We start from the raw sequence: 121,896 nt of genomic DNA on the forward strand, positions 1-121,896 counted from the left end.
GAGGCTGGCAAGGCCTGGGAGAATGTGAGAGAGAGATGGCTGTTGAGAGGGATGAACAAATTAGGAAAATACTCTATTGTGCTTGTGGTGCTAGCTATATGCTTATAGAAAATTTTCAAAATTCATAATATAATATACTGAACAAAAAAGTGAAAAACTTTTCCTGAAAATTATGTGTTAATAGACTTTTTTCTTTAATGCAACACAGGGCTGGAGAAATGGCTCAGGAGTTAAGGATGCTTGCTGTTCTTCCAGAGGACCTGAGTTGAGCCCCAGAACCCTTATGAGGTGGCTTACACCCAACTGTAGCTCCAGTTCTAGAGCATCTGATGTCCTCTGGCCTCTGTGGGCATCTGCACATTTGTGGTACATGTGCACTCCTGTGCATGCACACACACACACACACACACACACACACACACACACACCATACATGCACAAAACATACATGCATGCACACAAACACACATACAAATAAATCTTATAATATAAAATATAAATATAACAATAAATCATTCTCAGGCTAGGTGATGTTTAGTGTCCTACAATGCCAAGGACCTGGCGCTGGGCAGTAGACAGGATCAGGACTGAACTGGTTAGACAGAGCTGTGGTGGTATTGCTTCTTATTGCAGGTCTCAGTCTGATAGTCAAGGCCCCTGGTCCTTGGGCTACAGCACTTTGGGGACACATCCCCTTGAGGGAGACACAGGATGACAAGTGTAACCTCAGCATTATGTTTCTAGCACTTTCTTTCTACTGCCGTCAACAAAGGGAAGCCCTTCAACAAAGGAAAGCCCTTCAACAAAGATGGCCACATGTGTCTGCCCAGTTTCAACAGATTTGCAAGTAGAGGTCTGATTCTAACAGAAGGTCTGTGTGACTAAGGTACCTCAGCTGAAGTGCTGGGATATCAATACAGCATCAAGAAAGACTGGTGTCCTGGTTTCCCTTCTTGTTGCCATAGTCAAAAACCCTGACAAAAGCAACTCTAAGAGAGAAAGGGCGTATTTGGCTTTCAGTTGCTGATTGTAGCCTGGAACCACTGTGGGAAAGACCAGGCAGGAACTTGAGGCAGCTACACACACTCAGGCAAGCGCAGAGAGGAATCCATGCATACTTCTAGTTTTGAGTTTAGTTCCTCCACTTCCAGAGTCCAAGACCTCTAACACAGAAAATAGTGCCTTCCACAATGGACTAGGCCTTTCTATATCAATTAATGTAATCAAAACAAACCCTCACGGACGTGGCCACACCACAGGCTAACATCATCTAGACAATCACATTTATAAATATAGAGCAGAGATGGAGATAATGTCTGACCAAACACTGGCCCAACATGAGACCCACCCTATGGGGACAGCCAACCCCTGACACTAACAACAGCACTCTTCTATACTTGTGGGTGGGATCCTAGCATAGCTGTCTTCTGAGAGGCTTCCACCCAGTAAGGGATTGAAACAGATGCTCAGACTCACAGCCAAAGACTGGGTGGAGCACAGGGAGCCTTGTGGAAGAGTTGGGGGAAGGGTAGAAGGACCCAGAGGGGAGAGGAGATTCACAAGAAGACCAACAGAGCCAACTAAGCTGGGCCCAGGTAGGCCTTCAGAGACTGAAGTACTAACCAAGGACCGTGCACGAACTGGATGAGGGCCCCTACACATATATACCTGATGGTGACTTGGTCTTCTTATGGGTTCCCTAGTAAGGGGAGCAGGGACTATTTCTGACATAGACTATGTTGTGCCTCCCTCTGGTGGGCTGTCGTGGCAGGCCACTTGGAAGATGATGTGTTCAGTCCTGATTCTGCTTGAAGTGCTAGGGTGGGTTAGTGGTGGGGGGAGGGATTTCCTGAAGGCAAGGGGAGGTAGGAGGAGGAAAAGGGAGGGAGAGGGTACCAGGAGGAGAGGAAGATGGGGACTATGGTTGGGATGTAAACAACTAAATAAATAAAGTTAAAAGTTAAAAAAGACTCTCTTCCCAAGTGATTCCAGACTGTGTCAAGCTGACAATTACAACTTATCATGACAACTCTTTACCTAATTGAAATGCACTGGTATTCTTCTGTTTCTTGAAAAACAGAGAGAAGAAAAGTGCACATTTTAACTTTTTTTTTCATTTTCACAGTTCAATACTTCTTTAGAATTTCAATTAGAAATTCTTTGTTTTCTGAAGAGTGAAATAGTTTGAGCAATTTGAGACCTGATTCAGGTTGATTACTCTAAAATTGTGTGTGTGTGTGTGTGTGTGTGTGTGTGTGTGTGTGTGTGCATTGTGTGTATATGTGCATGCCTGTGTGCATGTGATTGTGTTTATGTGTGTGCTCTTGTGTATGTGTGCTTGTGTGTGTGTGCTTATGTGTATGCTTGTGCGTGTTTGTGTTTATGTGTTTGTGTGTGTGTGTGTGTGTGTGTGTGTGTATGTGTATCCTCTGGAACTGGATTTATAGGCAGTTGTGAATCACTTAACATGGGTGCTGGGAATCAAAATCAGGTCCTCTGGAAGAGCAGCAAGTGCTCCTAACTGCTGAGCCGTCTCTCCAGCCTCCTTGATTCCTCCTAGTATTGGAAACCAAGACGCTTACAGCTATTTGTAGAGCTCAAACATAACTGTGACCTTCCATGTGGATGGCATGCTTTTTTTCCTCACTGCAGGATTTAATATTATTTCTTAATCTTTACATGTGCCTTCCACATTAGCTATGTTCTTTTATTACAAGATTATAAATTTCATTTTGAAAATGGGCAGAAGTTGAGAAGGAATAAATGAAAAAGGCTGGGTGACAGGGGCAAGATCTTTGTATGCCAACAATTTCCTTCAAATGCAGTAAGAGAACTTGGCAAGCCTCTTGACCTCTCCATGTGCTGATTTCTTAATCAGGTTACAAGACTAATTATGTCTCCCTCTACTTACTTTAAAAGATAACAGAGGAATCGTGTGAAATTACAGTGCATTTTTTTGGACTCAGCGGGCTCTGTGGCTAGAAGCTGCTTTCGCTAATTGAACACACAGGTGTGGCTTCTGCTTTAGAGGAAGTCCACGTTGTTCCAGCAGTGGGACAAAGCCTGCTTCTGGTTCCTCGAAGGGGCTTTGCTGCCAAATGCTGCCAGAGATTTGTGAGCAGAGGCAGGGCTCAATTGGAGCTCGCTCGAGCTTCAAACCTGGATGAACGGGTGACAGTTCTCCAGCAGCTGACAGTGAGGGAGAAAGATGCCAGTCTCCGGCCGATTGTTAAGCGGAAAGCTCATCATAGTGCCAGCCAGATCTTGAGGGATTTTCTGTGTCAAAGCCAAGGCCGAAGGAAGTGCAGGATAAAGGAGGTTGACTGGCCATGGAGAGATAGCTTCTGGGGCAGCGAGACATTGAAGGGTTATGTGTGACAGTCCCTCCCTGAGACAGGAGTTAGGGAGCTTTGAGACGAATGCCATCATTTCTCCGACCCATGGAGTAGCAGAGCAAATGTCACACTTTGTTGTTGAATTGTTTATCTCATCCTAAAAACAATGAGAAGTCACTCGACTGAAAATTTTTAATAACATTTAGAGACACATTGATTTAATCAAAAATTTAAAACCTGGCCTGTTTCCAGGAAATTGTGTCAAGTCAAGACAAAATTCACTTAAAGCTGGGTGCAGAATGACACCCTAGAGCTTCTACACCGGACTGTCCGATTCTCAAGCTTACCCTGGAAGTGGCAGTCCCGAGTTCCCTCTCTGCAGAGAATCTCAAAACACAAACCTGCACACATTAAAAGAGACCATGCTGGTTTAAATGAGAATGGCCCCAGTGGGCTCATATTTGAAGGTCTTTCACTGCTCTGGGGCCATACATGCAGCCGAGTTTCTTGACATGAGGATAATAGACTAAGTCTCTGAAACTATAATCAAGCCCCCAACTGAGCACTTTCGTTTATAACAGTTACCTTGGTCATGGTGTCTCTTCACAGCAATAGAGCAGACACTGAAACAGAGAACACCGTAGGAAGCCCTCCAGAAAAGCAGGAGCACAGCATCAAGGCAAAAATAATCATTGCAACTCGCCATGTTTATTTTTATTCTCGATTTATATTACTAAAGATAGAATCCAAGTCAGGCAGGAGTGCAACCATGAAACTGTATCCCTAGCACTCTTTTGATTTTGAAGCAAGTTCTCTCCAGGCTAACTTTGAACACTCTTCTGTAGTCCAGTCAGGTTTTGAACTTACCGTCCTTTTTCCTCAGACTCCTGAGTACCTGGGATTACAAGGCTGTGCCGCCAGGCCTGACACTGAATGAAAGGCGTTTTGTGTTTGTAGACAGAAGGCTAGCAGAAGCAACTAGAGATAAAACCTTTGGGCTTCTGGGTTCACACTGACCTGCTGGCCGGGCAATGCTGGTGTGAACATCCTTGGTGTGGACAGAATGCCGCCTGCATCTGTGTCGTAGCTTATCCAAATGACATTCACAGAGTGTCGCTCCATGTTGGAAAGCTTTTAAATGAATTCTATGCATCCTGAAGTTAGCAAGGGGGCTTTGATTGATAGGTAATTGTGTGGTATTAACTTAGTAGTTACAGGGCTTTGTACAATGATACACAGTTTGTGCCTGTTTCATTACCCAGTTTTGTTAATAAGTAACATCCTGAGTAGATGCAGAGGTCCATCAGTGGCACCACCAGTCTTCACTGCAGCGAGGGTCCTCGGGAGCTGACAGATCTCAAAATGCTCGGGGTTTCTCAAGACCTGTCCCTTCTCAGAGGATCTGGTGTTCTGACCCAACCCTATCTACTGCACGAGTACATCCTCTTCCCAGGAACATGGAAACGGAAGGCTGAGGCATGCTGAGACACATGTAAAATGTGATCTGGTAACATGTCAGATCGAGAGAATGGAGAGCAGAGGGGAGGTAAGGTAGAATACCTGAGCAGCACGATTTCTACTTTATAGATGGTGGGCAAAGCATCAAAGGTTTTATAGTAGATTACTGAGCTAATTCCAGTCATGCTTTGGAGAGTGGGTACTAAAAGACAAAATGAGTTAGGAAGAGCTAAGGGGTAGGAAATCCAGCCCACCCCCCACCCCACCCCCACACACAAAATATGGCCAGGAGAATCTGAAAGGAGCAGATTAGAGGAAAAACAAACAAACAAACAAACAAACAAACAGTTAAGCCTAAAATGACTAAATATGGTGAATTGCTCAATAGGAAACTCTAAGAAAGTGGTAGGAGTACATCATTCAGAATAATAGTAAAAGCTTGTTATATGTGTTCCAGGAAAAGGGACCTCAACCTCATGCCAAGATGATATTAAAGATATATTTGTGTCTCCTTTGTCAAAGGTATGTGTGTTTTCTGTGTTGAGTCTAATCAGGCCCCTGGTTTTGACACTTGTTTGAGTAGACGCCCATAGGATACATACTTTTTGTCAAGGCTGGTTTTTATTTTCAACTTGATACAGCCAAGAGTCACCTAGGAAAAGAGAGTCTCAGCTGAGCAATTGTCCAGAACAGGCTGGCCTGTGGCCACACCTCTGGGCAACTGTCTTGATTTGCTCAGCCCACTGTATGTGAGACATTCTCAAGTTCCTCCCTTGCATTCCCGCTCCAACTTCCCTCAATAATGAATTCTTACGTGAAAGTAAAAGCCAGATAAACTACTTCCTCCCCAAGTTGCTTTTGACTTTGGTGTTTATCAAACACACCAAAACACACAAAAAAGAAAAAAAAAAAAAAACACAGTAAAGCAAACTTGAACACTGTTGTGAGCGCTCCAAAGTTTAATTTTCAAGATGTTTTTGTAACTGCTCTCATAATTACTAAACCTAGTGCACTTTGTTAATGAGGGAGCCAACTGGGCGATGAAAGCCATTCAAAGCTCTCAGTGAACAGGACAACAGAGCCAGCAAAGACTCAGCCAGGTGCACAAGTTATCCCTCTGTAACCGAACAGACCTCTTGTATATGTCTTCACAAGGAAAAATAAATGTGTAATGAAAAAAAAAAGACAAGTAATATTTGTAATATTTGCAAGTTAAACCCAAGAGACCACCCCAGCTCCAGATTCACAGTGAAACAGCCCCGGCTTCGTTTTCTTTAATGAAGAAGTCTTTGGAGATGTGGCATGTGGCAGAACTTAGGAGGCTGAGGCTGGTGGATTTCTGTGAGGCTAGCCGGGTCTATAACTCGAGTTTTAAACAACCAGAGCTCCATAGTTAGATCCTACTCAAAAAAGGGTAGGAGGGAATTCATATATCACAAAAAATACATTTTTTGTGTATCTGTAAGAGAAATAATTTGCGCCCATTTTTCTAAAATTAATGTCCCAATAAAATTATAAAGTTGGCAAGTTTTCAACCTATATAGATCCTAATTAATAGTAATTGTATAGGCTGGAGATTTAGCTTTGTTAGTTGAGTGTTTGCTAGTGAGTGTAAAGCCCTGAGTTTAATCTCCAGCGCTAAACCAAGCGTGGCACACACACTCAGAAGGGGGAGGCAAAAGAAGGATAAGAAGTTCAAGATCTTCCTCAGCTACAGAGGGAGTTAAAGTTCAGCCTGGGCTAGAAACAATCTCAAAACATAAATGAAAGTGTAGTCTTGCCCCAGAGAGAATGGGGTCACCCTGAGCCAGGCTGGGTCAGGGCTGTGCACCTCACAGAGTGCAAGCTTTTTAACTTCCAAACTTTGACACACTCCTCCTTCAGGAGGCATACACTTTGCCCGCCTGCCCATCACGCTTGCTGGGACCTTTGTTTTCCATCTGACTTGGTCTGTGCCCTTTCTGAATAGTCACTGTGTTAGGACGGTGGCTTCTGGCAAGCTGACAGGAGATGACCCCATTGGGAGAGGGTAGAGGTGTGGGCAAATCTTGCTTTCCAATGGCTCTCCCTCCAGATCTTACAAATGCACTGAAATCCTCTTGCACGCCTCGTTTTCAGCTTTTAGTTCTGATTCATGAAGCAAGCCATGATTTAGTAATAATTTAGCCATGATTTTAGTAATAAATTTCTTGAATAAATTATGCATTCAGACTCCAGTTTACTGTCAAACACAAGCTGCCAACTTTGAACCAAAAATTATTCAATATAAAAGAACATGACTAATAGCATATGGACTATACAGGCAAAATTTTGTTAAAAATTGTATGTTCAGTTTTGTTAAAATATCTTTATTTCAACTTTTTTGTTGTTTTTTCTTTTTTTAACTTTTATTAATTACACTTTATTCACTTTGTATCCCTCCTAAACCTCTCCCTCCTCCCCTCCTAATCCCACCTTCCCTCCCCCTTCTTCACACATTGTTTTGTTTTTTGAGACAGGGTTTTGTTGTTGTCTAGCCTTCGCTGTCCTGAAACTTGTTCTGTAGACTAGGCTGGCCTCAAACTCACAAAGTTCTACTTGCCTCTGCCTCCCAAGTGTGGGGATTAAAGGGATGTGCCACCACTGCACGGCTTATTTCCACCTTTTAATAGTTATTCTCTGAATATTTTTCCCCAGAGACACTTTATTCCAAGGTTATATCTTTGTTTTATTGTTTTATTTACTTGACTATCTGTCTGTCTGTCTGTCTGTCTATTCAAGTTTAAAATGCTGTGTGTGGCCAGGAATAGTGGTACAGGCTTTAATCTCAGTGCTCTGGATGCAGAAGTGGGTGGATCTCTTGAGTCTGAGGCCATTCTGATCTACATAGCAAGTTCCAGGCTATTCAAAGCTAATACCGAGACCCTGTCTATAGCTGGATAAATCGATAGATAATATCTATCTATCTATCTATCTATCTATCTATCTATCTATGTGTGAGTGGGTGATGATGAAAGAAGTTGGCTGATGTCTTTATTTGTTGTATCTTATGCTCAATGACCTTTAAAGAAGAACCATCCAGATGTAGTGGCAAACGCCTCCAGTCTTTGAATACAGGAACCTAAGGCAGGAAAACCTTGACTTTAAGGCTAGCCTGAGCTACATATCAAGACTATCTTCACCCTGCCAAAAAAAAAGTGGGTAGTACTTCTTACTATGCTGATTGTTTTCTTTATTTCTGACATTGGCCCATAATATGTGATACTCTTCCTCCAAATACTGGAATCACAGGCCTGAGCCACTACACTATACTCAGGTGTGTTTCTCCTAAGAAAGGTCTCTCTGGAAAAGATTCCCCAAGCCCCAGAGGACCATACTGTGCTGATGTTCACATCTTTACATCTTGGCTCCAAACCTTGCATTTTTAGACAAGAGAGCTATCTCTTTCGTTGTTTAGTTTAATCTAATTTTTTTTTCTCACAGCAGCAGGAGGCTAGTTCACTCAAGGTCAATTCTCATTAACTAAGATGAACCTATAAAATGAACCTTAGGATGTAGAACAAACATGTTTATTTAAAAGTAGAATTCTTGCTGTGAAAGGAGACAGACTCATTAGTTCACCACTCTCTCTCCCTCTGGCCTCAAATTACCTTGGTTGCCAGAGAGGGCTTTCTTACCTTGTCATCTGAGTAAGAGATACTGGTTCCAGGATTCGAGGGCCTGACTGATTTGCTGGACAGGTCTATGTCACCTTGACACAAGCTAAAGTCATCCGAAAAGGGAGAGCCTCAATTAAGAAAATGAATCCATAAAAATCAGGCTGCAAGCAAGCCTGTAGGTCATTTTCTCAGGGATTGATGGGGGAGGGCCCAAACCATTGCGGACGGTACCATTCTTGGGATAATGGTTCTGAGTTCTATAAGAATTCAGGCTGAGCAAGCCATAAAGATCAAGCCAATAAGCAGTACCCCTCCATGGGCTCTGTATCAGCTCCCGCCCGCCTCCAGGTTCTTCCCCTGTTTGTTGAGTTCTTGTCCTGATTTCCTTCAATGTTCCCCTGTTTGTTGAGTTCTTGTCCTGATTTCCTTCAATGATGAACAGTGATATTTTTTTCTTCCATGTTAACTTTGGCTGTAATGGTTCATCACAGCAATAAACCTAAAGACAGAAATTGGTACCTGGATGGTGGCGTGACAGACTTGACCATGTTGTTTTGTGAAGGGTTGTGAAGGACTTTGGAAATTTGGACTAGAAAAGTCACTGAAAGCTGAGTGCTCAGTAAGGTGCTCTGTAGGAACTTGGAAGATAAGAGTGTTGAGAACAGTGCAGAGGATGGAAGGCTGGCTTGTGAAATTTCAGAGGGAAACAAAGACCCTGCCAAGTCTTTTGAGTTAAAAGTCTGTGGTTCCTGGTCAGCTAGACCTGAAGAATCAGCTGTGATTAACAAGAGGCTGGAACCAACAAAGTAAAGCTTTACTGGGACAACAGAAGCCAGTCAGGTCTAGCTAAGAATTAGCTATGATTAAGAAGAGATCAGCATCACTGAGGTGAAATCTTTGGCGAAGTGTTTCCTCCGATTCCACACACAAAAGCTGTGGTCTAGATAGAGCCAACATTGCACCTTAGGCTAGATGCCAAACTCAGTTGTGTAAGAGTCACCCAGCTGGTACTTGTTTTGAATGTATGAAGGGTCATGAAAAGCAGCTGAGACTTGACACTGTGAAAGGCTGGGATGGGCCACTGGAAAACATGCAGCCTCAGCAGCAGGTGAATCCCAGAACTGAAGAGGTCCTGGAGAGAAGCTGAGGCTTGGTACCATGAGGAGAACCCAGGAGAGACTGTTGGCACAAGTGCAGCCCAGTTGCAGCAGAAGGTCCCAGTGTTTTTGGAGATGACAGTACAGTAGAATGGCCACCAAGAAGAGTAGCAGCAGTGGAGTGAAGCCAGCCAGAGCCTAAAGGACAAGTTGTGTGTGCTGCAAAGGGCAGAGATAGAGAAGTGACCCATGCTCTTTGGAGGAGCCCAGAAGATATTGATTAAATCCCAAATAACTGGACATTGTGTTACTAACACTTTGGTTTTTGCTTTATTTAGATTGTGACTGTGTCCTGGTTCTTCCATCTTGAAGTAATGTCAAAGGCAAGCTTCGACATGGTCAGGGGAAAAACTGGGAAGGTGTGTAGAGTTGGTGATTAATCACTCAGCAGACTTTTCTCCGAGGGGACTAGACTTAATTATCTGGGGCTGGTGTTCTCTGTGACCAGTGAAAGACTCTGAACTCTTCTTAACTATTCAGGGGGCAACAAAAAAGGAAAGAGAAAGGGAAAAGGATCACATTCACACAAACACTCAGTGGATGAGCAACAAGCCTAACAATTCTAACAAGCCTCAATAATTTCACACATCCGCACACGTACATAATATATACACATGTATATATACATGCATCTATATATGCATACATACATATACACATACATACAGACAATCAGACAGACACATATTTGTTGTTTGGTGAGTAGAATAAAGTTCTGACAAAAAAGCTCCATAATATTCCAACCAACATCCTACATATATATATAATATGTAATATGTAATATGTAATATGTAATATGTAATATGTAATATGTAATATATATACACACATATTGCATGGAGGAAGCAAATCTGAGCAGCTCCAATAACTTTTAGGATTGTTCTAGGCTTATATACCCTTTAAAGGAAAGCTCTGTATGTCACAATAAAAATTACCTCATGGCCATAAAAGCAATTGTCACAGAAATAGATAAAGTCATTACACAGAGGAGAAACACAGCAAGATTAATGATTACTCATGCTTAACTAAAACTTTCTTATCTATCACTTCATTCTACAAGTTTGTTTTAAGTTCAGCGAAATGGTTCTTCAAATCAAAGGTTAACAAGGTTAGCATGGTTTAAGGATTTACAACAGGATAATTGTTTACATGTCTTTCCATTAAGACTTGTGCCTAACTAAACATTCTTTATCTATCTCTTAGCTCCACAGTTTATTATAAGTTCAAAGCAGTATTTTTATTTGTCTTTCATTCACAAATTCATTATCAGTTCAGAGCAATAGTTTTCTTTTTTTATGTAATAGATTAGCAAGCAAGATTTTTGCCAAGAAAGAGGTCATCTATCTCTTGTCTTGTTTTTAAGACTTTATATACTTAAATTAGTTATCATGGTGCATACTGAGACCAAAGATTCCATCTCTGGACCTAACCTAAAGTGAATACGTTCCTACATCATAAAATTGCCTCAAGCCCATTCTTCCTAGTATATTTTTTGTGCCTGTGACATATGAAGGTTCATAGAATTCCCTCTGCAGTTTTTTTTTTTTTTTTCTATTCTGCAGGGAGGCTTAAAATTACTCGAGTCAAATCAGGAATTTTATGAAATCATTATCAGGAATTATAAAGTCATCAGTTCATCTAAACAGCATTATTTTCTGAAAGCGCATCTTCATATTGATACTGCAGAAAATCTGCCCAACAGAGTGGGTAACAGGCAAGGGAGGTTCTCTCCCCATGCCATGCCAGATATGAGAGGGATGGCAAGCATGGAAAGCAATATTAGCAGCGAGAAGCAATCTGGAGACAAGATTCTTAGGGCCCATGCCTCGCCGGGGCACACCCAGCTGCGAGCTGTGCAAAACTTGCGGGCTGCCTTCTGGAAGCTCACTTGCTTGCCACAGCCTTCCTGCGTGGCTTGTGCCAAAGGGAAAAAAAAGGTTTTAGCTTAATTTTGATTTTACAGGTGCCCACAATTGAGAGACCAGACTTTTAAAGAGATTTTAGATTCTGAAAGAGAGGTTGAACTTTTTTTTTTAAATTTTTCATCAATTACACTTTATTCATTCTGCATCCCCCCATAAGCCCCTCCCTCCTCCCCTCCCAGTCCCACCCTCCCTCCTCCCTCTGCTTGCATGCCACTCCCCAAGTCCACTGATAGGGGAGGTTCTCCTCTCCTTTCTGATCTTAGTCTATCAGTTCACATCAAAAGTGGCTGCATTGTCCTCTACTGTGGCCTGGTAAGGCTGCTCCCCCCCAGGGGGAGGTGATCAAAGAGCAGGCCAGTCAGATTATGTCAGAGGCAGTCCCTCTTCACATTTCTATGTAACCCACTTGGATACTGGACTGCCATGGGCTACATCTGTGCAGGGGTTCTGGGTTATCTCCATGAATAGTCCTTGGTTGGAGTATGAGTCTCTGGGAAGTTCCCTGTGTTCAAATTTTCTTGTTCTGTTGCTCTACTTGTGGAGACCCTGTCCTCTCCAGCTCTTACTATTTCCCAGTTCTTACCTAAAATTCCGTTCACCTGCCCAACAGTTGCCCATCAGGTCCAGCATCTGCTTTGATAGTCTGAAGGGCAGAGGCTTTCAGAGGCCCTCTGTGGTAGGTTCCTAGGTTGTTTCCTGTTTTCTTCTTCTTCTGATGTCCATCCTCTTTGCATTTCCGGATGGGGATTGGACATTTTAGTTAGGGTCCTCTCTCTTGCTTAGTTTCTTTAGATGCACAGGTTTTAGTGGGTTTGTCCGAGGTTGAACTTTTTAAAGAGATTGAATTTTAAAGTGTTCGGACTTCGTTAAGACTGTGGGACTTAAGATTAGGAAATGGTTGATATTGTGGTGTTGATATTAACATGTGACCTTGGGGATGAGTAAGGAAGGAAAGGTTGGGGTTCAGAGTGATGTGATCATGTGTCAAGCTGACAAGAGGACAATTGTACTGCATAGCTTTTCGCCAACTTGACACAAGCTAAAGTCAGCTGAGAGGAGGGAACCCCAATTAAGAAAAGATGGAGCTGGTTGGGAGAGGGGCCACGGAAAGTAATGGAGGTGGCATATCTGGGACAGGGAAGGATCCCCAGGGCCTACGAGGGTGACCCTAGCTAACACTCCTAGCAGCAGAGGTTAAGGCGTTTGAAGTTGCCACCTCCTGTAGCCAGGTTGGAACTTCCAGTGGAGAGATGGGATGGGGACACCAACCCACCCATAAAACCTTCAACCCGAAATTTGTCTTGCCTACAAGAAGTGTAGAAATTAAGATGGAGCAGAGTTTGAGGGAATGGCAAATCAATGACTGGCCCAACTTGAGACCCACCTCATTGGAGAGAGCCAGCCCCTGTCACTATTAATGCTATACTCTGCTATGCTTGCAGACAGGAGCCTACCATACCTGTTTTCTGAGAGGCTTCATTCAGCAGCTAATGGCAACAGATGCAGAGACCCACAGCTAAACAACAGGCTGAGCTCAGGGAGTTTTGTGGAAGAGTGAGAGGAAGTATAGGGGGAGCTAGAGGGGTCAAGGACACCCTGGGAAAGCCTACAAAGTCAACTAACCTGGGCCCATGGGAGCTCACAGAGACTGAACCACCAACCAAAGAGCATGCGTCGTCTAGACCGAGTCCCCCTACACATATGTGGGAGATGTGCAGCTTGGTCAACATATGGGTCCCCTAACAATAGGAGTAGGGTCTGTCTCTGACTCTGTTGCTGCCTCTGGATCCTCTTTCTCTAGGTGAGCTCAGTGGAAGAGGATGTGCTTAGTCCTGCTGCGACTTGAGGTGCCAGGGTGGATTGGTACCCCCTGGGGGCCTCCCCTTCTCTGAGAAGAAGGAGAGGGGGAAATGGCAGGGGAGAAGGTGTGAGGATGGGACTGAGAGGAAAGGAGAGCGGGGGCTGAGATCGGGAGGTAAAGTGATTAAATAAATAAATAAGAAAACAAACAAACAAGAAAAGAAAATACCTCCATAAGGTCAGACTGTAGGCAAGCCTGTAGGGCATTTTCTTCATTAGCTATTGATGGGAGGAGGGCACTAACTAAGAAACTAGTTACTGGTTCACACTGGATAGGAAGGAATCCTCCCTCATCATCATTAGAGCATTGCTCAGTGGATAGTGTGTGAATTCCTCTCTATGCCTTTTTTTTTTAACTTCCAAACACCAAAACTCTTTCCAAATGCCATCCTTCTTTTCTGATGGATATAATGCCTCCTATGATGACTGGTGACACTCCTATCACTTTAAGATAGCTTTATACAACTTGTTTATTATTATTATTATTATTATTATTATTATTATTATTATTATTAATTCAGTTTATACCCCAGTTGTAGCACCCTCCCTTATCTCCTCCCAGTCCCACCCTCCCTTCCTCTTCCTCCCCATTCCTCTCCCATAGTCCACTGATAGGGGAAGGCCTCCTACCCTTACTGTCTGAACCTAGCCTATCAAGTTCCATCAGGACTGTCTGGATCCTCTTCCTCTGTGGGCTGACTAGATGGTCCCACTAGGGAGAAGCGATCAAGGAGCAAGTAAGCGAGCTCATGTCAGAGACTGTCTCTTCTCCTCTCACTATGGAATCCACATGGAAACTAGCTGTCTATGGGCTACATAGGGGGTCTAGGTCCTCTCTATGTATGATTTTTGGTTGATGCATCAGTCTCTGCAGTCCCCCTGGGCCCTGCTTTTTTATTTTATTTTTTGGCTTTGTTGATCTCCTTTTGTGGATATCCCCCCGGGTCCTTTTATACCCAATTTTACTCTGAACCAGCAACCCTGATGTTTAAAATGATGGGGTTCTTCCTTTCTTAAATAGAACTATTTCAGTAAGAACACAGCCCCTCCTATTTTCCAGTGCACAAGCAGTTTTCACCGAAATTGAAAGTTAACAGAGATTGGGCTGGGTGTGGCAGCACATGCTTGGAATCTTATCACTCCAGAGACATAGGAAAGAAAATTGGGAGTTCAAGGCCATGCTCACCTACACCTTAAGTTTGAGGCCAGCCTGACTACAAACAACAAAAGAAGAGCTGGGAAGATGGGTCAGTCAACAAAGCACTTGTTTTGCAAGCTCTTGCATCTGAGTTTGACCTTCAACCCCATGTTTAAGAAGCCTAGTTTGGGGGCTGGAAAGATGCTTGGTGGTCAAGAACACCTCTCTTTTCCCATACTGCAGTTTGCCACTTTGCTTCACTGATAATGTCCTTTGCTGGACAGAATCTTTTCAGTTTCATAGGGTCCCGTTTATGACTTGTTGATCTTAGTGCTTGTGTTATCTGTGTTCTGCTCAGAAAAACTTTTCCTTTGCCAATGAGTTCCAAGGCTATTTCTCACCTTCTCTTGTACTAGATTCTGAGTATCTGGTTTGATGCTGAGGACTTTAATCCATCTGGAGTTGAATGTTGTGCAGGGTGAAAAGTACAGATCTATTTGAATTCTTCTACGCGCGGTTGTTCAGTTTGACCAGAGAGCCGTTTGTTGACGAAGCCTGTATTTCCAGTTCCTTTATAAAATCTCAGATGCCCAAACTCAGTTATTTTGGCTTGGAACCTGAGCAGAATAACAGTAAATATTTCTTTTTACATTTCTCACACACACACACACCCTCCTTCTCTTGCTTGCTCTCTCTTCTCCCCACTCTTCGTTGTACTAGTGTAGTTGATAAAATGCCAGAAGTCCTTTTGAGAAAAAAGACGCTCTTAAGTATGAAGATATAATCATGGTGAAGGCCAGAAGAGTCTGGCAGGAACTTGTCTTTATCTACATTTACCAAGACTGCAAAATTGTCTGAAGGCTCCCTGAAAGCAGGCTCTCCCGATAGCATTCTGTGCTGTCAATTTCCCATCGTGTAAGAGTGCACCCAAGGAGCCCCTTAACGAGAGTCTGCGCATTAGCTTTGGCCCCTTCAGGCCTGAGAGAATAGCCTTATCTAGGTCTCTCTTTTGGAAGATTAAAACTATTTAGGGTCTTAAAGAGGTGATGGTTCAACTTGACATTGAATTGGCTTTTCCTCAATGCTCTGAGGGGACAAGGGCTGGCTAGCATGCTTCTTCTGCTGGTTTCTCTGTCACAGCAAAGAGACATAGTACATTTTACTCCTGTCCATCTAGCATTTCCTCACCTTTTCTCTGGCCCCTCCATTTAATACTTTCAAGTAGATTCGTCAGAACACTTAGACATTATTTTAGATCTTGTAAGACTAAGAGCTTTTTCAATGTTGTTCAAATTGACCTTTGTGTGTATATGTATGTGTGGGCATGTTTGTGTATGGATGCACTCATATGTGTGCACCTGTACATATAGAAGCTACAAATCAAGGATGTCATTCCTTTGAATGATCCATTTCATTTTATGAGACAGGGTCTCAATGACATGAAACCTGCCATGTAAGCTAGGCTGTCTGACCAACAGGCCTCAGAGAGCTATCTGTCTCTTCTTAATCGGCGTTAGAATTGTAAATGCAATTACCAAATCCTGCTTTTTAAAAAGATTTTATTTTCATTATTTTAATTGTGTGTGTGCATGTGTGCCTATGTGGAGTTATGTGCAGAGAGTGCAGTGACTATGCAGGCCAGGAGAGAGTAGTAAATCCTTTGGAGCTATAGTTACACAGGTGGTTGGGAGCTACCTGATTAGGTACGGAGAATGAAGCACTGGAACACAGCAAGCGCTTCTTAGCCACCGAGCCTTCTCTCCATTCATGTCCAGCTTTCTTCTACATAGATTCTGGGAATCAAAGTCAAGTCTTCATAGCTGCACAGCAAACACTTTACCTACTAAGCCGTCTCCTTAACCCTGGTATCATTGCTTTTAAAGACTTATTTACTTGTTATTTATGTATGTATGTTTTCCTGTGTGGGTCCGTGAACATTACATCCATTGAGGAGTCAGGCTTCCCAGAAAATGGCTCCACGTTCCATGGAACTAGAGCTACAGGAAGTTGTGAGCCATGTGGGAGCTGGAACCAAACTTGCATCCTCTGCAAGAGCAGCAGATGCCCTTAACCGCTGAGCCACCTCTCGAGCCTAGCCCAATGTTAGTACCTTTAATAGTGTCAAAACATTCACAGACATGCTTTCAATTATGTATGAACTCTTTCTAATTTTTAATCTAGATATATATAGAGACAATGCATAATAATATGGATTCAAGACTAATCCCCATTCCCGTTAATCACAGATGAGGAAACGACCAGAGCAAGGCGGCCTTGCAACACCCCCAGTAGTTGCTGCTGATAGCCCTACAAGGACTGGTCCTGCATAAAGTCCGTGGTGCTCACCAACAGGAAAGTCAGTCAGGTTTCCCGTGCAGTTAGATCACCTTTGTCTACCTTATTTGCAATGCAAATGCTGATATGCTAATATGTCACGTATGAAAGCATTAAAAATGTGCATCATTTGCTGTCTCTGGTTCCAGCAAAACCCACAACTCTGACTTCTCTGGAGAAGAAACAAGCAGTTAAAGGCTCGCATCTTGTGTCCTTTGTCATTTGCTTGTACTGGTCATTTACCATTTGAAGACTCCTGCTGCTCCCATGGTTCACCAGTTGGGCTTTGCTCTTAGCATCTCCTTTTCCTTTTTGTCTTTTCTGAACTCTGCAAACACCTAAAAATAATTGTGGAAAGTGGAGTCACCCCACCACTACCTTATACACCTAAGCCCTTTGTGCTTCCTTCCAGAGAGAGGAGGTGAATTCTTTCATTGAGTTTATCTGCTGCTATTCATTTCCTCCCTGTTCCTGGCATTTGCCCAGCTCTCTGCACTCAGGAAGCTGGAAGCTAACATGGCAAGATTAGAGACACAGGAGCCATTTGTAGTTTTCCGGAGTTGGACTGCTTCCTCTTCAGTATCTCCTTCCGTTTAGAATTTCTCTTTAACGAATATCTAGTGGCAGGGTAATGCATGCCTTCTGCCAGGCTAAAGGGTCGGCTGTGCTCCTTAGAATTCTAGAAGCGATTCAAGCCCACACTAACCAAAGACGTCCCGCCCAGCCTGACGCTCGAGGGTACTCTGCAGCTCCTCGTTTTTACATCCTCATAACAGTCCTGTTTGCTGCAGCCAAGCACGCACACCCGTCTCCTCTAGTCACCGTGCTCTGTCCTTGCTGGACAGAGGTTGTAATTACTTCTTAATCCCACGGGTGATAGAGCTTTTGGATTTGCGTGTCATACATCTTCAGCCACGACTGAAGTCTGACATTGTCCCACTGAAGCAAATGCGGGTGGGAAGGTGTAAGCAGTGGACGGGGCTGGGCCCCCATGTGTGTGTGTGTGTATCTATATATGATGGGTGGAAGGATGAATTTGGAGAAATGTTCCACAGCGGCTCGTGTGTTTGAATGCTCGGCCCTGAGCTGCTGCTGGCACCGTTTGGGCTGATTGTGGAAACTGGAAAAGGCAGGGCCTCACTGGAGGAAGTTAATGCTTCAAGCCAGTGGGAGACTCCACCTCAGCAAACATGGAGGAACCTGAGAGCTGATGCTGGAGGTGGCCCTCTCGCTTTCATATGTGCACTGTACATCAAACCAGCCCGGAGGTACATGTGTGCATTCACACACACACACACACACACACACACACACACACCACTACCAACAACCAGAAAAGGAAGAAAAGGGAATAATATATATTTTACCTTTTAATTAAATAATTTAAATGCTGAATTATGTGACACGTTATATAATTTGATTCCAAACTCTTTACAAAAAGGTGCTATTTTTCTAAATATTACAAAATCACCTATACAATGAGGCCCTACATATGCACGGCCTGAAGACTGTTTGCTAATTCCTATGAACATCACACTTGAGAGCTCTGATCTAGATGAAGAAAATAAATCAGGATCTCTGTGTACATGTAATCATCTCAAGTGAATGGATGGGAAAGGTTGCGCTATGCTGGGTTACAGACATGTCTGTCCTTCAGGTCTGGTCAGATGACTTAGGAAAATCAGTTTATTGTCCTCATCCTTTTAAAATCCTAATGCCACATGTATTTGCTTAATGAGATGGAGGGAGGGAGAGAGAGAAATAGGGAGGGAAGGAGGGAAGGAGGGAAGGAGGGAGGGACCTCTCCTTTCACCATGTTGGTTCTGGACTTGACCTCAGGTCATCAGTAGCAGATAGTGACTTTACCTGCTGAGCCAACTCACTGGTCCCGTCTTGATTCATAAGTGAAATACGTGGCTCCATCTACATATCAGTGAAGGGATCGTATACGTTAAATAAAATTCATTTTATTTAAACATAAATGTTGCTTAAGCAGAGTCACACGTAATCTATGTTTGGAAACTGTAGGAAGAATTTGAAATTCTGTGTAGGGAGCTCTGAGTACCTGTTCCCTCCCTCAGGCCTGGGCATTGCTCTGATGAGGCAGGACTCTGTAAGCAAGCTCTATAGGCATTCTGAAGTGAGGTGAGTCCATTACACCAAATGACACTGGACAACACTAAAACGCAGTACAGCGCTTTGCAAACCTAGAATCAATATTCCTTAAGCCTCACACACATTGTTGTTGTAAAAATCTATCAGGCTGTATACAAATATTATGAAACATTAAAACTTTAGATTTTTTTTTTGTACCTCTATGTAGATTTCTATTTTGTGTTGTTTTCTGTAACTCACAACAAAATTAGGCCTCAGTAAGTCTTCTGGGTTGTTCTTCATTAAAGACAGTGTGATGGTGCCTGTGTGTCTTCATATGGCATAAAAGTCCATTTATGCTTTAATCTATAATCCAAACTCACATTGCTTTTAATCAGTTTTCTTCTACATTCAATGCTCTCTGGTGGTCTTTATGTGCCTTCCTTTCCAAGTTCTGGGAAACTTTTCCTAGCTATTGGGAAATAACTTCTCTCATGCCATGGAGAATCTGTCCGTGCCTGTGGCTGCAGTCCTTGCCTGTTTCCTTGTCTCTGACCTTTATTCTAGAATGGCAACTTCAAGGGGCATTAGTATTCATGAGCCACCGCTTGATTTTCTTTTAGATTCCTGTAGCTTTGGCTCCTGCATTCTAGGTTTGAGTCCTGATGTGAAAAAATTCAAAGCTCCACCAGGCACACCGCCCTCTGCTGTCTGAGCACCTGACGAATTTCCTCTTTCCCAATTGAATTTGAAAGCTTAACCAGGATATGCCCGGATACCAATCACTCTGAATCTACTTTTTTCTCTTAAGATAAATTGTTTTTCTTCCTGGCTTTAGATCAAGCTTTCCTTGTTGATGACATGCTTTTTTTTTTTTTTTTTTTTTTTTTTTTTTTTTAATGCCTCCCTGGATCACTTGCATTTTCTTTTTACTTTCTTAGAATTGTGCAAGAACAGAAATTTCCTGAGGCTGTAAAATTCTTTGTCCTTTGTTTTACATAGTACTTTTTTCCTGCATTGGTCTAGTCTAGCAGTTCTCAGACTGTTGGTCATGACCCCTTTGGAGGTCACTCAGATATCTTGAATATCAGGCATTTACATTACAATGTGTAACAGTACAACATTACAGTTATAAAGTAGCAAGAGATTAATTTTATGGTTGGGATCACCACATGAGGAACTGTATGGAAGGGTCTCAGCATTAGGAAGGTTGAGAGCCGCTGCTCTAGAGAACTCTCCTGTTTTCCTTTGTAATTATCCCAGATTCTCTTACATTGGTGATACCATTGCCAGTTAGGTTTAATGTGGCTCTTGCTGTCTGACAAATCGATTGTGTCTGCAATGAAGTACTTATCTCTGCAACCTGACATCTAAGTTTTTTTAATCTCCGCATTTAGAATCTAAAAGTGTGTCGACGGCAGCATCTTGGTTTGCTAACACATTCAAGCTCCTGGCTTTGGTTTGGTTTCTCCTCTGGAAGAGATTCTTTTCCTTTCTGGTGTTCAGATCACTCAGTATGGCAGGCAGTAGCACGGCCTACCCGCCCTCTCAGAGGTTCTTACTCTTGGGACTCATATCCTGCTCTCCCATGTCTGCACCTGCCTATCCTTTCGCATAGTCAACAGTGTCCTTTATAATAAATGATGGCAAAGAGAGTGATCCCTGAGGTGACAGAAGTGATCAGGCATGCAGATGTGCCGTGAGATTCCCCAGTTTGTAGCCAAGTGAGACAGGAGGATGAGCACACGGAGACCTACTGTTGGCAGTGAGTGTGGAGCGGTGGGGAGGACAGCCTGGTGGAACTGCACGCTTACTCCACAGGGGCCTGTGTGCTGGCTCCCCGCGAGGGCTCGTGGGTGCAGTGCTGAGATCAGACCGTAGGACATCAGTTGATGGCCTGGCCCAGGCTCAATGTCAGCACCACAGGGTCAGCGTAGGCCGGGGAAATGGTTCGGCTGAGAAGCTCTCGTGCAAGCATGAGCAGCAGAGTTCAGGTGGGCAGCATCTGTACAAATTCTGGGCGGGCACGGAGGCCCTGCTGTTGTCCCGTTATTCCTGTTATCTCAGGGGCAAGCCAGCTATTTACCCTGGCTGATCCCAGAGCTCCTGGCTCAACCTGCCGCAACAAACTCAATGGAAAGTAGTAACAGAGGAAGACGGTAGGCGTCAACCCCAGATGCTCTTCGACCTGCGTGTGCACAGATGCACACACACAAACACACACACACACACACACACACACACACACACACACACACAGAAATAAAATGTGAAATAGTTAACAAATAAAGACTTTCTCTGTGCAAGAGGCATGGGGCACACACACCGCTGTGCATGAACACAGGTCAGAGGACCACTCAGTGAAGTGCGTCCTCTCCCTGCTCCTTTACACAGGCTTCATGGTTGAACACGAGCCTTCAGTCTCTCGTTGCCAAGTGTTGCTATCCACTGAGCCACCTCGCTACCCAAAAAATGCTTTCCTCATACCGGCTCTCACTATATAACTCTAGGCTGCTTACTCTAACCTGGAACTTACCATTCTCCTTCCTCAATGTCCCAAGTATAGGGACACTTTCCTTGATGGAAGCCATTTCGTTACAGTGTTTCTGACACCAAAATCATGTGTCTTTCTCCCAACAGCCAATGCTTCAACTGATGTCCTACAGTCTGATCTCAGCACTGCGCCCACGAGCCCTCGCTGGGAGCCAGCACACAGGCCCCTGTGGAGTAAGCATGCAGTTCCACCAGGCTGCTCCACACTCACTGCCAACAGCAGATCTCAGCCTGCTCATCCTCCTGTCTCACGTGACTACAAACGGGATTCTCACAGCATGTCTGCATGCTTGATCACTTCCATTACCTCAGAGATCTTGAGGGAACGCTCTGTTTGCGATCACTGCTCTATTATAAAAACTTTCTGTGCTCAGCTCTTCCTCCCCCATCAGCACTTCAGTTTCTTAAGAGGCATTTTTTATTTTGTATTTATTTCCGTCAGTACATCTTTAAGGAATCTGTCTCTCACCTGACCTACAAATCTGACAAACTCATCGTAAATCTCACTTATCACATTTTAATTCCTTCAGTGCCTCCAGGATCTCCCTTTACCATCAGCATCATACTTCTTGAGGTACCGAGTTTGTCCAGATGAAACTTGCTACAGAACCAATTTGTCTGTTGCTATTTGCTGCCATAATACTGGGTTTGGGATCTGTGGGACCCAACCTGATTGTTGTAACAGCGCATGTTGACAATTACAATGAGAAGCATCAAGAGTCCCTCCTCCTCCCCCTGTTTTGCACACAGGAACTATATCTGTAACTATAATTTCTTACCTGAGTTCTAATAGCTGAAAAGGCAGAATTTTTATGTCCCTTAATGTCTTATCTATAAATACTATAAACACTTTATAAATATTCCTCTGGAGGGAAAGTCTTAGCTAGCAATGGCTGTGCTTGCCTCCTGATGGTACAGCTTTGAGGGGAGGGACGGAGGGACACTGCAGAGACCACCACATCGCTGAGCGGGCAGTGCGTTTCCAGCAGGTGCCCAGCGATCTCGATGCTGAGGAAGCAGGCGGCTGTGTAAAAGTGAGCAGAGCTTCTCTCCACTGCAGTTGCTTAACACCATTTTCCCTACTGTGGAATTAATCAAACTGGTTCAGAAACCACCAAATTTGTGTCTCTGAAAAAAATAAATAAATAAAAAGTCAACATGCACAGTTACTCATAAAGTTTAAAGCCACTTGATCCCTGTCCTGATGAATTTTAAGAGTTCACTGAAAATATCCAAAGAAATTGCTCTAAATGTTCAGCCTTACTGCAAGGGCATGAAAAAGACATGTAGGGATGGCCAGAGGACACATGATCATTACCTGTATCTCTGGCCATGTGATCTGATGCTCTCATCTGCCTTTTATAAACAACTGCATACAGGTGGTACACACACAGACACAGACATGGACTCAGTCTCTCTCTTTCTCTTTCTCTCTCTCTCTCTCTCCCTCCTTCGCTCTTTCCCTCTCTCTCTCTCTTTCTGTCCCTCCCTCTCCAAAGTCATGACATGATGATTCTTTGGGTCCAACTGCCCCTCAGGCTTCTTTTCTTTCTTCCACTTCTCCCATGGTCTGATTCTGGAGTTTCTAGATAGATCCTTGTGTGATTACAATCCTATTCATCCTTCACACCCCGGTCCCAAGCTTCCCAAAGCTGTCTCTCCACTTCCCATATGCACTCATTAGCCTACAGACCCATCATACACCCCATTTTATAGAATGAGGACTCTTCTTTGGGAAAAATGACTTCTCCCCCCACCGTCTGTGTGCTCTCACTCTGCTGTGGGTAGGAACTAATAGGCACAGTCACAGTGACGACACTAACCTAGCTAGAGCCCTGCAGACTCCACCTCAGGCTTTCCCACTTTGATTAGCCTGTTAAGTCTCTTCTTAATGGTAGTGGTCTGCAGCCCTGTCCCTTGAGGCACTGGAAGCACACAAAAGCTACTCTGTGCTGCCCAGACCAGCTACAGAAAGGCAACCAACTTGGTCTACAGTCAGTGTGCAAAATCGAAGATTCTAGAATGAGAAGCAGAGAGCGAAGAGGAGAAGCTAAGTCTCTAAGGCATTCCTGGGTCCAGCTTCACTCTGATTCCTCCTGTTGTCTGACTGGAGGAAGGCCAGTGTTTGTCACAAACAGGAATCCCAGCCTGCCCACCCTTACCTTAAACCTCCTGGATTTTGTCTCACCTACTCAACAGTACTTATCTTCATCATACCTCCTCACTGCATAAGAATGCCGCCTGCCAAGTGGTCTTTGTTCTCTGATTTGGATTGTGTGGCTTGAGGATACATAGCTCAACTTGAATTTAGCAAAATGCTTCAGCAACGTTATGGAAGACATCTCAGGAAAGACTTGCTAGCTGATTAATGGGAAAACTTCCTGAACAGAGAGCTGATGTATTTAGCATAGGTTATCAGGTATTATCAGTGTCTTAGGGTATGTGTAAAAGTCAGCAGACTAAAGTCTTGTCATCCTCCATCTCCGTGGAATTGTTCAAATGACTTCACCTTTCTGATCTCTAGTTTCTTCTTTATATTTTAGACAGGGAATAATAAGTCTCTCTATCACTGAACTCAAAGTAGCAATGCATAGGGGTTCAATTTAATCTGCATGAAGCAGAAAGGTCCTTTTTTAGTTTTATTCAACTAAAGAACAAGAACATGGTATATTTTTGTGTGTGCAATTAGGTGTGATAAGCAGCTCCAGCCTTTCCATTTCTTGTCTATAATTTGCCCACTGTGACACTTATTTTTGAATTGGTGACCCATAATGGCAACAAATATGGCCACCAGAATCTCTCAACTTCTATTCAACCCACATGGAAATAAGTTCTCTCCCTTTCCCAGTAATTTGGATATTTCCTAGGGTTGGTTTGATTCACACGTGCTAACTTGATCTATTGACCAGGTTGGAGGAGAGTGGGTTGCTCTAATTGGCTAGCTGACAGAACCCAGGGCACTTCCCTAGGACCCAGTACACTATGGATGGGACATTGCATGGAGCTGGATGCCGTCTCCCCAGCACCATACCCACGGCCTCACCTCTGGAGCCCGTAACCACCTTCATCTAAGGCAAAAGTGATAAGATCTGGACAGCTGGGGTGCCCACCCTCAGTCATGTGACTGGCACAGGAGCACTTAAAATGGGGAGCAGAGGGCCAAGAAGCAGATGGCATTATCATTATCATTTTAGAATGAGAAGCAGAGAGAGAAGAGGAGAAACTAAGTCTCTAAGGCATTCCTGGGTCCAGCTTCACTCTGATTCCTCCTTTGTAGGGAGAAATATTTCCTTTTACCTTCTTAGTTATATCTGGACTCCTGTGCACGAAGCCAACCGCTGTGATATTAATGGGAAAGGGGGCATGTAGTTCTTCCCTTGCTGTTTTAAAGCATATTTTATGTCCCTTGTCTGTTCACAGAAAAGAGGTAAAATTAGGGACTGGGGAGAGGGCTCAGTAGACAGGAGTTCTTGCTGCACAGTCAAAAAGACCCGAGTTCAAATCTCGAACATCCACGTAAAAAAGTAGTCACTTGACTGCCTGGAGCCCAGCACTCTTAGGGGAGGAGATGAGAGGGCTTAGGCTTTTGTGAGTGCCAGGCCAGCACAAGCTCTGTGAGAAAGCCTGTTTCAGGGAAATAAGGCAGAGCATTTACAAAGTAGGAGACCCAATGGTTCTTTTCTGGCCCCCAAATGCCCATCAGTGCACACCCTTTCCACCCCTACACAATAAAGATGCCAACAGTAGGATGAGGGGTTGTACACCATTGTAACAAAGTAAGATACATTGTCAAAAGAGACCAGAGAAAAGAAAGGCTTCTATGTCATTTTAATTGCAAGATGAAAAAAACAACATGCAGCCAGTATTAGGGCGGGACCCCACATGAGGAGTTTTCTGTTTCTTTCTCAGACCACAGTGTAGGGCCATCATACACGTGTCTCCGCCTCAAAGCAGTTCGAAGTACGTAGTTGATGCCAAGGTGGGAGTCTCATCCTTGGAGCTTTGAGACTGGATATCCTTTCACCACTAATAAATCAGCCCTTGAATAACACATGAAATCTCCAGAAGATAAATCAGAACTATGACTCTTGCCTCTATCCATGCACAGAGACTGCACTGTGTTCATCACTGATGAACCCCCGATAAAAATCATAACAGCAGGAGGATAATCACATCCGTGGTCATTGAACTTGGCACCTCAGGGATCGTCTTACCTTTGTCTTGCTGGTGTCCACAGACGCTCCAGTAGAGCATAGGCTCTTGTCAAGGAAGATGGTAGAGTTGGAGCCATGCTTGTCCCAAGAGAAGGATGGAGGGGTGAGTTGTCTCTGCTTGCTTTGTGGTGTGCTCCAGCTTTTCTTTCTTTTGAGAATTCTCCGAACTTCAGATATTCCTGAAGAAATGTATTGCTTCCTGTTCACTGAGTGATTCACAGAAAGATGCAGAAGAGACAATCAAAAGGAGAGCGGATTTGTCCATGTAGGTAGACTCATTCCTATGAACTCCAGGAAGCCTGGAAACAAACACATAAACCATTTATTCTTCCAAGAAAGCCCTTGCCTTATCTTTTTTTTTTTTTTTCCTTTTAAAGAGCCACTGTTCTGCCAGTGGGGCCCATTTGTGGCGGATTCCTCCTCTTCCCAAGCAGATGATTTCTGGAATTCTATGTGTCAAAATTTCTGCCAATTCCAGATGTCTCTGAGAGCCAGAGCCTGTCCAGTCCTCACAGTTCTATCTGTTGGCCACTTAAAACTCTCCCTTCTAAGCATGGGTATTTGACTACTTTCCCCAGTACCTATGAGAAATAAGTTGCATATTCTAAAGGTTTAAAGCATTGCGCTTGTGGGGGAGAGGGGGTGTTGCATCTCACAAAGGGTTTCCCCAAAACAGGACCAACAACCGCGGACCCCGTGTTTAAATTCATGAGTCAGTGGAAGACATTCCTCTGTCAAACAACCACAGTCGGGAAGCCAGGAAGAAAACTCAACCAGTGAGGTACTTGCCTTGCAAATGTGAGCACCCTAGGCCCATCCCAGAGACTGCACTGTCTATTGGCAGAGGCAGACACTCACTTCTAATCCAGGGAAGGAAGAGTCAGGCAGATCCCTGGGGTTTGGAGCCTGCTACATGAGACCACATGCCTGGTTCCGGACAAGCTGGAGACCCTGTCTCTAAATAATAAACACCTGAGGGAAAACAGTAGAGATAATGCATGCACATATGTGCACCTGTAAATCTCCACATATACACTTGTGTACCTGAACACACACACATTCACACACACACACACACACACACACAAAATATAACACTGCCAGACCTTGCATTATCTAAAGCCCTGAGGTTCTCCCAGGCTGCACCTTTTCTAATCCATCTTTGTCTTCCTTGATTATAGTGAGCATACAGAGGCACAATGATATTAATAGCACCATTGAAAGTAAGCTCTGTAACTAAGCACGTGTCTGCCTTCCTCACCTCTCTGTAACAATGGATATCAATAGCTCTGTCAGTAACAGTGCCTCCTCACACAAAGAACCACCACCGCCAGAATTTATCTCTGTCATTTATTTGTTGTGCATTTCAATTCCTCCATTAGTGCTTTTTGTCAGGCTAATTATGAAAATCTCTTTCCATTTTTGCTCCAGACCTAGGATTGATCTCTGAATTCACAGATGATTTCTGCCTTCCTAATTGCATCCCTCTCTGCTAGAAAAAGAGTCCAGATGATTCCTGTGGCTCAGTCATCTGAAAAGGCCTTGTCCTTGGAAAAGTCAAGTGTATCCAAACCTAGATGGTCAAAGAACAGGATGTTTGCGTTTGTCTAAAGCAATGTTTCCTATCCCCAATGGACTGGTAGCATCATCTCATTATCTCAGGATCTAAAACAAACCAAGGAGGGCTGGACAGATGGCTCAGAGGTTAAGAGCCCTTGCTGCTCTTCCTGAGACATGAATTTGTTTCCTGGGACCTTATGTCAGGACTCACGCCTGCCTATAATTCCGGATCCGGGGGATCCAATGTCCTCTTCTAGCCTCTAGGCATATGCACACATGTAATCTACATGCACACATACATTTAAATCAAAACAACAAAAATAAATCTTTCAAGGAACAAGCCAAAATAGTAGTAGCTCAGTTAGACTGCTTGCTTAGTATGCACAAGGCCCAGGTTCCATCCCCACATACTGCATCAAGTAGTGTGCTGGTGCATAGCTGTAACCCCAACACTCAGGAGATGAAAGGATGAGGATCGGGAGTTCAAGGCCATCCTTGAACATCTCAGATACAGTCAGGTAAAGGCCAAATGGACTCTGTAAGACTCCATCATAAGCAAATACCATAACAAATGAACAACCAGCCTTTATGAGAGTGACAATTCTATCAGTTAAGTTGGAGTCTCAGGTCTGAGTCAGCAAACGAAAATCACTCTTGTGGGGACCTAACTGCCCACAATACAAAGGACTTGCACATCTCCAGCCTCTGTGGTATTTACTGGCGCTAAAAGGCTGATGATGTCACCTCAGGTCTCACTATGACACACCAAAGCAGTCCATTTCTACCAAAGACAATTGTGTTCCGTGCATGTAAAGACAGTTTTGGTTGTTGCTATGGAGCCAGGAGGTGACAGTACATTGAGCAGGTAGAGAGGCCAGTTTAGAGAGCTTCCAACAATAAAGGATTATCTGACTTGGCTAGTCAATAGTATTGAAGTCGAGAAGGCTTGCTAAAAGGAAGGTGACTGCCACCCTTGAACTGAAACTCAAAATTCCCCAAAGACGACTCAACACGTCCTTCTTTAGGGTGACTAGTAACGGGCAGACCTGGTTCCTCTGTATCACCTCTGTCACTCTTCACTCTGCGATGTTCTTGGTGAAGGTGGAGATAGCTCTGCCATATTTAAAACTGCCCTTTAGTTTGCTGACAAGGAAATTTGTTACTTCTCCAAATGCTGGCCAAAGCCGAGTCAGAGGGCTTTCAGACTTGTGGTATATTTCAGATTGTAAACTTTACATTCTCCAACAGCATTACCACCTACCCAAATAAACGCATGTTTCATTTCAAGGGAGTAAGGGGGGGGGGCATAGTAAGCTGAAGAGACAATGTTGATAAAGTGCTTATTGCACAAGTAGGAAGAATTGAGTTTGATGTCCAAAATCCACATAAAGTAGCTGTGTGTTGTGGCAAACATTGATAATCCCGTTGCCCAGGAGGCTGAGACAGGTGGAGTTCCAGACCTTACTGGCCGGTCAGCCTAGGTGAATTGATAGTTCCAGACTTGTGAAAGACTGTGTCTCACCAAACAAGGTAGATAAGATAGCCTATGACGAATGACATTCAAGGTTGTTCATTAGCCTCCAAGTTCACACGTGTATATGTGAGCACTCGCACGTGTGCACACACGCACACACAGAGAACATATTAAGTGGACAGGGTATCCAGGCACCATCAGTGTGAATATGAGTCATATGAAATTTCTTATGAGCTACTGTCCTGAGAGGGTGACATTGTCTAAGGTGTTACGCATAACAGCGCTGTTGGGAAGGATATGTCTGTCTCTTGGTTATTTATCAACTGCCTTTTCCATTAATCCATGCATCTTCCAAATGCATTACGAGTAAAGATCCAAATGTCAAATTTACCCACTTGAAAATCAATGGCTCTGTTGAGCTTTGTCCCAAATGAGGCTAGAAATGTCATCTGTTTACCCAGGAAGTCGTTACATCTCGGTTGTGGAGAGACGGGCCCTTGAGATTCTGAGGTGGCGTGGCGTGGCTCACATGTCCTGATGTGGTGGCCACACACATCCCTTCTAGTGTGTTCTTCCTCAGTGTCACTGCTATGCCACTCTCTAGGTGTAAGGGACACTCCCTCCAGTCTTGAGCTCACCTCCCTTCTCCAAAACTAGGGATCTCTGAAAGGAGCATCTGTGGCATTATGATTAGTCCATAAGTCACTATGGAATCCTGTCTCTTATCTGTTAGATTTGTCTCTTGGTCTCTGACCTCTGTGGTGTGTGGAAACCACATAGCTATAAGGAGGGCCACCAGATTCCATCGTGACAGTTGTGCAGATGAAACTCCAAATGATTGCAGCCCCCATGTGAGAGGTCACCTCCAAGCCTCAGGATGTTCCTTTTTGTTGTAAAAACCAAATATGTGGTTCTGCGGAGCCTCCCAAGAATTATAGATTAGACTAGTAAGCAATGTAAGCGATGCTCTGACTTTTTGTTTTGAGACGGGGCGTTATTATGCAGCCTTGTTGGATCTGGAACTCACAGCCTTCCTGCCTCGGCAGTAAGTGCTGAGATTGCTGGCATGTGGCATCATACCTGGAAGATAGCTGGTGTTTCAAAGTTAGGACGCATCAAATCTCAGATACTCGGTAATAGATGGCTGACATAGATGAAACAGTCAACTTTGGGTCAAGTTTCTGAGCCACATTCTAAACCAATTCTTTGTCATATTTGATCCTGAAGTGTGTGATTGTGTGTGTATGTGTAAATATGTTCATGTGTTGGGGTATGCATGAATGTATATGCTCTTATATATGTGAAGGCCAGAGCTCAACCTCAAGCGTTGTTGCTCAGGAAAGTCATCCACAGTGTTTTTCTGAGGCAGGGTCTCTCACTGTGATCTGGAATTCACCAATAAGGGTAGGCTGGCTGACCACCAAGCATTTAGGATTCTCCTGCTTCCACCTCTCCAGTACCGAGATGACAAACACTGATCTCCACGTCTGACTTCTCTATGCCCATTCTTGGGACCAAGCACGGGGCCCCAAGCTTGCCTGGCAAGTACCTTACCAACTGAATCCTCTCTGCAGCTTCTTATTACAGAAGGCATAAGGTGTAGCTCAGGGCTATAGTATTCGCCTGACCAAGGTTCAACCCACAGTACTGAAAAATAAAAAAGTAATGGATTATATTCCCCAGTCCTAATGAAGGCCCAGACCTGCTTGTCAAATACCACAAACTCTGTAATGACTGTAAGTAAGGAAAGATGACTTTCTGTGTCACCCATCCAGTTTTAGCTATAAGGAATGGAATCAACTCCAAAAGATAAATTCGCCATCTATTCCGAGAGACATTGGATTTTTAACTCTAAGAGATCCAGTAACAGAAGAGCAGCAAATTCATCACTACAGCAGGTCCTTTCCCTCTGGTGCTTGGTAGACAAACAGCCCTTCCTCTGAAACGTGACCTTTAATAACATCTTCAGTCTCAACCTCAACTAGGTCCTTCTCTTCTCATTTGAGTATTCAGAAATGATGAATCACCGTAAGTTTGGATAAAGAAGGGGAAAAGTAAGTAATTCTGACATGCCCTTCAGAGACTGTCCTTGGATGCGGAGGTAGAGCTTCCCAGGCCCAGTTCTGTCAGTGTCTTCCTAATCACAGGACACGCTGCCTTTAGTTGGCGCCCTCCACTGCAGCAGGACACATGCCATGTAAACTCACCGAGGACCTCCCTCCCAAGTGTTTTCAGTTTATGGGCTCTTAGATGTGGTTGGCAATGAGTTAACCACCCTTGGGAGCAAAATGCTACCTTACAGTTCAAAGCAATGCTTAAGATTTATTTGTTTAAATGGAGTGACTCACAATAATGCAAGATAATTTCTTCTAAGTCTCTAGTCCTTCAAAACTGAAAAATTATCCCTGTTCTTGGAAGCCAAGATATAAACCTGGGTTTGTTTCCTTGAGAAATAAAGTTACAGAAAGCAAAAGATACTTCAAAAGTAGAAACAAGCTAAAGAACAGAAAAGCAGAGGGGGAGAATGTGTAATGATTAGCCCAGTCAGGGTAAAAAAAAAAAAAAAAAAAAAAAAAGAAAAATAAACTGAAGAAACAGTCCTCAAGTAGAGTAACAGATTTAAGAATTGGTTTGGATCACTGGGGGATAATAAAGTATTCATTAAATATGTTGAGACAGTATATCTTATCCAAAACAAATAAGTTGGGTTCCTTTATCACTGTTAAATAATTAACACCAAAAAAAAAAAAATCAATTCTAAATGACTTACTTACTTAAAAGTAAAAGAAAGACTTTAAGGGCAAAAATTGAAGAAAGAGAGTTGATGACCTCAATACAGAGATCTTGAAAATGATGCAGAAGACACAATTGAAGGAAAACACTAATAAATTCAACTGTGTTAAAATGAAGACACCTTAAACCAACACCGGCTACTGCATAGGACACATGTGCACCACATGCAGTCATCACCAGCAGCTGGGACCAACGGTTCACACCCATGGGCCTGTGGGAACATGATCTGCACTGTTCCTTTCCTCAGCTCCGTGACCACACACCTGACAGCAGAAAACCTACTCCCTAACATCAGCAAGATGCTCGCGAGGTCAGCAAAGGTTAGCGACAAACATTTCAGAAGAAAAGCAACACACGAGTGACCAGTCCAAATAAGAAGACGGTCAACTTTATTAGTGCCCTTGAAACACCGTAAAGCTCTTGTTTAGCATTCGCAGAGCCCTGGGTACAAGCCCTGGGCACCCTCATACCTGTTTCTTAGCAATTAGAAAACACAAAAAAGAACATGAAAATTATATACCAAATTAAACGGCTATGTTAGTGAGAATAAAATTTTGTTTTAACAAGGATTGGAATACAGTGAGTTAATGAGGAGCATCGAACACCAATGATGGGAATGTAAATGAGGAAATCAGATTGAAAACAAACTATTAGAATCTAGTCATTCTGGGCCTCCACAGCAGTCACTCCCTCTAATGATAATCTTTGTATACACACATACATACATTGCTTGTCACAAAGCATGAGTCAATCTGCATTTGCTACTTTTCTTATCACTGTGACCAAATACCTGACAAGAAGCAACGTAAGGAAAAATGGGTCTACTTTGGCTTAGGTTTGGAAGAGATAGAGTCCATCATGGTGGGAAAAATAGGGTGTCAGGAGTGAAGCAGCTGGTCACTTTGTATCCACACACAGAAAGAAGAAAGCAAACAGGGAGATAAAACATGATCTGCATCTCTTACTTTTCTCACCTCTGTGACCAGACAACAGGAAACTTAAGTGTGGAAGGGTTTATTTGGGCTTAGACCCTTCGGGGATACAGTCTACCACTGCAGATGAAGGATGGAAACAGGACCATGAGGCAGGGGTTTACATCAGAGATGCAGCCAGGTTGCTGACGATGGACAAGAAACGGAGCCAGGCTTTAAAACCTCGTGGTTCATCCTAGTGACCCAAACTTCCCAAAAACACTCCATCTCTGAAGGGTCCTACACCTTTCCAAAGCAGCACCACTGTCTGGGAGCCAAGGGCTCAAATATGTGAGCCTATGGGGGCATTTCTCATTCAAACCACAGCCAGCACTGCCTAGATCCCTGCACCTTAGTATAGATACATGTATGCACGTGTGTGTGTGTGTGTGTGTGCATTCTCTCCTTTAATGTAACATTATAGAACAGTGGAAATAAAGGAGTTATAGTTGCACATCTCAGTACAAATGTGCAGGGATACACATAGTTTATTATGGATGTGAAAAGAGTTTTTGATGTGTTGCATGCCTTTAATTCTAACACTTGGGAGGCAGAGGCAGCCCAGTTTACAGAGTGAGTACCATGTCTTCTGGGAATATGTAGTAAGACAAAAAAGAAGAAGAAAAGGAAGGAAGGAATAATATGGGAGGGAAATAATAATATAGGAAGGAAGCAAGAAAGCAAGGAAGAGATCAAGGGTGGAAGGGAGGGAGGAGGGAAGGGTAGAGGGAGAGAGAGAAGGAAGGAGGAAGGGAGAAATAATGCCATCCCTGTGACCTAGTGCTTTATGATATTTTGTACAGAGGATGAGGTGATTAATGCTGTAATCCCAGCATTCGGGAAGCTAAAGGCAGGAGGATGGTGTACCCTCCTCTCTGAGGCCACCCTGGGCTACCTCGTGCCTCCTAGGGTGAGCAAGGCCACAGAGTGAGATGCTGTGGTGGTCTATATGAGAGATGCCCCCAGTTAGTGATATGGTTAGTGGAACCTTCAGGAGCTGGAGCCTCGCTGGAGGAAAAAGCACATCAATTAAGGACGTTGAGGATTCATAGCCTTGTCTCACTTTTAGTTCATGCTCTCTCTTCGTGTTTCCAATTAAGATGTGACGTCTCGCGTTGCTGCAGCCATCTTCTGCCATGTTTCCCTTGCTTCCTCCTTCTGGCACAGTGGTTCTCAACCTTCCTGAGGCTGCGACCCTTTAATACGGTTCCTCATGTTGTGGAGAGCCCCAACCATAAATTTACCTTGTTGCTGCTTTGTAACTGTAATTTTGCTACTGCCATGAATTGTAATGTAAATATCTGATATGCAGGCTATCTGACATGTGACCCCCAAAAGGGGTTGAGAACTGCTGTGTCTGGACACATAGGCCAAAATAAAGCCTTTCTTCCAAAAGTGGCTTTTGGTTATGTTTTATCAAAGCAATAAGAAAGAAACTAATACAGACTCTGTCTCAGACAACAACAGAACAAAGAGAAAATGCATATGTTATAAAACATACGTTACTGTAGAAAGTCGTAAAAACAAAATGAGGTATTCTTATAAGCTTATGAACAATTAGAAGACCACACAGAAAGAAAGAACAGTTCTTATTGTCATTCTGCACGACACTTATTTGCACAAGGAGGTAGCAGGTCAACGGTGGACTGGACATACCCAGGAGCTAACAGGATTCGTTAAGTATTTTATTGTTATTCTTTGAACCATGCAAATATGGTGTTTGTGTTCCTGCCCAAGTAATGTGTTTCAAGATACAAAATAGTAAGAATCCTGCAAACTAGATATTAGGTGATTTTTCTCACCTGAGCATTCTGATACTGTTTTAGAACCTGAATGTGACTGATTAGATTCCATTTCTGAGTGGCACTTGGAATTTGCTGCTCTACGTTGACAAAACCAAGCAAGCCTGCTTTCCACTAGCCAAGCTAGAAATAGGAAAGTGAGAGCTATTTTAGGAAAGCAATGCCCAGGCTTAGAGTGGCAGTAAGAGGTGTTCCCCCTGGTCTTTGCCTGATCAGCATCATCATGTCCTACTCATTCCATGGAGAATGAAGCCTTTCTGTGTGCATGTTAGTCTGAAGCCTTTCTGTGTGCATGTTAGTCTGTGTCACCTTTCTCCTTGATGGGTATTAAAACCTCTGTCTGCTTGCAGCCAGCCATTCAACCAATTGTTGAGTCCTTACTTCCACCCTTGATATTGTTCCCTTTGTTGGATAGAATTGGATCAAATCAAGGTATAAATTATGCTTCAGCATTTATTTTTAATCACTAAAGACCTTCCAAAGTCAGCTCCATAATCCTGCTTTAAATACATTAAGGGATCAGGAATTCAACCAAATTGTTTCCCTAGGCACCCTGCTCTGTGCAACCACATGAAATTATCAAAACAAACAGGAAGATGCTGAGCTGCTAAGACAATTCAAGTACAAAACATTATTGTAAGAGAAAATTATTGGTGGAGTTGCTGTGTAATGAATTGCATACAGCCTAGGTAAGTTTTGAGGCATTGCTGTACACACTGACCCAGGAAGTCAATACCCAAAGCAAGCAGGTCACTTTTGTCAGCCCTGAAAGCCCTATGCCCCTCACTTCCCAATGGCTACCATGGAGCTACTTAATTCCCTTATTCAAGAGTTTATACAGATTACCTTGTACATCTGAAGAGCCCAAGTGCAGTCATTTAGTACCTATCTTTTGAGCACTTAACCTTTTGTTTGTTTCTTTTAAAATTAGAACACAACGTGATGCTTTTACTGTGGTGGTTTTATTCCTTCTTATTATTCCTCTTCTCGCCTCCCTTACATTCTCCCCATGATCTCCTTCACACATGTACCCCATTTCCAACCTTTTCTCCTCCTTTTTCTCCTCTCCTGTGGTTCTCTACTTTCAGGTCTTACACCATCACCCAAACACATATATAAATATAAAATTTTTGAATGTGCCCTGTGTATAAAAGAGAGCATGTGGCTTCTTTGTGTGCATGTGTGGGGGGGGGGGGTTGGACTACCTCACACATAATAATTCCTAGATACATCCATTTAGCTGAAACTTTCTTGGCCTCATCTTTCTTTATGGCTGAGTACAACTCCATTGTATATATAGAACACACTTTCACTGTCTGTCTATCTGTTGGTTGTCTAGACTGGCCCTAGTCCCTTGTTAAATGTGCAAGTGTCCTTATATTAAAACATAGTCTTCTGGGCAGATGCCGGAAGTGATGTACGTGGGTCATGGGGTAGTCCTATGGTTTGGGAAAGCTGTGATTTCTACAGTGACTGCACAAGTGTACACGCCCATTATTAGTGAGTAAGGGTTTCCCCTTCCCTGCATCCTTACCACGACTTACTATTACTCTTTTTCTCTTTGGGTGGCTATTCCAACAGGGGTAAGATGAGATCTCAAAATAGTTGTAATTTACACTCCCCTCTTGGCTAGGCACATTGAAGTGATTGAAGTATTTATTGGACATTTGTGCTCCTTTAGAGGACTGTGTTCTATCGTATCACTGGGAGCTTATTTGACTTCATTATAGGGTCATAAAATGTCCTCTTTGAGGAGGCTGGAGAGATTGTTTAGGGGCTCAAAAGCTCATTCTGCTCTCGCACAGGACCTCAGTTTTGTTCCCAGCACCCACAGTAGGTAGTTTATAGCCACCTGTAATTCCAGCTCCAGGGGATCCTGGTGCTTCTCTCTCTCTCTCTCTCTCTCTCTCTCTCTCTCTCTCTCTCTCACACACACACACACACACACACACACACAATTTAACATTTAAAACGCATCTTGAAATACCGTGCTCCTGAGCTCCCAGACACAGGTCTTCTGGCACATGGCTTTTCTCAGATGATATGTTTAGTCTTATCCAGCTCTGATGATGAATTCCTCAAAACATCACCAGAGAAGCTAACAAAGCAGATACTGGTAACACCTTAGGCTCTGGGCATAAGCATTCTGTGGAGGCCCTTTTCAGGTGACAAAGTGACCAGAACTGAGTTAAACTCACCCTCTAATAGTTCAGAGATGCTCATCAATGAGGGACGGGTCTTGGAGTCGGTGATGACGGACGTGCTATGGTTTGCTAAGCATGCTGTATGCCCAGTGGTAAGACTGTTATCTGGTAAAGGGATATGTGGGCATTCCCTAATGCAAAGAATGAAGTTATTAACCGGTTCACAATCTTATCTTCCTGAACAATGTCTTCCTGGAAGATTCCTCTGAGTCATATTGACACTATTGTTAAAAATAACCTTATGCAAGTCATGTTGGCATAGACAGTCTCTGCATTGACTTGCTTGTGCCTACTCGGTAGTCACTTAGGTAAAAAAAAAAAATTAATAAATTTTGTAAGTTATATACTGCCCCCCAAAATACATCAGAAATCCCGAAAATATATCTGTATGTCAGGGTGTCAGAGATTGATTTTTCAGAGAGACACCATCTTAAAGCCGACATTAGAAAATGGCAGGATGTAGGATAAAGCAGGAGGTAAGGAAGCCATCTGGAAGGATAGACAGAGTACTCACATGTCAGTGAACGATGAAGAAGAAAAGGCCTACACCAAAAAAAAAAAAAAAAGAAAGAAAGAAAAAAGAGCTGCTCCTGGCTTAGTGTGCTGATGGCTTGGATGGGTTTTAGAGCTTAGTGCTAACTAGAACTTTCGATTTAGATTGGCTCCAACATCCGGAAGTACTGACCAGTCAGCCAATCATTCTCATGCTTCGGGACAAAGGTAAGAAAGTTGAATGGAGAGGTGCAAGGATGGAGAGAGAAGGATAGCTCAGAGTCTTTGGACCCCTTCCTGTTATTTCTAGTGGAGTGGGTGGATTTGATATTGGCTAGTTCAAGGATTAATGCACAAAACAGGGAGCAACACTTTCTTCATCCATAGCCTTAGAAGATGCTAACTTAGTAAACTCAGGAGTAGGGATGGAGCTCCGTGGTAAGATGTTTGTCTAGGATACATGAGGTTCCAGCGCTGATGCTCAGGCCACGAAAAGCGAAACAATAGGAGTTGGCACCTGACAGTCACAGGCTAACCTCCTGTCTTTTGAAAAACTGTTTTCTTTTATTTAACTGGGTAAATAGAAGAAGACCGTTTTCATGCCAGTATATAATGTACTTTGGGCATATCTACCCCACATTTCTTCTGATCTCCCTCTTTGCTCTGTTAATCCATTTACTCTCCTAGACAGCTCTGTTTCTGCTTTCACGTACTGACACACATACTGCAGAGCTTCTTAAGCTCACTCCTTGGGATCCAGAATCTATCTAGACTGCCCTATGGAGAAGGGAAATGAAATGCTTGGGGAGAAACGCTTGGCCTTTTCTACACTAAAGAGACAGTTTCAAACTGCCCAGTGCTGCCACCAGCACCAACTGACCCATTAAATACACCCTTGCTTCCACTGTGGGATCATGGTCCCTTAACCACTCCGAGCCACTGAAAACTGGTGGTTTTCCTGTTGTTGGGAGGTAGGGGAGACAAGAGCAGTTGAGGCCGGGGAAGGTTGAAAGTTCTACTTGCCAGAGAGCTGGGCATTTTCCTTAGATCAGCAGCCAACCAGAGACAGAAAAGGAATGTGGAGTCTGCCTCTGGTGGCACCCTTACCTGTGCCCTGTGCTTGCTTGCTGAGCAGCCCTGGACTACTGTTCAGCCAGCCAGCCGAGCAGCTGATGGTACCAGAGTCACATGACTGATGGCAGAGTCAAGCCTCCATGTGGGCAGACTCCTGGCAGTTCTCCGTTATAACGCGCGGGTTGGTGTGCTGTATTATATGCAGGATTATCGGGACTGCTGGTCTATGTTCACCGCCCCTGTCTTAAGCATTACCAAGCTGAGAGTCATGACCTGCCTCTGCTCCCACACACCTCATACCTGGAACATTCTCCTGCAGGACAGACACCAAGGAAGACGGTCTAACATTGTCTCCTTGCCTGCTTTCAATAATGTATCCAGAATAGACCTAAAACCCTTTTCCTTGAAACCACGGCTTAGCCGTGATGCTGTTTGGGCCAGTGGGAATTAAGCAGAATAATAGTCATGTTCAGAGAAACTTTATTTTTTTATCATTACAAATGACGTATACACAGTTCATGCCATTTCTGATTATTTGTTTTAAGCCCATACATTTCAATACTGCTTGGTCAAATCTGCCCAAACTGGGAGGTGAGTCTGAAAGCCACAAATGCCAGGCCTGACACCCTCCAGCCTTGAGCCAATGCCCACCACCCTCACAGCCCACCGTGTGGCCACAGGAGAAAAATCAGCACCTGTACACTTAGGCTACAGACACAGGCTTTCTGTGACACGTAGCAGTTCATGTTCTTGGCTGGGTACCCTCTGGGAAAGGAAGCAGGGAAAAGCCATGAAACTAAATCACCCGGTACAAATTCACATCTGAGTTGAAAAAGCATCACCGTTACTCTCTTAGGCAATATAAACATTTACGATACACACCTGTGAGATCCTTCCCCTAGGAGCACAAAAGACGGGGGCGATGGAAAATGATGCTGCTCTCAGACTTTTCACTCCTAAGATCAGGAACAAAGGAGAAGGGATTCTCCAAGGAGCAGCAAAAGCAGGGAACCATATTGCAAGTGTCTGCCACGCCAGGCTCCCCGTCTTTGAAGCTGGACTCTCCTCTCAGATTTCACGGGCCCAGATGTCTGGTTTTGAAAGGAGACTTTGTATTGGCACAATGGGGATACACACTGTAGGCCTTTTATGCCTTTGAAGTGCGATGTGTTTCTTCATCCAATCATAGTAGATTTACCCAAAAGGAAATTTATTAATAAGGTGATACATGGAAAGAGGTCATGCTTTAGTCTAAGACACCCAAATTTAGGACCTTAGAATTCCATCTCTTCCAGCAGCTCAGACCTCCAGGCAAACACACACACACACACACACACACACACACACACACACACACACGCATACGCACATACACACATGCTCGCAGAGAGAGAGAGAGAGAGAGAGAGAGAGAGAGAGAGAGAGAGAATGAGAGAGAGATTTCCAGCACCAAACACAAAACCCTGGCGAGGAATCAAACAAATCTGAAATCGGGACCTGGTTCTACTGTGCACAAGTATAAGTCACTTGTGGTGATGTGCCAGTTCTTTCTTAAGTTGTGACTTTGAACAATGAACTTAACCCGTACGAATCTCAGGTTTAACAGCAGAAAACAAACTGCGGAAATCTGACCTGAGAGGTGGGAGGCGTCACTCAGTCAGCAGGGCTTGCCTACTGTGTGAGAAGATGAGTTTCCGTTTCCCAGGGCCTCTCACCAGCAAGCAGACCCAATCCAGCCATCCGGGTTGCAGTAAGAAACTGAAAAAACTGACTATCTCATTAACTATTACTGATTAACACAGAGCAGATAATATAGTCTTCTCTTAGAGCATTCTCTTTTTCTTTTCTCCTTTATGGGGAAGATTTTCAGTAGGGTTGATCTGATGTAATCTATGTGACCTTGAACTTCTGATCCTCCTACCTCTACCTCCCTAGACTCTTAGGTGTGCAAACTACATGGGTTCCTTATTTGTAAAAGATTTCCTAAATCACCACTTTCTCTGGAAGGAAGATAATGACTAACTAACTGAACAGTCACTCCTGGTCTCCAGTTGACTCAACCTTCCCAGGCACCTGCTGAAGACATTCCCACCAAGAGCAACTTAGAGAACAGACCAGCCGGAGTCAAGGCTCTCCTTGTGCCCCTCTCCAGGGTACAGAGCTGGCTGGCTAGCACGCCTGGTCAAGCGGCAGTCTCTGGAGGAGTCCTTTCAGAAGTCAGGGCCACGGCCACAGGGACATGTCAAAATGCACCCAGAGAGGCCTCCTGAGCCAGTCCCTGGTGACCCACAGGGCGGAAACAGCGCTGACCACCCTTCCCCCGCCGCAGCCCAGCCAGTCCCTCTGCTCCTCTGTGGCTAAAGGTTAGACAACCGCCTCCACGATGGCCATTTCTGAACAAAGAAACCAGTTGTCTGTTCAGTGCAGCCCTTCTGGGAAGTGAAGAATATGTCATAAGCTATGCTCGGCCAGCTGGAGAGAGAGCTCTGTCAGGAAGGTGCTTACTTTGCAAGCATAAGGGCGCAAGTTCAGTGCTCACATCACACACAACAGTGGCTGGTCCTGGTGGCACTCACTCTTAATTCCAGGACTGGGGAGGCAGGGACGGGCAGGTCTCGGATGCTTGCTGGCTAACTGGCCTGTCCTAACGGGAAGGCCCCAAGCCTATGAGGCACAAAACAAAACAGAACAGCAGCAGCAGCAACAACAACAAAAAGCTCATGAGGAATAACACCCTCCACCCTCCATGCACACACACACCATACACACACGGCCAGGCTGGGCTTTCCTATCCTCATACCCACCCCTCTGAGTGAGACGCCTACCCTTGGCCACCTACCCTTATGAACGTGAAAGCTGAGTCATAAGAGTTTGTCAATTTATTATGTACTTCTCTGAATTCTGAAAATGAGGTTGGGGATTGGCCCAGGCAGGGAACTTTCCTGAGTGAGCTAAAGATCTTCCAAGCCTGTGAGTTTGAGCTTGCTTCTGTTTGGCTGTGGTCAAGCATACTTTCAAAAAGGATGCTACCTTTCTGGTCACAGATGGCAGGAGGATCAGACCTTTGAGGTGATCCTGGGCTGCTTAGCAAGTTCAAGATCAGCATTGCAGATCTGGCTGGTAAACACTGAGACTCAAATAGTCAAAGTGCTTGTAACGTCCTTCCCGGTCTCCATCATGACATCCATAAATCATGCTATATGATCCCAGGCTGGAATGTTGACTTTTAGTACCATGCGTTACCCCTTTCCTATATATCCAAACAGCTGTAAGTGTCAAACTTTTCGGGTAGTCCTTTCTCTAGCACAGAATTGTGTGCAAGCAGCTAAGACATGCTATAAATCCTCGGGGTATATATTTATTGGAAGCCTGTTGGGCTATTCCAGGGGACCCTGTGATTTCCTGTGGAGGAGAGGTGGGTTTTCTATTTCTATACAAAACCAGAGGCGCCCTGTAGTTATGTTGGCACGGACCTGCAGCGCCACCTGTTGGCCGATGTGTTGATACTCACCACTCAGCACAAAGTTGTCAAGAGAATAAAGTGCTTATTTCCAAATCAACAGCCTACGTAGTGCTTATTTCCAAATCAACAGCCTATGATGGAAGGCCACAGTCAGAAGGCTGGCTCTCATACTGAAAAAAGAGACTCCCATTTCTCTGAAATTGTTGGAGCTTCCAAATTCTAGTTGAGCAGGAAGTTTGTTACTTTTCTGCTCTGGAAGAAAACACAGCAGAATAATAATTTCAGGTCCATAAGTCTTTAAAGGGTAGGATAATCTTATCATTCACTGGGAAAATCAAGCTGCTGAGTGGGTGTGTCCCAGAGCTCTTTAAACATTTAAAGTTTACACGCTTAAACTTGCAGCATTTCGGAAGTAGAGATGTAATTAATAATGCCTACTTCTATTTCTATTAATTTTTAAGCAGTTGTTACAACGCTGTCCTAGTTTTCTTTTTGTTGTTGTCAGAAGCACTTTGACCAGAAGCGATTTGGGGAGGAAAGGGTTCATTTCACCTTACCCTTTCAGGTCACAGTCTGTCACTGAGGGCGGGAACTGAAGCAGAGGCCACAGAGGAGTGCTTGAGGGCTGGCTTCCCCGTCCAGGTCCACCTGCTTATGAGTTGTAAGTCAGTGCCCTGCACACATCCTCACAGGTCATTACGACGGATGACATTTCTCAGTGGAGATTCTCTCTTCCAGGTATGTCTAGATTTGTGTCAAATTGACAGAAACTGTGACCAGTTTCTGTGAAAAAATCCTGTCAAAGAACAACTCTTTGCTGGCCCCTCCTCACCGATCACAGACCTTTGCTCATTTTCCCTATTGTGCTTTTGGGGCTTTTTGCTTTTTTGGTTTCTTTGTTTTTTGTTTTGTTTTGTTTTGTTTGTTGTTGTTGTTGTTCTGTTTTGTTTTGGTGGTGGTGGTGTTCTTTGATCATGTAGATATATTCTAATGAGAACTGTGGTTCTGAATTTACCTCACACCTGTGGGTCTCTGAAAAGGTAACAAAGAGCCAATGAAGAGAGACCTCTCAACCTACTTCTCTATCCTGGCTTTATCTCGGGACTTTTGCGAGGGGGTAGAAACTTTGTTAAAGCGAGGTCTGACATGGAGAAGACAATGAGTGGACAGTCTCCTCACGGATGGGAAGAATGCAGACGCCCAGAGTGTGTGCCTGAGTACCACAGACAGAGGTCAAAGAGCAACCAGGAACGACATCCACTGATTAAGACGTGTTCCAAGTTCAATGACAGACATATGATTCTACTTTCTTCTTCTTCTTTTTTTTTTTTTTTTAATGAATGAACATTCAAGGTCAGCCCGGATTATGAGACTTCTCAAAGACAATAAAGCAAACAAACCCCAAAGAACAATAGGAGGTGATGTTGGCAGTGTGCAGAGACTCAGCAGCATGCTTCCCCAGTCAGTGCTCCCCTAGAGAATGCCCCAGTAGTGTGTGCGTGTGCGTGTGTGTGTGTGTGTGTGTGTGTGTGTGTGTGTGTGTGGTCTGCCCTCCCACCCCTTCAATCCAAATTTGTCACCCCTCCTCCCTCACATCCCCACTGACTTGGTACACTGCCTTTACGACTACCTCCTGGCAGTTGCTTCCCTGGGACGCCAGTTTCATATACAGCCACCAGAACTTTAGAAATTCGAATTGGGTCATGTCATTGCTCTGCTTAAATCCAGTGAGAAGGGACAAAATCCAGCCCTCTTCGCGTGACACATCAAACTTTCCAATTTGGCTCAGCTTCCCTGACCAGCTTTATTTCCTGGCTCCACCAGCCCTGTCCTCCCGATTAGCCCCTCCCTGACATACACTTGTGCACTCTGAGCTCTGTCTATATTTAGCCTCTATTCCTGCAGCCTGCTGCATCCCGTCTCTGGGTAAAAATTCATTCAGCCTTCAAGGTCCATGTCCACTGTCTCTGCCCCTCAGGAGCCTTCCCCAAGGTTCTCAGGTGGAGAGTTTACATGCAAAATGTGGTTGCCCCTCTTTCTTATTGCCTGTGCTTATTATATCACGATGTTCACTATGTCATAACACCACTGGCTGATTACTCTTTCTTACATAGATCATGGACTCTCTAACATAAAAATCCCTGCTAGATCCTGTTACAAGCTTTAATTGACACGCCTTGTTCAAGAATATTCACTGAAAATTAAACATGAAACTACCACTGTGCTAAATACTAGAGACGTGAAGATAAGCCATGAATGATACCGGCAGCCATGCCAATCAAAGTCCATCTTTGTGCTTGCTTGGCTCACAAACAGTTGGACAACAGAGAAGCGTGCTGTGTGTCTGACAATGGCAAAGCCCCATCGCAGTGTGGTGATTTCTACTGGAGACTGACCCAAATCAGCAGTGAAATGGTGCTGTAGTATGTGCTGCTTTTTTTTTTTCCACTTAATAATTTCATCTTATTAAGACATGGTCTCACACATCCCTGACGGGCACCAGGCTCACTATATAGCTGAGGATGGCCTTGAACTCCCGACCCTCCTCCACTTGCCATGGACAGGGATTATAGGATTAAGCTACCATGTTCACTCAACATCCTAGCTTTCACTTAAAATTGTAACATCTGTATATGTCTTTGCCATCTCAGGTTACTGAGTATTTTAAAAACATTTTCAAATCTGTTTATGTGGGAAGGGGACACGCATGTGGAGATTAGAAGACAGCTCCGGGGAGTGGGGTCTTTCCTTTCACGGTGTGAGTTCCACGGATGGAGTTCAGGCCCTCAGACTGGGCTGCAAGCTTTTCCCATGCTTTTTTGTTGTTACACCTCAGTACAGTGTCTGACACTGTTGCCTGTGCATGCTAGCACTCCCAAAGCACAGGATTGTTACAGTGTCTGTGCAATGGGCAGACGTATGGAAAGATGAATGGATGAGCTCCCAAAATGATGGACAGATGGGTAAGTTTGAGTGTCTGATCCTACCCCCAGTGAGTGCCCATTGCCTTGGCATGCAGAGCTTGGATCCAGAGAGGGATAGCATTTGTTGGTTCCTAAAAGCCTTAACTCTCTTCCAAGCTCTCTCATATCCCGCCAAGGCATAAACACTGGGAACTATTTCTTGGTTGTCTCATCTGCTTGATCGACTTAGACTCTCCCACCTAGAGGCACTTAGATCATGTTTAAACACAGGTGAAAATGAAGGGATATGGTCTTCTGCTGTCAGGGCTGGGTATCCTCTCAGACCCCTTACAAGGAGTTTCCCACGTCAGTGCCTCAGGTCATGGACATACATGGCTTTGTTGAGATCCCTCAGATTTAGGACATCTCAAAACTTCTGGCAATCTTCATTTGCACAATTTCCTAATAATTCTCTTTACATTGTGGTAAATTCCTTCTTATTCATAAACTCTAGGATGAATTCCAAGTGACATGGATTCTTGGCTGAAAATTAAAAGGAGACAATAGTTCTATTAAACATTCAATTCAATAATTTTTACAACAATGTGTATTAAGGTATATAATGCTTAAATACTAACACAACTCACAACTTGTGGGAAATGAATATATTCAAAGAACGTTGTATGCATGTATGAAATTCTCAAATAATTAACTAAAAGGCTATATATGTGTGTGAGAGTGTGTGTGTATGTGAGTAAAGTTATAATGAAAGGAATATCAACTGATAGAGAGAACATAAAATATTAGATGTTCACAAAACTAGTAACAAAACTGCTAAACACAGCTGAGAAAAACTGATGAAATTTCATGGGGAAACTAATGAGTTCACAGTTATCCTTGGCAATGCAAAGATACTTTCCCAATAAGTGATAAAACAGGAAACAGAGAATAATTGTGGTACAGCACAAAGCTTCTGCCCATCATGACGTCCTTCGCGTTCTCTAGCAGTCCTCCTCCGAACCACAGAACATGCTTAGTGCCAAGTGCACATTCAGTGTTTACCATAACATACTATACTCCAGGCTCACTACATGAAAATGGTCTCAGTAAATTCAGAGCAGGCACACCCAGTGCACCCACCAATTAAGCCTAATTGAATTACAAACTAATAATGCAAAGATTCTAGGAAAGCCTTGACTATTTTAAAATGAAACAGGACACTTCTAAATTGATCAAGTCCAACAATTTTTAAAAAGAGTTTAAAATATTTTGTATTGAGTAAAATGAAAACAAACAGTCTAAGATTTGGAGGATAGCATGAAGGCAGTGCTAGAAAGAAATTTATTGGGCCCTATGGCTATATCTGCAAAGAATCAGCTTTCAAATCAATTACCTCATCTTCTACCCAAAGAAACTGGCATAGTAAAATGAATTTGATCCAAGGAAAACAGAAGAGGGAGGTAATAAAAGCAGGAGAGAGAAAAATACTAGAATAAATCAAGTTAACCAACTGGGAATATAAAATTGATAAAATTTTAGGCAGAGTTTGATTAGAAAAGATGACAGTATGTACAATTTACTAATCTCTAGAATGAGAGATATAAATTTCCATATAGATTCTGTAGTATGAAAAATCATTTAAATTAATACATAGCAATAAAGTAGTATTATAAACAACTTGATGACAATTTATTCAGCATTTGATGAAATGAACAAATTCCATGAAAGATGTAAATTACCAAAACCCATTTAAAAACTAGGCAATTTGGATAATAGCCCTGTATCTATTTTTAAAATTAAATCTGTTCTTTATAAGTTTCTCAGAAAAAAAAAAATGTGTAAGTCCTTCAAACATCTAAAAACAGAAATAAATAATGCCAACTACTCCATACTTCCTCCAGAAATCTGAGTATTGGAAGTTGCTTGTCTTATAATAAGGCTCATGATCACATTTTAATACCCAAGCTAGGGAAAACTTCTACAAAAAAAAAAAAAAATACTGGTTATCTTTGTGATTGCTAATAAGCTTTGATCATATTAAGCAGGAAATGCCGTATGTTGTGCCATAGAGAAGGCTGGCCTTTGCTCTCTGCTCCTTGGGGAGGGCAGTCACTACAGCCTCAGGACGCCCTGCCTGATGAAATATGTCTGTTTTCCTGGGGACACTGCGCCATGACAAATGTGTGACCTTGTAACTGGGAGGAGAGGCTTCTGGTTAGATGACAGTTCAGTCTTTGGGGAGGTTAGGGACTAAGCCCGGCGCTTGGACCACATGATCTGAGGGAGCCCCAGCGACAGCCCCAAACATCACACAGCTGCAGTGAGCTTCCCTGCTGGCAATAGCATACAAGTTTTGTGACACATTGTCTTGGAACAGTAGTGCCTTCTAGGATGTCACTGTGAAAGGGCAGCTGGGAACTTGGAACTGGCCACACCGTGAGGGCTCTGGTCATACTTAACTTGCTTTTAAACTTTTTTTTTAAATGACCCATTACCAGGAGTGTGAAGACTTTCAGTGGGGTCTGTGAGTCTTTTGAGCACGTTACTGAATTTGAAGGTACTCTTGGAGAGCCACAAACTTGCTCTCAGAAGCAAAGGCAGACATTCTTAGGGACTATTTGCTACTATACAGCGACCAAGTATGGTTAATCCCAGGAATGCATGAGTGATTTGACACTTGAATGTAATTCACCATAATTTCAAGTGTAAAAGGAAAACACATGTTCACTTCGGTAGAGCAAGACGTACTTGGGAAAGTAAACAACATCCATTATTGAAAAATACCTACAGCAGACTCAGAATACAAAAGCATCCTTCAACTTGATAAAGGATGTCTATGAAGAAATTTACAAGCAGCATCATTCATGACAGTAAATAGTAAATGTTTTCCCTCTAAGAGCAGGAATGAGGGAAAGATGCCAGCTCTCGCCTACTCTGTTTATTGTAGTGTAAGCTTGAGGCAGTGAAATGAGGGAAAGGAGGACATGGAGGGGCTATAGTAGGAAGAATGAATGAAACCTAGATTAGGAAAGAAAGGAACTAAAATTGTCTTCGTGTTGCAAACCATCATGACCACTTACGTAGGAAACAAAACAAAACTCATAAAAATGCCATAAGAAATGGTAAGTGACTCTGTGGCAGGAGGAAAGATGGAGAACTAATTGCATTTACACATATCAGCAGCACAATTGAATACTGGTGTAAAAATGGCCATTTAAGAGGCTGTAGAGGTGGCTTAGTGGTTAAGAGCACTGCCTGCTCATCCAGAAGACTCAGGTTCAAATCCCAGTACCCACATCAGACAACCCACAACTGCCTATAGCTTCATCTCCAGGAGATCCAACACCCTCTCCAGGTCCCTGAAGGCACCTGCATGCTTGTAAACACACACACACCTTTTTAAAAAGCAAAGTAATAAACCCCTATATTAAAAAAATGTTTTTATCCTTTTCTATTTTAAGACAAAAGTTTAGAGATCTAATAGCTGAGTCCTATGGTGTGTATTTCAGTCAGAGCAGGGAGGTGCATGCCTGCCTGCAATCCCAGCTCTTGGAAGGCGGAGGCTGGATGAACAAGAATTTAAGGTCAGACTTAGATGTGTAAGGAGTTCAAGATCAGCCCGGACTCCATAAAACCGCATCTTTTGGGTTTTTTGTTTTGGTTTGGTTTGGTTTGGTTGATCTTTTGTTTTGTTTTGGTTTGGTTTGGTTTTGGTTTTTTGAGACAGGGTTTTTCTGTGTAACGTTGGCTGTCCTGGGCTGGTTTTATAGACCAGGCTGGCCTCAAACTCACAGATATCCGCCGCCTCCCTGAGTACTGGGATTACAGACATGCATTACCATGCCCAGCTAACTGAAACCATGTCTCAACACAGAAAACTCAACCCAGAAACAATACCACCAACCAAAACTGCCATGTATGTACCTCAAAGCCTATGGAAATTAAGTTGTTCCGGGGACATTTTCTTCTACATGCTTTCTGCCAGTTGACACGTCTACCAACCTTTTACAAGCATTCTCATTTCCATCCAAACTCATCAGCACGGCTATTAATGTCTTAATGAGCTCATTTAAATTTCACAAGAGCACTGACCTTTATGTTTTTCAACAGCATGATATTTTGTGCCATTCTGGGTGCTCATTCAATATTTATTAAACAAAATAATTAGATCTAACATACTCAAATTGGCACACGCAATATTGTTTAAAGTTCACTTTAATACTGTTGCTATAAATAAATGTCTTCATAGATTTTTCTTATATATTCTGAAACTGAGCGTTATTATTCTTTGTTATTTAGGCTATTGCATTTTTAGGTTCGGGAGGATTAGGTTTCTATGTTTTATTTGTTTTGTCTGGGTTAACTTTTCTTCCTTTTGAGAGAGACATCATATCCCACTTTCTTGGATGAGAAGATAATTTTTACCAGCCCTGCATTGCTATGTTAACCAGAATTGACACTTGTACCATGAAACACTCCTATCTTCAGATCAAACTACAAATAAATACAAACAGGTGGCAATGTGTGCACCATACCCTAACAAGGACAACAGACCTGAGTACAAAAGAAAGTGTTTAACTTGGATTATGGTTTGCAGAGGGTTAGAGTCCATGGTGGCAGAGCAAGGGCCTAGTAGCCAGAACAGCTGAGAGATCACATGTTGATCCATAAGCAATAGTGTAAATCCTGTGAAACCTCAAAACCACTCCCAGGGACACCCCTCCTCCGAAAGGCCACACCTCCTAATCCCTCCCAAACAGTTCTACCAACTGGGGATCAGCCTATGGGTGCCATTTTCATTCCATCCTCCACACTATGTACACAATAAAGATAACCTATTTAAATCACATATCCCAGTAGACATGTGTGGCTGATATCTATTTAATTGATTGGTTTGCATTATAAAACATTCAGTTGATATAGGGCTAAGTTTGGATTGCTTGAGAGAAGGAGTAAGACTGCACCTTTCTGTGGATGTGTGAGTACCCCCGTTCTGATACAGGACGTGAATATACAACGGCATGACCTAGTGTCAGGGTTGATAAGGTTTTAGCAAAATGTGAAGATCTGTTTCCTCATGCCTGAGAATACAAATGCTGTCTATGAAATTTACATTTTTTTTCTACTAACAGGATCTTTCCACAATCTGATTTACCACCAGACACCCATCTGTTTAAAGAAGGGGTTGCTCCAAAATAGCTTATTTGCCTAATCTGACTTGGACTGAATTTTTTTCAATAAATATTTGGTTTAACTCTTCTTCATAGTCTCAGTCCTCTTTGAGTACCCATTGCCCTTCAATGGGCTGACACCTACTTGCTCTCTACCTAAGGTTTTTCATGCTCACAACATATATTCTTTCTGGGTTTTGTTTTGTTTTGTTTCTGAAATCCTGACTGTTATTTATGTCTTTTTCACCACCTCTGCCATGTTTTGTTCTGGAACCAGTGTCTTTCAGTTTCCCTTGAGCCCCTTTCCCTTGAAACCAGACACTGTTCACAGCTGTGGCCTCAGCTATCATAACATCTTTTGTCCCTAAAAAGAATGTCTTCTATCTTCAAATCTCTACAGACCCAACCATGCCAAACACCACTCTCCCTCTCATTTCTCTTGCTCACTTGAAGGCCAATGTATACTTACTTGGTCGACCATTCTTAAGGTCACCTCTCAAATCCAGTTAGCTCACTAATTCTTCCAATGTCAGTTACAAACAACTTCTGAAATATCTAACTGTCTCAATTTCTAATATTACCCTTGGACAGCTTCTCATCATTTTTGTCTAAAATATTAGAACTTGGAGTGTCTTTATTTATGCTTATGTTCACCTTTTTTTATGTGGAAGGAGGCTGCATTCATGACATGATGCATGTATAGAAGTCAGAGGATAGCTTGGAGTTGGCTTTCTCCTTCCATTATGTGGGTTCTACCCCAAGGTCATCAGCTTTGGCATTAGCTGCTTTACTGAGTGCCCTGTGTCCAGTCTCACACCCTTCACTCTAAGCCTCTTCCAAAACTTCACTCAGAGAAAGGCACAGCCTAAGCCTCTAACAAATGGTCTTTGCCTGAAAATAGCTTACTGGGTGGCTCCCTGTGTCACATGAGACAATACTTCTAGCCACGTAGTGCGGCATACAAAGCCTTTCATGCCCCGCCCCCCCATTTCCACCGCTAACCCACTGAGAATGTGCACACTTCGTACATGTATGTGTGTGTGTGTCTGTCGGTCTGCATGCATGCGAGCACGTACACATGCACATGCACATGCACACTTGACCGTCCTCTACTGAGTCACTTCTCCCCCTGTAGCATCTTCCCCGGCTGTTTCCTGTCTCCACATTTTGCATCAGTCATCCACACACATCTGTTCAAAGTGACTCTTTTCAAGTGGCGCATGCTTTTGAACCTAGCACTCAAGGAGGCAGGGGCAGCTAGATAGCTATGGGTTTGAGGCCAGCCTGGTCTACAAAGCAAGTCCAGGACAGCCAAGGATACATAGAGAAACACTGCCTTAAAAAAACAAGATGGATGGATAGATAGATAGATAGATAGATAGATAGATAGATAGATAGATAGAAAAATAAAAATATAAAGTGACCCCTTCCCAGTCATACCTATTTTTCAGAGCCTTCCTGCAACCAGGAAGCCATTTTCTCCTTGTCGTAGCAATGTCTGCTGCATATTATATTGTGACATGTGTATTACATTTCTATTAGCCTTACAATAAACTTCCCTAAGGTGGGCACTGCTTCCTAGCCACCCCTAGAGCTTACATCATGGGGTCTTTAAACATCTTGGGAATGGATGAGTACATACATCTCTAGAGGATAAGGAAGGAAGACCAGAAGCCATATGTACTTTTATCGTCTTGTTTAATAGTTGCACATAATACCTGAGGAGGTGTCTGGCGGGACTGCAGATCCACAAGATGAGTGTGGCCATTCTGGATTTAGAGAGATGAGGAGCCGTTTGTCAGCTGTTTGTCATTAGGCCAAACTTGTAATATACCCTATATATTTGTAATGTACCCTACTTTGTTCGTAAAAAGCAGGTTATAATACTCACCCATGTTAACTAAATGACTATAAATTCTATGCTCAGATGAAAGATAAAGGCAACATGGTTCCATTTTCTGACTGTCTTGGTTAGGGTTTATATAGCTGTGATGAAACACAATGGCCAAACCAACTTGGGAATAAACGAGTTTATTCCAGCTCACAACACTCAGGTCGTATTTCATCACTGAGCTAAGTCAAGGCAGGAAGTCAAAGTAGGAAGCTGGAGGCAGGAACTGAAGCAGAAGCCGTGGAGGAACCCTGTTTACTGGCCTGCTCCTCGGGGCCTGTTCAGCCTGCTCTCAGCGCAACTCAAGACTACCTGTTCAGAGGTGCACTGCCCTCCATGTGATGGTCCCACACATCAACCCTGGTCACGAAAATGCCCACAGGCCTGCCTGCAGACCAAGCTAAAGAAGGTGTCTTCTCACTGGAGGTTCTTTCCAGGTAACTGACTTGTGTCAAGATGACAAGAAAGCCAACCAGGACATTGATCACACATGCTTGAAGTAAACAGTCCTAACAGTTTCTCTCCATATATTCATGGCCATGTGCAAATTCCTTCCAACTTTCATTCTGCCATTTTGTTGAGTATGTTCAAAGTCTACACCAGTGTTACCGTCATGTTGATTAAAATGCAAAGCAAGCAGTTGCCTTTAAAATAGCGACACCAGGTTCCCACGCAGCACTTCGATCTGCCAGAAGAAACTCGCTCTGCTGATGTTGTTTCTGTTTGTCAGGACTTTTCTACCAGAGGAAAAAGGGAGAGAAGCAGAGGACAACTCATGCCTCAGAACACAAACAAGAGTTCAGAAGGGACAAATATAAAATCATATGAAACAGTGCCTGTCACTTAATGAGCACTATAAATAAGAGATTAGGGGTGGTTAAGGAACGTGTCTTGGAGTCACACTACATAAGCAGAAGAAGAATATGGACTCCAGTAATGGAGGATTTCCAGCCTCGCCTCTGCCTGAAGTAAGCTGCAAGCTTTCTGAAATCAGGAAGAGAACGCCTCTCCCACTGTTGGCATGGGCGCAGGATTCATTTCAGTGAATGAGTCTTCTGTGTCCCTTAATAGCTTCTAAATGTCAATGAGGGTCATAGAGATTCAGGATTCCGTCCCTCCCAAATTCCCTGGGAGTTACTTGGACGGAAGTTTAGGTCCTGACTATATCCCCAGAAGATGCCCCCAAAGGGCTGGGGTAAGGAGTGTCCGCTTTCATTTAGTGCGGTACCTCTCAACCTGTGGATTGTCACCCTTTGGGAGCTGAACAGCCCTTACACAGGGGTCACCTCAGACCACCAGAAAACCCAGATATTTGCATTAAAATTCATCACAGCAGCAAAATTACGGTTATGAAGCAGTAATGAAAATGATTTTATGGTTGGGGGTTACTGCAACATGAGGAATTGTGTTAAAGGGTCGCAGCGTTGGGAGGGTTGAGAACCGTTGATTCAGAGGGAGCCAGGGGGCTTTTGCTGGGTTTGTTCTTAGAGAATTTCATATCTTCAATAGTACAAGAGTCTCTAGGCTTCTCTCAACTTGGATTCATTTGAACTCACTTTTTTAAATAGATGTATTAAACTGCTATTTTATGTGTATATTTTGCCTTCATGTATGTATGTAAGCCCTATGAGTGTCTGGTGCCCACGGAGGTCAGAAGATGGCATCAGATCTCCTGAAACCAGAGTGGCAGATGGTTGTGAGTGGCCAAATGGGTGCTGGGAGCTGAACCCTCCCGAGTCCTCTGCAAGGACAGCTTGTGTTCTTAACAGCTGAGACATCTCTTTAACCCCGCATCATGTTTGTATAGCTTTAGTTCAGGTATTACGGCTATTTCATTACATCTCTACACTAGCCATAGCCCTGTGTGGCATTTGAGAGCAGCTGTTACCAACTGCATTGATTCTGTAGTTTTTTTTTTTTTTTTTTAAAGCACATCTTATTACATGAAGAATCTGAGCCTTAAATGACTTTCTCCAAGTCATTAAAAAAAAAAAAAGTCAAGAGTAGAGGGGCTGAAGAGAAGTCTCAGTAAGTAAAGGGCCTGACACATAGTCATGAGGACTTGAGTTTGATCCTCCAAACCCACATAAAAAGAAAGCCAAGCATGATGGAGCCATGTGATCCCAGCACTGCAGACTTAAAGACAGGGGAGTCTCCGGTGCTCTGGTGCATAGGCTAGACTGGCCGGCCAGTTCCATGCCACCTCAGCAAGTTCCACGACTGAGTTACCCTCAACAAACAAAGTGAACATGATTGTGAATGATGCTCCTTGAGGTGATTTCTCAGCCTCCACAGGCAGGCAGGCATGTGTAAGCACACGCGAGCATGCATGCACGTGCACGCACACGCACACACACACACACACACACACACACAGAGAAAGAGAGAGAAAGAGAGATGGAATTTAAGTGGCAGACCACACATTCATTTTCTGTGCTGTGGGTTCATGCAACCTATTTGACCAACCATTATTGAATATCTCAGATACTTCGTTCTTTCCATGGGAGAATAAAAGTCAGGAGGCACACAAAGTAGATTTCTTGACATCAGAAACTGTTTCTTCACGGAAAGACAAACATGCAATGTCTTGATCGAACTAGCTTTTCTACTCAAATGGAATATGTACAGTAAAGACCCGCAGCAGCACCCCTCTCTTAGGAATTCTGGCAGGAGGTGATTAGAGATTGGCACCTTGCCTCCAGTCAGCACTGTTCTGACACAGTAGAATATGCAAAAGTGGAAACAAGGAAGAGGCAAAGCTGGGAAGGAAGGAAGCTGGAAAATGTTGAGATTTGGGGGACCCTACGTCATGCGTTTTCTACCTAAGGTAGGACTAAGAAGTAGTATCTGGGCATTACATGTGTAGTTTGTAATTTTGATGCCATTAACCCAGATGTGACAGCCAGAAGCAAGGACCAAGATTGTTTCTGCTGCTGTTTAAGCCAGAGCAGATGACCACCACCCGGGGCCAGGGTAGGTAGGTGGGGAAAGGAGGGGCAGGTCATATAAAGGAAGTACTGTGAGCACGTGGAGAAGAGACTCTAAGAACCATGTTCCGTGGTAGCTGGGATTAGATCACGGGTACAATGAGGAGGGTGGCGAGAGCATGGAGGGAACCCGCTGTTCTGAGACGGGGAGAAGTCAAGCTGCAGATCTCAGGAGACCTTGAGAAATACCTTCAGGATATCCGCAGGATCAGAGGACAGCACACAGCAGCCTCTGGGCCCACGCGGAGTGGGGTAAGATACGGTGCATGAAGGCTGTGGCGATGGAAAGCTGTCTCTGGAAGGCTCTGACACCTGCATGGGGAAAGTCTAGTGAGTGACTGTGCTGGAGTTAGACTTTGTCAACATGTCACACAGCTGGACGTATTCGGAGGAAGGAATCTCAGTTGAGGAACTGCCTCCATCAGATCGGCCTGAGGCCAGGAGGGGAGCATTTTCTTGATTACTGATGGATGTGGGAAGACTCAGTCCACTATGGGTGATGTCACCGCTGGGCTGGTGGCTTTCTAAGAAAGCAAGATGAGCAATCCATGAGAGCAAGCTGCTAAGCAGCATTCTTCCATCTTCCCTGCCTCTCCTCCTGCCTACTTCCTGCCCTGACTTTCCTCAGTGATGGGAAGGGACCTGGAAATGTCCACCAAATAACTCCATTCATTTCCATGTTTCTTTGGTCAGTGTTTTAGCACAGCAAGGGGAAATCAAACTAGGACAATAACTCACTGAAATTTTCACAGTCACCTTTGCCTAGGCAATCTTTACATCTCTTGCTTTCTCACATGTCCAGTTCTAGATCTGTGTCCCATTTTGTGGTTGAGATGAGTTGTTTTCACTTGAGACAAGGCAGGTTGAGGAGCCATCAAGAGAAACAAGATGTCAAAAGAGCATCAAAAGAGCAGGCAAAGGAATGGCGTCAGGTGTGGCTGTGGCTTCCACTAAGAGGGTGGGTTGTCCTGGCCAGATGTTTCTCAGAGTGCTTTGGGAAAGTGAAGCCCTGGGGAAAGGCTTAGGAAAGGCCAGCAGGGCCCACTCACCGTGACAACGACCGATTGGCTTGATAATCATCTTCCAGTTGCACAGATGTTTCCGTTGTTAGGAAATGTAAAGGCCATGTGCCTAATCAGGCCACCGTGAGCTAGGCTGGAAATAGTGCACAATGCTGTTCATAGCCTCTATTGTGCTTCCTCAAGGGACAACTGCCAATATTCCCTGGGACTCTTATGCCTCTGCATTAAATACCACCTGCCTTGTATTTTTTTTAACTTAAATATTTTTTATGTGAGTGAGTGTCTTGCCTGCATATATCTTGGAGAGGCCAGAGGAGAGTCTTAAATCCCCTGAAAATGGAGGTGCATGTGGCTTTGAGCTGCCATGTTGGCGCTGGGAGCTGAACCCGGATCTGCTACAAGAGAAGCCAGTACTCTTCACCACTGAGCTATTGCTCCAGCCCCTTGATTTTTTATTCTCATTGAAATCCCACACCAGGGAAACTCATTGGGCCTCCTGGTAACAGGAGGGTAGCAATAAAACTTTCACATTTTGTTTGAGCTAGCAGCATAACCATGTGCTTTCAAGCTTGGTGGGGACCCATACCGATTCTTGGGATGATGACAGCATGCATTGAGTCTGCCTGGCCAAAGAAAAAAAAAAAAGAAAAAAGAAAGAAAAAGACAACACCTCCAAACGTGCTGACCAATCAAATCAACCTTGACAAACCCCATCCGCAGCTTAGTAGTGAGTGGACCAAAGTAAAGACTAACCACCACATAAACACTGAAAGACGCAAGGATGCACACCAGCGAGGCTTAGAACCTGCTAACTGAGTATGAACAGCCAGCCATCATCACAGAGCATAGACAGTTAAACCTTCAGGTGCTACTCAACGCCTTTCAACCATTTACTTTCTAAATACAATTCCCAATTGCTCCCATTAACTCTTAATAAAAGTCCCAGGTGACCACTGCCCACCTAACCTGAGGGTAACCTTCTCCCCAGAATTTAGGCTACATACTGCTCACTGGTCCATCCGAAACCTAGAAGACAAGAGTTGATGGAAGAAAATAGCTTTATTGAAGTCCATCCCTGAAAAAAATAGACAGGACTTTCGTGTTTCAAATATCCAGATTGGACAGGGCTCATGGACATGAAGGAGTTTGATGGGACAGACACTAAACTACAAAAATATTGGTTATTGTGGGGAGATTGCCCTCTGGACACAACATGGTCACTGCCTTCTTGAAATGTCAGCAGCTGTGACTATGCACACTGGACTCATACGAGATTGGCACCACAGATGGTTTGCAGAGGAGGTGCTGAGGAAGGGCTGCATGAGGCTGGGCCTCTCACCCAGAGATTTAGAGACGGTTAACAGTTGCATTGTGAAAGAATTTCCCTTCACTAGTGTAGAACCCTGTAAGTTGTACATAGTCATGTCAGCAATTTTAGTTAAACACATTGATTGGGGCTGGGAAGTTAACTCAGGGGTTAAGAACACTTGTTGCATCTCCAGAGGACCTGGGTTCAGTTCCTGCATCAGGCAGCTGTGAGCTGCCTGTTGCTCCAGCTCTGGGCTATCTATCATCCTCTTCTGGTCTCTGTAGGTACATGCACACATGTGGCACACACACACACAGGCAAATAAAAATAAAACTTTGTCTCTCTCTAGACCTGATAGACTAAGATCAGAAGGAAGGGAAGGAGGACCTCCCCCATCAGTGGACTTGGGGTGGGACATGGGTGGAGAAGGGGGAAGAAGGATGGGATTGGGAGGGGAGAAGGAAGGGAGCTACAGGGGGGATACAAAGTGAATAAACTGTAATTAATAAAAATAAAAATGTAATTAAAAAAAGAAATGTACAATTTACTCTTACTTAGAAAATAACAACTAAACACCCCAAAGGAAGACTATTTTTATAATCATGATTCATTTGTTTTATTATTATCATAACTTAATTAAAAATGCTCTTGACATGGAAAAAATAAATAAACCTTTAGGCTCACTGGTTCACTAAACCTCATTTTGGTAGAATTCTTTCCTCCTTTCTGTTGCTGGTGTCCTGTCTGCTGTGAGTAAACATTTGTTCACATCTCTTTGGGAAAAGTTCACAGAAAGGCTGAAGGTGTCAAGAGAAGGAAAGGTGAAACATGGGTATACACACACATGCTTTTAAGCTTTTATGCTATGTTGTCAGGTCTTAAATGACACAGCTTAGATTTGGATAATTTATTAAAATTTGTCTTATTTTATGTGCATTGGAGTGAAGGTATCAGATCCACTGGAACTGGAGTTACAGACAGTTGTGAGCTGCCATGAGGGTGGTAACCATTGAACCTGGGTCTTCTGGAAGAACAGCCAGTGCTCTTAACCACTGAGCCATCTCTCCAGCCGAGGATCCTGTAATTTTTAAAGTATCAATGTGACTTAAAAATATCTGCCATAAAGCCATAACAAGTACTCTTAGTACTGTATTTGTTTACCTTCATCCAAAACTTAAGAAACCAGTGTTTATCAACCAGAAGCTAGTAAAAACTAGATTTTCTTGTCATATTCTTAAAATATGATTTTTCTTATTTTAATATGAATTAACAAATATAGCTGAAATTTTTTTCAGATGCCTCGTGGTTAGAGGACGTATTCTGATTGGTTCCTGAGGAAGGCAGAAGAGGAGATGTGTATGGCAGACAATCATCCCTTGCCCTGTGTTGGTAAGTTACAAGAATGCCATTTCTTTCTCCTCAAATGTGGGAAAAGACATGGGGAAGGGTCCATGCTGCTCTACCCACCTGTGCTGGCTAGTTTAAACTAGAACCACGTGGAAGAAGGTTTTAAAGAGGAGTTATCTTTATCAGGTTGGCCTATGGGAGTACCTGTGGGAGACTGTCTTTGTCTTTAGTTGATCTGGAAAGATCTATCCCACCATGGGTGGTACCATTCCCTGGGTCCTCAGTTATGTAATACAGGAGAAAGCTAGTGGCTGGCGTGTATTGATCTCTCTGCTCTTGGCTGTGGAGGTGAAGTGACTGTTCTGAGTCTCTCCTTTCCCCTCAATGACGGCCTATCATCACGTGGAACTGTAGTCCATGTAAACTCTCTTGCCCATAAGCTGATTTTTGTTAGGCTATTTTATCACAACAGCAGAAATGAACCTAGAACACACTGCTCTTTTTAGCATCCACCCCCACCCTTTGAGGGAACCTGGTGTTCTGGCAGGCTGAACTGCCTAGAGACTCTACAAAGCCTTGGTGTTTTCTGGGCTCCGGTACATTGGTTCGTGTCACAGGGATATTTACAGAAAAGATTTTGTTTGTGGCTTCCTATGTTTAACCTTTATTTACTTAAACCTTTAAAAATCTCATTTTGACCTTGTATTCCAGCTCAATTAATGGTGTCACTTGAACAAGGAAAAATAAAAGCAGACTAAAATAGGTCATTTGTGCATTAAAATTATCACATAGGAGAGTCCAATAATAGCCTCTTGAAGGAGACAAAGCAATTTGACCGAGGGGCAAACAGTTCACCCTCTCAGTTGGTTTTAAATTTAAGGAAGAAAAAAGCAAAATAAACAGAACCAAACTTGGAGTGCAGCAAAACTACAATAAGCATTTAATGAATAAATCAAGGTGCAGAAAGAAAACATTCAACATGATGGCCTCCAGTAGCCATTGCTTATTTCAGTGACAGCTACACCCCATATTTTTCATATGGGAAGGAATTCATCAGGATAAGTGAATTAAATTTAATACTCAAAGCTGCTTTAAGTTGCAAGGTTCAGTAATTTTAAGAAAAATAGATAAGCTCGGAATTGGGAAGGAGGGGTGTTGTGTTCAGAGACTAGCCATGGTAGGGCCAACTATAGGGTAAATTAATCTCAACTATCCAGGTGTGGTAGCTCATCCTTTTAATCCCAGCACTTAGGAAGCTGAGGCAGAAGAAGGAAGACAGGTATGAAACCATCCTAGCTTTCACAATGAGTTCTCAGGCAGCTTGCGCTAAACCATATACCTTATCTCAAAAAGATATTTTACAACAACAAAACACTCTTGTTAATGTTTACTGATTTCTGTGATGTAAGTGTGTTTATTTCATAATTTAAAATAAATAAATCTGAAAACTAACCTTTGAATATCTCTCAACAGAATTATCATGAAGTGATATTAGCTAGTGTTGGCCCTTCATGGGCTGCATATAGGTGAAACGGCTCCAAAGTATAGGTCCTTTGGTCACCAATAAGTGAGAATTAATGGTATTCCTGACTGATGTAGACAGGGAGCATGAGGCTCAGGATGCAGCCACCTCAAATGATGATGATGATGATGGTGATGGTGATGTTCAGATGATATCTAAGAGGTTTGGATTTGGGCTGGGTTGCATATCATCTGTCATATATGTAACTAATTCAGCTTGAATTGAACTAAAGCATGTAACTTGAGAATGGGGATTTATTTCTGAGCTGTAAGAGATTCTGGTTGCCAAGTACTTCTATGTTAAAGGTTGCAGATGCCCTTGGTTCAATTTCTGACATCCACATGGTGGTCACAACCATCTGTAACTTCAGTTTCAGGGGACCCAGTGTTCTCTTCTGGCCTCCATGGACACCAAGCTTGCACAGAGTACAGACATATATGTAGGCAAACTTGTACAGATAAAATGTTTAACAATATCTACAACCCTGCTTGATAAACTGAAACTCTTTGTTAGCCAGGACCACACCATGTTGAAAACGCCTCCATTTTGGTTGAACTATGACAACGCCAATAACTGTAATAATTTTGTTTCTATAAATAGATAACCTATGTCTCTTCAATGCTCTCCTTCCCTGCTCCTCTGACCTCATGTAATGGTTGGCCAGGAAAGATGTTTCTTTATCACCTCCATTCTTTCTCTACTACCAACTGGCTATTCCCTGAAATGGTCACTCACAGGTCCAAAAGGCAATTTTTAAATCTCCTTCCTTTCTTCCTTTCTCTAAAATCTGGAAGTAGGGAGTCTCATCTGTCATGTGGACCAGAGATCTCCTACAGAACTCTAGCACTGTCTGCTTGTCTATGGATCCCAAACCCCAAAACCCACCACTTTTTATTTTCATTGTCAAAGCCACAAATACTGCTTTGTGACTGAATTTAGGTGCCCCAAAACAAGCAAAAGAACAAAACAAAACAAAACAAAAATCCTCTAGGGGAACATTACCTGAACCTCAAAATGCTGAGAAGACCCAAACTTTGTGCTAGCCTGTCCCCATGTCCATTATCTATGGATGTGTAGGTAGATTCAGGAAGAACTCTTTGTAGCATGACAAATGGACAGTGTGGTGGTTAAATGAGAAACGGACCCTCAGGGTTTGAATATTGGTGGTGCTGTCTGGCCTGGCTGTAGGAAGCGCCTCACTGGTGTGAGCTTTGAGAGTTTGTAGCCTCACTCGCCCCCAGGCTCTCCCCAGATCCCTACTTCCTGCTCTTGCTGCCATGCTTCCCTGCCATGTCGGACTGGACACCCTCTGCAATAATGAGGGCGAGTAAACTCTTTCTTCTTTTAAGTTGCCCCTGGCTGTGGTGTTTTTATCACAGCAACAGAGAAGTAACTAATACAGAGCTTCAGCTTTGCAGATAACACTAAATTACCATCCTAACTGCTCCTCTTACACACTGGGGGAGGGAGGGGAAATGATTGGTGTAGAATTTTGTTCCCACAGACAGCTTTTGTAAACAAAACAGTACACGCCCTGAGACTTCAAAGATAATAGCAAGGAAGTACCTGAAATTGAATTTTATTGGATATAATATATATAATGCAGGCAGGGCCCACTGTCTGCGTAGAGTTACAGTACTATAATGTTGCAGTTTTAGGATGTAATCAAAGCATAAATCAGACAAAATACATGTGAGTATTCTATCTGCTTCTCCCAATGTATTCCAGGCTGGTCTTGGTAGTACCCATACTTGCCTTACCCATACTTGCTAGGATAACTGTTGTGTGCCACCTGGCTGAGCAACTATCTGAGTGATGACCCTTTAACGCCTGTAGTTCCCAGTTCTAAGTATTCACATTTGATTGTATGCTGAGATAAGGAATTGACACAAGAAGATGAAGGCTGTGTAACTAAGAACAAGTCGTTAAGTCCTTCTGGCCCACCAGGTGGGTCCTGGGAATTGAACTTAGGTCATCAGGCTTGGCTGCAAGCTCCTTTACCTGCTGAGCCTCATCATCACTCTTCTGTATAAATATTTTGTTATAGGTAGGGCCTGATGAAGTGGCTTCCCAGTGAAAAGAAAAAATGAAAATTGCAGGAGGCAAAGGTAATGTCTCTAATAATTCTCAGCTGAGAACTGAGGAACAAAGATAATAATGAGTTTGAATAAAATAAAGACCAAATAAAGGCAGAAGATCATCCCAGGGAGGAGACAGTGGCTACAAATGACAGCATCTCTACCCATACAGACATCAGAGTCACTGTGATGTCTTTAAAACAGTGTGACAGCTCTGTTAAACATCAATTAAACTAGACTCCAGACCTGGGACCCACGTGTGTGTAATTCAAAACTTCCCAGATGATACTGACATAAAGTTGAGACTGAGAGCCGCTGTTGTGGAGCAATTAAAACAGCAAGTTGGATAGGAGAGTTGGACCACGTACTAAAAAAAAAGAAAAATCGCTTAGCAGGCCAGGAGCTAATTCGGCATCAAATACTGGTTTTACCCTTTTCCTGAATAGTGTGCATATTAACATTTTTTACATTTACATTGTGTGCGTTTGTCTGTCTGTCATGACATGTGTGTGTAGGTCAGAGGACAACTTGCAGGAGACAGGTCGCATCTTTCATCACGTGGGTTCTGAGGATCCAGCGTAGGTAGCAAGGCTGAAGACAAAAGCCTTTGCCCGCTGAGCCATCCATCTCACCTGGCCCCTCACATGTTTTTTAAATATACTTGGGCTAGATTTTAGTTCATATATAATGAATGCTTTCATTTCATTGAAAAGAAACAGATGATATTACCAGGAAATTTTTGTTTTGCTTTAAAACTAATCCACATAGAATTTTAACATAGTTAACATCCAATGGACTCTGGATCCAGCCCAGAGTCCGCCACCGGAGAAAGTTGATGGGTGATAGCCTGTGCAGGCGTGTTAATTACTGTTAAATATAGCCTGAGTGTGTGTTCCAAAGAGAGTCCTGGGAACTGGGTAGTCAGGGTGGCTTTTCAGAAAAACAAACAAACAAACAAACAAAAAACCAAAAGCAATAAATGTGTAATTAAGACGCCCATGACTGAGAGAAGAAAAGCTAGGTTATAGTTACTGGATTCTCCAATCCTTACCATGGAGGTCTAACCACTGTTGGGTCTGCAAGTGTTAGAACTTCCATATTGGGTGTGAAGGAAAGAATTTCCAAGTGATTTGTTTAAAAAGAAAGAAAATTTATGACGATTAAAAAATGAGAAAAAAGTGACTCCCTGGCTCTCAACCCTCTTCTGTATCACTCCGTCACAAATATTCTCTCTAAACTCTTTATTAACTTACTTATGTTGTGTTGGGGGCATACATGTGGCACAGTATGTTTGTGATGGTGAAAGGACAACTATCTGGAGTTGGTTCTCTCCTTTCAACATGTAAGACTCGGGGATTGAACTTAGATCATCAGGCTTGGCGGCAAGCTCCTTTACCACTGAGCTACACTGTCAACTCCTCTTTATAAGTGTCCCATAAAGGGGCATGATCAAAACGCAGAGAAACAAAGGCTTTAGTTCCAAATTCTGACTCTTTCTGCTTTCACAGGACAGACAAAGCAGGTGGTACATGGAATTGCATGTGGGTTGACCCCTACAGTTCATCCAGATGGACTATGGTCTATGTAAGTAGCTAATTACAAATTTTTGATCTACTAACTGAATCAAATATTTGGATGCACTTTGCTTGAGAGACAAGCTGTAAGGATTTATTTTTCAATCAAACATTAGAGGACATCATTAAAAGCTCTGTACTTCAGACTTCATTAACTCAAAGCTAGAGCATTTGATGGAGCTCTTGCCTGGCACGCATGATGATTGAGGACTATGTAATTCTGGATCCTGCTATTTCTGGACTTTGGCCATTTTTTGACTTTCAAGGCAACTGGAGATGCTCCAAAGTAATGTCCTCTATTTTATTATATGTTAACTAGAACCTAGCCATCCAGAAAATCCACCCCATAAATCAACAGTACTCGAGAAAGCCCTTTGGAGTCTGAAAGCATGGTCTCCTCACTAACCAGACTGAGTACAAGGCGGAGGCTCCATTCTGAGCAAGGAAGCTGTTCCTTTCTGTATGTGCTCTACCTGGCTTTCGCCTCATCCTGGTCTACAATTCACTAAAGCCCGGCTTAGGGATTGTCATTGAATCTACAAAGGAAGTTTAACATTGGTATTTACGTCTGCTCAGAGCTATCAATACACAGTTCATTTAGTTTTGTTTGACTATTATTTATTTATTTATTTATTTATTTATTTATGTGTGTCCTGTGCATGTGAATACATGTGTGACATGACACATGCCTCTGCGTGTAATTAAAAAGGCCAGAAACTCAGGTATCTTCCCCTGTTCACCTCATTTTTGGACAGGGTCTCTCTCTCTCTCTTTCTCTGAGCCCTTATCTCACTGCTTCAGCTAAGCTACCTGCCACAGAGCTCCTAGAATCTCCCTGTCTCCTCCCACCAACACTGGGTGATAGGCAAGTGTGCCCATTTCTGGATTCTGTGTAGGTGATGGAGATTTGAACTCAGGTCCTCGCTTTCACAGCTCTTACACACTGGTCCATCTTCCTACCCAGCCTCTGTTCTGTTTTGTTTTTGAGGTGTAGTCTCACACAGCTCAGGCTGGCCTTGGATCTGTTGTGTAGGCAAGGATGGCCTTGAACTCCTGGTCCTCCCGTCTCTACCTCCTATGTGCTGGGATTGCAGGTGTGTGCCAGGAGTCTGGCTTTAAACCATTCTGTGGTCTTACATTGAAGGGTGTTTCTCCAGTTCCATTTGCCAAAGGCAAGCCTCGGCTGTCTGTATGCCATGCAGCCTGCCCAGTGCTTCTCTGACTCCACTGCCAAGCTGAGTTATCTGCCTCACATCTGCATAAGCTATAGAAAAGTGCACTTCCTGCCAGACCAGAGCCGTGGGAAGGGTCATGACTGCTCCCTGGAACAAGCACTAAGAACTTGAATCTGACCTGAAAATAAACTCCATAAATAAATGCAGAACATTTCCTGTGTCATGCAACCTGGCTCTTCTTCCTTCAGCTCAAAACAGGAAGACTGTTGGATATTGTTTGGCTCAGTAAGTAGGGCCATGGCCTAGCCTGAGAGGAAACCCTTCGGGCTCTAGGCTAGCTCTCAGATCAAGTCCAAACTCTTCTGCCTGGGACCTGCTCATCATTGTATTCTTGCCTGTGTGGAGTATAGTATGCATTCAGAGAAAATGACTGCTGAGTGAATGAAACAGAAAACCTTCCAGCTTTCTAATGCTGCTGCCTCTTTTGTAATTAAGGACAAGCTCTGGGTTTCCTGGGATTCTTTTCTCTACATCCTATTTTTCTTGTCCTTTCTCTTCAGCTTCTGGTGTTCTGCTCAGGCACACCTGCTCCCTACAGAAACCACTTGCCACCTTCAAATCTCTCCCTTTTCTCTCTGCTAGTGCTCCTTGTGGCCAGAACAAATTATGTATCCACACACAGCATCAACCTTTTATCAAACTAGTTCAAGTATTACTGCGTGCATATGAGTAATAGAGGGTGCCTTCCTCATTCTTCCAATGCCCTGTGACCGAGTTCGTTGTGCCCGGGATACACTACAGATACCTCCCTTCCATCGGTCACCACACCCTCCCTTGTATTCAAAGCAACTGTAGAATTTATTGAGTGTGTGTGCCATGGGACATCTCCAGAACAGGAAGTAAAATAAGAGCTGACAGCAGTGCCAGGCCCTCGGTACCCATCTCCTGGGCCCCACTTTCCTCATCTACCTCTCAATCAACTGGGTACCAGAGTTCAAGTATTTGCGCTGGGACATTTCCTATTCAAACTGTGCTTAGAGTCAGATTCCAACGGCATTAAAGTTGCTGAAAATTTGCTGGGACCCAAAGTCTATGCCATACATATGGCAGATGAGTCCCGGCAGCCTTCAGGACCCTGGCAAGGACTCCACAGAGATGGGGTCAGCATTGGCAGCTGGAGCCCAGCAGGAATCAGCAAAGGGGTGGGCCATCTGACAGCCATGTGTAAAGTGTCCTTGAGCCAGGGCAGCATAGCACCTTGCTCAGCAGAGGGAGAACAGGACTGCCCATTGCAGAGGCCCTCCCAACACAAGGGAAGGAGGCCAGGGTAGCCCAGAGTCAAGCCAATAACTAATCCACTTACTTAGTGACTCTCAGCTTTCTTCAGAGAGGCTCCTATTTGCAGCGGGGGGTGTGGTGGGGGGAGGATTTAGGGCAGAGACTCATAACTGGTCAACTGGCTGAGAATAAGTGATTGTTGAGTGCCAGGCCCTAAATGGAGCATCTATGTCATCCTTCAGCCCCAAGGCTGAGGAAACATTGAGGAAGAAGGGACAAAACGATTCCATGAGTCAAGTGAGGAGTGAATCACCACCTTCTAGACATGGCATGCTGCTGGCACCCATAAACTCCCAGAGGGTTACCTGCATAAGACTGGGCCAGTAAATATTCCATCACGGGTGGGAGGTACCTTTAAGGACCACCCACCCACCCCCGGAGCTAGAGGCATGAATGGTTTCTGGGCCGGGAAAGTCCTATTCTCAATGGTGCACCCAATAACTCTTCAGCCAAACTCACGCAGGCACCCCTAATGAAATAAAATTTAAAAAGATAATAAAGGAGGAGGTGGTGGATACACTGGGAAGAAGGAAAGGTTCGGTGGGAGGGTACAGGGGATGAAAGCAGATAACGGGGAAAGATGATCAAAGTACATTATATGAATATATGTATGAAAGTGTGATAGAATAAATACAATTTAAAAATCAAAGCGTATTTCCCAAAACATATTTTCTGGATCTCCCCATGGCCAGCCGCTGTAATATGGCTTTTGTTCCTCTGTGTGTCTCAGACAACACCCCCACCCTCCGGGGAACATGAATCTGTTCCGACAAGGTGAGAACACCTGTTTTATCTCCCCTTTCAACTTCGGCGACGGCTTCTGAATAAAGAGAGGGAAACAACAAAGTTAATCTAACTTCTTTTCGCCATAGTGTACATTCAGTAGTTCCGAAGTTCTGAAAAACATTCAATAGTTAATTCTCTTCTAACCTCATGGAAATCTCACAGGGGTGTCCCGCAATACCCTTACCCGAAGCTCAATTGAACAGCAGTATTTTTTCGAATGGGCCAATCAAGGGCAGAGAAAATGAAATGAATTAAGTTCCAGCTTCAAGGCCCATAGCGTGGAGCAGAGTGGTTGTGTAGAGACAGAGAAAGGCTTATTGAACTTGAAATGCATGGGTAATTTAAAACAACAGCAAAAGCTCCACCTGCCTTTGGGCTGGCAGCGAGCTGACAAACTCTGTTTGCTCCTTGGGTTCTGGCTCATGTGTCTGGTTGCTCTGACCGTTTCCTGCCCTTTGTTCTTTGTGGAAGCTGCTGGGGCTCCGCTCTGCCTCCCCACTGGGTGGATAAAATGCTTTCAGTTCAGACTCTGGACTTCCCAAGACAAAGCTTGGGTCAACACAACAGGCAAACGATTGCCTTTGGTTTGAGAAGCACCATGGTAGGTCTCTGATAAAAATGGGGTGCAAGATTCAGAGATAAGACAACCACACAGTTTATAGTCATTTGACACTTGACCAGGCCAGCAGTAATGCCACAGTCGTGAGTGCCTCTGCTAGCAAGGCAGGCAGAAGCTGGTGTGACATCCCTTCCCCTCGCTTTCTCCCACCCTCCCTGTCTCAGCTACTCCTCCTCATCCTTTGCTCCCACCTATCTCTTCCTTTCCTTTCCATCCCTTTTAGCCCTTTTCTCCCACTCCCTTCCCTGTCTCTTCCCTTTTCTTTCCCCTTTCCTCCTCAGGTGGGTAGTTTCCTCATTCACGCTGGCCACTAAACTAAAGACAGGGCCCACATTTCAGCCATTAGGCTGGTCTGTGGCTCTTGGGAATGAAATGGAGTCCTCACTTTATAACTTTTCCCAAGGGGACATGCTCTAGGACAATATGCTGCTTTGCAATGGTGAATAGACGACTGGGAACCTGGCCAGACCCCTCCAAGCCAACTAAGAAGAGCTAGCTCTATTTTACATGGCTATATTACTCCTGCAATGGGCAGGAGCCACGCCATCAGAGAAGGCACCTGGCTGGGTCACCTTTGCTTTGGTACACATTCCCCCCTCCCCCCTCCCTCCCACCCCAGCACACACAGATTTGCGTTTTAGTCCTTTGTCGGGGGCTGGTCTAATGCTAATTACCAGCCCTCAGGATTTGGTTTCTGCAGGCTGGATACACCCATCCTTGTTTGTGTAAACTTGCCTGATTGGTTCATTAAATGGCCTCTACCTGGGCAGGACAAAATGGGCTGTCATAGCCAGGGTTCCTGGGCTTTTGAGAATGGAAGAATCACGAGAATCAAGGGAAACAGAAAGAGAACCAAAGAGAGGAAGAAGGACGACCCCACAATGGGTTAGCCTGGAGAAGAAACTATGTGAGGCAGGGAAAAAGGACTCCAACAATGGCTTGAAAAGACCCAGATGAAGAATAAAAGCAAGTATTTATAAGATTATGGGTGGAAGACAGAATGGTTAAGGAGGATGGCATTGGATGGGGGCTGGGAGATGGATGGTGAAGTAATTTAGACAGTATAGGTAGGAAATACTTGCCCAACCCAAGGTAAATAAGACAATATTAAAATCTAACATGTGTCTGTGTCTTATTATTTGTGATAGCAGGTTAGATAATACCGACGTGATCATCATAGGGCAAATAATAACAAACAATATATAGCCCTCCATATTCTTTTTAATTTACTACAACAGTCCTTGTACAGGGACCTGTCAACTCTAGGAAGACCTGTGACCTGATCTCTCTATGCTGCTAGGGTGTTAATGGGACAAAGCCAGGATCTAACACACATCCATAGTGGTGACAGCAGGAGGACCAGGGCTGGTGATTGATGGCCAAGGTGGGGTCTCTGTGTTCCCTTCAGGATAGCTGGAAAGCCAAAGCAACAGCTTCCCTTAGCTCCTGCAGTCTGAGGGTCTCCTAGCCAGTCTTCCTGCCTCTGCTCTCTTCACATATCTCAGATCTATGAACCAGCGGTCTTCTCCATCCAAGCTCAGCTCTTCCACCGTTTATTTTTCAGGGCACACCTTCTGATAAACCTTCTATATGTCTAACTCTGTCCCGACATTTGAATATTTGGTCTCCAGTCACTGGCACTCTTTGAGGCAGGTTAGGTGATACAGCCATGCTGGAGAAAGTATGTGAATGAGGGACAGGCTTTAAGGAAAATAAATAAATAAATAAAGCCTAGGCTATTTCTGCTTCAATCTTTCCATGTTGTGCTTGTGGTTCAAGACCTGAGAGGCCAGCTTACTGTTCCTGCTGCCATAGTTTCCACCTGGCCTATACTCAGCCATTGTGGAATCATGGAATTCTAAGCCCAAATAAAGCTGTCCTTCTATAAGTGGTGTGAATCATTGTGTTTTATCAAAGAACAGATAAAGTAACTAATTATACTAGCATTAGGAAGATCAACAAGCCTACGACTGAGGAGAGAGACTTGGCTGAAGACCCCGGAATGGCACTCTCCAGCACTCAGAATGGGTCCGTAGTCTCGGCCTCTTGGGGTTCTGTGGGTTGAGTGTGAAGATTTTCCTTCACTCAGAACCATTGCTTGTTTAAGCTAAACATCTAGACCTGTTCACTTGGGGGGGGTCCCTGATCCCAAACCCTGAGATCTGAGATGATTTGAAATCTGAACAAATTTCCCATCTCACTTCATGTGACAGATCACACAGCCAAGGTCTGAGAATGATCTTACGTAATTCTCCTCACACAGTATGTATAGGCTTTGTGTAGATCTTGAGGTAATCTCATCTTAATGCCTGGGTGCCACTACCATGATTTCTCATTGTGCCTATGCAGATAGTTTAAAACCCTAGGTCAGCCTGAATTCTAAAAACACTTTCACTCTTGAAAAACAGACAGGTAGATTCTGCTGTCCCTCTTTAACTTTGTTATTTTAATCCTTGAGCAAGAAGCTTACCTCATATCTTGTAAACAAGAGGAAACCCAAAGGAGTTTGAGTCAATAACTTTCTGGTCTGTGAGAGAAAGCCAACTCCTAGGCAACCATCCCTTAGAGAAAGCATCGCATTGAGGTTGTCTCTAGAATATTGACACAGCAGGCACCGCCGGTACAGTGCTGCTATATGGGAAAACATGACCTTCAGGGGTCATGTTTTCCCATATAGCATGTTTCTCCACTAGCTGTGTTGTGGGGTATTCACTAGAGAAGACTGTTCGGAACATGGGCTTAAGACAATAAAGAGTCTTTGCTAACCAGCTCATGACTACACTGAGTATTCATGAACCCAGTATAGCCCTGAGCCTTTCTTGGGGTGAGCTTTTAAATACAAAACCCTTGTTCTGGGTTGACATACTTCAGTTAGCAAGAACAGTTAGCGAGAAGTAGAGCTACAGAATCTGAAAATCAAGGTTAGTACATTTTGAAATTTTTCCAGAAATATGTAGGCTTTGGTGGATTAGGCCTTTTTTTTAGTTTTGGCAGGTGCTGAGTTTTAACAGCCTGAGTGGTATTTTCCATCATGGAGTCTGTTGTGCTAAAGTCTGGAGCCATGTTACAATCATAGGGTGAGAAATGAGCAAGCTATCCCATTCAGAGAGTAGGTGAATAGATTCCCTCCATAGGGCATAGGGTGTTCTCAGGGAGCCATACTGTGTGAAACCTTCAGAGAAGGGAGGGCCAGGCTCACCCAGCTCTTTGCACCTTGTTCCTTCACCAGGAATTCTAATGTCTGTCCAGAGTTGTTGTTGTTCTTCTTCTTTTTTGTCTTCTTCTTTCTCCTCTTGTTGCTCCTCCTCCTCTTCTTCTCCCTCTTCCTTCTTCTTTTTGAGTCCTCTCTTTGTGTGTGTGTTCACATGTTTGTAGGTACACACATGTATAGGTGCATTCTCTCACGTGTGTATGCATGGGGAAATCAGAGGGTGACTGTTAGGTGTTTTGACTGCTTGATCTCCACTCTGTTTATTGAGGCAGGTTCTCATCTTGAATAGAAAGCTCACTAGTTCAGTTATTCTGCTGGCTGGCTTGTCAGGTACACCCACATTCTATGAGAACTTTATATCAGTAAGTTAGCATGCTCAACTAGATTTTATGTGGATGCTGAAAATTCAAATTTTGGCCCTTGAGTTTCTTTAAAAAACAAAAGTCTTGACAGGGCAATTGACCCACTAAGCTACCTCCCAATCTGAGTCCCATATGCTTAATGGGACTTATCTTAAAGTCCCACCAAGAAAAATCACTTTTCTCATTTTATCTCAGAATTTTATAACAGAGCATGGCTGTGTCCCCTAGATTCTGTCACTTTAGTGAACTCAAAACAATGCTTTGGGAATTTTGACATGTTTTAATATGAACTCAAATATAAGCCTCAATACTGAAGATAGGTTCCTCTAGCAAGAGTGTCCTGATTCTTGAGGATCAAAACAGATTTCAGCAACATTTTTCTGTAAGGAGATAGTGGGTGCTCAAGGTTTCTCGGTTTCTCTATTAGTTCCTTTTCATAGTTGGGACCAAAACACCTGGCAGAACAACTTAAGGGAAAGCAGTGTGTTTGGGCTAATGTCCTTAGGGGTACAGTCCATCGGAACGGGGAAGTCATGGTAGAGTTTGTGGCAGTGGGTCCTGTGGCAGAGACTCCTCACAACACAAGCTACCAAGAAGCCAAGAGAACTGGAACAGAACCGGAGTCACTTTCAAAGGCATGGGTCTAGTGACTTCCTCTAACCAATCAAGCCTTGACTTGTACAGGATTCGAAACTTTCAGAAGAGCTATTAATTAATGTTCAAAACACGAGCCTTCCAGGACAGTTCAGAATCCAGGTTCTTTGCCATCAGCAGTGCTGCCGCTGCAGAGCAAGCATGGCTGTAGGGAATGCGTGATGAACTTGGATGTGTCCCAGCACAAGGGTGACTTCACACCAGGTAACAGCAGCATGGTGATGCTAGGGATGCTAAGGAAGAACTATTGCAAGTTTGGAGCCAGCCTGAGAGACTCCGTCAAACATTTATCTCAAAACAAAGAGGAATCAAAACATAAAAACGGCAAGAACAAAACTGGGTGATGGACAGCTCTGGCCCATGGACTCTAGTTACTGTCTGTCGCTGCGGTACACTACTTGGAGCAAAGGAAGAAAGTGTTTATTTTGGCCTGTGGTTCCAAAGATAGAGTCTCTGATGGCAGAAGAGGCATGACAGCAAGCAGACAGACAGACAAGAACCTGAGAGGAAACATGAAACAGACAACAAAGTGGAAATGGAGCCAGGCTACAAACCCTCACCACCACCACCACAGCAGCCGCCAGAAATAAAGGTTCTCCAGCAAGACTCCATCTTCCTTTGCTTTCCCCTCTTCTTCCTCCTGCATTTCTCCTCCTTTTCCCCCTCCTCCTCCCCCTCCTTCTCCTCCTCCTTCTCCTCCTCTTTTTCTTTCTCCTCTTCCTCTTCCCTCTGGAGACTGACCCCAAGACCTTGAGCCCAGAAAGAGTTTTACCACCGAGCTACAAGTGAACTGTACACATTTTAGATATATTTGTGAAAAGTGGTGCCACCAAGCAGGCATTTCTCTAGAAGCTATTTGGCTACTTTAAAGTGCTATTCATCTGGCTGTGAGTTAATTTATGCATTCTGCTTTCATACCGTGTTAATGAATTTTCATTGTTGGGCACAGGTTGCTGTAAAGAAAATGGAATCTTTGACTATCAAAAAGCAAAATCCATTAGTTCTTGTCATGATGGTTTCAGAGAAAATAGTGAATATTTTGAAAGCCATTCAGTCTGAAGTTTGGATATATATTTCTATTTTGTGAATATTTGTTTTGCTTTTTTACTGACTTGAAAGTCAGGCTTACATAAATATTGGATCTTTTCTGGGGAATTTCACACTGCCCATTCCATGACGAAGGTGGTAAATAGTTACCATGGAGATGATTTCCAAAATTCCATTTAGGTTTGTGATTACTATTAGGAAATGAGGATCAAAAATAAATGAATTTTTCATAACACCCTTCAGTGTTGAAGCCAATCTTTAAAGTGACCCCATTGCACTATCAATATATTATCTAGATATAATTACTTGTGCCTGTAATGAAAAGTCATTGGATATTAATACTTTCTCTTAGCTGCGTGGAATGCATAATTAGAAAAGTTGTTGGCCACATTTTTCATTAAAATCTCGATTGTCTCCAGGAGAAAATGCCTAGAAGGTTGGTACCTAGGAGGTGTCTGAATGCTCTTGGCATCTTCCCCTTGGCTTTACGGAGCTGGGAACTAAACCCCAACCCTCAGTCATTCTAGCAGGTAATCTAGCAGTGAGAGACATCTCCACACGTGAAACGGGAAATAGAAAATATAAATACAAGCTGTTTCACATTCCCCTAATCCCAGTTCTCAAAAGGAAGAGGCAGGCAGACCTCTATGAATTCAAAAGAACAACAATAGTTTCCCCTTCTGGACTGTCTGTGTGAAGCAACCTTGGAAAAGAAGGGCAGCGGTGATGATAAAATTAGATTCAAATTCTGGCTCTGTGGCATTGTCCTCTTTCAGGACTGCTAGGTTTGGGAAATGAAAACACAGTATACCCAGTTACAGTTTTATTTCAGGCAATGAATAGTTTTTATTTTATGTATGCACCATGTGGTAGTAAAGCAGAGAATGATTTATTCTTTATCTGAAATTAGAATGTAGCTGAGCATCCTGTATTTTTCTTTGTAACTGTCCCATGTACATTGTCAGACTCTTTCTGGGCTTGGTAGTTTTATGCATTAGTTTGTTTTATTAGTGTTTCTATTGTCAGGTTTTGCTGCTGTTGTTGTTTTTTTGTTTTATGGTTCTTCACAATAAGCCAAAGCACTTAGGCATCAAAGGACAGACATTTCTCCTTGGTTTACATCTCCAGACCTTGGGTTTTTAAAGATGAAGTCTTGCTATCTAGCTGAGGCTGGCTTTGAACTCATGATCCTCCTTCTAATGCATCTCCATTGCTGGGATTAAAGGAATGTGCCACCATGTCTGTCTGATATTAATGTTAGTTTCAATAATTCTTCCTTTTGATAGTATTTTACAAGGTTGAAAAGAGTTTGAGCCTACAGAAAGTGGGCAAGACACAAGAGATGGTTTTCTTGCTACTGACACACGCAGGGATCAGGTCCATGTAGAGCTACAGAAATGTGGATTCCTTTGTTGTAGTTTTTGTCATTTCCAAAATGTGCTCTTACCCTGGAGGGTGGGGCGGCTAAGTCAGTGATGTAATTGTTTTGTGAGCAAGTAGGCCAGAAGTTGATACCCAGAAATCCATGTAGAAAGCTGGGTGTGGCATCATGCAGATGCCATCCCAGGGGTACAGAGACAAGGAGAGGGAGATGCCTGAGTTCACTGGCCAGCTAGTCAAGTCTACCGCATGAGTCCTAAGCCACTGAGAGAGTCTCGAAGAATGAGAGAGCGAGCAAGTGAAAGAGCCAAACAGTGCCTTGAAACCTAGTCTTCACATACATGTGCACACCAACAGCCAAATGCAAAATGCTGTCAGTGGGGATAAATAGGGAGACAGAACCCTCCTATTGGTGAGAACCAACGTAGTTGCTGGAAGATATTATCCTAACCACAACCCCAGAAAAAAGAAATGGCTCAAAGGAGTCTCTTGCCACATGCCTTCATTTAGCTCATTCACCCATCTATCTTCTCATGCGTACTCTATTATCCACACTGGAAACAAGAGTAGGAAATAAGGTGGATAAATTGCTTCCTCTGGGAAGCTTTCTTCCTCATGGGGAGAGATAATAAATAAATAAATAAATAAATAAATAAATAAATAAATAACAAAATGTGTAGGGCAGGTGCTGGAAAGAAATGCAGAAATGCTTGGTTCCCAGCACTAATGCGGTTGCTCACAGCAGCTCCTGTTCCAGGAGAGCCATGGCCCTCTTGTGGCCTCCCTGGCACTGCTTGCACGTGGTACAGATAAGACAAGCAGGCACACTCATGTGCAGATAAACAATTTGAAATGAAAACAATGTGGACATCTCTGGTGACCATTCAAGACATCGAGTTGAGTCAAGTACAGTTAAGCCATGTTCCGTGGAACAAACTATAGGTAGGTCAACATAAAACGGGAGGGAAATAGGCCCAGACACAGGTATCTCTGAAAAGATTGTGATAAATTAGAGGAGATAAATGGTTATTTCTTTAAAAGAAATATAAATTGATCACCAATCTGTTTCCACTCATTGAGCAAACATTTTGCGCCTATTGATTCGAGAGAGCCTGCTCTTCTAGTTGTTTGTTTGCTCGCTTTAATTCTAGAAAATACTCATGGCGTATTAGCTCGCGCTATTAGCTTGCATGGCCCAGACACTGTCGAGTGGAAAGTTATTTCCTCGGTCATTTAATAAGGTGTGACTCCAAGTCTCTTACAAGGATTGTTGGAAGCTTTTATTATAAAACCATCCCACCGCAAAGGAAAGACTAAATCAGGGTGATCGTGGGGTGGAAGGAGGGTGAGGGAGAAAGTGGACAGATGTGCCCCTTCCATTAGAACTTACTGGAACTCACAAACACTCCAGAACAGCCACCAGGGGCGCGCAGGGAAGGTGCAGACAGAGGGCTTCTTACAGATCTGCTGTTTACCCAGAAGGCACCCCGCGGGCTACCCTCCGCAGTTCACCTTCCTGGTTGGTTTACCGGGAAAAGAAAGGCCCCTTGACAAACAGCACTGAGCAGTTTGCTCAGCTGTGAGATTTCCATTAACCAAACAGAAGTCCTCCAGCATACACCGCATGTTTGCTCAGCCAGCTAGTGGCGGTATCTCCGTCAAGGCCCACGTTGTCCGCAAAGCCCTTCAAAGTCCTAAGTCCACAGGAGAGCAAACAGTTTGCCTAGTCATTACTGTCAGACTCAGTTTTTATAAAGCAGCTATGAATGTCACCAGTTGCCAGTTGAATTGACTCTCAATGAAGGCACACATAGCATGGTGGCTAAATATTTCACATCGGCTACTCTCTCTCTGCCCCACTGGTGGAGATGGTATGGATGTATTGGGGTGCCTTTGAGAACAGCGGAGCCTTTTGAGGGGGATCAAGACTCCCAGGTGCCAGAGTGCCACCAGAGCTGACCTAAGCCAAAGTCTTTCCGTTTCTGGTTTCACAAAGTTGAAGAACAAAATACTCAGACACAGAGGATGAGGTTTGGAGAGAAGTTACTATGGATTTGTAGGTGGGAGCTTAAAGGGGGGCATCGCTTGCAAGTACAAAGCCCCTGTATATCAACACGGGCTGAGGGAAATAGGGTACCATTGAGAGCATCACTGCCTTGGAGCTAACACAGCTTTACTGAATGGAATACAGGATGCAGAGGACGCACAAGTCAGTCCATCCATTCTTGGAGTCAAGGTGCCTCAGAGTTTTATTTAAGGACTCTTATGGCTTCTAGGAAAGGGGTTCTCCAGGAAAAGTGTAAGAGGTTTTTTGTGGTGATGGGGGGGGGGCGGAGCTAGGAATGCCACAAAAATCACACCATGCAACAGAGTTTGTGTGAGAGATTTATTGGGGGAAAGGTATATAAAGGGTTGCCTCTGAATGAGGCTAGAAAGGGCAGGCCATGAAGGCGCGGGCTTTATAATGGAAATAGTGGGAGTATGTCACAGTTGGCTGCTGGTGATGACAAGGCCACTGGTGCCAGGTCACTGAAGGTGGGCTGGGGAGCACCTGGTTCTGGAATGTGGGTGATTCTCAGTTTACCAACAAAAAGAAGTAATGAAAAGTCAGATGCCCCCTCTAGCATCTCTGTATGCTGACTATGGTGGAGTCAGAGACAATTTGGTTTAAACTGTTATGACTATGACAAGCCCCAAAGACATTTCCAGCTTTTAGTGAAGAAAGACATTGGGCCATTTTCCAACTCAGGAAGAAATAGATTCCTGACCTTTATTGAGGACCTTTTCTGGTGTGAATCATAGCGCATTTTCCTTCAAAGCCATGATGGACCATACCGTAGGAATATATCTGCAGCTAGTGATCATGTGTAAGGCCTGTCTTTGAAAAACACCTAGTCTATATATTTTGTCATTTGCTCGGAGCAAGTATTATGATGGTTATTGCATTTGCTCGTGAGAAAAATAATTCCCAAAACAGTTCTAGAATTTTTCTTAGAATTGTGTATCGAGTGAGCGGAAGCAGGTTGCAGATGCTCACGGCTCTGGCTCCAAGGCTGTCCATCTTCTCACGCCTTGTCCTCATTTACAGATTTTCCAGATCCTTGGTACTTCAGATGAAGGCCAGAGCTGCAGTCTTAGTTCACTTTCTGCTGCTGGGATAATCACCCTGAGCAAAAAGCAATTCCATGAGGAAAGCTGAGGCAGGAACTCAGAGCACGAAGCTGGAGTCAGGTCTGAAGCAGAGGCCTGGGCTGCAAAGTTTGAGACCAGCCCAGACTATAGCGAAACCAAGTGTGTTTCATGTAAACAAATGAGAGAATGTGGTCTACAAAGCAGCAGTGAGACCCCAGGCAGCATCTCAGGCTTCAAGGAGGACCCATTGCCCCTGAACGTGCCCTTTAAACAAGATCTGTCCTTCAAGTTTCAGAAGCACTCAACTAGGAACTCAGGGATGCAGTACTTTCTTGTTTCAGCCCGATGTCAACACCCAGTGGCCTTTGAAAGTCCTGAGCATCAAGCCACAGTGTTTCTTAAGACATTCTATGGGTCTGAAGATGAATCTTTTCATATTTACCTCTTTTTGTTTTGCTTTGTTTTGTTTTGTTTTACAAATACTGTTGTTTCACAATTGCATGTGTACCCAATCAGGAAACGAGGAGGAGGTGTCAGTGCCCCTTTGCACTAGTGTGATAGGCAAGTAGTGGCCAAGCAACCGACTGCTTGAACTAACTCTTTCATTGGAACTTCTGTGTTGATGCACACATTTTAAATTGAATGTCCAATGTCAAGTTGTGAAGTTATAGTTCTCCCGTCATGCCCTGTGCTATTTCACAATGGATGTCATTTGCTATTCCTAAGAAAAATTATCTATTGGAAATCAATGCTGGGTCCAATTGCTTTGTTGATAACCAGTTAGATGAAAGCAGATACGTCATTTTAATTGCATCCATTCTGATTTTTCTTGCCAGCAACTTTAGGTCAGGTCATCTTGATGTAGCTTGTCCACATTTCAGCACAGAGCTGGTATTTTAAAAATCACTGAAGACGGGTAAACTTTGAAAGAAAAAAAGTGAATTTCCACCCAAGCCATGTCCTTACCCCTTCCATTTTAGGCATCCTGGGGGCCTTTCATTGTACTTAAGGTCACTGCATCTTCTTATTCTGAGCACGAAGGTGCTTCAGACACCTCAGAAACAACAGTCCGGCACAGCCCAAAGTGAAACATGTGTCACAGAATGCTGAGGACTGGCTGAGGCATGCCAGGGAAGAAGGCTTAGGGTGGATGACCTGCAGCCATGGGCTCTGTGATAAAAGAAAAATCCTATAACCACAGAACTCTGGTTCTTGAGGAATAAGGAAATCACCACTGGTCTCTTATGCACTGTGAGTTCTCTTCTAAGACAACCCGGATGTCCCTCAATGGAGGAATGGATACAGAAATTGGGGTATGTTCACACAATGGAATACTACTCAGCAATTAAAAACAAGGAAATCATGAAATGTGCAGGCAAATGGTGGGATCTAGAAAAGATCACCCTGAGTGAGGTATCCCAGAAGCAGAAAGACACACACTTATATACTCACTTATAAGTGGGTACTAGACCTATAAGATAGGATAAACATACTAAAATCTGTACACCTAAAGAAGATAAACAAGGAAGAGGACCTGGGGTAAGATGATCAATCCTCACTTAGAAAGTCAAATGGGATGGACATTGGAAGTAGGAGAAAACAAGTAACAGGACAGGAGCCTACCACAGAGGGCCTCTGAAAGACTCTACCTAACAGTATATCAAAGCAGATGCTGAGACTCATAACCAAACACTGGGCAGATGCAGGGAATCATATGAAAGAAAGGGGAGTTAGTATGACCTGGAGAGGACAGGAGCTCCACAAGGACCAAATATATCTGGGCACAGGGATCTTTTATGAGACTGTTTCTCCAACCAAGGATCATATATGGATATAACCTAGAACCCTTGCTCAGATGTAGCCCATGGTAGCTCAGGAACCAAGTGGGCTTCCCTAGTAAGGGGAACAGGGGCTGATTCTGACATGAACTCAATGACTGGGTCTTTGACCTCCCCAATCCCCAAGGGAAGAGCAGCCTTGCTAGGCCACAGAGGAGGACTTTGCAGCCAGTCCTGAAGAGACCTGATAAGCTAGGGTCAGATGGAAGGGAACGAGGACCTCCCCTATCAGTGGACTCAGAGAGGGGCAGGGAGGAGATGAGGGAGAGAGGGTGGGATTGGGAGGGAATGGGGGAGGGGGCTACAGTTGAGATACAAAGTAAATAAACTGTAATTAATAAGTATAAAAAAATTAAAAATAACTAAAAAAATAAAAATTAAAAAAAAAATAGCCTGCAGCGGGCTGTCCAGCTTTCACCTGCAGGATAATCAAGGCTCTTTGGTTCTTACTCAGGATAGAGATTTAATCTTGGTTTCCTGCCCACAAAAGATCAGTCTGGGTTGTGGCAGGGATCTGATACAGTACCTGGGGCTCTGAGGGGCACTAGGATGACAGCATCAGATGATTGTCACGTGAGTCCCTAACAAGAAGAAAGTCGTGTGTGTGTATGTGTGTGTGTGTGTGTGCACGCGCGCGTGTGTATGAGTATTTCATCTCTCTCTCCCTCTCCCCGCCCCCGTGTGTGCTGTTTAGTAGGGGAAGAAGGAATTTTATAAAGAGAGAAAATGAATCCCACTAGTCTGGGTTGGATAACAACTAGTAACATAGCTTGAAACTGGGTGTAGCTGACTTGCAGTCTGATGTTTTCCGCTGTTTCAGATGGCCAGTAAGGAACCTGTGGCCAGTGTCTGGAAGGGATGAAGGAATGGAGGGTGCTATTCCTCAGCAAAGAAATAAGTCAACTTCTTTATGGCCTGTGCTTTCCCTCAGGTGCTAAGAGTGTCTGTTTGAATTCATAAGTAGTCTATGAAACAAAATATTATGCTGGAAAAGCAGTGCTCACCGGGGGTGTGGTTTTGCTGAGGCCAACGCATTAAAAGAATCCCCTCCCCCCGGGGGGTGAGGGGGGAACAGAGGCTCTGGCTTAGCTCTCCTGCCCCTGCTGCATAGCGTGCCTTTTTAGGGCAGGACTCTGAGGCTCCTGGCTGGACAGCCCCAGCTTGTATATTCAGAGTTTGGTGTGGTTCGAATGAGCCCTGTCTCCCGGGCTCGTGTGTTTGGACACTTGTCCCCAGGTGGCATGTTTGGGAAGGCTGTGGAAACTTGAGGTAGAGGAGCCTCCCTGTAGGAGGTGGGTTGCTGGAGGCGGGCCTTGAGGGTTTAGGAAAGCACCTCCTGTCCCAGTTCATTCTCTGCTCCCTAGCTGCAGACCGATGGGAGCAGCAGCCTCGTGCTCCTGCCTCCGTGTCTTCCCCACCTCGAAGGATTGTTCCCTTCCTTAAGCCATAAAGCAGAAATACAGTGGTTCTCCGTTAAGCTGCTCCCCCCCCCCCCCCCCACACACACACACTCCTGTTTTTTACCACAATGAGAAAAGTAACTAATTCAGCAGAAGCTAAAGAAAGGTCTCCTGCCAAAGCTGGCCGGCCTGAGCAGGGCGCCAGCATTCCTGTGTGTGCGACTCTCGCCAGCATCTCCTGCGTGCTCCGTCAGGAACTCTCAGAGAAACAGCAAATCCAAAGCAGGCCTGGTGTTTCTGGGTGCTAGGCTGGCGCGAGGACTTCAGATGCCCCAGAGCAGAAGTAGCTAGCGCAGCCAGCGCAAGCATTAGCTAGAAATGGTGGCGGCTGGGGATGGGAGGAGCCCACGGCTGTGTTGTTTCGCCCTATTTAATTTCTCTGGAAAGTAGTTGCGGTCAGCGTATGTTTTGTATCACTTGCGTGGAATGTAGCAAAGAAGGAGGGGCCGCTTTGGTATGTGCTCTGAGTGGAGGACCACATTTACTCTCTCTTCATGCCGAGGGTGATACATTAACCTGCTGCTGGCTGAACTGGCCTGGACTTAAAACACCTGAAGGCAATAAATCGGAGCTCTATCAGGTGACTCACGGGAAAGGCACGCGCCCCTCCTCCTCATCACCTGGAGGCTTATTGAAAACAGACTGCTGTGTTTCTGATTTAGTGTGTTTCTGCAGTGTGGCCTGGGAATTTGCATAGCAGAGGAACTCTGTATCAGTGTCCTAAGTACGGGTCTAGGTTTGCAGATCAGCGGGGACAGTGTTCTCTAGCGCCACATAAACCTGGCACAGTGCCACACGTCTATGATCGCAGCACTCCGGAAGTGAAGGAGCTAGAAGGGGCGGGGGAAGTGGCAGCCTGGGGATCAGAAATTCAAAGTAACAGCTTACTATATATCAAGGTCAAGGCCAGCCTGGACTGCACGAGATCCTAAAAAATGAACAAACAAACAAGTAAATTCACTACCCCAAATGGGACAATTTAGGCTTTTTTTAAACCAAAGAATAATCATGCAATTTTCTCCTTAGGAACATTCCAGGGGCCCTACCTCTTAGATTAAGGTCACCAATCTTATCTCACCTTTTAAAAAAAAAATTTAAGATACAATGGATTCCCCTGTGTCCTCGATAAGCTCCTCTGAGGCTCACAAAGCTGATCCTCATCCCTTGTGGTTTTGTGACTTCTCAGTGTCCTGGCTCTCCTCCTCCAGAGACTCCTCCCATTGTCCTTGCTTGAGTCCTGCTCTGTGGATGTTCACTGCCAGATGCAAAGCCTCGTCTTGTAGCACGCTTTTCTCACCTTCTTATACTTTGCTCACTGAATAGCAAAACTTCTCTTGGTTCATCTTTAAAAATTCTACGACTTGGCACTGGCCTGTGTCTAAAGGACTTTGTGTCAGGCAAGGCAGAGTCTACAAAGAAATGTGCACATTGTAATTGACATGCGTGATGGAAAATGTTGACCATCAACCTGACCAGGTTTGGAATCACCTAGGAGACACATCTCTGGGTGTGTCTATGAGGGGGTTTTCAGAGAGATTTAGTGTTGTTTCTAACAATATCTCAATTGTTTGATTTTACCAATAAAGACTGGGGAGCCAGATGCTGGGGTGAGAGCCTGCTAGCTCAGAGAGGCAGAGAAAGCCCCCAGCTGACCTCCCGTCTCAGCTGACATCCCAAGAGAAAATGGAAGCCTTCTCAACAAACGCTCAAACTGAAGCCCCTCTCTTCTACTTCCTGTGTGCCTCTCTAGCCATCCTCCTGACCTCTTACTCTCTATGGTTTTTTCCTATCTTCACTCCCTGTCAACTGGTTGCTTGCTCCACCTCGTGACCTGTGGTTGACTTTGTTTAGTCCTGTTCAAGGAGAAAGCTCTTAGATTAAAAGTGTGTGCTAGAGATGAGCCACACCACACGTAGAAACAGGGTTTTCCAGTAAACAACACAATCTTGTAAACAACACAATCTTGGGGTCCACAGTGTGAACAAGTATCCTGCAACAGTTGAGCTGAGTAGGTGAGACCCACCATGAGTGTGGGTGGCACTACCCCGTGGGTTGAAAGGAGAAAGAGAACTGAGCAGAAGAATTCATCCCTCATGCCACCAGACTGGATGCTAGGTGACCGGCTGCCTCATGGTCCCATGGCCACGCTGTCGCTGTGAGCTACAATAAACCCTTCCTGCCTTAACTTGCTTTTGTCAATTATTTTGTCAGAGCAGGAAGAACTGAAGGGTTGGAGAAATGGTTCGGCAGTTGGGAACACTCACTGCCTTGCTGAGGACTCAAGTTTGGTTCCCCGCACTCACACGTGGCAGCTCACAGCCACCGTACACAACCCCGGCTCCAGGAAGCCTGCCCTCTGCAGGTATTTCACTGATGTGCACAAATGGACACATACGCAAACACATACAGATGTTATAATTAAAAAATAAGATCTCTCTGGGGGGTGGCGGTGCATATGCTTTTAATTCCAGCACTCGAGAGGCACCAAGGTAGGTAGACCTCTGTGAATAAGACCAGCCTGGGGTGACTTCCAGGCCAGCCCGGGCTACATAGTGAGAGCCTGTCTCGATAAGTAAATATACAAGATCTTTTTTAAAATACAGGGATAGCAATGCATCATAGTTTTCAGCTGTTAAATAACTCAAATTTCAAGAAATATTACATTTCTTCATTTAAAGATTAATTTAATTAATGTTAGATGGTAGGAAGTTTACTCACAGTCTGTGTAGACCCCTCCAAGTAAAAACACTGGCCACACAGTCTGATGACCTGAGACTGAGCTCTGGATCCACAGAACGGGAGAAGGAGGAAAGTGACTGCACAGAGTTGTCCTCTGACCTACACCTACATACTGTGCCACACACCACACACACACACTCACAAACACACACAAACACACACACACACATACACACACATGCATATGAATACACACACTACGCTACACAAATAAAAACATAATAGTACCACAACATTTTAAAGATGCATGTGTGTCTGTGTGTGTACATGCATGTATGTGCGGGTGCCTGCAGAGGCCAGAGAGGAGAGCATCAGCTTTCCTGGAGCTGGATATGCAGCCAGGTATAAGCTGCCCAACGGATGAGGGTGCTGCAAGATGTGTTTACTGGAAGAGCAGCAAGCACGCTCAATTGCAGGGTCATCTCTCCAGCTCCTAAGTGTATATAGTTTATAAAATGATACGTCCTATTTGATTTTATTTATGCCAACATATGTAAATACAAACATGTTTGGGATTTTTTTCAAAACATAGTATTTAGGGTCATAGTTAATTTCCTTGCTCCTTATACCTCTTGGAAGCTTTTAAAGTAATAATAATACTAGTGTAAGAAAAAAACACAGTCTCTCAGGTCCTTTTGCAATTTAAAAGACACTTAGATTAACAGCTTGTCACTTTTACAAACTCACATTGCCTGCTCTATTACTGTATTTGAGAGCATTCTTGAACAGAAAATAATACTTTTTTTTTTCAGCCAAAGGAGGAAAGGGCGGAACATGAGGTCAGACCTTGGCAACAAGTTCATAGTCATATTATGTACGACGTGGTTGTCAACATGTGAAAAACTTAGCACTAAAGTGGAAGTGTGGCCTCACAAAGAAACATAAATCACATGCCAAGGTTGGAAACTTACAGACACCGAATAAAATTGTGCCAAATGAGTATGTGAGTATGCTTTAAATGTTGAAGCTCATAAACACTGTCCAAGACCAACCGAAATGTCAGCTTAGGAGGAATATATATCAGTAACCTTCTACCTTGATTCTTCATCTTCCGTTATCTGGCGTCTGCAAACATGTGTCTCACAGACTAATGATGGTCAGCCGTAGCCGCCAACGTAGTCAGCAATGAGACCTTAAGTGTTTTTCCAGTTAGGGCTTCAGGGTTCTGTTTGTTTGTTTGGTTTTTGTTTTTTCGAGACAAGATTTCTCTGGGCAGCCTTGGCTGTCCTGAACTTGCTTTGTAGACCAGGCTGGACTCAAACTCACAGAAATCTGCCTGCCTCTACCTCCCCCAGTGCTGGAATTACAGGCATGAGCCACTGTGCCCGGCTTCCAGTGATGGTTTTTGGTATTTCATTTTTGTTTGTGTGTGACTGAATGAGTAAGAACACATGTGTGCAGTGGCTGAGGAAGCCAGAAGAGGGCATCTAGTCCCTGAGAGCTGGAATTACATACAGGTCCTCCAGATGTGGGTGCTGGGATCCCGTCTATCCTTGGCAAGAGCTTCCAGTGCTCTTAACTTCTAAGCCACCTTTTTAGGCCTACAAGCACATATTTATTTACTCTTATACAGTAAGGCTTACATTTGGATATTTTTCTTGCATGGCTATTCTCCTATCTTGACCCTCAGCTCTTATTCTTTGATGTGAGGCAAATTGATTTGCCGATCGGTAGCTTGAAGAGAAAAGGAAGAGAGGTGATAGCAGGTAGCCTGTCTGACTATTTAACTTTTAATTATTTGTGTGTATATGCTTGGGTCTGTGTGTTGAGTATGTACACATGAGAGTAGTGCCTGTGGAAGTTAGAAAAGGGCTTCTGATACCGTAGAAATCAGGTTACAGGTGGTTGTGAGCCACCATGTGGCTATTGGGACTCAAACCTGGGTCCTCTGGGAGAACACCCAGTGCTCTTAACTGCTGAGCCATCTCTTCAGCCAGGTTTACTCTTTGAAGCTAGAATTACATCTGTTTTATAAAAATAAATAAATAAACAAGATGGTTCTCCTAAGTCGATGTACACATCATAATCTCTCAACATGAGAGAAGAGAGGCAAAGCTGAAAGCCAATGACAGTGGACGGATATGTTAGACTTTATCCAGGCAATGCCTGCCTGTTTAATTCTAGGGAGAATACAAGTGCTCTGATCAAGCATTGAATAACTTAAAAGCAAACCCAGCTCTGCATACCTACTAATTATCACCACTAATGAAAATACCCACAACAGTTTAGGTTTTTAAAACTAAGTGCATTATCTCAGACAAGGACTTAGTCTTATACATAAACTGGGACCCTGAATTAGCACAAGGTGTATAGAGTCTGTATTAACTAGCTACGTCTGCTTCCTTCGCAGAAGCACACAGCCTGCACATAAGTGCTGGACAAGGTCTAGGTTTCCAGGCATAAGGGTACTTCATGCTTGGCTGCTCTCCCTGTACTCAGAAGACTGGGGCCGAGAGACTGATGATGGTGTGTGCTGTGCTTTAGGCCATTGTGGTCAGCACAGAGAGACCATGTCTTGAATGAGAAAAGGGAGAGAGAGATAAAGATGGAGAATGAGAGGGGGGAAAATCAGAGAGAGAGAGAGGTGAGAGGGGAAGGAGAGGAGGGGTTGAGTTAGGGTTAGGGTCAGGGCTAGGGTTAGAAAAGGAGAAGAGAGGAAAGGAAAGGAAAGGAGAGTAAAAAAGGAGAGAAGGAGCACTACTGGTCTGACCTGAATTACACTTTTTTCCGGAATCATGTTTCCTGAAAACCCATTTTCTTCCCCCCCATTTTTTTTACCATTTAACAAAGAAAAAAAAAAGTCCTCTTGGGTTGTGTCAGTTCTGTTTGTTTTGTGATGGAATGTACAGAACTGTTCTCACACTGGATTTTGACAGGGAGATTGGATGTAGTCAGTCTCTTCTAGAAGCTGAGCTCACTCCCGCTCAGCCCTCCGTGCTGAGCTGTAATCAGGAAAATACAGGAAAGAAATCCAAGGAGCTTCTCTGTGTTTCCTGTTGCCTGGTCCAAAGCCAGACTGTGCTTCACTAATGCTTATTGTTTGCTACATTGCCCTTATTGTGTCAATAATCTGTAAGAGTTGCTCATGATGAGGAAGGTGATACAAGGAGATCCATCCATGCTGGGTGTGTAACAAATGCTCACTATCTGAGGAGCTGCATGTGAGTGAGCTTTGGAAACTATTTGGCCAGCACTCTACATAAGGGACCTTTGTCACACAACCAGGACACGTGGCTTCAGCATCTGGGCTGCTGGGTCATTCTCCTGAAAAAAAAAAAAAAAAAAAAAAAAAAAAAAAGGCTAATCAGCTCTTGGGGTTGAAACTTTAAATTCGGGAAACTCTAAAGATCTCTGTCTTCTGAGAGTGCTATATATATATCCACATATCATGTACTATCCTATGCAAATAAGGAAATCCTAATCAGCTGTATTCCTGTTGACTTTTCCATCTAACATGTCCTGGGCTGCTCTCCATCTGAACACACTTATTTACACTGATCACATTTAACGGCCACCTCCTGTGGCCAGGCCTCTTTCTCACATTTTGTTTAACCGGCTCCTTTTTTGCAGGGGTGTTGTTGATTTCTTGCCACAAGCAGCAATGAGCTGAGCCCGTAGCTTTCACAGAGCAGATCTTAGCCACCCGATTTAGATTTGTGAGGTTTTCTGTCCTCTGGCGAATACAATCCTGGCAAGCAGCGGGCCCAGCAGGCCCTCTGGCAGATGGTCTTCTATGTCTCTACACTGCGGTCAACTGGTATTTGGCTAAACTGAATGGGCAATTAAATCCAGAATTAGATTGGCTTTTCCCTCTCATTTATTTGATTTAATATTAACCGGTGTGGATCAAACAATCAATGGTTATGTTTTCAGCACTTCTCGCTCTCCTCATGGCTTCTTTCCTTTCTCTGCATGAAAGTCCTACGATATAAAATGCATAATTAATAGTTAATGCATAATTAATGCATGATTAATGCGTAATCAATTGATAATATACACTTTAACCATATTAAGACATGTGTTCACACAGAAGGTGGATCTAATTATAAATACACTGTCTTAGTTAGATTTTCTATTGCTGTGCTGGAACACCGTGAACAGAACAAAAGTAACTTGCGGAGAGAAGGTTTTTTTTGTTGTTGTTGTTGTTTTTTAACCTCACAGATTACAGCCTATGGATGAGGGAAGTGCAGGCAGGAGCTCAAGCAGGGCAGGAACCTGAAGGCAGGAGCTGAGGCAGAGGCCATGGAGGGGTGCTGCTTCCTAGTTGGCTTGCTCAGCTTGGTTACCTGTAGAAGTTGTGACCACCAGATCAGGGAAAGCACCTCCCACAGTAAGCTGGACCGTCCTGCCTCAATTATTAATCAAGACAATGTCATGGCTCGCCTCCAGGCCTATCTGATGGTGGCATTTCCTCAACTGACATTCCCTCTTCCCAAATGACTCTACCTTGACAAACCAGCCAAGACACGTGCTGTTTCGGATTTCATTTGCCATCTAATACTAAGCAATGTTCCAAAATCATGTGGTCAACAGCGGCAGAGCAAAACACAGCCCACGACGTCCATTTTATGTGTATTATTTCCAAGCCATGGGATATACGTTTCTTTTGCGTGTTTGTGTGTTTGTGTGACATTAATGTGTAAGTGTTCATGTGTGAATATGTGCGGAGGGGTGCCAGCGGTCAGTATCAGATGTGTTCTTCAGCTCTTCTTCACTTTGTCATTTGAGACACAGTAGACTCGCTGATTCAGGTCCGTCTGAGCAGCCAAGACCCTGGGGATACCTCCTGCCCCTGCTTCCCATGGACCCGAGGGATCGGCCTTGGGTCCACACACTATGGGGTGGGCACTTCAGCTGAGCACCGGCCCAACTCCGTGGTACCTTGTGAAGGGGCTCAATGGTCAAGTTCTTCAGAGAACTGGAGCTCTATTCCCAGCACCGCTGTGGGGCAGCTCAGTTCCCTCCAGCCCCACAGGACCTGTCGCTTTCCTCTGGCCTCCCCGGAGATAGTAGGCCTTTCTAGAACACAGAAGGAAGTGAGTTCCAAGTAGCCAGGCTGCTGTGGAAGCCACTGTGGCCATCTTTCCGTGCCCTGAGCACTGTCAGCAGAGCTGGGATGCCGTGCCATGTCGGACTTGAGAGAAAGCAGGGGAGGGTGGCAGACAATGCCAGCAAGCCATGAAGGCCTGGCCATACAATCAGCATTTCACAGCTTCTCCCAGCCTCTCCTGTCTGCTGACACCCCGGCAGTGGAAACAGCTCCGCTGCTGAGGACAAGAAGAGCCTTTAAAACGCTCCCACAATTCCAAGGGGGACTCCATGCAGCACGAGGCTAGCAACGGGGCTTCAAAACACTGTGATCCGCCTGCTGAGCAACGGGTCAGCTGGGAAGCGAAGGGAAATGAATCACCGCCAACAGCTGTGTGAGCGGAGCAGGCTTTGGCTCTCGGCCACCGTTTGCCAGTGAAAGTAGCAGCAGCCGCGGTCCTGCCGGAGCCACGCTCACACGGGCCGCTCAGATTCTCTCCAACCTCAGCGTTCACAGGGAGGCCTAGCACGTCCCGTGGCCTGCACTCGTGTGGCTGTGCCCGCTCACCCGGCTTCCACCTGGCAGCACCAGCAAGCAAGAAAACCAGCCGTGTGGTGAAGCCTGCCCTCCCTTTGCCGATTATCCCATCTTCCAAACCAAGGTCACAATGATAGGAGGAACATCAGGCTCTCTAGAGAAGGAAGAGACACACACCCGGAAAACAAGGCCATGCCAATGTAATTTTTATATAAAGTCACCAGGTTTGGGGTTATTTGGGGACTTACCAATAGTCATGTTACAAAGCACTGAAACGATTCTGTACCCTGCGCCTAATTACACACTTCCAACTGCCAGTGAAACGTTTTAATGTCAGCGAAAAGTCCCTGGTAGAATATTTTAGAGAGCCTGTCTGTCCGTTCAGTTCCTGGCACCTAACGTGGGTTCAATTTGTGACCTCAGGTTTATCTGTTTCACCACTTTTACAGTATTAACTGTGTGCACACGTGGAGGGGTGGCCCACATGTGCGCAGACGCCCAGCGAGGCTGAGAAGGGGGTCTCAGATCACTCGGAGCTGGAGTTCCGGGCTGTGAGCCAGCCAGCTTGGGGAGTGGGACTCAAACTTAGGTCATCTGCAAGAGCAGCAAGTGTCCTTACCCATCAGGCCATCTCTCCACCCCAAGTTAGCTATAATTTTGCAGGATCTGGGGACACAAAACTCAAAATGGCTAAATGCAAGCCGTCTACAAGACAAAATATGACTGCGTTCTGGCGAGATGCTTCTTCACTTCTTCCTGGTGTTCTTTGAGAAGCCAAGGAAATGAGCAGCGCTGGGCCTGGTGACTTTTTCCACTGTGTTCATGTGGAAGCCTTTTATATCCTAACAATAAAATAATAATTTTCTTTCTGCTAGACAGACTGCTGACCATTTGGTTCCTACAAACGCTGTATTTATAAAATCTGTGATTTGTAAATAAGGAAATAAATCTGGAGAGCTATTTATTTGTAAAGCACATAAACAAATAACGGATACACGGAAGTCAAATAAAATAATATAAAATACATTTTCTCTCCCAGGGAAATGTTTTATTAGATATTTTTGAAACCCACTTGGATTTAAATTGAGTGTCAGTATCTTATGTAGGACAGAAGTCTAATTTTATTTATTGCTTGTTAAGGTTTATTTCTATTTTATCTTACATGTGCCTATGTGCGTAATACATGAAGAAGCCAGAAGAGGGAGCGGGATCCCCAGAGCTGGAGCTATGGTTGGTTGTGAGCGGCCTAACACAGGTGCCGGGAACAGAACTCTGGAAGAGCAGAGCATGTTCGTAACTGCTGAGCCATGTCTTCAAACCTCTGTTAGTATTAAGAGCATGCAGTCACAGAGCTCACTGCCTTATTTTCTTGCATTAAGCCTGACACAATACAGTTTTTGGGGATTGGATATAAATAAATAAACTTTTCACTGTGTCGATTTGAATATGAAGAATCATCCTATAAAAACCAGATTTCATCCAGTTATCCAGTCATTCCTCATGTAATTCTGTCAATCTTCATTGCTGCCGCTGGTTAACTTTTTATATGTGCAATGTTTCGTTTCAAGTTTGTATAACTATTGTAAGATGTTTTAAAGTATCTCCATGATTGCTCATTTGCAAAGTAAGATTTTTTTTTTTGCTTTTGTCATGGAAAATTACATATGATTTTAAGAAAACAGGCTAGCTTTCAAAAGTGACCAGTGACAGCAACAGCACACTTAAATAACTGTCAATGTGTTTTAAGGTAATTCAAAAATGAAAAATGAAAAAAAATGAAATGAGTAGATATTCACCAAAATGAAAAAAAAGTAGATAATTCTTTTTTAAGTTATATTTTCAGCAAAGACATTTTTATAATAACAGAGATTTCTTGAAAATTAAAAGAACAATTACGATGAAACCGTGACATTAATGAGCCATTTCAAAAGGGAAATTGTGTATGTCTGAGAGTAAAATTTTATTTTTAATATACTTATCATTTGTCTTCACAAAAACAGGATATTTATTTCCTTAACTAATATATAATTTATCTGCATAAACACTACTGCCTTTTCCATAGTTCATTATTTAAAAAGAAACTAATGTTTTATTTAAGTGAATATAATTTAAGGGGGTGCTTCAGAAAAGGGAGTGATAAAAGTCCTGTTTAGTATGAAATTAAAAAAAAAAAGAATACAGCTCATGAGCTGGGGACATATTCTGGAGCACAAAATCCCTGTCACTCACCCCAACGGAACATAAAAGACGCTTAACGGAGAGTATCATGTCAGCAGACCACACTGTCCCAGCTTTGAAGACTGTCTGGTAAGACTCATGCAATATGCATAAACAATATGGTTGCGATTTTGCAAAATCAGCTGAGAGCACCAGCGAGGGAAGAAGTGCAAGAAGAAAGGCTGTGAGAGCCCTTTGTTCTTTCCTTCACAGCCCTGGGGAGGCTGAGCCGTCCCCCTCCCTCCAGAGGCTGATGGTGGAATGCCGAAGACACAGGTAACCTTCAGTGTGTCAGGCTTTTGTCGGTTACCCAGAGACCCTCCTGCCACACAAGGGCCAACCCTCCTTAGTGACATGGACATGTACTACTTTTGCCTTTCAAATTAAAAACCAACTCTACAAAAGATGACCTGACACCCAAGATATAACTAAGGCGTGAGGGTGGGGGTGGGGGCTGCAAAATTGAGGCGGCCTTGGGATATGTGGCAAGTACCAGGGCAGCTCTGTATCAAAACAAAATAAAACTAAAAGGAGAAGAAAAATCCAATGAAAACATAACCAATGCTGACACGCCCAAATTCTTAAACAATTTCAACACATTGATTTTTATCACCTGAGTACAAAAATATGTTCAAATAGAACTGAAAACATTCTGAAGATTAGATTAGAGGTGTGAGTGAAAAAGTTTTCTCCTTGCAGGGAGCGCTCCTAACTTCCGGCCGCTCAGCAGTGACTCTGGCCTCTGGTGGTGCTTGCCAGGGGCAGAGTGTAGGCCCACTCTAAACCCTGAGGCCCACTGGCTCTTCCCACAGGGGAAGGTGTGAGACCCCCAGCCGCTGGCTCACTGAGCAGCACATCCCACCGTCATGCCTCTCCCCTGAGTCCCTGGTGGCAGCTCTCTCCAGTGTGGGCTTCCTAGGTCTGGCTGCCTGCATCCTCTCAAGTGGGCTTTGCAGCCTGTTTATTGCTAAGTTCTTGCGAGGCTGCTGCCGTGTAGGACCTTTTAGTAATTTACACCATCCTAGAGGTGACGACAAATGGATTCCGGTTTTTGTAAGTCCCCCTCTTATCTAGCCATGTTACAGTGCAGTGAGGTCTGTCCATCTCTCTCCCCACACTCTTCCACTGTGAGTCCACGTGCACCACCAAAGAGCCCGCTGTCTAAGGGACTGTAGGACGTGCCCAGCAGAGCGGCCTGACTTCTCTCCATATCAGTAAGGCTGGTCCTTTGCAGGCAGATGCTGCGCATCAAGGAAGATTGTGCAGCCCCCCATCGTGGCTTTTTTGAACTCCCATTTATTTGTATGTGTATGATGGGTCTTATGCTTGCATGTATATGTGTGCACGTGTGCCTGGTACCTGGAGCAGCCAGAGGAGAGCACTGGATCCTCTGGAACTGTAGTAAGTTGTGAGTTACCATGTGGGTGCTGATTGTGTGTGTGTGTGTGTGTGTGTGTGAAGCCTTTGCTAGCCTGGAATTCACTAAGTAAACTCTACAGACAAGCCTTAAATCTGTGGTAGTCTTCCTGCCTCAGCCTCCTGAGTGCTGACATGCATCATGTACCTAGCTCCTCTGCTACCCAGACAAGCCCCTGGGTAGTGGCTTGTGTCACAGTGCCTCCTCTACCAAGTGCCAGTGATGTTACCTTACAGGTGATTCAGCTGGCCTGCCCTAGGGGACCCAGCAACATCTTAAGTCATCACCTGCTGACACCAGGTGCCTCTAGGTGTGGGCTGCCGATAAAAGAACAACCTGCCACCCAGGGCTTGCTTGCTCTCTCTCTGTCTGTCTGTCTCCGTGTGTGTGTGTGTGTGTGTGTGTCTCTGTTCCCAGCCTCTCTTTCTGTACCTTTTTGTCCTTCTCTCTGCCCTCATGACTCTGCCCCACACATCTGTCTGCCTGCATGTACACTCATCGGCCTCTACTCCATCTCCAGACTGTCACTCCTCTCCCTTCTCCTTATACCAAGTCTGTGACATGGCATAATTCTGCAAGGGTATACCTTGCCATGGGCCCATCATGGTACCCCCTTGCCGAATCATTGCAGCTCATAACAAGGGGAGTGGTCACGCTTTCAGGTCCCAACTGCAGGGAAACCAACAAAACCTGCATGTAGTTTCTGACAACACTGTATACATTTCTTAATAGCTGTCTCTTTATAGCAACAGGTCTTGGAGTCCTTCCCCAACTGAGGCTCCAACTGTCTCCAACATAGGAGGAGAGATGTGAAAGGCCTTGAACCACAGGCCTGAAAGCAGTCAAACAATGCAGACTGTCTGGGACAGACAAGTTTTACAGTCAGTGACCATGTACCAGTGTATAACTGATGTATTAAGGAAGAGAAAGGACAATCTAATCAAGCTGCTGAGTCCTTCCTCTGGGCATGAATGTCACAGCGTCTTGCTTAATGAAATACAATTTTCTAATAATGCTAAAAATCCATTTCCGTATTTCTTTATCTGTTCCCATATGTAGTTCTGGGGAAACTCATGTATTAATGTAACATCCATAATAGTTAGCATTAGTGGTTGACAAATAATTCGTGATACAAAGTCGTTGTTTTTCTATTTAAAAAGAAACAAATATGGTGTTTCTTTAAAAACAAATAAAACCAAAACACTAACTACTGTTTGATACCGGTCCTGGGTACTTACCTGAAAGAAAAGGCCAGCATGCAATAGATTTCTGTATGCTCATTGTTATTGAAAAAGCATGAGGCTGGTCAACCGACATTCTCTGCAAGAGGTTTATTAGGAGGGTATGGAGGGAGGGGGGAGCAGGACATGAAGAGAGAGAGAGAAAAGGGAAGGGGCGCCCTAAGAGAGTGGGAGAGCGAGCGTGAGAGAGAAAGACAGAGAGACAGAGACAGAGAGAGTGTGTAAGAGAGAGACCACGTGTCAGGGTTGGCCCTTTAAGGGGCAAGGTAACTACGCCTTCCAGGTGCGGCCACCTGGCTGGCGACACATGATGACATCATAAGTTGCTGGGTAACCCAGGAGCAGGTTGTGTTCCAAAATACTAACACCCATAATTTGGGAGGAATGATTCAGAACAGCCAGTTCATGGAATAAGCTGATGCCAGTGTTCATTATCCCCCGAATAAATGAAGAAAATGTGATCTGAACAATATAAGACTATATGTGGTCTGGTTTTACTCACACCTTAAACAGAATGAAATTATCTTTTTTGCAAATATACAAATAAAACTAGAGAGTATCATTTTAATCAAATCCAAGCAGTCTCACACATGTACATACACAAAACAATTTGTCTTCTAAAATCTATGTATACAGAAGGCTAAAGGAAATGCAAACTGAATGTATCAAGTTTTTTTCTTTAAAAACTTGACAGACACAGAAAGCAGAAGTTTTGGATGCTGTCATTTTTAGGAAATGATTCTATACAATTCAGTTGTATTTTCAACAAAACTATTAAAGATCATTTTAAGATAAATTTCAGTGTAAGGTGTCAATATCTGTGAGTCATGTTGTATTTTCCTTTTAAAATTAGTATATGATCTCAAATATTTTAAAGTAAAGCATGTCTTTGAAAGTGCTATAAAATAATTTATTCAAAAATTTTATAATTTTATTTTTGATAAGAAATAGTATGTATGATTATTAGAATGAGACTACATTCTACTTTTGATCTTATAAGTTCTCAAAACAAAATTATGTCAAAAATGTGATTATCAACAAAGATATTTTCCTATAGGAAGAAAAAATATTTTCATTAAAACTAAGCATAAAATGTCATGAATTTTACATCTATATTTGATTATATGCTTAAACATGCCTAATCTAGGAACGTAGAACCCAGAATCGTTTACTGAAGATTAAATTCCTGATGTTTGGTATTTCCACCCAGATAACATTACACATAACTTTCAAGTTTGTCATGATAAAGATGTGTTTTACGGTATGAGGAAGGAACATGTATTCATAAAGAGTCTGCTACTTTGATTTATGATGGAATATTTACGTGTGTGTGTGTGTGTGTGTGTGTGTGTGTGTGAACGTCGTCATTATTCTTGCTTTAGGTAATGCACATATTAACTCAAGAACCCGCTTTCCCTGACAGCCCTGTCCTAAACTTTCAGCATCTCATCTGTCCGTACACACATCTTTCTCTCCCCAGTCTTTCCTTTCTTAACTCCCTTCCGTGGATTGACTTCAGAGGCTGAGACCATATGGTGGAGGAGACATGGCAACAGGAAGCGGAGAGATTGTATTGTTAACCTCAAACAGGAAGCAGAGAGGCATAACGGGAGGGGAGGGAGGCTGTGAACCCCCAAAGCCAGCTGAAGTGATCTGCTTTCCCCAGCAAGGCTGAACCACTTCCCCAAACAGCAGGGCCACTGGATGACTGGGTGTTCAAACACGTACGCCTGTAGGGGGCAGTCTGATTCAAAGCACAACAAAGTGACCTCACCTCACATCTATGCAAATTTTTAAAGGGGCGTGGAAGAGTACCAGCCACAAGCCCCTCCCTCCATCCTCCACGGGATTGTTTCACCACAACTAACAGACCTGTAAGCCCAGCGGCCATTTCTCTGCCATCCACCCAAGGGGACCAGAAGTGACTCATAAATTCCTTAATCCCTCTTGGCAGGGAGGTTGTGTCTTGGCCCACATGCTTCACAGCTGCCTCAAAAGAAAGATGGCAGAAGGCCAGCCAGCTCTCAGCGGTAAGCCTCCCTGTACCAGGCTGGTCTACTCTGTGCTTGTGCGAGGGGTATTCCACACGTCCTGCAGCCATCAAAGGCGGTGTGCAATCCAGCAAGGTCTTTCAGACATGGCATGCAGTTTGAGTAATGAGATAAACACTGAATTTGTTTTTGAAGCTAAGTAGTGTCATCGTTACCTCGTCAAAAGAACTATTTGGGGGATGGAGGGATGGCTCGGTGGTTGAGAACACTGTTGCTCTTGCAGAGGACTTGATAGAGTCCCCTTACCCACGTAGTCGCCCACAACTGTCTATAATGCCAGTTCCAGGGGCTCCGATGCCCTCTTCTGGCATCTTTGAGCACCAGGCATGCACATGGTGCACAGAACACATTCAGGCAAACACTTAGGCACATAAAAATGATAAGTAAACTTACTTCAAGGTTAGTTGATTTAGTGTGAGACATCCATGTGTGGAGGGCGCGGTACACTGCACCCCTCAGTCAATTCTCCAATTCTTCCACCCATCCACTGGTGTGCCTTCCTTATTCACTGTGGAGGCTACTGAAGATCTACAATGGTAGTTCAACAATTAAAAAGTCACGACTGGCCAGGCAGTGGTGCACACCTTTGATCCCAGCGCTTGAGAGGTAGAGGCAGTCAGATCTGAGTTTGAGGCCAGCTTGGTCTACAGAGTGAGTTCCAGCACAGGGCTATCAGAGAAATCCTGCCTAAAACAACAACAACAAAACAAACAAAAAACCTTATGACTAAAAGCAGCAAAAGCCTATATTTGTGTCCAGGAAATTTTCACTCTAAAATGCAAACTCCTAAGAAGGTACCAAGCCAGTGTTTTAAAGTTTCTTTCCATACCATGAACAGTGGGTGTAATGAACATCAAACTTTTAAAATCTGTTTCAAAATCCAAAAAGGAGTTACTGCCTTCTCACAACAGCATGGTGGTGGAGATGGTGATTGTTAACAAGAAAAACCAAAACAACCATTTTAATCTGCAAGGGGATGAACAATCTCACAGGTGGATAAGTCCCTGAGTTCCTAGGAACAGATCTGTAAAAGCAAATTTCAACTGTCTGCAAACTGTAAGAAGTAGAAAAGCAGATTCAAAGGGAAAATATCAAGACATAAGAGAATGAACATAACTAAATACGCTATTAGAATTTGTTGATAGAAAAGTATAAGATTCTGAGAGGCAGGATGAGCTTATGAAGAGAAGGGAGGAGGTGGGAGGAGTGAGGGGAAGAGGGAGGACAAGGAGGCACAAGCAGGAAGAGAAAAAGGAAGTGGAAGGAGGAGGAGACGGGGGCTGAAATGAGCAGGGTCACTTTCTCTAACTGTTAGAGAGTTCTTCCCGTGGGTGTCAGTATGAATTTAAATAAAAAAGAAAGGAAAGAAGGAAGGAAGGAAGGAAGGAAGAAAGGAAGGAAGGAAGGAAGGAAGGTAAAATTAACCATAAAAACTGACTCACACCTCAGAATGCAAATGGTGTTCCCATTTCCCATTTAGAAGGCACTTTGCACTTTTCCCCTAGGACAATATCTTGCTTGGCCCCTTTCAAAAGATTTGGTACCAGTTTTGTATTTTTTAAGAAACAAGATGGGAGGAATAGTGTTCCTTAAACTCCCGTTAAATTTATTTCATCAAATGAGACCATTAAAGCAGAGGGAAAGGCAGGAAACAGAGAACTCAACCTGTTAGTTAAGAAATAACTCCTAAACGCAATCTCAGATATCATTCTCAGTGTGAAAACTCCTCCTGAAAGTTCTGTCCTTAGCAGGAGTGCTGGGATATTCCTACTCAGCTCTTTGATAATTGAGGACAGAACTCCTCGCTTAGTGGAGGATCATGGCCTCTGAGTGTACACACTGGCACGGTGTCATGGAGGATAACTGCATCCAGTCAGTCTCCACAACTCCATATAGAGCAACGGAAGTTACTGCAAAGGTACCAACAAATTGAAGGAAGAAACTCATGAACTATCAACTCAGACTCCGTTTCTTTCATGTTCTTTCTCTTTCACTTGCAAAATAATTGAGTTGCTAGCATTGTCTCTAAGGCCTCCTCAAACTTTATGTTCTTGGAGGCCAGGCCTTTTATCAGAAATATTCTTTTTATATTCGCTTTGCTTTTCTGGTTTCACTTCCTGTAAAAGTTTCAAGAATCGCCGGAGAGTAGAGACAAAGAGGAAAGACAGTAGAGGAAGTAGGCAGCACAGGTTCCTGTGTGTGTGTGTGTGTGTGTCACCCACAGCAGCTGCTGTGGTTGGCATGAAGGAAAGCTGCGGGCAACCTCTAGAACAGCAACTGCAGGAGCCACTCTGTGGACACGCCAGAACGGGCATAGTTCAAGAATGCTGTCTGGAAAGGATGGGAACCAGTGGGACATTTGACGGACATAGAAACAAAAGACACCAAAAGGAAGGAAGTAGGAAAACAGATTCAAAGGGAGAGGTTATGAACAAGGGAGGAAGAGGAGAAAGAAGAGAAGAGGGAAGAAAGGATGAAAGGAAAGTAGAAAGGAGAAAAAGAAAAGGGGGGAGGAGAGAAGGAGGGAAGGAGAGAGAGGGAGAGGAGGAAGAAAAGTCATTTTTTCAACTCATTCGGATGATTGGCACTTTATCAAGTACACAAGGACATTATACAGCTTTGCCAATAACAAAGCAGAAGCACCCAAGTGACTTCTGCACGAAATCAGACATACACCCACCAAGTCCAATGCAAGCTCAGATAAGAGACTCCAGTGACTGCCCATTCACATGCTGGCTCCCAGCGGTGTGAGCCAGACACTGCTCAAATTAGGATAATCAGGAGCAGGGAGATGACTCAAAGGGTTAGAAGGCAATTGCTGCCAAACCTGACCATCTGAGTTGGATTACAGGGACCCACATAGTGGCAGGAGAAGTTTTACACAAAATGAGAAAGTTTATTACACAATCACACACAGACACGCAGGCATATACACACTTAAGGAGAGAGAGAGAGAGAGAGAGAGAGAGAGAGAGAGAGAGAGAGAGAGAGAGAGAGAGAGGGAGAACTCTATGAAGGCAACAGAACAACAAATGCAAAGGTCACAGGTGTAGGGCTGGTACTTTGTATTCCACCCTTAATGTCACAGACAATTAGGCTGCAAATAGATTCTAAAAAGTAATGATTGCATAAATCAAAGTTCTATTTACTTTCTTATGTCACTATTGATTCCATGTGTCCTTATCAAATTTATATTCCACTGCTTTCATTGCCTAGCCCCTGCTGCCTCTCACTCTCTGTGCTGAGAGCCCATCTGTGCCTGTACATCACAGAGATGTTCTCTGAAATAAGGCAACTCTCAAGGAAGCACAGAGAACAAGGAACCTGTCCTCATCTGTCCCTGACCTCTGTCTCTTAGTAGAGCTGCTCCTGAGATTTCCTGCTTCATCCTAGGTCTTCTAAATCTAACTTTGTTTCCTGAGCAAAGGATCATATACCCCAGCTTAACTCTGCACACTGATAAGTGCCCTTCCGATGGGCAACATTGTAAATCAGAGATATTGGTTGGTGCTATGTGCAGATGCTGACAGAAGAAGAGCTGATGGGAAGGGGAGGGGAGCTTTCCATGGAGGATCCTGGGATTCCTTGGGAAAGAGGTCAAGTTTTGAGGAAACCCGAACATAGGGAAATCTGCAATTCTTGGCCCCATATTTTCTTCGATTTTTTTTATATGTATGGGTGTTTTGACTACTTACATGTGTGTACACTATATGTTTCTGGTGTCCAAAGAAGCCAGAGGAGGGTGTGGGGTCCCCTGAAACTGTGTTATGGGTATGGGTGCTGAGAAGTTAACCTGAGTCCCCTCAAGTTCCCTTAACTCCTGAGCCATCTTGCACTCTTTGTTTTGCGTGTGTGTGTGGTATATGTGTGTATTTTTGGTTTGCACGTCTATAGATGAAGGCGTGTGTGTGTGTGTGTGTGTGTGTGTGTGTGTGTGTGTATTTTTGGTTTGCACATCTACAGATGAAGGCGTGTGTGTGGAAGTCAGAGGTTGACATTGGGTGTCTTCCTTGGTTGCACTCTACCTTACATATTGAGGCAGCGAAGCCCTCAGAAACGGGAGTTTCCATGGTCTGGCCAGTCACTTTGTTGCAGGGGCACCCTTATCTCTGCCTCCTGCCTGCTGGAATTTTGGGCAGGGTGCTACCCTCACCTGACTTTACCTGGGTCCTGGGGATTGAAACTCTATCCTCATGGTTGTGCCACGAGTGCTCTGCTGGCTTGAATAAGACTGGGCCCTATAGACTCATCTATTTAAGAGAATGGTGGTTAGTAAATGACCATACTTCTACTTGAAAAACATTAGGAGTGTGACCTTGTGGCCTTCCTGGAGGAAGTGTGTCACTGGGGGTGGGCTTTGAGGTTTTAAGAGCTCAAGCCAGGCCCAGTGCTGCTCTCTCCTGCGGCCCGTGAATCCAGGTGCAGAACTCTGCTGCTCCAGCAGAGCATGCTGCCATGCTCCCCACCATGGTGATAACAGACTAAATGCCTCCTTTTGTAAGAGTTGTTGTGGCCATGGCATTTCTTCGCAGCAATAGGACTCTGACTAAGACAAGTACTTTATATACTAAGCCATCTCCCCAGCCATTTGTAATATACTCTTTTTGTCTAAGCTTATTTAAAATTTTAGATATTTGTAAAGTCAGGACCACACCTAACTGTAAAGGACCTGTATTCATATCACTTAGCATGACACCAATGTGGTCTCATGTTGAGACAAACAAGGTGATAAGTAAGATTGCCATAAAGTGTATAGAGGAGTTTTAATTCATCAATATGGCTACTCTGGTTAGAATGTAGACACGCCTTTAATCCCAGGAGACAGAGGCAAGCAGATCTCTGAGTTCAAAGCCAGCCTGGTATAGAGCAAGTTTCAGGTAAAGAAAAACTTAGGTCTAGACTTGGTGGTACAGGCCTTTGTTCCTAGCACTCAGGAGTCAGTTGAGAGGCAGTGCAGGGGAGTTGAGTTCATAACAGTTCAGTTCATGGAATTTGTGGAGTTCAGAGGCTGTTTTTACCAGGAGAGTTTCATACAGACAGGTTGAAAAGAGAACAAACTAGATACAAGAAGACAAAAGGAGCCAGGGAATGAGAAGGAGCCGGAAGATCAGAACAGATTGCTAGAGTAATCTCGAGGCCAAGAAGAGTAAGTCAGTCAGAGGCAGAGAGAGAAACTAGACTGAATCAGTCAATTTTGAGAGGAGTTTGAGCCAGAACCGCTGAGTTGAACATGCCAGCCAGAGTTCAGAAAAAAACTAGAAAGGGAGAGCTTATTCAATACTAAGTCTCTAGACCTAGATTAAGTTTTACAGGGGCTAAAAGCTTCCAGGACTAGGTCTAGGTTAGCAGAAGGAGGTAGTAAGCCTCGGAGACAATTATATCAGGCGAATAAAAGTTACTTTTACAAAAGTGTTCAATATGAACCAGCCATTCATGTTTCAAAGACACTAATCTCTGCTTAATTGGTCCCCATGAAGATCTAAGTAATTTCAGTCTTTCAACCCAGCTGTGACACAAAAGAGAGTAAGATCAAAGACAAGGTGGAACACAATGGATTTTAAATAGACCTGGCCACTTTCACATACCCAGTATCAAAGGGCTTGGGCAGGGGATGGTTCACTGGTTAAAGTGCTTACCTTGCTAGTGTAAAGACCTGAGTTAGATACCTGGAACCCAACTGCAATTTGGTGGTGCACACCAGTGAGCCCAGAGCTCTGGATGTGCAGGTGGGAATCCTTGAGGCCGGCTGAGCAGTCATTCTGTCCTATTTGGTGAGTGTTAAAGCAGTGAGAGACACTGCCTCAAAAAGCACTGGATGGAAAGGGCAGTCACTGGACACTTGCCACCTAACCTTGCACCGTGTGGGCCCATCTCTGGGCATACAAATGAAAGCTGCCCAACCGAAGCCTCACAGCAGCAATCTCAATGGCCTTCCAATCTTTCCTTTCAGTTATGGATCATCTCAACTGGTTCCATCAGACATCTACATCCTACAGTGCTACCGTCATAGCTGAAAACTCCACCTGGGGACAGAAGGCGTGTTCAGAGGTAAAGAGCCGTGTGTGGTGACATACAGGAGTACAGGGTGTGGGGTTCCTCTGCAATGCCTCTTCATCATCCATTCACTTCCCATTATGGCCACTTCCCGGCTTCCCTCCTGAGACTACTATTAGCCTTGAGGTTTATTGAGAGATTCAGGAAAAACCTGACAGAATATTGCTTCTCTAGCCTGTCTCCCCTGCTGATGAGTTCATGGCAGGATACATTTTATATTTGTGATATTATTTCTGAGGAAAAGCTGCTCAGTAGACATTTTGTTGTCTCCATGGCTCCCTGAGAGAGACATGCACACTGGGAAACAGTAGACTGGAATAAGAAAAATGGGGACACTGAAATAATCACGTGCCCTGACCTATTTTAAGAGTTAAAGAAAAGAACAAGCCTGGCTTCCCCTCCTGAGTAATTCTAGGGTGTTTCTCAAGGCGGTGGTCACGGGGTATGAAAGCGATTCTCTGTATTCTTTAGAGGAGCTTTAACATTACTAACTTTCAGAAAAAGAACTGGCTGCAATTGCTCTTTAACTCTCAATCTTCTCAGGGGATAATTCGCTTTTCTTTCTTTCTTTCTTTCTTTTTTTTTTTTTTTTAAGGTGCAGCTGGCATACCTCAGGGCCACGTACTGTGGTCAGGATCAGTATAATTTCTAAAATACCTGAATCTTTTGAAAAAATGTGAAAAGCAGACAAATAATCACCTGATTATATGACGTGAACTGGGGAGAGTGGAACACGGTTTGGATATCACAGAAAGAATGTAACTCAGTTTATTCCAAAGAAAATAGTAAAAGCTTAACAATTACAATGAATTCCAAATACATTGTAATCCAAATTACAATGAATACCCATGATTTGGTCAGAGCAATGTCATTGACCTTGAGATTTCAAGGTCTTCTGAACCCTCCTTTGACTTCTTTGTTGCTGGCCATGGTTCCTGCATGTAGGATTCCGAGGTTGCATCTTGGCTCCTCTGCTGCTTATCTCTATAAGTGCGGACCCTATGCAACATCTGAAGCCTCGGCTCTTCTCTCTTTTCGCTACAAAGTTGAGTCAATGAGAGTTTGCTTCAGAGATGTAGTGGGAAATTCAGAAGAGACATGCTCATACTAAGCGCAGGATGGCAGCCAGCTGTGGTAGCTCTTACTGTCCATTAGAATACAGAGACTCATGGAGTGTCAAGGTGAAGAAATGGCCAGACAATTTTGACTGACGAAAATAGCACATGCATCTCCACTACTTAGAAAGGTACACAACCATCACTTACAGAGAGAGGTGATGGCAACAAGATGTGGGCCTCAGCAGAGGCACACAGCCATTTCTGAGCCTCACCCAGGAGGGAGAGAGCAGAACTCCTACAGCAGTTGAGGCAGAACAGCAGTGATTACAGAATCCGCTACTGCTGCCCAGCAACTCAGCCTCTTCCAGGAAGGCCAGGATGGGAAAGAAGGAAGGCTGAACTTGAGGCAAGAAGAAACCACACAGAAAAGGCTGCCATGGAGCTGAAAGAAAATTACAATGTTTTTTTTAGAAGAAGAAAAAAAAATCAAAGAGAATGTCCATGAAGAGGACTGGTTCTGGAGAAGAGTGAGAAGGACAAAAAGATGCTTTCTTATTGTGGTGGCCTTTCTTGGTTGTCAACTTGATTACATCTGGAGTTAACTAAAACCCAAACTGCTGGTTACATCGGTAAGGGATTTTTCTTAATGAAACCATTTGAAGTAAAGACCCACCTTTAATCCAGGTCTTCTGAGGTGGGAAAAGCCACCTTTAATCTGGGCCCCACCTTCTGCTGGCAGCCTATCTAGCGGACATGGAAGAAGGAAGCTTGCTTTCTTTGCCTGCCTGCTCTCTCTCTCTCCCTTGTCACTGGCATGTCCGTTCCCTCACTGGCATTAGAGCCTACTTCTTCAGGATTCTGGTGTGTACTGAAGACCAGGTAAGGTATCCTGCCTCATGAACTGAACAACTACTTGATTCCTGGACCTTCTGTTGGCTACCATTGTTAGACTAGCTGGACTCCAGCCTGTGAGCCATTCTAATAATTAACTCAAGAGTCGCCTTGGAGATGTGCACCTGTGAGGGTCAGAGGTTTATTTATTATTCATACAGCATTCTGCCTGCTTACCAGAAGAGGGCACCAGATCTCACTACCTATGGTTATGGGTCTCCTTGTGGTTGCTGTTGCTGGGAATTGAACTCAGGATCTTTGGAAGAACATCCAGTGTTCTTAACTTACCTTCTGAGCCATCTCTCCAGAGACGTGTACTGGAGGAGGGAAGATCCACGTAGAATTGTGGGAGCACCATCCCGTGTGAGGCCTTGGGCTAAATGAAAATGGCACAAGGAGAAAGCTGAATATCACCACTGTCTAACGTTCTGCTGAGTGGACGGACCATCATCCTGTCGGTGGATTTTTATCACGTAATTAAAGAGCCCCTGATTACTGAAACTCGGAGGCAAGCGCATCTAAAGCGGTGACGCTAGGAAGAGATTACCGCAACATTTTTCTCTGGCCACAGTAAAGCAAATGGCCCCATCCGTACAGCTTGCAGGGTTTTTCACACTATGGCCCATTTGCTGACAATTTTTCAATACTTACAGATTTATTCTGGCCTATTAAAAGCCTCAAAGCAACCAGGAAGTGTTATAAATATTTGAAGAGAACTGGATGTTTCAAATGCTGAATAAATCATTAGAACCAGAGAGAGCGCTCCGGGGGCAGCGCTGCGCAGCAACCTGGCTGCCCTTGGCTCTGGATTCCCTCAGATGGACTTGCCCGTCACTAATCCGGTCCAGGCTCACCCTTTGCATGCCGAGAAAAGCTTCGTTTTCCCTTTCAAGGGGTCATCTCTCATCCTGAGAAGTAACAAGGAGAAGAAGCATTTGTGAGGACAGTAAATCAATTGGCTTCCTAATAATTAGAGTTCTATGGCTGGGTTTTCCACATTCTTGTAATCAACCATCTTTACAGCACGGGAGGACTGGAGTACTCAACTTCCGGCTGACGGGTGTAGGACGGTTCTGAGAGCTGCTTTCCAAAGGATCTGCTATAACTGAGGCCCACACACAGTCACTGAGAACCTGACCCTTTCCGGACACAGCCCTCTGTTCACTTCTCACATCAGGAGGCTCCAGATTTGTGAGTTTCTCTCTAGCCGTGACACAAGCAATGACCTTGTCTCTAGCCATCAGTCTTCACTCAGAATCAGGTTCAACCCAGGCTCTGTTTCACTTACCTCAGAATTTCTATCAAGATTCAACATTTTTATTACCTATGTTTCCCACTCTTCAGCCTGTCCCTGATTGATTCCTTGGTTTCTTGTGGTTTTATTTTATTTTATTTCTGTGTATGGGTGTTCTGCCTGCATTTATGTCTGTGTATCCCTAGTATGCCTGGTGCCCACAGTAGCTAAAAAAGGGTGTCACATACCCTGGAACTAGAGTTACAGATGGTGTAAGCCATCATGTGGGTGCTGGGAATCGAACCTGGGTCCATCTGCAAGAGTAGCTGGTGCTCTTAACCACTAACCCATCTATCCAATGCCAAGTTTCTCATGGTTTTTTGTAGCAAGCAGTTTACTGATACTTGTTAGTTTATATGCATTGTGTCATTAGATCTTATATATCCCAGCTGAGGCTGGGACTGAAATGTTCAGGATTTATTCTGAGACAGGAGATGACCCACAATGGAGGAAGGAGACTGGAGTGGCAAGCTACCAACGCCTTGCATCGGGACTTGCAAGCTTCCTGTGCCGATTGCTGTCTAGTCACGCAAAAAGGGTCATCACTAGACATCCTACAGCTGAGGTGTAAGCAAATCAAGGGCACATTGCGTAATGCTGTCTCTCAGAATGGAAGCGCACCCTAATTCTAAGACAGAGTCCTCCCAGGCGGTTTCTCTGAGACTGCAGCTGTACTTTCTAGTGTTCCAGCTCTTTCTCCAAAGGGATCTTGGACAACAGCACCCCAGGCTTCTTCTGCAAGTCAAGGCGGGGAATGCACCCTGCTCTGCATGCTACTGTCACGTCCTGGATGCTTGGGCATTGTCGTCTTTCTCAAGAGTCTGGAATGAAATAACCTCTTAGATCTGTGCCTTTGTGGCATGCTCTTAATGGGAGTCATGTGCTTCTTTTCCTTGTCCCAAAGACACCACACTCCGCTCAGTCCTAATCTGAAGCATACACACACACATACACATGCGCGCGCGCACACACACACACACACAACAACACACACACACACACACAGATTTTTTTTCCTTTGATACAAAAATTATCCAGAATAATGAGAGTAGGAATTAACCCCTATCTCATTTCTGAAACAAGCAGGAATTCCTGTACTCAGCTAACCTGGATATCCTAGCTTAATCAGCATTTGCCAAGCAGGAGAAAAAAAATCCAGATTTCCTCTGAGGGGTTTAGGGAAAGGACAGAGGGAACTCTGCAGCGCCCCCTGACAGACCAGAAAGGCAACTGACAGTCTGAATGCTCAAGTCCCAGCATTAGGAGGGAGGGCAAGAATTTTTCTCAAAGCAAAATCAACGGCCCTGGGCCACCAAGAAATGGCAGGTGGGGTACAGAGGCAGCGCTGACATAGAGAAGACGTCTCTCATGTGGTGATGGAGAGCAAACCTGTGCACAGGATGCAGTGCTATGATCTTCGACATCAATATCTCCACCCATCAGGGATCCTGTTGTCTGCAGAGACGTCCTTCTAGGCCTGTGGTCTGAAGCATCGTGTGGTCTTTCTGAAAACAGCTTTAGAGCTCACCTCTTCTCGGAAGTGAACGCAGGAAGGTCATAGGAACCTGTGCTCTCAAACAGAACCGTGCTGCAGGGCCTGGTTGGTCCCCGGGCAGTTTGCAAGCATTCCCCCAGCATGCACTGCTTCAGCTCTAGAGCCTTTATTGGAACCAAAAGACCCAAGGCTTATTCATTAAACAACAGAGGCTTTGTCATGGTGGACTCCTGAAGAGTCCATTTAGCAAGGGTGAAGCTGCCTGTTGGGAGAAGAGTGACTCAGGCAAGACCTTCGTGGGCTCTTTTTTTTTTTTTCCAGTGTCCTCACTCCTAACCCACAGTGAAGCCACCATGTCTTGATTTTGTTTATTAACCTATGAAATATGTGTTGTAGGCCAGCAAAAGGGTACTTGCTGCCAGGCCTGGCAACCCAGGTTCTAGTCCCACTGATTCTACAGTGTGCTAGCCAAAGGTGGGGCATAGTATCGCTTTCGGATATCTTCTCTCCTGCCAGGTTTCAACACAAGAACACAGTGGCAGAAGGTCTTCTCTGTCGCCCACCCACAAGGACGGCACGTTAGTCACCCTTCTCTTTTCTCACTGATATGACAAAAGGACCTTAGGAAAGAGGGGTTATTTTGACATGAAGTTTGAAGATACATCTGTCACGGTAGAGAAGTCATGGTGGCCATTGACACGGAGGAACTGGTGACGTAGCATCCACAGTCAGGGAGCAGGAAGGAATGAATGCTGGTGCTCAGCTCGCTTTCTCCTCTCTTCTCATTTGGAAGCCCGGCCCTTGGATGACGATACCCACAATTATGATAGGTCTGTCTTTAGTTAAACATCTCTAGTAATGCTCTCATAGCCACACCCAGAGCTATGCCTCCTAGGTGATTCTGAACTGAGCCAAGTTGGCATCAAACACTAACCACCACAGGCAGCAATTCTTCTCTATTTCTGAATAGAGAAGGGCAGTTTGCTAATGGGGATTTGAATGAGGAACTTCAGTATAAGTTAGGACAATGGCTTTTGCTTCCTTATTCTCTAAATGCCTTCCTTCTTACTATTCTTCCCTTTGAAGAAGGCAAACATCTGCCTTCTGTTTCTGCTTATAATTTCAAATTCAAACAAAGGGCCCTGGGCCCATCTGTCGAGGCTGCCTCAAGACATCTGGGTCACCATTAAGCAGCAGGACCAGCTGGCTAGAATCCAGCTTCTTCCCCACTCTCCACTGACTCTATCCTTTCCCAGGGCTCATTAGGCAAGCAGGGAATGAAGAAGAGTTCAGTGTCTCTGCCCTTGTGAAATGTTTGCTTTGTTTCCATAAATGGGAGAGAAAGAAGGGAGAAACTGCCTTTGGAAGGCACCCTGTGTTTATAAATCGCTTGGGTTGAAAATCTCAAATAAGGTAACGTGGTGATAGCTCCTTGAAGCATATGGGGCTGTTTCAACCCTGGTAAAATCACTTTAGAAACCCTCGGAACGTCTGCCCAAGGCTTCTCTCTCTGGACTTTGTAATGTCAATATACCTCTCAGGCCAAAGAAGAAACTCCTCTCTGAAGTAACAGCTCATTCCTTTGACTTTTTGTTTTTCAAAAATAAGAAGCAACTGGAAGTTAAGACAGACACAAAATATCTGACTTTCAACCTAAAATGGAAGTGATAGCTTCCAGGAATCCCTGTCTGAGAGTATCCAGCTGTGGTTTCTCCAGCCACAGCTGGAGTGTGTTGGTTTCTCTGGAAAGCCTGAAGGGTATAATAAACAGACAAGGACAACACCACACAGCAGGTTACATGCTTGCCTTTTCCCCCTGAGCTTCAAGAGCACATAAGCAGCTCCTTCTCTTAATGAAGACAGAGCCTGAGACAAAGAAGACATTATTAAGGTTGTTGGATAAACAGAGAGGGGATCATTTGAAAAAATGTTCTTTTTCTGAGAGGATCTCGAACTTGCTACGGTACAGGATGACCATGAATTTTTAATCCTCCTGCCTCCACCTTGTGAGCTTACAGGTCCACACCATGATCAGTCTTAGGCAGTGTTGGGGATCACACTCGGGTCTTTGTGCAGACCCGCTGAGGCACACAAGTTCACACAAGCTAAAGCTGCTGGGAAGAAGGAAGCTCCACCGAGAAAGTATCTCCATCAGTCTGGCTTGTGGGCAAGTCTGTGAGACATTTGCTTGATGGAAGGGCAGTGCCACCTCTGGGCAGGTGGCCTCGGGGATGTAAGAAAGCAGACTGAGAAAATCAAGGGAAGCAACCTCAGCTTGCAAAGACTATGGAGGAATGCTGTGTCCTTCCGTCAGGTTCCTGCCTGAGTTATTGCCCTAACTTCCCCAGTGGTAGACCATAAGTTGTAAGATGAAATAAACCCTTTCCACACCCAAGTTGCTTTTGGTCCTGGTCTTTGTCACAACAATAATAAGTGGACTAGAATACTAGTTAAGCAGTAGCCTCTACCCTGGAGATGCCATTCATGTAAATGTTTTTTAATGTGATGAACAGAAGTATAATACTGTAAACCAGGAGTCAGCAAGCTAGAGCCTGAGGATCCAGTCCAGTGTGGCCCCTCCTATCCTGTATGTCATGTTTTACTGTGGTATGTGCCATGCATGATGTCTGCAATGGCCTAGTCACTGCAACAGCTGCTGAATGATCTTGAGGAAAACTGTGTGAACTATGGAGGAATTTTAGTTCACAACCTTGCTGCTCTGACAAGACATCACATCCAAAGACCTTCTAGTTCTGTTTGATCCGGCTGGAATACAGACAAGCCTTTAATCCAGGAGACAGAGGCAAGCAGATCTCTGAGTTCAAGGCCAGCCTGGTGCAGAGCAAATTCCAGGAAAGCTTAGGTCCAGGCTTGGTGGTACACACCTTTAATCCTAGCACTCAGGAGAAAGATGCACACAGATCTGAGTTTTAGCCAGTTCTGTTCAGGCAGTTCAATTAAGTCAATGAGCTGAGAGGCAGTGCAGTGGAGTTGAGTTCCTGGCAGTTTAGTTTGTAGAATTCAGAGGCAGTTTTTACCAGGAGAGTTTTACAGAGAGAGGCTGAAGAGAGAACAAGCTAGACATGGTTAAAGACTGAATGAGCCAGAGAACATGAAGGAGCCAGAAGATTAGAACAGATTACTAAAGTTAGTTTGAGGCCAAGCAGAGCAATTCAGTGAGAAACTGAGAGAAGACAGATTGAATCAGTTAGCTGGGAGAGGAGTTTGAGCCAGAACAGCTGAGTTGAACCAGCCAGCCAGAGTTCAGAAAGAGCTAGAAAGGGTGACATGATTCAGTACTGTCTCTGAGGCTGAAATTCTAGGCCTAGATTAGATTGTAAAGAGGTTAGAAGTTTCCAGGATCAGGCTTAAGTTAGCAGGAGCAGTAAGCGTTGGAGACAACAATTACATCTGTAGTATAAAAGTTACTTTTTTGCTACAAAAGCAAAAAAAAAAAAAAAGAAAAGAAAAAAGAAAGAAAGAAAATGTTTGCTACTCATACTTCATAGGGGGAAAAAACTGACTTCAAAAAATCTGTAGCTTAAATGAAAAAGAAATGTAGTAAGTAAATGACAAGTGATTCCAGAATACCCACAAGATATATCTTAGCTCTAGGGGAATGGGTCTTTTGCCACACACCACAGGAGAGAGGGCGGATTTTAGCCAGTGGAGGAGCAAAGCAGCATTTACGTTTTGAGTAAAATGTGTGAGATGGAACAATTAGTGAATTGAAAATGATGAACAGCAGTGACCCAGGAAATTGCAGAATCGGGATTTTAGAGGCAACGTGTCGAACATCAACTGGAGACTGCAGCTGCCCTCCATGGTCCCCTCTCCTGTTTTCATGAACAGTCACTGGGGGACTGGAGGAAGCATTCACCTTCAGGTAGGGACTGGAAAGCCTGGTGATAAAGCAGAAACATTTGATCTCTGCTGCAGATAATTGTTACCTTTTTGTAATTTACTGAAAGCAGAACATGAACCAAAGGTTCTTGAAGACTTTGCTTTCATTCTTTGCTTTGGGGTGTACTTCTCAGTGTGTTTTTATTTTGTACCTTTACATATCCAGTAAGTGGAGCTTTGCATAGAGGAAGAGCCAAAAGGTAGCTGCTGCGTAAGCCAATAGAGGGGCATCAGCCATGTTTCTTACTTTGGTCTCATTGTCTTCACAGAATAGTGCCATCCCCCCTAAAGGCAGCATCCTAAGTCATATGGTGTGTGCGTGTGTGTGTCATTGTGTGTCAGCAAGGGTGGGCTAGGCCATGCTTCCGTAACAAATAAGTCCTGCGTCTCAGTGCGAGCAGGGGTAGGTTCTTGTTCGTGTCACATGTTCCTTGTGTGTGAGCAGGAGTCCCTGCCTGCTATTGCCATCCAAGGAACTAAACTGACACGTTGAAAACTTGTCTTTTGGGCCACTGAGGACTCTCAGCTACTGCCTCTCACCTGATGCACGTCAAAGTGCCACAAATCATTTTCACGCCCGGTTTATGGAAAACACTTCTGCCAAACCAGTTTTCACAGTGGAAGAGGCGCCTACATTAATATAACAACATATCCCATAGATATGTTGCATCCAAACATTAAACACATAGGAGGCCTTTCTGATGTTGATTAGGTCAAGAAATATTAATACCAGGTGTCTGCTGTGGGCCACGTCCTTTCCTGGTCACTAGGAACAAAACAAACTCCAAAGGAGAAGGGCCAACCTCCACGGAGCTCTCCTCCTAAGAAGGGAAGGAAGTAAACAGCAACCATGCTACTTTATAGATATGGAGGACAGTCGGTGTTAATTGTATCCTGGAAATAAACAAGATCTGGGAACTAACAGAAAATGCTAAGTGCTGGGAGCCAACACGTCTCCGCCTCTGAACTGTTTCTCATTTGATCTTGAGTATGGCAGATGGCTTGGGGGCTCTGGAGATTGCCTCTGCCTAAAGGCAAGCAGTGTAGGCAGATCTACATATTCCTAACATTCTCTAATCCAATAAAGATGCAGAAGTGCTAACCAGTAGCAGCTGGAAGGGCACAGGTCTTGCCAGGGCCATGTGGTATCCTGAGGCCCCTTAAAGCTAAGGGGACAGTCTTTAGGAAAAGACTTGGGCTCTGAGATGCCGCCTTAAATATAGTCCAGAAAAATCAATGTCCAGAAAGGAATACTTCAGGACGTGGTAAGGAGACAGTGAGGACAATACTTGGCCCTAAAGACCAAAAAGAACAAACAAAGGTGTATCCCTCGGTGTGTGTGAACAGGGTTTGCAGACATGGCCGCATTGCTTTTGGGTCCTAGAAGATTGCAGTGTTTCTCTTCATTTATAATGAATGACATGTCTGAAATGAATTTTCCTAGTTCAAATTTTGGTTCTTGTTTCTGTCTTCCTAAAATAACTATTTCGTTTTCTCCAAAGCCCCACGGTCTTTTCAGTAGCTCTCATCATTAACTCCTGCAGTGTTTTAAAACCAAATAATACCCCTTGCATTCAGTAAGACCTTTCTATTTCCCCTACAACTTCTCCAACAATCTTTGTGTTAAGGCTGCCAGCAAAGTGTGTGGATCAAAACGGTATCTTCTTCATACATGGCTTTTTCTATTAACACAACTCACCTCTCCTTGTCAGAACACTTGGCTATGAGACATTGACCCCCTTTAAAGTTCTGGTTCAGGTTTCAGTTTGAGCAGTGACCTTGAGTGGAAGAACTGCCTGCCACTGTGACAAATCAGGTCCCTCTGGGAAGACATGGCTATTCATTTCCAACCACAAAGGGAGAACCTGAGGGATCTTAGTATCTCAACAGTGGAAACTGGGCAAACGAGCAACTACCTGACTTTGATCAGCCAGAGATGCAGAGGAAAGCTGCTGTCCTGCATATCTCCAGAGCTCAGGCCTCCTTCCAAAAGGACCCAGTGAGGATTCTTGAGCTGAACTTTCAGACTGCAGACAGCGTCTTACCCCTGTGACCTACCTTCCAATGGCCCAACTCTCACTAACCTACTCTACAATGGGATAGATCTCTGCTGGAATGCCACCAACAGCTTGTGTACCGTAGCGGGTTGCATGAACAGTCAGAGTTACTTTGCTTCTGGCTTTAATACACGGCATTGCAACCCCTTTCATGCAGGGACTGAATGCTCAGCTCCTGAATGTCAGATTTTGTTATGTGCCTTGCACGATCTGGTTATACATACTTTGATTTATTAAGGGTCCCATCCAAGCCTTTGACTCCAGAACCTTTAACTGTGTTTATTCTTGCTCTAACTTTTCTGTTATGAAAACATGTCTATGCTGGACACTCAGAGTTACCCACATCCCTTACCAGCCAGTCAGCATCTGGTAAGACTCCAGGAAAATAACAGTTAACTTTGATTTAAGTCTGTGAGTGTGTGGGTGAGCTGAACATGCATACTGATCTAGATCAGGCTTGGCTGATAGTAGCTGGACTCACTCACATGTGTGTGTCCCAAACTGGCAGGCTGACTAGGAGGTACCTGATCCATGTAAGCCACACACATATACACACACCATTAAGACCGTTATCCATGAAATAGTGCAGCTCAGATCTCAAGTCAAGTGTCTAATGATTCAGAACCTCTTGTTGCCATGGGTACCACTGTAGACTATCCTCGCTTACATTTTCTAAATTATCACCAAGTGAAATTTACTAGAAATATTCTATTTTTTTTATCTTCTGCTGACGCATTCCTTTTGATTGGACTCAAAATGCCCTCAATATTGCTCTTCTTTTCCTTGGAGGGAAGTCTTTGTAGTCTTCTGATAATTTGTGGAAACAAGTATCATTGAAAGAAGTACCCATAAGGCATTTCAGGAGACCCATAAAAATCTTTTTATGGCAGTAACTTGATGCAGGTAACTTATTGCCTACCCTGACACCTCTCATGCCCTTTCCACAGGAGAGAAAATAACTTATCAATGTTGTCACCTGTCACTCACATGGAAATGAAAGAGATGAACTCATTCCTATGCTGGTATGATGTTGGATAGGGCAATCCACATGTATCCTTAGAGAAGGTTCTGTGAGGAAGACTACCTGCACAGCAGCTATGATGAACGATGCCAGACTTATTGTTGCTGAGACAACCATCTTGGTTCTCCATGAAGCTGCCCTTCCTGACCATCTTTCCTGGAGCAGAATAAAGTAACACTGTTCATTTATTGATTGGTTTATTTTCTTTTTGATTGTATGTGTATGTGTATGTGTATTTCTCTGAATGTATATCAGGGCATCATATGCATACAGTGCCCGAAGAGGCCATCAGAGGGCATTAGACCCCAGGAACTGGAACTATAGATGGGTGTGAGCTATAGATGGATGTCAGTAATGGGGACTGAACAACCTGGGTCCTCTGCAAGAGAAGCCAGTATTCTTAACTGCTGGAGCCATATCTCCAGCTCCCCCCCCCCTTTTTTTAATTCCTTAGGTTACACATAAGAAATGCACACCCAAGACACAGCAGTTGATTTTATCCTATAGTAAACTCCAATAAACACTATCTTCCCTGTAGACAACCCTCTTCTCTTTGTGTTTTTAATTGCAAGGCCCCATACAAAGAGTTTCTTTATTTCCACAGTTTGGTTTTTAAAAAATGCAACAGCGGCCATCCATTTATTTGAAACAGTTTATAAAGGTATGGATCAACAGGAACTTCCACATTTCATGGGGTTTGCCTCTAGTCTAAGGAAAATGAAGATGGCAGCCACCCTTCCGCCGATAGCAGGCAAATATGGTGTATTCTACATACTTAGACACATTTCCCAGCCATACAACAGAAGGTGTGGAAATGCCTGTGATGCCTGAATCATTGAGCGCTTCCCCATCTGTCTTGTCAATGACAGCACGATCATACTGCTCTGACTTCACATCTGTAAGCTAGAAAACTGAAGCTCTGCTTTTGATTCATCCTCACGAGATGGGACTAATTCCTCAATAAGACATTTTCTCCACAGAGAGTTACAACCAAAACATAGTTAAACAGACAGTTACTAAATGCAGGGGCTGGCAAGATGACCGCGTGAGGACAGAAAGACACCTGTTGCCAAGCCTGACAAGCTGAGTATCATTTCCCCAGTTCCTGGGACACATGGCGGAAGGAGCGAACCAACTCCTGAAAGTTGTCTTCTGATGCCCACTTACACACACACACACACACACACACACACAGAGAGAGAGAGAGAGAGAGAGAGAGAGAGAGAGAGAGAAATCAATAAAAAATTAATAAATTAAAAAATTAAATATTCTCAAGTACTGCCTCACTCAATTTTATGAAAAACAATACCACAGACAATCCTACACTGATTAAAGTCATGGTGTAACTCAAATTCTATTTTCTGCCTTATGTCACTATTATTTAAAATTTATAAATACAGTTTGACTCAGGAAAGTTGTAAGATTTTTTTTCCCTAAATTTATCCTACTGCTAATATCTCTTAGAGTGTTAATATTTTATTTCTAGTCATTCATCTGGTTAATTAAAAGTTCTTAACATTAAGACATGCAACATTAATAAGTTTTAAAAGCACTGCTAATTATAGCATTTTGTGTTTTAGATATTAAATCTGCAGGTGCATTGAGACAGCTGCTAGAGCTTTGTCACTTGTAAATGCACATATGGAAACTGGTTTGCTAACTTGAAGATTAATGTATAGGGAAGAGGAAATGGCTCAGTTGGTAAAATGCTTGCCATATGGGCACAGAGTTCAATCCCCAGAACCAAAAAACAGGCATGGTGGCATGACCTTGTATCCCTAGGGCATGGGGCTGGTGATAAGAGGATCCTGGGGCTTGCTGCCCAACCAGCCTAATTGAACCAGTGAGTTATAGGTTCAATGAGAGATGCTGTCTCAAGAAAATAAGGTGGACAGAAACTGAGGAAGACTCTTGGGTTCACCTCCAGCCTCCCCCCCCTCTCTGACACACACACACACACACACACACACACACACACACACACACACACTACATTTAGATTATGCACACAGGTGAGAATTCATTCATAAACAGATGATGGGAATGGAAATCGTCCTCCACTCTCTAAGCTGAACTTCATGCCTTAGTGTGAGAGTAACCTACATGATCCCGTGACTCTGCCCAAACACATCTGAATATGTGAGGGATGGTGGGAGGTGGCACAGGAAAGTACACCCTGCTTCTCCCAAAGGCTATGGATCTGAGAGAGACATCCCTACACAGATTCTGTCAGGAGTTAAAACTAAAGACACAAAAAAGGAACCCTGTTCCCGGAAGTTCAGATTTCCACCTCGTCTCTGGATGCCATTTGAATAAAAGCATCGACATCTTTTCCCACCTGCTCCGCCAAGCTAGAAAGGCAGAAGTTATCATGTGAATATATGGTGATTCAGCCTAGGAAGTCTGAGTCATTTTGTCTGTGGATAAACTAAACAAAGAGCAAAGAAACGAGCCAGAGATATTCCTGGCAGAGAGGTAGTTAAGGGCAGAGTGAAAGGTGAAGGTCACAGCCAGACCTTAGCCCTTCAGCATCTGGAGTCTCAGTGAGTCAACTTGACATGGACAGCCCAGACACTGGCAGAGCCCTGGGGTCACACAGACGTCTATCTGTGCCAACGTTGGACCGAAAGGGTGGGACTGAACCCTGTCCCCAGCTCGGATTATGAGCTGTGCTCACATTCTCCAGTGCTTATCCTTAATGGGTGTCTACCTGCTCGTTTCCCTTTGGAGGAACTTCTTCCGACAGCACCTCCTCTTTGGTAGCCTCTGGAATCTCCCATCTCTCGGTTTCTTGGCATGACTTACAAGTGGAATTTGGAAGCGCTGTGGAGGAAGGAAATGAGAGATTGCCAAACTCCATTGGGAAGTATTGTGTAAATATTGCTCTACAACACGGGAAAGGTATTTATCATGTTGGAATAAAACAAATAATAAATGGAAGTTGTAACTGGTTCAGATTAGATAGCGAAGGAAAACCCAAACTTAAATCTCTGCTTTAGTCATAACCAGAGAGGGGACAATGCCCAAGCAGCACCCCTCCCCAAAAAAGCAGCTAAAATGCACTGGCAAAAATTGTATAATTATATAAATAGTTTTTTTGATAGTAAGTAAGACTGAAAAGATTGAGAATTGGTAAGGCTCAGTAGTTGGCAGAAATTTGAAAAGATATCCCAAGTTCCACCTCACGGTATACATGGATGATCTGCCCGTTACTTTTTCCATCACTAATAAGATGTCTGAAAACTCAAGTCCAGAGGATTCTGAGGAGCATGAATTCTCCCAAGGGCTCTGCCAGCAAGAAAGAGCTACAGTGTGCACCATGTCCTTGGAACTGAATGGCGTGACCATTGTCTTTATCTTCTTTTCTCCAGTCTAAGTCCAGCAATACAGCAGCCTTGGCCAGAGCCTGCACCAAGTGCAGACTCCAGCACTCAGCAATCATCATCAGGACTTTGGTGGTATGTTACAGTGTCTGTCACTTATGCCAGCAATGACAGTAATTTCTAGTAATTTTCCATTTAAATACCAGATCCCTTAAAACAAAATATTGAAGGGGCTGGAGCGATGGCTCATCAGTTAAGAGCACTTGTTGCTTTTGCAGAGAATCTGGGTTCAATTCGCAGTGCCCACATAGTAACTAGCAATTATCTGTAACTCCAGTCCCACAGAATTCTATTCCCTTAGATACCAGGTACACAAATGGCACACAAATATACATGCAGTCGAAACACACATAGACGCACATTCTTAATTTGTTAAAAAATTTAAATATATGTGTATATGTATGTGCCTGTATCTACACAATGCATTCACATACCATGGAAGCCAGAAGAGGGCGTCAGATCCCCCTGGAACTGAAGCTACAGACACTTGTGAGCTAGCTGCCTGGTGTGGGTGCTGAGTCTAAACTGTGGTCCTCTCCAAACACAGCATACACTTTACACCCCCAAGTCACCTCTCCCGACTGTAAATTCTAGGTTCCCATCACCACCAAAAGTAATAAAGAAGTGTTCACTTCAAGAGTCGGTAGGGTGAACTAGTCAGGGTGCCAAACACTGCCCACACCCCATTCCCATAAGACTAAGACGGTAGTCTTATCTTTGGAGAAATCAATACATCTCTACACAGAAGTTTCATTTAAGATAATTTTAAAACACTAGAGTCATGTTTATGAGTAAGCAACTGAAGCATAATTCAAACAGTAAACATCCCATCTTGTTAACTTTTTTCTTCTCTCTGTAGGAGGCATTTTCTGGGAAGTTTTATTTAACCCTCATATGAACCTTGAAATGAGTAACTGTCCCTAACCCTGTTGTGCAAAGACTGTTTGTCTGTGTCTGTACACTCGAGTGCAGTGCCCACAGAGGCCAGAAGAGGGCATCAGTTTCCTGTTAATGTCGAAAAGGAGCCACCCTTCTCTTTTGGGAACCGAATTCAGGTCCTTTGCTTTTAATGGATCCATCTCTCTAACCTTTTAGCCCTGGATATGAAATTGAGAGCCATAGCAACTATATAACCTGCCCAGCACTGCACAGCAAGAAGAAAGACCATCGTTTGAAACTATTTGTACCTAAGTGCAAAATATGCTCTTTTAAATTTATCACTCTTTGTTATTTCTCTCTTAGGACATCTTGCTAAAGGCAGAGAGATGAAACTCACTTACAGCCTGTTCAGTTATCCCTACACAGCCTTTTTTATGATTTTTTTTTGTTATTGTGTTTTTTAAATTTTTTAAAAGGTTTGTTTCAGTATCTTATGTGTGTGCATGTTTCTTCCTGAACACATAAATGTGCACCACCTGTGTGTCTGGTATCCGAGAAAGTAGAAGAGGAGTTCAGATCCCCAGAGGCTGTAGTTACAGAGGATTAGGTGCTGGGAGTTAAACTGTACATATTTATAAACATAGTTTTTGAAATAGGGTTTCTCCATGTGACCTAGGCTGGCCTTGAGCTCACACCCCCTGCCTCCCTGCCCTGAGGGCTGGGACACAGGTGGATAGCATCATGCCTGATGCTTGATAGACCTTTATTATTTTAGTCCCCTCGCTGATTGATACTTATTGTCAAAATGACTGGATTTGGAATCTGGGGGATACATCTCTGTGTGTGTCTGTGAGGGTGTTTATAGTTAGCTTAAGTGAAGAGGGAAGACCCACCCCGAGGGTGGGTGACACTACTGCAGGGACTGAGGTCCTGTCCTCAGTAAAAAGGAGAGAGGGAGCTGGCACCAGCATTAGTTTCCTTCTGCTTCCTGACTTTGGATGCAAGGTGATGGCTCCTTCACATTCCCGCTACCATGGTGGACTGCGTCCTCAGATTCTTCTTCCTTCCTTAGGTTGCTGTTGTCAGGCGTTTTGTCTCAGCATTGGGGAATGGGGCTAATCAAGTCCTGATGATAACACTAGGAGCAGCAGCAGCGGTCTCAACTCACAGATGAGAAAACAAGCCCGTAAACGTTTCAGCATGGACCAAACATAACTGCTCTAAAAGAACATTCCATGTGGCTGACGGAAGTCCTGTTTGAGCCCGAGCCCTTTGTTTCTTCCCACTCTGACAGGCCTGTGGTACACCACACAGAGGCTATCACAGGAAACACTCTCGGTGCTTTTTCTAGTTTGCTAGAAAATGCACATTTTCCTCTTCTGTGTATAAAACCTGGAGGCAAAGAACAGAGCCAATGTTAAGTGCCTTTGGGAAACAGCCCAAAACTCCCACAAAAATGTCAGAAGAGCTCAGGTATGCAGCTAGTCAGCAACACTGAGTTCTTAGTCTGGTGAGGCAACTGGGAGCATGATTGAGGGCTGTGGATTGTCATGAGTTCAAGGCCAGTCTGCACATACTGAGTCCCAGGGCAGACTGGGCTACAGAGCAAGACTCTGTCTCAAAAGAAAAAAAAATGCTCCTTTGTTTTTATTCTTATCTCAGCACCTAAGGAATCCTGCACAACCATGCAGCTAGAGGAACAGGTGTTTTGAAAGACAGTTTCACTCCTGTCACAGCAAGAATGGACTAGCCATTCCATCAGACTCCCTCCCAAATGTCAGGGCAGATGGATGTCCTGAAGGTGTCTCAGCCTGCTCTCTGTATCCCACAACAGACTGGAAACCCATCAGCGAAAGCCACTGCGTGCCATCTTTCTGCTGGCAAAGCTCCTTGGAGTTTATTTGTTTCTCTTCAAGATCATCGAAGTCTGCAATTGAGTAACTATAGGTTTGAAGAACACATGCCTGAGGCAGACCCACAAGAATTAGATCCTGAAGCCTGCAATCCTGCTTTGGTGCTTACAGAGTTAAGGAATAAAATGCCCTGACAAAAGCAACTTTAAGTGAGAAAGGGGTCATTTGGCAAACAATTTCAGGTTACAGTTCATCAGTAGAGAGAAGTCAAGGCAAGAACTTGAAGTAGCTATTCACATTCAGAGAGAAGACTTTCTCCACTCATAAGTGCAGGACCCAAGCTCAGGGAATGGTTCCACCCACAGCGGGATGGGTCTTCCACAGTGATTGATACACTCACACATGCACAGAGGCCAGCTTGAGCTAGATAATTCTTCATTGATATTGTCTTCCAGGGTGATTCTAGACTGTGTCAAGTTGACAATTAAAACTAACCATCATGTAAGCTTAAAACTATTTCATTTTGTAAAAAGCAATAAACAGAACAAAGACTGCCACCTATTACCAGCAAATCTGTCAGCTTTCTGCTCCGTGAACTAGATTCTATTCCACAACACAGCCTTTCTCTGTCATTTGTTTCTTTCTCTCTATTCCCTCCCCCTTTTTTTAAATTCTTTTTTAAGTCTCTGCATGTCTGCCACAGTTGTGCTTACTTTTGAGGTATTCCACAAAGTTTATTGCTACATTTCCGCTAATAAGTCAAAACCCACTGAGAGCGAGATGTTGTCAACAGGAAGAGGTAGAGAAGAAAAAGTAGAGAAGCCCGTCGAAGAGGAGCCAGATGCGGGCAGAGATAACCGCAGGTCATGGAACAGGGTTCAAGCCAAGCTGAAGCCAGTTTCCCAGGACTTCAGGGCCCAGGTGACATCTGTATTGTACAAACAAGTTATCTTTGACCCTTGTACAAATGGTTTATTTAAGAGCTCCCAGGGGATCCCAGTTAGGGCAGGGCGCAGCTGGACAAAGAATGAGCCGTGCAGCTAGGGCAGGCATCAGCCTCCACTGGCCTGCAGGGACTCTGCAGTCTACATTCTAGGTTAGAGGGCTGGCTCCTCAGTCCTGTGGCAGCTACTGTGGAGGCCAGATTCCCACTCAAGGTGGAAAGAACACCGGTGCCCTGCAGCTAATCCTTGGAGGTACCAGGACAGCTCAGGGTCATCGTAGTTCTGTGTCTTTCTTCCTGGTAACCACCACTGTCTGGCTTATGTTCTTTTCATTTTTCCTGGGATCAAGAAGTTAATCTTCAAATTGAGAGCATTTGTGGCTCTTCATAACCTTAGCCTATTATAGCGTAACTTGAAAACAAAAATCATTTTCCTTATTTCAAAGCCAGAAAATGTTACATTTCACACATCTCTTTTACACAGCTTCTTCTTTCACTATGCTGACAAGAGTATTTGAGGATGCTTGGGGACACCACCTCAGCTCGCCTGCCCCTGCGCCTCACCTCTTTGGGGAGCACTGCTCATCTCTACTGTGACATAGCTGATGTTTTAGCAAATTCACCAGAAACAAAGCCGTCAAGTGGGCTGTTCAGTGTTCCCAGTATGGATGGAGCTGGCGTCCCTCTGCCTTATAACTGTCCAGAAGGCACTGTTTTGTCATATGAGACCTAAGAAAGTTTTTAGATTTATTTATCTTATCTTACATATATGGAGTTTTGCTTAGATATATGTCTGTGGATCATGTGTGTTTCTGGTATCATCGAGGTCAGAATGTAGGGCTGGAATGGGAGTTGTGAGCCACCATGTGGGTGTCAGGAAAAGAACCTGAGTCCTCTGAATGAATAAGTGCTCTTAACCACTGAGCCATCTCACCAGCTTGCCATCTTGGACATTCTAAATCTGCTTCCAAAGAGTATGTTGCTGGTCCTACACAGAGACAATTGATACAGTTCTTCATAGTCAAGAAAATATTGCTTAACATATTCAACATATGTTACAAATTCTTATCAATGCAATTTTCTCATGAAATGGTTTATTCATAGACACTTGCACATTCAGTAATCACCCACATGAAATATCCTTCCTCTCACAACCCAAGGTAGAAACAGAAAGAAGGGGATGAAGGGGGACCTGCTGGTAACTCTCAGCTTTCTGTTAGGAAGGCAAAGGAAAAGAACTGTCCATCACAAAATATCTTTGAGGATGGAAGGTTGGGAAGTGGTCAGTGACCGTATTTGTCTTTTGGTGAGTTAGCTCTGAGCTGTTCACTGGCTTCCGGGTGTGTAAACAGAACCAATAATGGTGAGCTACAAGGAAGGTTCAGAAAACTGAGGGTGATACTGTGGATTCTGCAAGATTTACACACACGCACACACACACACACAAAGTGTAGGCAGGCAGGTCTGAAGTTAAAGATATACATCC

The 121,896-nt window shown here is 43.9% G+C and overlaps 1 long non-coding RNA gene across 4 annotated transcripts; it reads left to right on the plus strand.

Annotated features, from left to right (window-relative positions):
- The first annotated feature begins 42,129 nt into the window (after nt 1-42,129).
- LOC132654636 (uncharacterized) lies at nt 42,130-113,494 on the plus strand. Of its 4 annotated transcripts, none has more exons than XR_009592289.1 (4): nt 42,130-42,277; nt 58,118-58,211; nt 101,530-101,627; nt 113,279-113,494. It is a non-coding gene; the product is annotated as an uncharacterized LOC132654636 (long non-coding RNA). The 4 variants fall into 4 exon arrangements; XR_009592290.1 differs by lacking the exon at nt 113,279-113,494 and adding an exon at nt 102,229-102,575; XR_009592292.1 differs by lacking the exons at nt 101,530-101,627; nt 113,279-113,494 and adding exons at nt 63,278-63,353; nt 89,843-90,047.
- Nucleotides 113,495-121,896: the final 8,402 nt, after the last annotated feature.

This window comes from Meriones unguiculatus, chromosome 6 (assembly GCF_030254825.1).
Source record: "Meriones unguiculatus strain TT.TT164.6M chromosome 6, Bangor_MerUng_6.1, whole genome shotgun sequence".
NCBI lineage: Eukaryota > Metazoa > Chordata > Mammalia > Rodentia > Muridae > Meriones > Meriones unguiculatus.